Here is a 140,909-nt window from a genome sequence, read left to right as displayed (position 1 = left end):
GCACAAAGAGGGCTCCCACAGATGTGCTTCGGCTTGGCTGCTCCCCAAAGCTTTGTTTCTGACCAATTAAATTGGTCCTACTTTGGTCACTGCTAAAAATCCAAAGACACTTTGATCTAAGCACAAATCTTTATTATTTAGAAAACCACAGCAAAGGCACCTCAGCGTCTCCAGGTACCCGTCCTTGTTGCGCCCCCTGTGCTGCACGCTGCCTCAGAGGGCAAGGGCAGCTGAGCTGCTCAGTGCCTGGGGAAGCCCGAGCCTCCTGGGACACAGTGTCCTTAGGTCAGGACGGGGACTTTCAGCTTACTCCGTTATTAGGATAGTGAGAGAATTTTTCTTCCATCCAGAGCCTAGAATTTTTAGATGAGGCTGGTGGCTGTGAGTGAAGGTTAATGGCATCCTGGTTGGGATGGATACATGTGTCCTTTCTCAGCTGCCCACGCATGTGTGTGTGCTCTAAAGCAAAGGGTGTCTCACAGCCTGTGACTGGCTACTGACAGAGAAGCACGTGCTGAGACCTGTGTCAGCAGAGGGGGCAGGGCCAGGCTATCTGCACAGCCTGTGCCCAGGGGATGCTGTGACCAGTCAAGCTCAGGAAGCACCTGTCTAGGGAGGGAAAAATGACCCACAAGCCCCTGCAGGCCCCTTCATGCTAAGGTAACTGTCCAGCCAGAGGAACACCAGTTGGCGTTGTGCTCACACCTGGAAATGACCTGGGAGGAAGGTGGAAAGAGAAGCCCCAGGCTGGTCCCTCCTCTGGGTCAGAAACAGTGCAGGAAAACCCTGGAAACTGGGAGATAGAAGGCTGAAAGGCTGGCTGTGGTCCCCCTGCCCAACCCCGTTCACGGCCAAGGTCCAGCAGGCAGGGCCTGGAGGCTCTGGCTTCTTGGCCGCATGTAGCTCTTGTTCTTCTGTGCCTCAGGGGTCGCTGCCCACCAGGCTGAGCAGGGCGTTCTTGTAGTCACCACTGGTGTCTCCCTGAGGGCGGGAGGTGGGGACACGAGGGTTAGGAGAGGGCGTTGGTGCCCTCAGCCTGCTCTTCAGAGCAGCCGCTGCTGTTATTGCTAAGAGTCGTGCTCCTTGTGTGGAACCTGGCCCCCTCCCTCCGAGGGTTCCTGAGCCTCAGTCTCCACGCTATGCCGTGCCTCTTTCCAGGCTATTCCTTTGTATCTGCTTTTGACTCTCTTACCAACTACATGGAGATGGATGTGGGAATGAATCAGAGACAGCTCTGCTCGGAAACAGGAGGGTGTGTGGGAGGCTTCCTAACCCCGCAGGTGCCCCAGGCCGCTGCCCCACGGTGCCAGGTGCACCCCACCATGCACTGATATAGCACGATCCATTATTTATCCAACACCTGCCACGGCAGTTCAGGGAACCAAGGCTGGGAACAGGGTGCCCAGTGCCACACCTGGGGACAGGGCCGTGGGGTGGAGAGAGCCTGGCCTTTGGGCCACACAGACCTGGACACGGCTCTGTCCTGCACTGACCAAATGGCCGAGAGGAGTCCCTCACCTCTCTGAGGCTCGTTATAAAGTGATGCTGATGACACCATGCCCTTGTTGAGATGTGAGGACAAAGTAGCAGGAGGAAGGCGAGCTGGCCTGCCTGGCAGCTGGCTCATGTCGGGGGCTGTGGAGCTCATGTTCCAATGCCATAGAGCCCACAGGGCCGAGGCTGAGCCTGTGTCTTAGCTGCTGGTAGGTTCTGCTAGGATGGGCTAGTTGGGGTCTGCACAGACAGCCAGGGGGACGGGGTGAGGGCAAAGCATCCAGCTCTGCTTTCATGTGGCCGGGGACAACGGGCCCAAGGCCACTCAGTCCAAGGCCGCACAGTCAGGAGGCGCTAGACTGGGTCAGCGCCACTTTCCTGTGCTCTGGAGCAGTTTAGGTCTCATGGGAATCCTCTATTCCTTGACAGCTTACTGAAATTTGCCTGTTTGGGGCCTGAAATCTTGCTGTAGATTTTAAACTACATTAAAATTTTTTTTTTTTACTATTTTAAAGACAATTTTTGTCGTATGGTTTTTATAAGAAAAACATTAATTTTGTCTACTTTTTCAAACATATGAGTTATAATGGAATTTTCCTACATTTTCCTATTAATTTCTTTGCAGGAGTTTTTAACACACGTACTCATCTTGGAAATATTTTTTGCTTTGGTGACATCTATGGAGAGTAGTTTATACTAGACAGAAAATGGTCAACTTATTCATGATTCTAACTGAATTTTCTTAAGTGACAACATTAGGGAAAATTCCAACAGGGTGGGCTTCATGTGTTTCTAGAAATCTCTCTGATGCCATAAGCAACCACATGTGGTTGAGAGGACTCATGACACTCAGCAGGGACCACCTGTGGGTGACACAGCAGTGGCCCTGGACTGGCTTATGCCTCACCCTCCTGCCTACTGCTGAGTTGGGCAGGGAGCCTAAGGCAAACCCAGGCATTTCTCCACCCCCCTCCTCAGCCCCACCAACCTGCTGCCCCAGTTAAAGCAGAATTGTCAGTTGTGTGTTTCTTGGAAAATGTAGTTAACAATGACAGACATTTGGAGGAGAACTAGAGACTTGACTTAGTAGCCAATGGAGACCTGGGGGTATTTTTCATCATTCAACTTCAGCTAATGAAATTGTCAAGGTCTCAATCTGCATACATCACCAGATGAGCTATTTCTTTTAAAGTTTCAGCAGTGTGGTAATCACTCTGCATTTCGCAGGCTGCAGTCTGGTTAGGCAATCCATCGCAGCCCACTGATTTATCTCCTTAGTGGTTTGCTGCCAGGGCTACTGAATTCTGGGCGTGAGTGGTGGCCCCGAATGCCTACCCAGTGCTTACTCTCATTGACTCTTCAGATGTGGCACCTTCTGCGAGGATCTAGTGCATTTCTAAAGGGGCCACTGTAACTCAAGTGCAGAGCCAGCTTTCTGGGCGAGATGTAGAGAGGCCTCTGTGCCCTGGTCCCTGTGTCCAGCCCCTGCCCCAGTTAGGCTCCAGCCACACTGACCTCCTTGCTGTTCCCTGAACGCCCCACATAATAACGAGCACAAGTGCGTGGTGCCCACTGGGAAGGGATGGGGACATGTGGCATTGGCCGCAGCATCCAGGTCTCCCAGGAATGTCTATGTTTCCAACTGGCCAAGAAGTGGGGCCCCAGGCTCACCATGATCATGCTGCTGAGGGTCTGGCCGTACATCTTCTTGAACTGACACTTGATGAGGTTTAAGTCAATCTCACTCCTTGAAACGATGTTCCTTATCAGGGTCCCATCCCGTGTCCCTGCTCCCTGGACAAGAAAGCGGCAGTCAACGACCGTGTCTCACCTTTCCTGGCCGTCTCTGTAGTGACGGACAGATCTGTGTGTCAGGTTCTGGGACTGTTGGAGGGAGGGAGATGCAGGAAGGAGCCTCTGCTCCAGCGGGGAAGGCGGGATGAGGAATGCTCTGGTGGCTTAGGGGGTCCGTTGCCTTCATCTCTTCTCACCCACTGCCCATGCCTCTTCCTCCAGGAGATGCCAAGTGCCCCCACCTGCAGTATGTGTTTGGTTTGCCACACCAGATTCCAGACCCAAAATGCTCACGCTGCAGGGACGGTGCTTCCTCGTAGAGCAGCAGCAGCAGCAGTGACCTACCTGCCAGCTCACAAGCAGGGCCGTCCTGCTCACTTCTACCCCGACCAGTCTCGTGTCGGCTGGAGCCATGTGGCCCAGGGACTCCCATGCCCTCTCTCATTTCTTGGGCAGGCGTGGCCACAGGGCAGAGGCCAGAGTTTCTGGCACAGATCTTACTTGCAGAAGGTGTTAGCAACCGTAAGTCAGAGAAGATGGACACTGACTTTAGTCTAGGGAATTAATTTTACTATCCGTCGTCCAGTTTGGTTCCAGACAGCAGAAACTCCACCTGATAAGAGTGGTTTGGGCATCTGTTTTTGCGGCCAGTGCAGCCTTCTGGGCACTAGGCAAACCAAGGGTGGCACCCCTGGCACACGTAGGGAAGCCGAGCTGCTGTGAGCTGCAGTCTCCCTCTGAACCTGTCCACCGAGGGTGCCTTGATTCCTGCAAGCCCTGCCTGTGATCCCCAGTAGCTCACTCAGGGAGCCCACGTGGTGCAATGAAAAGAGCAACTGGGCCAGCGTGGGTTGAAGTCAAGGCTCTGCCACTTAGCAGCTGTGTGACCTTGAACTTGAGCCTTAGTTTCATCACCTCTGGGATGGCAGTGACAACATGGGTCTCCCAGGACTGTGTAAAAGTTCAGTGGAGTGAACACCTGTGAGTGCACCTGCTCAGAACACCTCAGGAGACATGGCTTCCCTTTCCCAAACTCGGCTTGCCCTCTGAGAACTAAAGCCTTTCTGACCCACAAGAGGCTGGGATAAGAGAAGACCCCAGTGTCGAGGACAGCGGTGGCTCTCAGCTCCTTGGCCTTGCAGTTGGTGGCACATAGTTAGAATTGTACAGGGTGCAGAAGACAGGACAGTTACCTTCATGGCGTAGTAGAGTCTCTCTGCAAAGTAGCTGTGGAGGTTCCGGGTGCATTTCACTGGCAAACAGGAGAGCTCTGTTAAGGCCTGCAGGTTATAGGCGGCATTGCACACAACTGCTTATTTATGTCTTGCCTCAGGGTTAGCATTGTGCAAGGCTGGGTATATTTCTTTGAGCCCTGCCTATCCCCAAATAAGAGGCTTTGTGTCAGGTGGGGCAGGACCGGGAGGGAGGCCTGGGGCACTGGGCGCAGCTCCAAAGGCCCGGAGCAGGCAGGCAAAGGGACCAGACAAGAAACGCACTGGAGCCCCCAGGGCTCTTCTGGAGACACCAGCTCAGGCCCACCCGAGGGCAGCTCAGACCCAGGGCAGCCCCTGGGCTCTCGTGCCCAGAGACAGTTCCCCTGAGAATCCAGCCACTCAGCTCCGCAGGGGCGCCACAGTACGGTGGCGTGAGTCCAAGCACCGAGCTCCGGCTCTCACCCACGGTGAGCATGGCCTCCTCCAGCGAGCCGTGGGTCTCACTCTTGATGCTGTCCTCAATGCTCTTGCTGGCGATTTTCTCGTATTCCTCAAACACTGTGGAGAGAAGGCCCTGCTTTGGGGACACTAGGACCTCTGCATGACACCCCCCAGCGTCTTGGATCAGACTGCACATCCATGTGCCACCCTGACCTCCCACGTGGAGACCTGGGAAAGAGCCCAGGGCCCTGGTTCTCTCCCCAGCTCCAAGCACGACAGGCCGCAGCACCAAGGCAGAGGCTGCACAGCCAGGGTGCGCCCTGTGGCCCCGGCACTGTGCCCTCCCTCCCTGGTACCTCTCAGCAGGTGAGTGGCACTGCGAGTGCACAGGATGGTGATGAATTTCATCTCGTCAGTCCCACGGATCTTCTCGCCCGCCGCATACAGATCCTGGCATTGAGACCCCACAGCAAGCAAGGAGAGTAAGGAGGTGAGGGACAGAGCCCGGAGTCCCAGAGCTGGGGCCACGTCGGCCCCTGTCTGCTCTGCCAGGCCGGCACTCTCCTCTGCTCGGCTGTCTCCTCCTCCCCCAACAGCTCTGGCTTAAAATCTCTTCGCCATATGGGCCACAGGCTGCTCTAGGGACTGCCCCTCCCCGCCTGCCCTCTCTCCGGGCAGCGCTGGTCACCACGTGCCCTGCCACCAGGCTGACCTACAGAGGCCTGGACACACGGGCCCCACCCTGAGCCCCAGCACCCCCAGGTGTGGGCTGTTCCTGCCAGGACAGAGCTTCAGCACCCCCACTCCAAGTCATACTCCTTCCCCCCGAGTCTCCCCAGCACCTTCACTTTCTTCCTCAGACACAAGAGGGCAAAGGCCTGCAGGGACCTAAGCTGGGTGGGTCCCAGCCTAGTGTCAAATAAAGCCCCCATGGACAGAGGGGCTGGTGTCTGATGGCAGGAGGAGAGGCCATGTAGCCAGCAGGACGCAGCCTCACCTGTGCATCTTGGAGAGCCTGTCCTGGGTCCACAAAGCCACTCACGTCATCCCTGCTGCCCTAGGAACAGGGTAGGTGGCTCTGTAAGGCAGGCTGGGCGACCTGAGCAGCTGGGCTGAGGGGAGGGCCGGGCTTGGAGGGCAGGCAGGGCTCTGTGCTTTTTGGCCATGGGACTTTTAGCAAGCCAGTTATCCTCTCCGAGCCTCGGTTTTCTCATCTATACAATGGGGTAGTCAGGGCCACCTCACAGGGAATGGGGGATTCAGTGAGCTAAGGGAAGCACGGGGCCTGAGTGAGGGACCCGCTCTCTTCCCACTTCCAGGGTACCCATGTGTGGCTGAGTCAGGACAGGTGCAGGGCCTCTGCCATTGGGACCCTTCAAACACACTGAGACACATCCAATGAGCCCAGGCCACTGGGGCTGTCCCATGTCCCTGCGGCGACCCCAGCAGTTCTGTTAAGGGCTGCTCCCTGGGGTGGGGCTGTGGGGATGCCCAGGAGCCTGGCTGTGATACCTGCAGAAGGCACACCAGGATCCTCTCCAGGTAGCCGCTGGTGTCTGCTTGGATGTCCTCCTCCAGGCTGGACCCGTAGTCTGCAGGGAAACAGGACCATGAGGTGGAGGCAGAGACCCAGGCCCTTCCCAGGGCTGCTTTCCTCCTTCCAGCCCTGTTTCCCACACTTCTCCTGATTAAAGCCTTCTAGGAAGGACGAGACCTTGGCATGGGCATGGATGCTATCTTAGGTGTCCAAATGGCAGCTGTCTGTCACCTGGGAGGTTGTTCAGAACTAAAAGCGACGTGGATGCCCAACCAAGCTCGAAGCACGAAGATGGGCCAGGCCTGGGGCCCAGCCGGGGCTGGGCAGAGCCAAAGCCTTCAGGAGCCCCACCAGGCACACGGCGCGGCGGACGCGCTGGCCTCTGCTAGCCTGTGGTCCACACCCCACTGCAACAGGGCCCGGCGGATGGCTCTCCGCAGTCCCGTGGGCCAGCCTGTGCCCAGCCAGGAAGGGGCCAGCCCTGTCCACCGCTGACGCAGCCTGTGGTCCACAGCACTGCCACGGCCCTCAAGGGCAGACAGTTTAGCTGGGCACACGCCCCTCTGCCCAGCAGCTGTGAGCCGCAGATGGGGTCTGAGTCACGCCCAACCTCACTGTCAGGCACAGGTCTCAGCACGCAGTAGGCACTCAGCACCCATGGACCCCAAACGGTCCTGTCTGATGTGGCCCAGATCAGTGCATGACCCTTGCTCCCTGCCAGGCTGCCAAAGCTCATGGCCACCCCCAAGGGGAGCTTTCCCTCAGGACCCCATGCCCCTCCCCTTGGAGCCCCCCTTACCCTCCTCATACGCCTTCATTATCTCCTGTAGCTGGGTCTTGGTCCGAGAGGCCAGGATCTCAATGATGACGCCCTCTTTGGTTCCTAAGCCCTGTGGACAGGAACCTCTGCGTGCCGGAGCGCCTTGCCGCGGCCCTGTGCTGTCCACACCCTCTTTCCTCAAGAGGCCTGAGCCTCAGGGAGGACCGTCCCTGCTCTGCCCTACTCTGATGGGGGCCTCGGCTGGAGGATGTTACGGGGGAAATCACAGGGTGGTCTTCGGCGATGGGCACTGCGGGCAAGAGCTTCTGTGCCTGCTCCCCCTCCTCAGCTGGGCGGTCTCGGACAGGTCGCTCCACCTCCCGGAGCCTAAGCAGCCTCACCCAGGATGGGGATAAGAAGCCGCCCCCACCCTGAGGGAGCCTTGGAGATCGTGACTGGAGATCACAGATGTCCACATGGGACATGTCCTTTCCGCGGACGTGATTGCTGGTACTAGGTCCCCATTCCCCTTAATCTGCAGAAGCAAAAGGAGTGGCAGGAAGTAAAGGGGAGCCCGAGGGGGTGCACAGCACTGCAGGGCTGGGCCCCCGATTCCGCTGCAGACCTGGGTTAGTGAGGTTCTGGGGAGTTGGGGTCTTGGCGGCATCATGGCCGTTGGAGGTGTCAGTCGGGGGCCACTACGTCCTGGTGTTGGGTGGCAGTCTCAGCAGCAGGCAGGGCCCAGGAGGCCATGCCAGATGTCACTCAGGGGAGCCCAGAGCTGCCAGTGCCTGGCCCCCCACCCCCCAAGCCACTGGGAGCGTTTCTGCCCCGCCCCCGCTCCACTTGCCTAGTTACCTTCATGGCATCGTGCAGCTCCTTGGCCTCATATCTGTGTGGTGGGTACATGAGGGCCACAATGAGCCTCTCAAACTTGCCACTCAGCTCTGACTTCAAGGTCTCGGTGAGATCCTGATGTAGGGAAAAGGAAAGAGGGGACCGGTCATAAGCCAGGCACACCTGAGTGCAGGCAGCAGGGTGGCGGCCGGGCCCAGGGGCTCAGGCTGGATCCTGAGTGGGCCCTGCCACGTGCTCGCTCTTTCCTCCCTCTGAGCATCAACACCCTCCCCTGTCAAACAGCGACAAGAGCGCCCCTGCTTCTACCGCTGCTCAGGGGCTGATGGAGAGACGTGTGTGACTCAGCTCAGCACTCGACACAGTGCTGGGCACGCCATCAGCCCCCAGTAAAATAGAATTGCCACTGCTCACCAGACTGTAAGCTCTGAGGTGGCATCGCCATTATGTGCCTGTCACTGGCCCACAGGCACTCAGTGAGTGAATGCAAGGATGAATGAAAGAACCCATCTCACGTGTGTCTCCTTCTGAGGGCACATGCCCTTCCGAGGAGCCACAGCCCAGCTGGTCTGCGCAGAGCAGCAGCAAGGTCAAGGCCTTTGCCAGGCCCGGATTTAAATCCCAACCTTGTTGTTTATAGGCTCTGGGATCTCGGGCAACTTTCAACCTCTCAGAACATCAGTGTCCCCAAATGTTGAGTGCAGAGAATAACGCATAGCTGTGAGGACTAAGAGAGAAACTAAAATGCATGTCGCTTTCTTCAAGGGGATATTTGGGTTTCATCACTGACCTTCCTTCGTTAAATCTCCAAACTAACAATTTGAGCCAGTGGAGGCTTCCAGGCAACCCTGGCTGTGCACACATTTACTCCTGTGCTCACTGAGTCCCCACGTGTCAGGCTCTGTCCTAGGGCTGGGGCAGCTGGGAGGAGAAACAAAGGGTCTGGCCTGCTTGCTCCCTGCCCTTACAGTTCCCCTCATGGTGGCAGAAGGGACGGGGCATGGGCACAAGCAGCGCCAATGTGAGAGTGCCCAAGTCACAGCACAGGATGGAGCCAGCCTGCACGTCTGGGCTGGGGAAAGAGAAGGGAGGACAAGGCTCAGGGAGCATAATGAGCAAAGCCTGGGGCAGGAAGCAGCTCCCACTGGGGCCCCTGGGGCAGCATGAAGGAGCTCAGGGAGGGAGGCGGAGAGACGGGAAAGGAAGGTGGGGCCAGGCCACAGGAGGTTGATGTCAGGCCAGGGCTCTGGGCAGCTATCAACAGGGCTGCCAGGCAAAACACAGGGCGGCCAATTAGATTGGAATTTCTGATAAATAAAGGAGAATGGTTTTGGTGTAAGCGGGTCCCATGTGCCCGTGTTTCCAGTGGGCTGGCTCAGAGAAAGGCCTGCTCCAGGTGCAGCTGCATCCCAGGCTGTTTCCCCAGCCCTCCCCCACCCAGGCACCCCCAGCCCCCCTTACCTTGCCAAACTGAGCCTTGAAGGACTTGGCGATCTGCTGCCTCTGCATGTTGCTTCTCCTGGTGAGCACATCGGTGATGGCCTGCTCATTGGTCCCTGCAGGGGAACACAGTGTGACCACCCCCAGGGCACTGGTCTGGGTTGGGGAAGGGGAGGCAGCTACTTGGTGGCTGAGCAGTGGGGACATGCCACCTGGATAGCTCCAAATGCCCAGATCATTTTCACGGTGTAAACAACACACTTAGGAAATCCACCTCCCCATTTCCCCCACCACCTGCACCCACACTGTGCTGGGGTGTGGCCCAGGTCCACCCTCACAGTCCCAGCATCGGAGGACCAGCTGGCTCTGGACATTGCCCCTGGGCCTTGGCCTTGGCCAAGTGAGGTCTCCTGCCCTCCTTTGGTGCTGGTCGCAGTAGGGGCAGTCGGTGCTAAGCCCAGACCTCTGGGTCTGAGGCCTGGCTCAGCTACACCTCTCCCTGAGCCTCCGTTTTCTCATTTGGAAATGGAGACAATGGCATAGATTTCACTGAAAGGGGAGACCCTGAAAATGTTTTACAGGCTTGTCTAGGAATAGTGGTTCCCATTAATGCCCAGTTCATGGGGCAGAGCCAGCTAAGGGGTAAATCCCGCCTGGGGTGAGGTCAGGGCTGGGCCAGCCCTCGCCCACTCCCAGGAATGCTGAGGGCAGCCCTGGGCGGATGCTGGAGACAGAAGGAAGCGGCATGGGGTAAGGGGACCCTGGGCCAGCCCCACAGCCCTCCACACCCCCATGCCAGGCGCTGTTCCAGCACCGTCCCACGCAGAATTCACAGAGACTCACGGGTCCAGAGTTCATGGGGCCATTTTATACGTGAGAAGCTCAGACTGATGGTGAAGTCACTTGCACAGGGACACAAAGCAGATGGCCTCCTCCTTCCCCACTACTCAGGGATCCACAGCCACCCTCCCCCACTCCAGTCTTAACAGGGCAGATGCCGACCACTGCTGGGGAACCTGGGGCCTGTGTGATTTTCTGGGTATTGGAGTCAGTCTCAGAGTATCCTGGGGGGCACCCCAACTCCCTGGCTGTCCCCAGCACCCACTTTCCAGGGCTGTGAGTGGAGGGGTCTTGAGCAGAGAGGTGAAGCCCCAGAGAGGCCCAGCCCTGGTGAGGCTGCAGACGCCACTCACCGATCCCCTTCATGGCTTTGTAGAGGGTCTCCGCGTCAGGGTCTGGGTTGAAGTGGGAGCTGCCCTTCACCGTGACGCCCTCCTGTTCAACCTGCAAGAGAGCCAGGCCTGCTCAATGCAGGAAGGGGCCGGGAAGGCAGCGCAGGCCTATCCCGGCAGGGTGAGCACCTTCCCTGGGCTGTGAGAGCAGCTGGGCCCTTGCAGGCCAGCGCAGAGCCTTCCAGCCCCTTGGCCAACAGGCCAGAGCAGCCAGAGCCACAGCCTGTGGGGAGAAGCTGCACAAACTCCTGTTCCTGCCCATGCACCTAAAGCAGGTGCAGCATCACCCACAGGCAACAGGAACGGACAGACCCACCCAAAGCTGAGAGACAAAAGAGCACTCGAGTAACGGCTTCTTGGAGCTGAACGCGCTGCTATGAGAGCCGACAGATGAGCTGGGAGGCCGGCAAGGTTCTCTGCTTCTCAGGAATGCTTTGAGCCCAGCCTGCCCTCCTCCTGAGGAGTGGGGGCTTACAGGACCTCAGGGGGTGGGAGGCCCAGCTGAGCATCCTGACAGCTCAGGGTGTTTGCAAGTCCACAGGCTCATGGGGCGCAGAGGGTTAGGTTTGGAAAGAACCGCAGGATGCTCTGCAAATTGTGACATAAACCGAGATAACTGGAGTACCTGGGCCCTTGCCTTCCAAGCCTGCAATTCAAGGCTTGCCCGAGGAATCTTTAAACTTGTGCCCTGTGCAATGTCTCAGATGCTTAAGATGGGTGACCCCTTATAAGTACATTTTGGAGGAGGGATGGTAGAGAGTGGATGGAGATTGGACATGGGCATTGAATTAGAGAAAGACTCAGAGATCCTCAAATGGAAAGGAGTTTATAGTCACATTGAGTTTGGCCTTCCACTCACCTGTTCACCTATTGGCTCCGTCACCCCCATGAGCCATCTACTTTTCCACCTACCTGCCCACCCATCCACCCGCCTACCGACCATCTCTGTCCATCCATCCATCCATCCACCCAGCCAGCCAGCCAAGCCCCAGGTTACATCCTGAAAATACAGAACAGATTCCCATCTGTGGTATGTCTGTAAGGATCTTTCCTTTGAGTAAGAGCTAAATACCTTTTGTACCCTGTACCCTTTGCTTGACCTTCAAATGTCTGGTGGCACGTCTTCCTGACTCATTTCTTAGCACCATGTTTCACAGCAGAAATAGAAGTAGTTCCTGTGGAAATTCCATTCAAAGAGAACCCGTGTGTTCCCAGATGCTGCCCAAACGTGGGCAGACTCATGGTACCCCTCGCCTGTGGAGTCACGCGCTGCTGCTCCTCCTGTTGGTGATTTGAGCACATCGTTTGTGCCAGGTGCTTTAGGCACAATGCTTGTCCCCTGGACATCTCCAGCTGCTGTGCTAGGTGAGTACTGATGCCCGTTTTACAAGCAAGGGCGCAGGGCTCGGTGAGCTTGCCCAGGTCACACAGCTGGCAAGCGGTAGTGCTGGCTCCTCCCCCACAGCCTGACTCAGAGCTGAGCTGTGTTGACCGTCCCCACTGTACCGATGACTCAACCTTTCCCAGGGAATGAGTGTTCTCAGAACGCTTCACAGAAGGAAGCCCTACCCACAGGGACGCAGGTCATCTGGGAATGTGGGGCCATCCCAGCTCTCAGTGCCTAGCTCTGGGGACCCCCCAGAGGGGCTTCCCTCTGCACCCAAGTAGGCATTAGGGGGCTGTGGTGCAGCAGCCACTGGCCAGGCCGTGTAGCCCAGTCACCAAGATGTGTCCCGTTCAGCAGGTGTGAGGGAGGGCTCAGGTGACACTGTGTAAGCAGCTCCCTAGATGGTTCTGATCTCCCCACAGCAAGAAGCCTCAGGCCCACTTCCCACTCTAAGGTTTCAGGAAAAAGTTGGGGAGCCATGTTCTTGGAGTCAGAGCCCTGGATGTCAGCCTGGAGTGGGAAGGAAGCTCCAGAGGTTTCTGTCATGGCTGCCTGCTGTTGGAGGAGCCTCTGGTTCTGGCTGGGTCTTGCCCAGGGCTGGGCCCATGCAGACAGGAACATTTTCACTGAAAAGGTGACCCAGACAGTCTGTGACTCTATGTGTCTAACACATTCTGTGATGGCATAGAGGAACTGCCACACCTTTGCCTTCCCTGTCACCGGGCTGCCCAGAGAAGCTGGGAGACAGTTTGTCTCTACAACAGAGGCATGTGGGGGTGGGGGGGAATGCCCTAAAGAAGGAGGGTGTGGCTCTTTCATCCCTCCAGTCCTGTTCCTGGCCTGGCTTTGTGCCCAGGGCACGTTTGGTCTTCCCTGGCAGCTCAGCAGTCGCAGGTGAGGTCTACCTGTGCACTTGCTGTCCCGAGCCGGCTCCGGCGTGGGTGGTAGCTGGCCCCGGCCACAGTGCGGGCTCTGGAGTCAGGCTGCTTAGATTCTAACCCAGCCTCTGACACATACTAGTGTGGCAACCTCAGGCAGCTGCGTAGCCTACTTGTGCCTCAGTTTCCTTATCTGCAGATAAGGATACTGATATCTATGTCACAGGCTTGTGGTGAGGCTCAAGTGAGATACTGAATGTGACGTGCTCAGAGGCGTGTCTGGCCCACAGTGGAGGCTCAGTGAATGCTGTCGTGATCCTGCCAGTGTGGCCAGGTCCCCCTAAGGAGGCCCCTTCGCCTCTGCTGCACTGGGTGCAAGGCCCAGTATCAGACTGCCTTGGCCAGTGCCCAGCTTTGGAAACTGCCCAGCACTGGGCTCTCCCTGCAGGCCCCAGCCGGCAGGTCCTCCTGTTCACTCTCCTCCCTCCCCAGTCTTGACAAATGAGCACCTCTGACCCCTGGAGGCCCACAGCCCTCCCATGCCATGTCTTCCCCACCCAGGATCCTCAAGTTGTGCGGAGCCACTTCCCTCCAGAGCAGCTCCCCACCCTCTGTGCCTTCGTGCACACTGTTCCCCTGCAAGGAGCAGTCTGCCTGATTCTCCCCAAACGCACGTGCGCACTCACGCAGCACACACCGCTCCACCTGACACCCCTTCCTTCAAGTGGCAGGACTCCTGTAGGGGCCCTTCCTCTGGATCTTCCTGCCCCTCAGCTTCCCCTGTTGCATTTCAAGCTTTCTGCATCTGCCTGTCTCCCCAGCTCAGGTCCCGTCCCCGCGGTGAGCACCTCTAGGCCTGGGACAGCCGAGATCTGCCTTTATGTTCTCTTGGGCCTCCTGAGTGACTGACACCCAACAGCGTGCTGGAACCTGCCTCCCCACCAGCTCCCACTTACCCAAGCTTTCCACCAGGCCATCTCGTTCACCTTGAGGCCACCTTTCGCAGGGAGACGGAGAGACACAGATCAACCTCCACTCGGAGACTCCACTCGACCAGCAGCTGCAGCAGGCTGCTCAGTGGGGTGTGGCGCTGAGAACAGGCTCCAGGCCTCACCCAGAACCACCCCACCCTCTGCCCCCTCCCTCCGGGCCCCTCCTGCAGCTCCCAGGCCCTGCCCAGGCCCTGCCCAGGCCCTGCCCAGGCCTGTACTGGGGAATTACGCCATTCAGGGCTTGATGTTTGGACTGTGGCTGTTACACAGCCTGGAAATTCTGAGTCCCAGCCTTTGAAAGCCACACTTAGTAAACACGCTGAAGTTCTGTATGGTTTTTACTAGACCTTGCTCATATAAAAAAGGAATAATGCCATGTGTCCCTTCCATTTATCGCAGTTTGTACACTGTGAACACAATGGGAGCTCAGCAAAGTAACAGCAGCCTCCATTCACTGGGGTGTCACTACATCTAGACACCTCTTAATCATGCCGCGACCTGTGTCCTCTTGAATCTTCCCCTCAGCACAAAGTAGGTATGAGCTCCCCACACTAGAGGAAGACACAGAGGCGCTGGAGGTTTGATAATGTGCCAGAATCACACATCTTGTGATGTCCACGGAAAAGAAGTTAGGGCCCGGAGCCACGCCCAAGAAGCCTTGAGCAAGTGTACTCGCTGTGGTTGCTCACAGTTTTGTTTTATACATTTCAGGGAGACAGGGGTTGCAGGTAAAGTCATAAATCAATACGTGGGAGACGTACATTGGTTTGGCCCCAAAAGATGGGCCATCTCAAAGGGGGGGGCTTACAGGTTCTAGGTGGGTTTAAAGATTCTTTGACTCTTAATTGGTTAAAGACATGAAGCTTTGTCAAAAGGCTTGGAATGTTTGCAGCTAAGGAGCTCTGTCAATCAGAGACAAGCCACCAGACATACATTTGTTGTGTAAATTGAGGACCTGCAGCTTTGTCTGGGGTACCCTTAGGACTGTTAATGGGTTACAAAGGATGTCTCCAAGAAGGGAGGGGGGGCACGATGAGGCATGTCTGACCTCTCTCCTCATGGCAGGCAATTTAGTTTTAGGATATCCCTTGGCCAAGAGGGGGTCCACTCAGTCAGCCGGTGAGGGGGAGCCTTAAGCTTTTATTTCAATTCACAGTGAGAAGCAGGGTTGCCGTGCCCCAGGTCTCTAGGCCTTGCAGGCTCCTCATCTACACTAGGGACAAGTCACCAGCTCCAAAGGTACCCCAGCCCCGAGGCTGCGACATCCGAAGCAAGTGCAGTGGTGCCACAAGCAAGACCCCATAGTTTCGCATGCCCCGGGCACACACGCGACCCAGAGTGCACATGCTCCACGGCGGGGGGTGGGGACATCGCTGTAGGCCAGGGCCACTGTGCTCCTGTGGGACCTCATTTGAAAGGGGCGGGGTGAATCAGCCTGGGAAAACGGTCAGGAACTGCAGGGGCGGAGCCAGTGTCTGATTGACAGGCGAGAGGAGGAAGGCCAGACGAAGGAACCCGCCACCTTCAGTTAAACTGTCATGGCCCCTGGGATTTCTAACAGATATTGCCTGTCAGGTTCTCAACAGGCTCGGCTCGGCCCAGCGCTCTCAAAACTGATCTTTCCTGGCCGTCTGTACAGCGCTTTCCTGGGCTCTATCCTCCGTCTTCTGCACACTTCTCCACAAGACCTTGGTGAGCACTATTACCATGTCCATTTTACAGGTGCGGCAACTGAGGCTTAGAGGTACGAACCTCAGCAAGGACACAGCGGGGATCCCAATCTTGGCACCTGACCCTACACCCATCCTGTCAGGGGCTCTGCAGTTCTACTGCCCCATAGACCTAGGAATCAAGGAGGAGTCCTGTAAAGAGACCGGGATGAATGCCGTTGAGCAGGTTGCTGGCGGAAGTGTCATAGGAGCGGACATAAATAGTAATAAATAGCTGGTTGGGTCCCACACAGTGTGAGAGCCCAGAGGATGCAGATGGGAGGGGAGCCAGGAGAGAGGAAGGTGAGAATGTGGGTGTTATGGGCCAGGCTGTCCCCCGGCTGGCGGAGCCTGGCAGCCCTGCAGTATGATGTGGCTTTGGGTTGCCAGCAGGTGCAGAAAAGCTGTTCTCTTGGGGCTGTGGTGATTTCCAGGTGTGAAGTTCAGCATTTTAGGAGCACAGCAGTGTTATAGTACCTAGGAGACAGCTGCCTCTGTCTGCTAGGGCTGCGATGACAAAATACCACAGACAAGGTGGCTGATTTATTTTCTCACAGCCGGGGAGGCTGAGAAGTCTGAGATCAGTGTGGGGGCAGATGTGGTTCCTGGCCAGGCCTCTTTCTGGCTTGCAGACGGCCGCCTTCTATCTGCGTCCTCCCATGGTGGACCGAGGTCTCTCCCTCTCTCTCTCTCCTTATAAAGCCATCAATTCTGTTGAATTATGACGGCACACTTATGACCCCATTTAACTTTAATTGCCTCCTTAAAAGCCTTATCTCCACATAGAGTCACACTGGGGGTTAGGCCTTCAACACATGAATTTGGGGAGACACAATTCATTCCATAACAACAGTTCATACTCAGTATGTGACAAGTGATAATCGAGGACTGAAGAAATTGAGCAGTTTGAGAACTCGCATGTACCTGAAGTCCTTCCACAAATCTTACTGGTTTAATGGGCATGAGACTCGCTGTGCTGGTGTGCGCCTTAGCCGTGGGGGGACATTCTGAGGAGAACTTGCGTGGGAGCTCATGGTTGTCCTCCGATAGCCACCACGAGGAGGTCTGAGAAAGTTCCACCACGTGTCCTTGGTGGGGCTTAGTGAATCCATTATCCTCAGGTTGCCCTAAACATTTCTTGAACTGTGATGTAGCTGCTGCAGCTTCTGGAATAATGAGATCCCTAATGACCACCCCCAGGGAAGCGAAAGAATAAGACTTTTATTTTGTGTTGTCTGATGTTGTCCTTCTAGAGTGTGGTGACCAAGTCTGTCTTTTTCATCCTACTTGCCCTGGTGGGAGGAAGAGTGATGCAGTATGAAGCTCAAAGCCTTCAGGGTCTGGCCGATATGCTTCCATTTCTGGGTTCATTCACCTATCGAGTGACCTTGGGCAAGTCACTGAACTTTTTCTGAATCTGTTTCTTCACCTATAAAATAAAGCTAAGAATTGTGTAGTCATGAGGTTATATGAAAACAATCTGAAATCATTAAAGAATGGCCCCTTGGACTAGTTATTCAAGTCAGGAGAGCCCCTCTATCCACCCGTCCTGAGAATAGAGCCGTCTGCTGACAGGCCCATATCTGACTGGCTAGTCATTCATTCATCAGAGTGTTATGTTGAATGCCTGCAAGGAGCTGCAACTCCTAGTGCTGAGTCCTGGGGCCAGGGAAGAACAAGACAAACAAGGTTCCTCCCTTTATGTAGCTTGTGTTCCTGGGGGAGACCAAGAAATAAAATGCATTGGGACAGTGCTGAGAATGAAAGAAATTAAATACAGGGTACTGTGCTAAGAGTTACGGAAAGCTGGGGTGTGTGTGGCGGTGTTGGAATACTGTGTTGGTGGCCAGATAGAGGGGGAGGCTTCTCTGAGGAGGTGAGCTGAGCCCTAAACATGGAGGACCCATCATTTTCCAGGCAGGGTCCATGAGTCCATGTACTGCATCTCTGCGCTCCTTCCTCCAGGAACGAGGGAGAGCTTCATACGTCCCCCAGCTCTGCCCACACCTGCTATGAGTGTAGAACTGCCCAGGTGGCTTCCAGCCTCTTCGTGCCTCCACTGACCCATGCTTCGGAGGGCCAAGGCCACACCCTCACCTTTTGGAAGCTAACCTGCCACAAACCTCCCAGTGGGGTCCACCTTTCCAGTGTTGAACCTGTTGTGGGGCTTGTCCCTGTCCAGCCAGGTCACCCACTGCATCTGCTATGTCCCCCAGTCCAGGAAGCCAAGGCAGGTGCTGGTGGCCACCACATAGGTCCCCGTCTAGCACAGGGCCACAGAGCCAACACAGTTTCCTGGGGGAAGTCTGCTGCGTCTCCACAGGGCCAATGCAGCTCCCCACCTGCTGCACACTGTCAGGAGGCGCTGGCAGAGGTACGGATGCATTCCTCTTCCCAGGGCAGTGGGCCTGGCTGCTCCCAGGCATGGTCTGGGCTGGCCTCCATGGGCCACCTGCATTCTGCCCAAGACATCACTTCGCTGCACTCCCCACTACACACACAGCCATCCGCAGCAGGCCCAGCAGGTGACTGACCTCATGTCTCTGCCTCCTTGTCTATGAGGGGGACAGTGGGCTCTGCCTCAGGGGGAGAGTGTGAGGGTGAGTGGAGGACGCACTTAGGGCACAGCAACTGCTGTGTGGGTGGTGTGAGGCCGCACAGGAGCAGCAGCTCCACACAGGCATGTGATCCCATGTAGGTGTGTAAGCCCTAGACAGGTGTGTGAGCCCCACATGGGCGCATTAGTCTTATGCAGGTGTGTGAGCTCTTTACAGGTGAATTAGCCCCATACAGGTGTGTGAAATCTTTACAGCTGTGTGAGCTCTTTCAGGCCATTTGTTTTCATCCTGCCATGCCCCCAACATTGTGCCTGCCATGCAGGAGTGATGACCAGCAAACGATCAGGAACCACCACCGCTTGGGCATCTCTGCGTTAGGACAGGTGCCCCAAGGCAGAACCTAGTGTCAGGCTCAGAGACTGCTGATCCTGTGGAGTGAGACATTTGAAGATGTTACAGCTTCTATTGACTTTTTGTCTAGAAGAGAAAACAAGTCCTCCTACTTGTTGATGCAACAACGTCATCGCTGTGGACCTATGAACTCCCGCTGTCTGCAAGTACATTCGGGCTGATAGTTCCCACTAGAGATGGGCCCAGAAGCAGCTGGCACAAGCTGTAACGATGTGGGAGCCTCCAGCAGAGTCCAGAGGCAGTGCTCCTTGGGGAGCACCTGGGGTGCCTCAGGCCTCATCAGGGACGGGAATGAGCCAGCCGGGGTGGGCAGAGGCCAGTGCGCTCCAGCAGCCTGGAGTCCTGCTGGGCTCCCAGGCCAGCGCTCTCACTGCCTCCCTGTTTCCCTGTGGGACGTTGGAAAGTTGTCCTCTTGGTACCTCTGAGTCACACATTTCCCACACAACACTGCCTGTCCCCACAGCCAGCCAAGCCTCTAGCACTTGCTGCCTGTTCCCTGTGGACACTGTGGGGTGGCAGCAGTCAGGACAGGTGGAAGGAGGACCTGGCTCAAAGCCCAGCCACCTCTCTCTTGATCTGCAGAGTCGGAGAGGAATAAATCCCCCAGGGCCACAAGAGCGTCCCAGATCTGGGCTATCTCCCAGCGAGGCTGGGTTGGGGGCTGGATCTGCCTCACAGCCGCATCTGCCCACCCTGTTCCCAGCTCTCCCTCCCCTTGAGCACCTAGGACCCCAAGGCTGTGTGTCTGTTCCTGCGAAGTGGCGGCAGCCCAGGATCTGGGCCTGGCCATGTGCACCAGTAGCTTGCCCGGGACGGGTATTACTGTGGATTGAGAGAGGATGCCAGCCACCAGGCCTGGGCCCTGGAACCCTGGCTCAGGCACACGTTGTATGTGTCACCTCGACCAGAGGAGTGTTCTGTTCTGAGACTCTTATTTTCTCTACTGTAAAACAGAGCCAATACAGTGGTTGCAGTAGGCATCATTGCAGGCATCGAGCAGTTGGAAGGGCTTAATACTTTTTTAAGAATCTCCTAGAATTTGGCAACTGTCGGGCACGAGGGGTACTTCTACAACAGTGGAGTGGCCTGAGGAAGCACACAGTGCAGCGGTGGCTGAGGTGGGAGTGCTGCCCACAAGTGTCTGGGGCACAGCTGGACTTCCAGCACCCTCCTCAGCCTCCTCACCTGGCCCCTTGATACACTCATGGGATCTGAGTAAATTATGTTCCATGACGTTTTATTCCAGGGCCATCTACTGACCCCAGAATGCCTCCTCTCCCCCAGGAGGCTTGTTGGCCATCTCCCCTCCTGTCCATGAGTGCAGAGAATGGGGCAGGGGCTGTCATTGCCACATGCTCACTCGTCAGAGCCTGTGGATGGTCTCATGGAATTAGGTTTTCATTGGCATGTACTTTCTCAGGAGTGGCTTAAGGACTGAGCAACCCCTTCCTACAGAGAGCTAATGTTTATTGAGTACTTCTTGTATCAGATATGTGCCCAGTGCCCTACACACACTGTCTCCATGAATTCCCAAAACAGCCTTACTGTAACGTTTTTGTATGAGTCGACCTAAATAACAAACAGAGAAAGGCTCTCTAAAAGAAAAGTTTATTCAGGAGTAGAGCATTGCAGTGGGAATGGAACATGCATGCCATAATCAACTATGCACGCATTCAGGGAGATAGAGAAAGAGGTTTTTAGAGTAAAAATGAGGAGGGTTACCGAAATTTTTGAGTTCATTGTTCTTGTCTATAAAGATCAGTAACATGGGTGACACCAATGTGGTGTTGAACAGGCAGTTGCTGGTAGATGTTCTCGCAGAAGTATTTTTTGTGTAAGTTTTGCACTGGGCTTTGTGCAAGCTTATGGTTTTTGCAGACTTTTGTGATAGTTTTTGTTATTACATATACAAGCATGAGAACCCTGTCTTCATAGACTCCCTCAGCTCAATTTGTCAGATTTTTTGTTTTTGTTTTTTAACACACATGACTCCATTTTGATTCTGACAACTTTCCTATTTCTCCCTTTTGATTGAAACCTTTCTCTGGCAGCATCACTGCTCAATCATCCCGTGTCTAGGATTTGATTATCCTTCAGTGCTGGGATGGACCTGTCATGGTGCTGGTCTCGTCCCATGTTGGAGGGAATGATTGGCAACTCGGAGTCAGTGCCAAACCCTTCCTTTGCTGCGACGATGGGTCCAGTCGTCATCCGTGGCGTATGAGTCATGCTCTGTAAACCTGTATCTTGCTCTTGCCTTATAACCCTATCTTTCTCTCCTCAATAAACCTCATTTTCGTGTTTGCCTAACTTTGGCTTGTCTGGTCATTCTTCGGCCACAGGTGCACCAAGAACCGACATTTTCACATTGAAACCTGACACTAGGACATTAGTGTAGACTTTATAAATACTGTACACTTTGGCTAAATTTAAAACTTTCTTCAATAAATTAACCTTATTTTACTGTAACTTCTTTATAAACTTTTTAAACTTTACTCTTTTGTAATAACACATTGTACAGCTACACAAAAATTTTTTTTCTTTATATCCTTATTCTATAAGCTTTTATTTTTAATCTTTTTAAAACTTTTTTGTTAAAAGCTAAGACACAAACACACACATTAGTCTAGGCCTTCACAGGGCCAGGACTGTCGATATCCCTGTCTTCTACCTCCACATCTCGTCCCACTGGAAGGTCTTCAGAGGCAATGACACATGGAGCTGTGGTCTCCTATGGTAACAATGCTGACCTTCTAGAATACCTCCTGAAGGACCTGCTTGAGGCTGTCTTACAGTTTACTTTTTTTTCCTTAGATAAGTAGAAGGTGTATAGTGTAAAACAATAATGGCCAGACGTGGACATGGTGGCTCATGCCTATGATCCCAGCACTTTGGGAGGCCGAGGTGGGAGGATCGCTTGAGCCCTGGGAAACACAGAGAGACCCTTTCTCTAAAAAATAAAATTTTTTTTAAAAAGTAAATACTAAGGCCGGGTGCAGTGGCTCACGCCTGTAATCCTAGCACTCTGGGAGGCAGAGGCGGGTGGATTGCTTGAGGCCAGGAGTTCGAGACCAACCTCAGCAAGAGCGAGACCCTGTCTCTACTAAAAAATAGAAAGAAATTATTAGGCCAACTAAAATATATATACAGAAAAAAATTAGCCGGGCATGGTGGCGCATGCCTGTAGTCCCAGCTACCGGGGAGGCTGAGGCAGTAGGATCGCTTAAGCCCAGGAGTTTGAGGTTGCTGTGAGCTAGGCTGACGCCACGACACTCACTCTAGCCTGGGCAACACAGCGAGACTCTGTCTCAAAAAAAAAAAAAAAAAGTAAATACTAGGTGAGAGGAATTTTTCAGCTCCATTATAATCTGGAACCACAGTCATATATGAGGTCCATCATTGACCGAAGTGTCAGTTTGGTGCATTGTTGGCAAAGAATGTAAATTAGTACAGTCACTATGGAAAAGAGTATAGAGGTTCCTCAAAAAAATCAAAATTAAAAATAGAACTACCATATGATTCAGGAATCCTATTACTGGGTATATATCCACAGGAAATAAAATCAGTACATTGAAGAGATATCTGCACCTGTGTTTATTGCAGCACCCACAATAGCCAAAATGTGGAATCAACCTAAGTATCCTTCAAGGGATAAATGTGGTATATTCAGCCAATGGAATACTATTTATCCAAAACAAAAAAATGAAATTCTGTCATTTGCAGCAACATAGATAAGCCTGGAAGACATTATGTTATGTGACATAAGCCAGGCACAGAAAGACAAACACTGCATGCTGTCACACATATGAGGAGCTTAAAAAAAGTTATCTCATACAAGTAGAGAGTAGAATAGTGGTTACCAGAGGCTGGGGAGAAGGGGGTACAGAGTGGAGAGGGAAGGTTGATCAATGGGTAAAAAGTTGCAGTTGGATAGGAAGAGTAAGTTCTAGTGTTCCATTGCTCTGAAGAGTGACTGTAGTTAACAGTAATATATATTTCAAAATACCTAGGAGAGGATTTTGAATGTTCTCACCACAAACAAATGATAAATGTCTGAGGTGATGGACATTTTAATTACCCTAATTTGATTATGCATATTATATACACATATAAAAACACACTGTCCCCCATAAATATGTACAGTTATGTGTCAATTAAATCTATATTTTTAAGTCAGGCACAGTGGTTGGCACCTATAATCCCAGCACTTTGGGAAGGCAGAGGCAGGAGGATTGCTTGAGGCCAAGAGTTTGAGACCAGTCCTGGTAACATAGCAAGACCCCATCTCTACAAAAAAATGAAAAAGAAATTAGCCAGGCATGGTGGCATGTGCCTGTAGTCCCAGCTACTTGGGAGGCTGAGGCAGGAGGATTGCTTGAGCTCAGGAATTTCAGGTTGCAGTGAGCTGTGATGACGCCACAGCACTCTATTCTGGGCAACAGAACGAGACGCTGTCTCAAAATATATATAAGTCTTGAAGAAAAAATCTTAATGTTTTGTACATCAGAAAAACAAAATCCAACCCAAAGATTGGGAGAAAATATTTTGTAAATTATACACAAGGGTCTACTATCCAGAATAAACAACTCTTATGATCCAACAAAAATACAGACTGTTCCTTCCTGGATCAGTTCACTCTTATACTTTTTAAGAGTGTACTAAAAAAAAAAAAAATACAGGAAATGCAAATAAAAACCACAATGAGATACCACTTATCCCCAGTGAGAATGGCCTTTATCAAAAAGTCCCAAAACAATAAATGTTGGCGTGGATGCGGAGAGATAGGAACACTCATACACTGCCGGTGGGACTACAAACTCTGTGGAAAGTAGTATGGAGATACCTCAAAGAGCTAAATGCAGAACTACCATTTGATCCAGCAATCCCATTACTGGGCATCTACCCAAAAGAAAAAAAGACATTCTATAAAAAACACATCTGCACTCGAATGTTTATAGCAGCACAATTCACAATTGCAAAGATGTAGAAACAACCCAAGGGCCCATAAATCTATGAGTGGATTAATAAAATGTGGTATATGTATACCATAGAGTTCTACTCAGCCACAAAAAACAATGGTGATCTAGCACCTCTTGTATTATCCTGGGTAGAGCGGGAGCCCATTCTACTAAGTGAAGTATCCTAAGAATGGAAAAACAAGCACCACATGTACTCACTATCACATTGGTATTAACTGATCAACACTTAAGTGCATATATAGTAATAACATTCATTGGGTGTCGGGCAGATGGGAGGGAGGAGGAGCAGATGGGTATATACATATGTAATGGGTGTGGTGCACACCGTGTTGGGGTATGGACATGCTTGAAGCTCTGACTCGGGCAGGGCAAGGGCAATATATGTAACCTAAACACTTGTACCCCCATAATATGCTGAAATAAAAAAAAATACAAATTATCTAATTTAAAAATGGGCAAAGCATTTGAATATTTTTCCAAAAAAGATATACAAATGATCAATAAGCACAAAAAATTTGCTCATTAGTCATTAGGGAAACGAAAATCAAACGCACAATAAGATGCCACTTCACAATCACTAGGATGGCTATAATCAAAAAGATAGGCAATAATAGTAAGTATTGATGAGGAGGAGAAATTGAAACCTTTATCTATTGCTGACAGCAATGTAAAATGGTGCAGCCACTTTGGAAAACAGTTTGGCAGAACCAAAAGAAATTAAACAGAGACACCACATGATCCAGCAGTTCCACTCCTGGATCTATAGCTAAGAGAACTGAAAACAGGCCAGGCACAGTGGCTCACAACTGTAATCCTAGCACTTCGGGAGGCCAAAGCAGGAGGATTGCTTGAGGCCAGGAGTTCAAGACAAGCCTGAGAAACACAGTGAGACCCCATCTCTATAAAAAATAGAAAAATTAGCTGGATGTGGTGGTGTGCACCCGTAGTCCCAACTACTTGAGAGGCTGAGGCAGGAGGATCACTTAAACCCAGGAGTTTAAGGTTGCAGTGAGATATGATGATGCCACTGCACTCTATCTGGGGCAACAGTGGAAGACTGTGCCTCAAAAAATAAAAATAAAAACAGAGAAAACACATGTCCACACAAAAACTTGTACATGAATGTTCACAGTAGCATTATTAGTAATAGCCAAAAGGTGAAAAAACCTAGATGTCCATCAATTGATGAATGGATAATGTGGTATAACCACACACTGGATTATTCAGCCATAAAACAGAATGAAGTACTAATTCATGCTACAACACAGATGAACCTTAAGAACAATATGCTAATTGAAAGTCAGACTCAAAGGGCCACATATTTTATGATTCCATTCATATGAAAACCCTCAACAGCAAATCCACAGAGACAGAAAGTAGATTAGTGGTTGACTAATTAGGTGCTGGGTGGAAGGGGGACAAATGACAAAGGACTTCTAATTGGGTATGGGGTTTCTTTCTGGGGGTGATAAAAATGTTCAAAAAAAATTTTTTTTTGAGACAGGGTCTTGCTCTGTTGCCCAGGCTGTAGTGCCGTGGCCCAATCACAGGTCACTGTAACCTCAAATTCCTGTCTCAAGCAATCCTCCTGCCTCAGCTTTCCCAGTAGCTGGGATTACAGGCACGTGCCACCATGCCTAGCTATGATGTTACAGAAATTAAACAGGTAAAAAATTAGAGCGTGTCTTGTGGTGAGGTCTATGCAAACCTACCCTCAAAGTCCAAGGAAGCTGAGGCCAAAGAAAGAGGCTGACAAATCGATTTTCTCAGAAACATTTAATAGGAACTTACGAACAGAAGCCACGTTCCCACTAGCAGCAAGACAAGACGGTGGATCCCTGCGCCATTACCCACCAAGGACCCAGGGCTTATATAATACCATGGGGAAAGAATGTGTAGGACAATTGAAGTTGAGCCCTCAGGGTAAGGCAAGAATGCTATGTGAACCTACCTAAGGGCAGGATTTATAGTCAAAGTTATCCTAAGAGGATTTATGGTAACAGTAATTAAAGCAGAAATCTTACAGGCATTCCCAGAACAGGAGTTAATCACAAATCAACATGGCAGATTAGCATCCAAGATGGAGATGCTTTATCCTCCACTGTGGTATAACTTTACGACATTACTAATAAAAGTAATCCTCATGGTAACTATAAAGAAAATAGCTATAGAATATACACAAAAGGAATAAGAATTTAAATGTTTCACTACAAAAAAAAAAAAACACTAAACATGAAAGACAGTATTGTGGGAAATGAGCAACCAAAAAGCAATAAGGAGTATAGAAAATAGCAATATGACAGAAATTTCCCATCAGTAATTACTTTAAATATAAATGGATTAAACTCACCAATCAAAAGACAGAGATTGGAAGACTGGATAAAAAAATGATCCAACTATATGCTGTCTACAAAAGGTTTTCTTTTAATCCAAAGACACAAACAGATTAAAAGTAAAAGGATGGAAAAAGAAACTCCATGAAAATAGTTAACCAAAAGAGAGCAGGGAAGTCTATAGTAACTGTATTATGTATATTTTATTACAACTTAGAAAAAGATTCTGCTCAGAAAATTTAAGACTAAGAAGAAATACACAAAAGTTTTTTCAAAACATATTTTGATTGTTTTCTCTTTAGTAAAATCTAGTAATATCAGACAAAATAGACTTTAAATCAAAAAAGGTTACAAGGGACAAAAGACATTACGTATTAATAAAAGCTTCAATAGAGCAATAAGATATGATAATTATAAACATCTACACACCTAACAGACCACTGAAATATATGAAGCAAAAACTGACAGAACTGAAAGGAGAAACAGTTTTATAATAGTAGCTAGGTATCTACTATTTAAAAAAAGAAAGACAATACATCGAACATCTAATATTTAAAAAAGAAAAAAATCGTACTTGGAGATGTCAATACCCCATTCTCAATAACAGATAGAAGAACCAGAAGGAAAAAGAAGCCTTGTATAATAAACCAACTACATCTAATAGACACATCCAGAACACTCTACCTAATAGCAGCAGAATAAACATTCTTTTAAAGCACAAATGGGATAGTCACACCTGTTATGTTCGCTATTATCAAAAATGTAAATGTTGGCAAGGATGTGAAGAAAAGGGAACCCTTGTATGCTGTTGATAGGGACGTAAATTGGTACAGCCATTATGGAAAACAGTATGGAGCTTCCTCAAAATTTAAAAACAAAAAATTATACATTGTTACACAGAATTAGAGACTGTTTTGATTTTTATTTGATTTGACATCCTGATTAGAAAAGGATTAGTGAGAATGAAGCTTAACAAACGTTGTGATATTACTACATCATAGTGATATGGCTTTACATGGATTGTATATAAAGAAAAAAATTAGAATTAAGGCAATAACATGTGCAGACCAAGCACATTGCCCTGACATACTCCTTAGTAAAAACCTCTTTTGGTTACATGATGGTTGATATTGCTGCATGCAGGTCAGTCACTGCTTTGAAGGGTAAACTATGAATAGCTTCATTCATGTAAAAACAAAAAATCCTTCCTACTGGCCCACAATGGCCAGAAGCAGCCTTCGATAATCTCCACTCGTGTCACTTGCAATCATTGTGCCCAGGGTCTTCTGATACATCTGAGTAAACATCTGTTTGCTCTGCAAAAGATCAATCTGCATAAGAAATGATATTTCTGATGTTAGAAAAAAAAATCTGTCAAAAGAAAACTGGTATTTATTAAAACTGGTATTTAAATAATGACAAGATTGTAATGAAAGCTGAAGGGGGAAAAATCATCAAGTGACTGATATGTTATAGCTGACATTCATACCCAATAAAGGTCTGATTCACTGCTCTGTAAAATATAGGATAAGGGCAGTACTAGTTTCATCTATTATTCCAAAAATCAGTCATTTAACAAGCATTTGGTAGGATGGCTATTATCAAAATAGAGAATAGTAAGTGTTGGTGAGGATGTCAAGAAATGGGAACACTTGTGCATTGAGGAAAAGTGTGGAGCTGCTGTGGAAAATGGTATGGTGATTCCTAAAAACTAACAAACTGAAAAACAAAAAAGCCTCATAGAATTACAATATGATCCAGCAATTCCACCTCTAGGTATACACCCAAAAGAAGTGAAAGCAGGGACTCGAACAGGTATTTGTACACCCATACTCACTGCAGTATTAACAGCCAGACAGTGGAAGCAATCCACGTGTACCTAGGCAGATGAATGAATAAGCAAAAGGCAGCATAGCCATAAGGACTACTATTCAGCCTTAAAAAGGAAGGAAATTCTGACACATGCTACAACATGGATAAACCTTAAGGACATTAGGCTAAGTGAAAGAAGCCAGTCACAAAAAGACAAATACTGAATGACTCCACTCATATGAGGTACCTAGAGAAGTCAGACATAGGGACAGAAGTTGCTATTTAATGGGTAGAGTCTGTTTTACACGCTGAAGAGCTATGGAGATGGCTGATGGCGACGGTTGCACAACAATATGAATGTACTAAATGCAACTTAAAAATGGTTAAAACAGTAAATTTTATGTTCTGCATATTATATCACCACTTATAAAAAGATCCTGCTTAGAAAATTTAAGCCTAAGAACAAATAAAGTTTTTTCAAAACATATTTTGGTTGTTTTCTTAAAAACTGATCTACCTTCTTTAGTAAAATCTAGCTGTGTATGTTCTTTAAATTTAAGGTAAAAAAAATCTGAGGCTATATTTAGGTAAAGAGATAATGAATTTTTTAAAAATTGTTTTACTATTAATAAGGGATGCTAAATTTTGAGAACTTTGATATCCAATAGGATTAATTTGCATAGCTCTTTCATGTAATTTTTTACATATGCAAAGTAAAAACCGAAAGATAAATGTCTTCAGCTTCCCATAAACTAGTGCTCTCCACGGACCTTCTCAAGTAGGAAAACTCTTGGTTTCTGCCTTCATGGAGGCACCGCGGCTTTGTTTCACTCACACAAGCCTCTCCCGCAGCCACAGAAAGTGAATACTGTGCCTCATGTTAATACCACCGCTCTCACCAGCGACAAAAAGCTCTTTCTTAACATCAGTCCTGCCGAACTAACAACCAATTGGGAAATTTTTAAGAAATCAACATGCAACATCAGGTAAGACCAAATAGAAAAAGCCCTGTCTCACCTCACTTCGAGTGACCACAATTCTGACCGGGGTGGAGTCACCTGTGCTGGCACCTTTCACAGAATAGTAGAGCCTCTCAGCAAAGAAGGCGGGCGGTGCAGGGCACACTGCACTGCAAGCTAGACACACTTCAGAAATGGAATCGTGACTTGACAAACAAATCTACCCCTCCAACTTCATTTGTCACTTCCAGCCTGCCTGTGAGTCTTTCTTTTTTTTAAAGAGACAGAGTGTCACTTTGTTGCCCTGGCTAGAGTGCGTGCCGTGGCGGCGTCAGCCTAGCTCACAGCAACCTCAAACTCCTGGGCTTAAGCGATCCTCCTGCCTCAGCCTCCCGAGTAGCTGGGACTACAGGCATGCACCACCATGCCTGGCTAATTTTTTCTATATATATTTTAGTTGGCCAGATAATTTGTTTCTATTTTTAGTAGAGACAGGGTCTCTCTCAGGCTGGTCTCAAACTCCTGACCTCGAGCGATCTACCTGCCTCGGCCTCCCAGAGGGCTAGGATTACAGGCGTGAGCCACTGCGCCCGGCCAAGATGTATTAACGGTATGTTTTTACTTTCACTACAATTACTACAGTAACATTCATAACACATTCCATTGCTAATACCAATGTGTTACTAATATTCTCCCTAGTCCTATACTATCAATGGGAATTAAATTCCCATTTTGTTAGACATCTGGGTGTTAGACTACCAGAAATCGTTTGTTTAATTTCAAAAGGGAAAAGGGTCTCATAGGGCTGAGGACTTAAAAGATATGTTTGAGAGGCTCAAAATGTTTTATGTGTTGTTCCTTAGGGCTTTCCCATTCACCTTAAAGGAAGTGCTACAATCTGTGAGACACTGTTGCATCGTTCCCAAGAAAGCCATATAGATAGAGGCCAAATAATCACAAAACAGCCTTATGTGATCACACCAACCATTCATAGGAAATTGTACTAAAAAAAATAGGATTAGCTCAGCTACTGCCTAAGCAGATTCCAGGAGGCTGTATTAATTATCATCACTTAATGGGAACGGACTATTCAAAGCTCCCATTCAGTTAAAAACAAAGCACAAAAGTATCTTACAGATGGTCTTCAAACCACTTTCAACGTATCCGGAAAACTCATGGCCCACACTGCTTAACAAATCTCGATTAGCCATCTGCAAAGAAAAATTAAAAGGTTAAATATTTTCACATCTTAGAATGGAAGCCAAATCCTCAAAAGAAAAGCTCATACCCTAGAATAAGGGGTAGCTTTCAGCTGAGGAAAGCTTCTCATGGCAAGGACCATGTTGAAGCAAGATTCATCTGTCCCTAGTCTTCCCTCACCGGCTTGATAGAGATGCTGAGCATCTTCCTGAGCCACTTGGTGGTTTACACTCTGCTTCTCATCACGATTTCCCTGCAAAAGAGGAAGGCAGGAATTAGTAGAAGGAAATAAAAGTTCTATTAAATTTTTGTTCCAACCTAGTCACTTTGGGATTTAAAGGGACAATTTAAATAAATGATCATGGTTTAATGATGTTATGTTAACATGAGAGCTTTCAGAGATTTGAGAGCTAAATTAACCAGAAAAAGTTTAAACAAAAATATTTCCACTAGGAGATGTAAACTACCACTGAAATGGAGAAAGTATAACTCTCCTTAGCTTGGATTTAAAATCAGTATGCATTGTACTGAGTTCTACTTTGCATTCGTTCATACAACTGAAAGGTATTGAGCACTTTCTTTGTGTCAGGCACCATGTTAGGTGGCAGGGACACAAGACAGACAAGGTCCCTGCCCTCAAGGAGTTTAAGTCTAGGAAGGAAGGATATAATACGGAGGCTTCATGAACTTCCTTTCCTTCATCTAAGTGCAACCTTAATATGTATTTATTACTATTACATATGTAAAAATGACACACGAGCTTTTTAGAAGAAGCTATAAATAACTCAAGTTCTGCTAGACTATGCCAGTTTGTATACCAAATTCTTCCCTGGGATAGAAGGCAAGGTGGAAGGGAAGAGGCAGCTGGTTTCTCTCAAAAAATAGAAACCCAAACCCAAACCAAGGAAAGGCTACCCTCTACAGTCTCAGTGACCCTTCAAGGAACACAACAGAAAGACTGGAAAGATGCTCCTTAAAGGTGGAGAACTGTCTTCTGAAGAGCACCTGGCACAAGGAATATGTGCAGGCATATTCTAAATGGGCAACTGAATACAGCACAGGTAAAGGTGCTCAGGAAAAACTTCCCAGATTTTTGCCTTTGGATTTATACATACAACATAGTCCCATTTTCCTAGCTACTCTTCTGCTCACACCCTGGAAAAGATATGGCCTTGAACCTGGCATAAAGAAAAACTATGCACCTCATGTAAAGTCTTAATAATCATTCTTTAGCATTAAATTTCTGTTCCTGCTTTTTTTCCTTCTTGTTCGTTTTATATTCTAACCTGCTTCAGTTTCCTTCAACCCAGTTGATTTCTTTTCATTTCCACATCCACTCACCTTTGTGCTCTATCCTTTCTGCAACTACATCCGCTGGCTCTTAGGAGCCCCTCCTTTCTTTTAGATGCCTCAAGACAGTCCAACCTTGTGCACTAGCAGGACAGCCCATATCTTCTGATATTGAATAGTCTTCTGCATCATCTCTATCAAACACACCCTCATCATCTCATTCCAAGTGTGTTCCTAATACCATTCCAAATACCCTAATTAGAGTATTTTCTGTCAATTCTCTAGCACATCTGGGGAATTAGAATAAGGAAGGTGCTAATCATAGTATTACTGTGAACCCTGAAATATTTTTCTGCATTTCTGGCTCTTCTCACATGGTCCTCATCCCCTCTAGCACTTCCACAGCAGTCCTGCATGTCTTCAGTTAATGGTCCGGTGTAATAGGCAGGACAGTGACAGGCTTAAATGTACAGTTTCAGGCCAGGTGCAGTGGCTCACGCCTGTAATCCCAGCACTTTGGGAGGCTGAGGTGGGAGGACTGCTTGAGGCCAGGAGTTCAAGATCAGCCTGAGCAACATAGCGAGACCTCCTCTTCACAAAAAAATAAAAAAATTAGGCGGAGTGGTGGTGCCTGTAGCGCTAGCTACTATGGAAGCTGAGGTGGAAGGATCACTGGAGCCCAGAAGTTCAAGGCTGCAGTGAACTATGATCACACCACTGCACTCCAGCCTGGGCAACAAAGACCCTGTCTCCAAAAAAAATATGGAAAACTGAAATAGAATTGCCTTACAAAAACCTGAATTTCAAATCTGATTATGTAAGAAATATACATATTTAAAGTTTGTTACACTCAAGCTCTAGCTGGTTTCCTATAATGGTAAAGCCAGTGCGCCAGGTATTCTATTGGGTCGCCGGGCCCAACTTCGCCACTTCCACCAGTGCCTGGGTCAGGCAATTTCCGAAGCCCTTCTTTAGGTTCTTGGGGCCTGGGAAACGTCAAAACATAGTCACACTATTCTACAAAGTTAATCTGATTGTAAAAATAGACACATTCTTACCAACTTAAATTTATTTCAGGACAAATATGTTTCTGGATCACATCCTTCCCCCAAAACCAACAAATACATACTTGCCAGTAGCTCTTATTCCGTTGTACCTTTTGAATTTTTTAAAACGGTAGGCACGTATCATTTTCAATTACGAGGGCCAAAGGTTTTGAGAAATTTGCTGAACAGACCTGGACCTCAGGCAGTGGGCTGGAGTTGGAGTGTGTTTCCTCTTTTCTTTTTTTTGTTTAATCTTCCCTCCTTCCTAAGAGGGCAGGGCGTGACGGGGGGCGGGGCGGGGCTCTTCTTGCGCCCCCTAGTGGAGGGGCTGCAGGGAGTTGGCTGCCCGCGCCTACCATCTGTTCATGGATGACAGGTGGTGGCCTGCAGTTTGCTGGGGCCGTGCAGGCTGGCTGGCCAGTGGGCTCACGTGACAGCTTTGTCTCCTCACTGCCCAGCTCTGGGTGCCTCACTGGGCAGCCACAGGGTTGGAACCAGCCCTTCCTCTGCCTTCTCCTGGTCTTCCCTCATCCACTTCTGGGCGTCGGATGAGAGGAGGGTCCAAGGAATGGGGCTGTCCCACTCCCGCCTAGAGCCAGGACACCCCAAATTATAGAACTGCACCAGCCAGGGGGACTCTTACAGAGCAGCAGGTCTAAGCCCTGCATTTCAGATGGGGAAACTGAGGCTCAGGGAAGGACAACGACTCCATAGTATCAGGACTGGAACCCAGGTCCCCTACTTTCCAGACCAGAATTATTTGCACCCCACCTGCTGCGCAACCTGTTTTCAGCTGAGCTTCCAACGGGCAGGGGGTTTAAATGGGTGTCCTGACTCCTGGGGGAATCTGAACAATCTGCCTACTTGTGGGGACCACCTGTACGAAACAACCACCCCACACCTCACTCTGCCCACTTCTTCCCTGTGCTGCTCCCCTGCCCCTCCCCTTCTTCACCCCCTGACTCAGATGTGTCCTTTTCCTCTTCTCCCTTACAAATTCTTACCACCAAATAAGCTTGTCTAGGAAGGCCTTGCTCCAGGTGCTCTGGGTCCCCCAGGAGCGATGGCAGTCTGAGCCCAGGGTCCGCGTGCATGTATGTGCAAGTGTGCCCTGACTGCTCTGTCTCCCCCACCACGCCGTGGGCCCCCAGAGGGCAATGTGGGTTTTCCCTTGTCTTGGTAACTTCCAGTCTCAGACTGAGCCCACAGGTGCTCCCCATTCCTGGAAGACAGCTGGGTGACACCTGGCATAGAACCCAGAGCCACAGACCCCAGAAAGTCAGGGCTAGCAGGGCTTGTAGGCGCCACATGCTTCAGGGTGTGCGTAGGTGGAAAGGGTTGCATGGCCAAGTACATCCAGCACGTCCTGTGTTAATATGAGACGAGCTTCGTCGTACAGGACTTCTCAGAGCTGGACATCATGACTGTCCTGGAGGGGCCAGACTCAACTCACACAGGGAGACCTGAGTTCCACAGGGCAGAGGGGACCTGCTGAAATGGGGCTGCTGCCAGTCTTATAGCACCTTTGTGAAGATTAGTACAAGGAGGCCCTTCCTTAGGACGTTGCCATCTGGGCAAAAATTAACACCAGCCTTGATTTTATTAGAACAAGATGCTTTACTGCCATCTGCTGGAAAGATCTCATAGTAAACACACAAACCTACTACATATGGGAATGTGCCCCCTTCCCCCTTAAATATGGTACTCTTGCCCAGTGTGTAACCTGCCCAACCATGCATGGCAGCCCTGGGCCCAGTCATACGCTCTCAACGTGTTCATCATTCCCCTTCTGCCTGCACAATAGTCCTATGTCCCCAGTGAGGGTTCTGTGCTCTAGAACAGATTCTGGAGATGCTTATGCACTGACAGCACTGGCTGCGATCCAGATCCTGCACAGGCTCCACCTTGCTGTGTGACTGCAGGGAAGTCCTCATCCTCTCTGGGCCAGTTTCCCTCCTATAAAATGAGGTAGTTGAGCTTGATCATCTCCAGGGGCTCAGAGAGCTCTGAACCCCGAAAGTGACACCCCCACCCTCTGTGGAACTCTGAGAAGAGCAACAGTTATTCTCCATTGCTGACAGACAGCCAAGAAGACAGCAAAATACAACCTGGATTTTATTAGACTAGGAAATATAATTTATTTCATAAAAATTAATTTTGTTACAATAGGAATGCTAAAGGCTATGTACAGGTTGTAGTTTACAGAATAAACAGAGGTGGGACCGGGGACCATCCCTGGGGTCCTGCACCCCCTGGGCATACAACTGTGTCCATGGCCCAGGCAGGGGGTCCAGCCCTTTGCCCCCAGGAGAGCTGCTCCCTGCACCCAAGCTCCTGGTCACCTCCCCTCAGAAGGCCTGCTAAGGGACGCGGCTCGGCTGCCTGGGAGCAAGGGGAAGGGGACCAGAGGGCCCTGGATGATCCAGATGAGGAGGGTCCCCTGCACCCCAGGAGAACCCCTGTGCCCGAGCTCTGGAGCCGGGGCACCGTGAGAGAAGGCAGAGGGAGAGGCACGTAGAAGATACACTGACTGACCCTGTGGACTCGGCGGCAGGGGACAGGCACGCCAACCTCCAGATGTCCAGACCTGGGAGGCAGAGGCGGGTACACGCACCCACACGCAGGTGGGGACATGTGCACATGCTCCTGGAGGGGCCCTGATGTGCCCGTGGAGAACAGCACAGGCACGTACACGCACGCGCACACACACACCCTAGGGAGGAGAGAGACATAAACACCGTGCGAGGGCCCTGCCGGCTCTCAGGTCTGAACGCCAGGCAGGCAGCGTGGGGACACAGTCACGGCAGCCTGGGCTGATCGGTGGAGTCAGCACCCCCTTTCTGGGCTTTCTTATAAAGCTGAACACTTTGAACCTTCCCAGGAGACTCAGCCAATTGGTTTTGTGCTCCAGGACATGGTGCACGATTTCTGGAAGTCAGATTGGAAACAGCACCGAGCTCCTGTCCTGGGCTGAGCAAGCAGGCTTCAGTGGGTGGGCGGGAGGGGGCGGGAAAGGGCAGGGAGGGGAGGCAGGGCGGGCCATGGTCGACTTCTCCCCTCTGGGCTCCCTTCAGAAGCCTAGAAAGTGTGTCAGAACCTGAAGGGCCTTGGAGAGCAGCCTTCTAGGTGTAAAAAGGACACCGAAGCCCAGAGAAGGCAGAAACATGCCTGAGGTCACACAGCAGTTTAATGGCTGAGGGGGGAATTGACCCCTGGTCTTTGGACTCCCAGGTCACTTGTGGGTGTTTAAGAGCTTGTGATAGGAATGGCACCAGGAAAGCCTGTCATGGCACACGTGCGGGCCAGCCTTGTCAGGCTGCCCTCAAAGCCACATGGCAGAGGCCCACACACGTGCTTGGGCTAACAGTGGCTGGGAGGGCTGAGCCCACAGGGATGGCACCTGTGGCAGGCAAGGCTCGCTGTCCGTCTGAGGCAGCGTCCACACAGGCATAAGGGACGACAGCCTTGGTCTCAGCTTCATGCAGGCCTGGCCCGGTCAGCAGCCCTGACAGAAGGAATCCTCTCGAATCTCTGCCTCGTCTGCTCACAGCCAACCCCACCCCAGGGGGCTGGTGGGTGGGGAGAAGTCCTGAGAGCCACCGAGTCTACAGCAGGCCAGCCAGGCTGGGGACACTGGCTGGGACTCTGCCTAAAACCTGCCCTTCTCTCGGGAGACCAGACTTTCAAAGGCCAGCACGTGCTGAGGCTGGTCCCAGTGACTGCTCTGGGGCCAGCTGGGGCAAGCCCTGGGGTTAGTACCCAGAACCGCAGAGGGTAGCTGGCACTTGCCTTGCCTCAAGTGCCAAGGAGGGGCCTTGGATAAGACCTCTGTGCCAGCTGCAAGGTCCTGGTCCCAGCTGCTGCCAGCCAGCTGAACAGGGCCAGGGACTCCTCCTTCCCCACTCAGGGCCCCTGGAACATCCTGGAACAGGCTGGGTGGGGTGGCGTGTGCCAGCCCTCTACCCTGGCAACCCCGCCTGTTCATAGAGGTTGCTTTCAGACCTCTCAGACCCAGAAGGTGGGTGAGAAGAGGGTTAAAGGCGGTGCCAGTGGAGATGAGAGATGGGAGGATCATTTTCCACCCTCCTCCTCCAGGCGTGCAAAGCACAGCCGGCCACACGCCTCCCAGCCTCCCAGCCATGGGGTGCTAATGCCCTCCTGAAGCCCCCCTGAGGCTGGGAGGCTCAGGCTTCTGCAGCAAGGGAGGCCCTCTTACCCATCCCTTACTGCTTCCCAGAAGGGGAAACTGAGGCTGAGGAAGGGCAGATTCTGGATTCCTGGGCACCAAGAAAGTGCAAATCTGCTCCAGCCCGCCTGGTCTAGAGGCTGCTGGGCTGGGAGGGGAGGGGGATGCCCTGGCTGGCCCCACCCTGGGAGTGAAGCTCTCCAGCCCCTCAGGAGAGAGGTGCCCACAGAGGACTCCCCTGGACCTCGTCTCCTTTCCAGGAGCCTCCAGACAGAGACCAGGCCAGAACACTCTCCCCGGCTCACAGCAGGACTGACCTTCCCTCACTGTCCACACCCAGGGCCCCGAGGAGCCTGAGGGGCGTGTGCCGGGGCTGTGGGAGGGAGGACCCCAGCCCTTGGGGTTCCCTGGCTTTATAGATTCAGCCTCTGTCGTAGATTTTAGAGGGAAACTTGGTCCCATGGCTAAGACCCTGTCTGACCTACCCCTTGCACAACTGGGGAAACTGAGGCCTTGTCAGAATTTAGTCCCAGACGGATTCATTAGCTGGAAAGTAGTCCCTGTTCAGTCTCTCTCTACCTGACACACACACACACACACGCACACGCACACGCACACGCACGCACACTCAATCCTGGCCAGAACCGTGACCATGCCCACTCGCATCCACACTCAAGAAAAGAGTTTTCTATTTTTTTGTGTGTTGTTTTTCATTTTCTTTTTTTTTTTTTTTCTTAAAAAGGACTTATCCAAATATCTGGATAATAAATCATTTGCGTTTCCTAAGAAACTGGGTTTTTCTTTTCCCTTGTGGTTTTGGAGTTTTTCTTCTTCTTTGAGCCTTACTAGCGGTCTGAAGCTTGCTTGCTTTCCTTTTCCTTTTTGCTTTTGGGTGGGAGAAAGCAGTCTGTCTGTCTGTCTGAACTGCACTTGACTCTTCAAAGAGGAAAAGGGTGGGAGAGCAGCCGGGGCTTAGGAGGAGGGGAGGTCAGCAAAGGAGGAGGAAAATGAAGAACGCAGCTAAACCAACGGAACCCAGAAGTCGCGGGGCTGGGGGCAGGTGAGGGTGGAGGGAGGGCCACCTCCTTGTCCCCAACTGCCTCCAGAGGGCCCAGCCCCATCTGGGCTCCCACACCGGGGGTCTGGGGCTGGGAGAGAGACAGCAGGGGAGGGAGAAGGAACACTGGGCCCTCTAACAACAGGGCATGTGGATTTTCTAAGGCTGGTCGTGGTCTGGGGCTTGGGGTCGGAGGGTGGGGAGGAGGAGGAGGGGGAACCTCCAGCTGTGAGCTGAGGGGCAGCAGAGGCTGAACGTCCCCATCAGGAGGCTGCCCCAGGCCTCCCTGCACCTGCCTCCTGCCAGTCCCTGCCAGTCTGCAGTGCCAGGTGGCTCAGCAGTCCCCATCGGTGGTCACTGCCACCAGCATTTCACTCTTGCCCATCTCCTCCAAGGCACTGGCCAGGCTGTTGAGGTCCCCGTCATCCTGCTGCAGCGCTTCCCAGAGGTCCAGGATCACGCCCGTGGGGCTCGCTTTGGTGGCAAAGTAATTCAGGTACCTGGCAGAAGGAAGGAGAAAGGCCTTGAGCTCCCTGAGCGCTCGGCACCTCCCAGGAGCTTGGGGGTGGAGGGCACACAGGAGGCGGGACAACTGTGGCTCTGGGGCCCCACAGCCCTGGGTCTGAATCCCAGCTCCTCTGCTTGCAGGTTGCGTGGTCCTGGGCAAGTCAGTGCACCTCTGAGCTTCAGTTTCCCCATCTCTAAAATGGGAACGATGCCAGTCACCTCCCAGTGTTATAAACAAGATCCAAGTTCATAGTAAGTAAGGGTCTAGCATTGTTTCTACCACATAAACATCTTGTTCATCATCATCATATGTCATCACTGTCACTATCACTGAAAGACACTGGCCCCAAGAGAGACTGTCCACACATTCTCTCCTTCTCCCCCATTTGTTCCATGCCCATCTTGCCCCGTGAACTCCCGATAGCGGGAACACAGCCTTAGCCATCTTTGTAAATCCTATCTGTTTCTAGCAAGATGTCTTATCTATAGCATCTGCTCAATGCAGGTTTATTAAACATTTTTTTAGTAAGTATAATACTTATTATTGCCATTGTATTTAGCCAGCACTTGGAAGTCTCCCAGAGTTTTGACACCCGGGTGTATTCCAGAGCACCTGCTCCGTCCCGGGCCCTGGGTGTCGGTGGTGATCACGCCTGGCTGGTATCCTGGCTTTATCCAGCGAGGTGACATCACGCCCGTGAGATGGGCAGGCACACAATGGGAGAGGAGTGTGACGGTCACTCGGCGTCTGCCTGGCTCTTGGACCAGCACTCTGGGCGTGACCCTCCTCAAAGGAGTGGGACTCTCAGACTTGGCGCATCCAAACCTGAGCCCCTGAACTGCAAAAATGGTGGCCACGGGCAGCCGAGCTTGGACGATCGGGGCCTGCCCTGCCTGCCCTGCTGGGCCTTGAGGGCTAAGGCAGGTGGGGTGGGCTGTGGCTCGGGACACTCACCTGTCCACAGAGAGCTTCTGCGCCAGCATCCGCCAGTCATTGCCCCGAGAGTTGGGGGCGTCTAGGCTGTTGCATATCTTCTGGCGGATGGACAGCGGGATCTTGAAGGCATAGGGTCCCAGCTGAGTGGTGACCGTGCTGCCAGGGGCAGAGCAGAGAGCATCCAGGGAGCCAGCGGGCGTCTGGAAGGGCAGGGGCGAGAGTGAGAGGGGCACAGCACTGGGCACCTGCCCCGGGACTGTGAGCCCTTGGGGGCCGTCTCGTGCTGGTGCACTGCCCTGCGCGAATGCCGATGCAGTGTCACCATTAGGAAAACCCCTGAGGAGCTTCTGCCACAGTCTAGTTCACATGGACCCATTTTTACCCATATGGAAAATGAAATCTAGGAAGGAGAAATGACTTGGTCACAGCCACACGCCACGTTAGTGGCAGAGCAGGGTCCCGACCTCTATCCAGAGCTCTTTACGCTGCCCAGAGAGGAGGATCTGCCATTGTCACCCTGGGTGGCCTGGGTTTTTAACCCTCAATTGGATTTATTGTGGTGGAGAGCTACAGGCCTGGTCCTCGTGTCAACCTGGGTTCAAATCCAGTCTTGCTACTGGTGTACTGTGAGCAAAGACCTGCCCTCCCTAAAGCCCACTTTCCCACCTCCCAGGTGGGGCTCCTGTGTCATGTCTGCCTCCAGGAGGTTGTGAAGATTTAGTGAGATAATGTGAGTACACGCTGGGCGCGTGAACGGCACTCAGCAAATGAGAGTTGTTCGTACAAATGACCGCATCTCGCTCAGACTTGGGAGGTGTGAGAGACGCTTCATGGGAGGCGGCATTTCCACCCCGCAGCGGAAGCACAGGGTCTGTGTGTTGCAGCCCCCAGCCCCAGCGGCATCCTCCGGGCCTCACCTCTGCCAGCGCGGTGTGCAGCTGGAATATCTGGCCCTCCCCTTCCACCTGCCGCACGCAGATCTTGCAGGCGAGCTCCGTGGAGGCCAGGCTGTGCCTCTCCAGGGTGAAAGTGCAGTGCAGGGCCTTCTGGCTGCCACTCCAAATGTGATAGAAGGGGATCTCCTGCGGGAGGAGGGGGTCAGGGCCAAGCCGGCAGGGCCAGCCTGCCCTGCCCTGGCGGGGACGAGGCAGCAATGGGCAATGGGCCAGATTCCACCAGGGCTGGCAGCCTCAGGGAGGACTGGGGACCTTCGGGGGCAGTTCAGGCCTCTCCACTCAGATGGGCAGAGGAAGAAGGGCTGGTCAAGGACCTTTACGCTGGCTGAGTCTGTGTCAGGCACTTGGTTCCAGATAGAGCTGAGAAGGGGGCACGTAGGGAGGAAGAGGCACAGGTGTGTGTGAGTGTGCATGTGTCTGGGGCTGGGAAGCCTTGTGGACTCAGGGGTGTCCCACGCTCAGGCTGGGCGGAGGGCTGTGGCCATCAGAGATTAGCATGGACACTCTTAGAGATGGTAAGCCTCCGTGAGGATGACAGGTACTTGCACATGGGAGTGAGTGACAGGGCAGAAGTGTGAGTGTGGCTGTCAGTGGCACTGAATTTGGGGATGTGTCTGAGGACGGCTGGGAGCATGGAGCAGGGGTGGGAGACAGAGGGCAATGAGAGGGACGCCAGGGAGCGGCAAGGCTGCAGGACAGAGGGAGGAGGCAGGGCCCAGGAATAAGGAACTGGTCTTCCCCGGGCAGCCCCCTAAGTGGTGCCCCCTCCCCGGTCCCCCCCTCCCTTCAGCCCGGCCCCCACCTGGTACTTGGCCAGCAGCTTGCTCCTCCAGTGGGCGTGTGGGATGTCGTGGAGGGAGAGGCGCAGGTTGTGGTAACTGTCCTTAAAGAGCAGGGGTTTGGGCTCCTCCACCAGGTAGCCGCCCAGAGTCCGCTCCAGCTCCAGCACCTCCTGTGGGCCGGGGCGAGGGGATGGGGGAGCCTGTCATACTTGGCCAGTGGGCCCTTTCCTGCTGCAAGCTGGGGCACAGGGGCCCTCTGAGCACAGGCTGCGCATGTGGCAGGTGGCCACGGAAGGCTTGTGGTGTGATGAATAGACAAGTGGATGGGCAGAAAAATAGATGGATGGACAGACAGTGGGACAGAATAGATGGACAGACGGATAGACAGATAAACAGGTGGACAGATGGACAGAAAGACAGACAGATGGATATACAAATGGATGGGTGTGTGCATAGAGTAGATGCCAGGACAGACACATGAGTGGCTGAATGGGTGATGACTGGGTGGACAGGTGGGCTGATGCCTGAGGGTGTGGACGGATGAACAGAAAGATGGAGGGATGGGCGGATAAATGGATGGGGGGTTAATAAACAAAGAATGCCATCAGGCCCAAGTCTGCCGACTTCCCTCTTGACCTCCATACCATTCTCTGGCCAAAGCTGCACATTAGCCATGGCCCAGCAGCAAGAGGTCCAGGCTGCCGGGCCATTTCCCAGGAGCCTCCCAGCCATTAGGGGCCCGCTAGCATTTCAGACCTGCATCATCCCAGCAGGAGACGCTCACTCCCACGGGGCCTTTCCCCTGTGTTGTCCCCCTATGTACGGTGTACAGTTGGGACAAGCCCCATGAGACTGGGAGACAAAGGAGCTGGAAGGGACCGCAGAGCCGGGGTGGGAGGAGGCACGGAGCCATGGGAAGGGGTCGTGAGGCTCTGAGGGGGAAGGCAGGGAGAGTGTTTGCACTCTCCAGTGCTGGGGCAAGATGTGACTGAGGTCCCAGGAACCAGGGGAGGGTTGGGGAGGGAATGGACAGGGGCTCTGGGGCTGGAGGGGTGGGTGGTGCTAACACAGGCTCCACACCTGCCATCATCAGGCTGTAGGTGCTGAAGTCCAACCCCCTCCCCTTCCTTCCCCCCTGCCCCAACCACTGCTCACGGGCCATGGCCCCCCTTCACTTAGGGCATCACCGCATGCATCCCCTGCATATGCCAGGGGCCTGGCTGTCAGCCCTCCCCCTCCCCGGGCCCATCCCATCAGTCCCGGTTCCGTCCATTCTACTGACTAAACACGGAGTCCAGCCCCGCCTCTCCTGGCCACTGCCACTGCCTGCGGCCCAGGATCCAGCCCCAGCCTCCTGACCACCCTCTCCACTCTCATCCGCCCATCCCTGCAGTGTAGCCATCAGAGCTTTCCAAAGAGCACCTGTGAACAGGTGTCTTCCGGTCTATCCTGCTTCCCAGCAGACAGATGCCAGATTCCTTGGCGTGGCCCCTGAGGCTCCGGGAGGCTGAGCCTGTGCATCTCCCCCACCATCGCATTCACACATCCCCACAAGCCGGGGGCTCGCTGCGCTACATGCCAGCCCCTGCCTAGGCTCTCCTGCCTGTCCGCAGCACCCGTCACCCCTCGGCCTGACCTCCTACTTGCCGGCCTGCTCAGGGCCTCTCCCCAGCAACCCAAGCCCCTCCAGGCCTGGGGCTTCCTTAGTCTCCCATCAGACCCCCCTGAGAGCCCTCAGCCCAGCTGGCTCATCTCTGCATCTTGAGGGTCTGATGCCCATCAGTGGTGAGGGATGCAGGGTGACTGAATGAGGCTGGTTGCGGGGGGCGTTGCCTAGGAGGCCCCACGAGCCTGGGCAGGGGTGCTGGCAGGGACCCTGCAGCTGGCCGGCCGTGTGGGCCCGTGGCCTGGCCTACCTTCAGTGCCACGGGTGTGTCCTCCAGGCAGTAGACCCGGAGGCTGTACTCCAGGGAGGTGCAGAGGGCAGGGGCGAACACGGCCAGCTGCAGCCGCTTGACTGCCGAGCGGGAATAGGACTCGCCCATGAGCACGTAGGTGCCCAGTTGGTCCAACAGGACGTGGCAGGACCTGGCCTCCAGCTGGCAGTAGCAGGGCGTGTTCAGGGTCTCCTCGTCCAGAGTCACCACCTCCTGCAGGGAAAGCGCGAAGGCGGGGTAGACGGGTCACAGCCATCCAGGCTGCGCCTTCTCTCACCTCCCCAGGCCTCCTGGGCGGGTTCAGAGATCTGGGCAGGTCCCCACTGGGGCCCTCACCTCCCAGTGACCCTGGTGGGCCTGGGTCTTGAGCTGGAAGATCCAGTCTCCGGCGCGGACTTCGGCACAGTGAGGCACAGTGAGGATGACGGGGCGGCAAAGCAGGAGGCCTGTGGGCCCGCAGGTCACCGAGGGGCTCAATACTGTCTGGGTTCCTTCCGAAAGCGGGCTGGGGGCAGGACGGAGGACAGGAGGGAGGCTGTGAGGGGAGGCCCGAGGAACTCAGCAAGGGCGCGGGCTGCTGGGCGCCGAGCCTGCCGCAGCCCGTGTGGCGGAGGGCTGGTTTCTGTTGCTCCGCGCTCTGCGTCCCCAGAGGTCAGGGGGCCCGAGGAGCAGAAGATGGCATGAACCCTGAGGATGCGTCCACGTTTTTGCCATTACACCACAGCATTCTCATAGCTCGAAATTCTTTGCTCCAATTATTAAAGGTTCTGCATTCTTGGAGTGTCTTTGATAGGTGTCACTAAAGTGCGCTCTGGAAAGCTGTTCCCAATCTACACTCCTGCCAGCAGGCCACAGGAGGGCCATGTTCCCAACTCCTTGCCAGCACCTGGTGTTAACGTTTGAAAAAAAATCCTTGCCAATTCCTTAAGCAAATACATTATCAATATATGTCATAGTTGTTTTCATTAGTTTTCTTTAACTACAAATCAGATTGAACATTTTCTCACAACGTACTGGCCATCGGGTGTGTGTATGTAAGCATGTGTGTGAGGGTATGCATGTGTGAGTGTGTGTGTGAAAGAGAGAGAATGCCTGTGAATCACTTGTTCATATCCTTTGCCTGTTTCCACATGAGATGCTCAATTTTTCTTATTGGTCTGTGAAATCTCTTTACATAGTGAGGCTATTCAGCCCTTATTGCACCTGCAGCCAGCTTGTCAGCTGCCTTTCAGTTTTGTGATTTATGGTGTTGGTTTTGCAAGTTCTAAATGTGGACACAGTTAGACCAGTGTTCTCCTCTGAGGACTATCTCCAGCCTCAGGATCAGGCCCAGACGGGGAGGTGGTGTGGACAGGAGGCAGGAGGAGAGAGGAAGCGGAGGGAGGACAGCCCGGGCTGGCGCTGGGTCTCTACTCACAGGGTGTTTTCTGCCTTGTTGATAAGCAGGTACATCTCGTAGAACTTGCCCTGGGGAATGGCTCCATTGGGCACCAGCAGGCTGACCCCTAGGGAGAGAGGAAAACATCTCCTGAGCTCAGGTGGACACCAGCCGGGGTGGGGAGAGAGTCCAGGGACTGGATGTGAGGCCAGGCCGGGCCACTGACCACAGCCTGCTTGTCTAGTGAGACGGGGACTTCCGACATTGCCCCCAGCGCCAGCTCCATCCCGAGCTCAGTGCACGATGCTGGGACGCTGCCAATTGCTGGCTTTGCAACTGAAGATGGGCACCCCTGCCCCTCTGCTGCTAGAGCCCAGGACAGCACTCTGTAGGTTTGCTGAACTACACGGGGCTCTTCCCCTCACTTAACAGACAGAGAAACTGAGGCTTAAAGGGTGGCTGGCCCACGGTTCCCGTGCCCCAGGCCTGAACCTCGGGCCTTCTCATCAGACCTCTCCATTTTATAATCACTTCTTGCCCCCGGGCCTTCCTTTGCATCTGTGCGGTGGGATCAGGGAGCCCATCTTCTGCTGGGTGGGTGCTGGGGCAGTCGCTGGGCCTGCGGGCAAGCAGGGCAGGGGCCCACCTGTGCCGGGGATGCTGAGCCTCCCGCCCAGGCAGCCGAAGGTGCCGCTGACGCTGCTCCCCGGGTCTCGGGGCAGGCCCAGGAGCTGCTGGGAGCCGAGGCTGGCGCTGCGCAGGTGCAGGAAGTGGGCGTCCCGGGGGAAATCGCCAGGGTACGTGCCGGGCGGCAGGACCCCCAGCAGGTCGGCCCCGTCTGGCAGGCCTGGGCCGGAGCCGGTGGTGCTGGAGCTGTAGACCTTGACCTTGAGGCTGGGCAGGGGGTCCAGCAGGGGCGAGTTGGTCATGGGGATCTTGTCAGCTGAGTCCTGCAGGGCGTACACGGGTCCGCGGTAGACGCCGGCGCTGGCGGTCAGGTCGGGAGGCGCAGATGGGTGCAGGAGCTGCGGGTTGTCTGCAGGGGTGGGGGCTACGGTCAGACCCAGGGGAGCCTCACAGGCCCGGCCCCCACCCCTGCTCCTGTTGTAAAACCCCACCCAGCCGGCTGGCCGGGAAAGGCTCAACTGCGGCCCCAGGTCTGGTCTGGCTGCCACCATGGTCTTTCCGGTGTCCCGCCCCCACCAACCACCCCAGACGTCCTCGGGTCCTTACTGGGCCTCACAGTCTTGAAGTTGACTGGGTGGAAACCGCCAGTCAGGGCGGCGGATGAGTCGGTGATGTCGGGGTCGAAGTCGCGGCAGCTGCGGCGGTACACCACCACGCCCACCACCATGAGCACCGCTATGACCACGAAGACGGCCACCACAAGGCCCGCGTACAGTGCCACGTCCCCTGAGGGCTCCAGCACTGTGGGGACAGGAGGGCCACATGAGGGGCATCGCAGAGACCCAAGCCTTGGGGAGGGGCACAGCCTGGGGCCCGCCGGCCTGGTCTGAGCCCCGCCACGACAGGCCGGTGACCTCGGGCAAGCCTTGAACCTCTCTGAGTGTCCGTCTCTATGGGTAAAATGGTCTCAAGGACCCTGCCCTAGCGCCCTCCCAGGGTGGCAATGCCAGCAAGACAACAGCATGCTCACTCCCAGGAGCCAACTCACTGCTCACCACTGAGGAGGGGACAGGGCCCTGCGGCTCAGTCACTGGGGCTACATGGTTGTCCTCTCAGAGCTGGGACCCAACCCTACAGAACCTCGCTCTGAGCCTGCAGCAATTTCCCGAAGGCCCTGGCTCCTGGACATCTCTAAGTAGCAGCGCTGAGCTCTTCCTCCACCCCATGCTCTGAGGGCGGGAGGGGGTGGGGGGTGGAATGACATGCACAGCAATGGGATGGAGCGGGGTGAGCAGGAGCGGGGAGGGCCCAGGGAGGCAGCCCATGGCTACACTTCCCCCCCCAAGGCAGTCACGCCAGGCAGGAAGTGTCGAGGTCAGAGAGGCAGGGTCTGCAGGAGGGCTGTCCAGTAGAAATTTTTAGGATGATAGAATATTCTATGTCTGCACTATCCTGTATATAGCCACTAGCCACAGTGGCTACAGAACAACTAAAATGTGGCTGGTACAACTGAGGAACTGAAATTTTTTTGAGACACTGTTTTGCTCTGTTGCCCAGGCTGGAGTGCAGTGGCATCATCATAGCTCACAGCAACCTCCAACTCCTGGGCTCAAGCGATCCTCCTGCCTCAGCCTCCCGAGTAGCTGCGGGACTACAGGTATGTGCTAACACACCCAGCTAATTTTTTAATTTTTTGTAGAGATGGGGTCTTACGATGTTGCCCAGACTGGTGAATTTTTAGAGCTTAATTTTAATCAAGTTAAATGTAAGTCAACAGCCAACGTGACTAGTGGCTGCCACACTGGACAGCCCAGGCAGAGCTGCTCCTCCCCCAGCTCCTTTGGGAGCTCCAGAAAGCACTTGCCCGCTGTCCCTCCCTGGGGCCCTAGGAGCAGCAGGCCCACTTTCCCTGCCTGGCGCCCTCCAAGTCCTAGCGCTTGGGTCAGCCTAAGCCTTCGGCAAGGCAGAGTGTGGCTCCCAGCCCGGACGACTGCCTGCTCTGCTTTCTCCCTGTGCCCAGCTCCCCAGAGGACCTTGGGCTGGGCTCTGCCTCCTAATGTCCTCACTGACCCTGGGCCACTTGCCTGGTGACTTACGTTCTCTAATCAGTCACCAGCCTGGCCCCCAGTGAGCTGGGCCGAGGGCCTCACTGCTGATCTTATGTTTCCACAATTATTTAGAAATTGTGGTTTAATGGCCACAGGGCAGTCTGCCGAAGCAGCTTTATTGCTCCAATGTTACTGCAGTGGCAGCCCAGCCCCTCGGGGCTGGAGGGCGAGCCCCTCGGGAGCTGATGCAGGGCAGTGGGCGTCACAGGCAACTTCGGAGGCTGCGCCCAGCTGCTTGGGGTACAGGTGAGAGGCCCTGGGTGGACTTGGGTGGTGCTGCCCCCGGCCCTGTCCCAGAGAGGGAGGCTGAGGGCATGGGGTTAAGAGCACTAGCTTTGGCCTCAAAAATACTGGGTTCAAATCCTGGCTCTGTTACTTCCTGGCTGAGTCTTTGGCATGTCCCTTCTCTGAGACTCAGTCGCCTCTCCTGTGGCAGGAGGGTCAACAGGGCGTCCTGGGGCCTTTCTGTCAGCCAGGGCTCTGCTGTCTGTCTGCGATGGAGAACACAGACACATGCAGCATCGGGTGCAGGGCATCCCGTGGGGCGCTGGTCTGGGGGGCCACCTTTGACTGTCTCTGCCATGTACCCCACACCCAGGAAAGCCAGCCACGGAGAACCGGGGATCTCCCAGAGGAAAAAGGACAGCCGTGAAATGGGACTTACGGTGGCTTTTGGGGTCACTTAGAGTTTTCTTATCTGTCAAGGGAAATAAAAGGAAAGACAATGACATAGGTGACAGGGAAAGGGTGACAGACACGGCAGTGGGAAAATGATGTGATGACATGACGATGTGGGGGGGGGGCACTGGGGCCTGGGGCTGGGTGGGGGTGGGGGCCCTTACCTGGCTCCGAGCCCCCCCAGGGCCCTGCCTGCCCGAGGACTCACTCTGCATGCACAGCCCGTCAGTGCAGTTCTTGGAGTCGAGCAGCGTCCCACTGCAGTCCCGGCCTCCGTTCTGGGGCGGGGGCGCCATGCACTCGCGGCTGCGCCAGTGGGCACACTCGGTGCTGCAGGCTGACCACTTGCTCCACTCCGTCCACGCTCCGTCCACTGCAGGAACACGGCACACAGACACGTGCGCACGCGGTTACGTGTGCAGAACATAGAACACAGCAATACACCAACATGCACACGTACATACACGCGTACACCCCGCGGCAGGGAAAGAGGAACCCAGGACGCATGTGTGCCATACAGAAAAATGCCACCGTACCCACACGGCCCCATGCCGACGGACAGCCAGGGGCACCAGCGGACAGAGAGGACACAGACAGTTGCATGAGATCATTGACGCAGATATAGCCCACGCACAACAGTACACAGACACACACCCAGGGTAAACACCACCACAGCGTTCACACAAACATATGACCAAAGGAACACAGATGTGCCAGGGCAGACGAACAGAGGGGCACACGGAGAGCAGGAGGAAGACAGAAAGGGGAGAGGACGGTTAGGGGATCAGGGCCGTGGTCGGGGTGTGTCTTAACAGTTAGGTGCGGGAGGCTCCCCCGACCCTGGGCAGCTCTGGGACCCTGGCCTGGGGCTGACCCTGACAACCCTAGGCTAGAGGTTGGGGAGAAGAAGCCACCCCTCAGACCGCAGCTCAAAACCTCTGCCTCCCTCTCACCAGCAGCACAGGGCAGAGCAAGAGGTCAGAGGTCAGAGGTCAGAGCATCTAACCCAGACTGGGAGGCCAGCTGTGGGGCTGGGACAAGCACGCTGGGGAGAGAGTGGCTGTCCCGGCTCTGGTGCACACCACAGGGGGTGAGGATGGGCTTGGGGTGGGGCTGGGCGTGGCAATGTGCCACCTGGCCCGTGGCCCTTACCTGGGCACACGGTGGTGCAGGCAGTCTTCTGGAAGGCCTGGCCCTCGCAGAAGGCACCTCCGTTGAGCGGGGCGGGGTTGGTGCAGGTCCGGGTGCGCTTCTGCCAGCCTCGGCCACAACGGTTGGAGCAGGGTGACCACTCTGCCCAGCTGGACCAGCCGCCATTCACTGCAGGGGAGCCACTGTCACCTGGCTGGCCTGGCTCTGGGACACCCTCTGGGCCCCCCAAACCCATTCCCCATCCCTGATGAGGGGGGCTCTCTGCTGAAGCCTGGCTCTCCCTGGCTGGACCCCTCTGGCTGCAGGGGTCGGGACTCCTATACCAGCAGGCAGAACTGGGCTGAACTCGCCAGCACCAGTGAGGACCTGGGGGTCGCTGTCTATTCCCCAGCCCATTGTACGATGGCCAATGAAGGTCCAGCGAGGCCTGACTTGCCCAGGGTCACCCCGTCAGTGACGGGGCCTGGGACTGGGCCTGGAGCTAGAACCTAGCACAGGATCTTCTCTAACTGTCAAGTCACCTCAGCTGTGGCTTTGTCCCTCCCACCCGCGGGCCCAAGGGGGCAGCAGAGAACAGCTTACAGGCCTGGGCATTGGTTCCCACCTCGGCAGGGACAACAGGCTTGGGTATGGGGAGCTGACCAGGCCCTGCCTCAGCCCCTTGACTTGGAGAGAATTGGGTCTTCTCCTTCTGAGACAGGCAGGTGTCAGGAAGCGGGATGTGCTCCTGGCTGGGGACCCAGGGACGCCTGGCTGGCTGTGCTGTGACCTTGGTCAGTTCCCCTCCCGCTCTGGCCCATCCTTCCCACCTGTCCAGGGGCCCTGCTGGCCTCCTGGTAGGCGGTGTCGGGGGCGTGTACAGCCCCGCTCCTCCCTCCCTCGGCCGTGCCTGCCCCCACTGCGAGAGGCCCGCACCGTAGACAGTGACCGTGGCGGTGGTGCTCCGGCGCTTGGCCACGATGTTCTTGGCCACGCAGGTATAGTTGGCCGTGTCCGACAGGCGGGCCTGGCGGATGATGAGGTTGTGGTCGATGGTGATCAGGAAGTTGGTGTCCTGGCTGGGGTCGATGACGTCTTCGTTCTTGAGCCATTCCACCTGCAGGAGCAGGGTTGGGGGACAGTGAGGGCCCGGGGCCTGCTCGCCTGCATCCCGGGGAGGGGGCCCGCTGTGGAGGGGAAGGGGGCACATAAACAGAAGGCCAGCAGTCCTAACTGGTGGGAACAGTGAGGCAGGACCCCACAGGACGGGACACTGTGCCAGGTGCCACGCAGCACCATGGTTAAGAGTGACATTTGCCAACTGGGTGGTCTTGGGAGGGACTCCCCATTCAGGGCCTCAACCTCATCACCCGAGGTGGGAGCTGAATGGTGTCTCCCTCACAGGGCTGCTGTGAGTGCACGTGAAGTGCCAAGGGCAGTGCCTGGCTCCGGGTGAGTTGAGTTCAGCTAACCAAACAAGCGTCCGCTGGCAGTCCCTGTCTGCTTCACTAGCTGTTCCCACCAGCCCCGCTAGCCAGGGTGAGCGGCCTGGCGGGTGATTGGGAGCACAGTGCCTGGGCTGGGCAGCCCTGGGTTCAAATCCCAGCTCTGCCAAATGGCTTCCTCACCCTGGTGGCCGCTCCCCGTCCCCGGCTGCTGCCCAGCTGTCTGAGCTCCTTGCACAGATGAGCAGTTGGGCTGGGGGCGGCTAAGTGATGAGTGCAAGGTTTTGGGGTCAGATAGGGCTGATCCTAAGCTGGAAGTCCAGGGTCCTGTCTTCCCCAAGCCCTTGTTCCACTGGGGCAAAGCTGAGACGTCCCCCACGCCCGGCTCTAATTCCTGGCCCACCAGTGCAGGGAGCATGTCTGGAAGGGTGGTGAGAGGGGATGGGACACTCCAGAGGCTGTGTGGTGAGGGGACGGGGTCCGTCAGCTTGTGGGGTGAGAACACACTAGGACATGCACATTATGAGACCATCTGGCATCCACAAAGCTGGGGCCCTGCGTTCTGGGTGGGGCAGGGGGGAGACAGGCTGAGCCTGGGGGTTCCTGTCTTAGCTCCCCCCGATCCCGTGGGGCTGTTCGTGGGGAAGGCCCAGCTGGGAGCTGGCATGTGCCGAGTTCTGCAGAGGTGACAGGTCCCATCTCTGTCCCAAGCCTGGAGCTCCCATCTGTGAAATGGGGAGGGCTCTGGGAGACTAGCAGTAAATACCGCGCCTGCCTGGCCTCCCCTGTGCCCAGTGCCGCCCAGGTCCCCGCTCACCTCGGCCACAGGCACCCCCTCCGGCGGGCGGCACTGCAGGAGAACCTCATGGTCCAGGGGCACCTCCTTGCCCAGAGGCTCCTGATCGAAGTTCTTGCGCAGGTCTGGGAGAAGTGAGAGGGTCCCAAGGCACAGTCAAGCGGCGCGAGGGGGATTGGAACTGAAGTTCCCCCCTGCGGCCACTAGGTGGCGGTGCACACCAAGGGAGCTGTTGGTGGGGGACACCTGGCCTCTACCTGGCGCACTCCCCCTCCTCCAAAGGAGGGGCCTCACTAGGTGGACTTGGGGGAGCGCAGTTCCCTCCCTGACTCTGGGATCCTAACACATAGTGGATGTCGTGAGGAAGCCGCCAGCTTCCTTTATACAGAAATAAGTGAAAAGGGGCCATTAGGACTCCTGGGGCCAGAGGTGGCCCAGGCTCTGGGTCTGGCAGCCCCCCTCTGAGCTGGCATCCCCGTGCCTGGTGTCTCTGTGGTGGGCGTCCTCAGCCGGGGATGGACGTGGAATTCCCTCTCCAGCATCCACAGGGAAGGGAAGGGCCCAAGGGCAGGGGTGGGGTGTCGGGGCGTACAGGCGATGCGGACGTAGGCCCGGCGACTCTTGGTGGTGCCCGCGGAGCTCCAGGCCACGCACTGGCACCAGTAGTCCTCCAGCCCGAAGAGCTCCTCCACCTGCTGCCGCGACACCTCGATCTGCACCTCGCGCACCCGCAGGCCTGGGAGGAGAGAGGGCCGTCAGGGGCAGGCGGGGGCGCGAGGCTGTCTCCCTTCCACCCGCGGCCTGCTGGCTGCTCTGCCAAATGCCCCTCGTTTCACATATTCCTCTTCTCGCTGGTCCCCTGCCTCCACCCTGCCAGGGCCACTCGCCTGCACACCGTAATGGCTAACACAAGCCCTCTGTCCCCTCCAATCCACCTTCCACCCGGCAGCTAGAGTGTCCTCTTCCAAATGCACAAATGGTGTGTCATTGCTCCCTGGCACGACACCCGTTATGCTGGGTCCCAGCGTAAGGACCCAGAGCCTCCGTGTGGCCTCCAGGCCCTGCAGGACCCCCACTCCAGGATGCTGCCATGCGCTGTGCACCCACCTTCCTCACCCAGCTGCAGCCTCACTGGGCAGCTTCCAGTCCCTAACCTTCCCCGGCTCTGCAGCCACGGGGCCAACTGCACACTAGTGCCCTGCTTGGAACTCTCTTTTGTCCCCTCAGTGCCCAGTGGACTCCCAGTGACCGTCAGCTTTTGGCTCGGCCTCATTTGCTGAGGGAAGCCGCTCTCCATCCTGCGCCAACCCCCACGCGCTCTCATGGTGCCACTTGGCACCCCGCTGCTTCACTGGACGTCTGTCGGCACAGTTAGTGGTCCCCTACCCAGCCGTGTTCCCTCCCAACACCAACCACTATCCGTACCCAGATTATTTACTGACGTGTTCCCGTGTTAACTGCCTGCCTCCTGCAGGGGAACGATGCGGGGCTGTGACGGGCTTGCCACTGTGGCCCAGGACCCAGCACAGAGAAGGGGCTCAGCCTGTGGCAGGGGTATGATGCCAGCCTCTCCCTGGTCCCCACCCAGGAGCCTGTGGGACTGGAGCTGGGGGTGGTCCCTCTTCTTGGGAGCCCCTGAGCTCCCAGCCTACAGGGCGTGGGGGGCGTCCTCTGCCACCCTCCCTCAACAGAGCCCTCTATGCTCAGGAAAGGGGTGAACCTGCCTGGATTAGGGCGCCCACCCAAAGCTCCTCCCACAGCTTGGGGGAGGCTGTGAGGCCTATTCCTCTAGGAAGCCTCCCTGACTGCCTCCTGCCTCAGAATTTCCAAAGCTTCCTCCTGGCTATGACGTGTTCTATCTCATCCTCTCATGGCACATGGGCTGTTAAGCCCCTTGAGGGCAGGACTGAGCACAGTGTGGTCCTGTGGAATGGTGGCTGAGGGCAGGGTTGGGTGGCCAGACAGGTTTGAATCCTGGCTCACTCCCCAGCTGTGTGGCCTTTGCTAAGTTACTTAGCCTCTCTGAACCTCAGTTCCCTCACCATAGTAAACACTCAGGGTACCTCTAAGTGAGTCGTGGCCATTGCTCTGCCACGCCACCCAGCCCGGGCTGGATATACATTTACTCCGGCAAGTCACTGGATCTCATCCAGCTTCTTCCTTCTACATTTGGAGACACTGAGGCCCAGAGAGGGTAGGTGGCAGGCCCAAAGGCTCCCAGCAAGTGGCCACAGGGTGGAGGTCGGCTGTCTGGTGTCTTGCCCAGGTTAGAGCTCTGTACCCTAACCATGATGCCTCTGCACCTCTCCTGGTGTCATCACTGCATCATCAGGGAGGGCGGGGGCCTCGCACTGGGGGTCCAGACAGTGAGGACGGCCCCATCTTGATGGCCAAGGAACTAAATGGAGGCAGCTGGCGCTTGTCATGGAGGGAAGAGGCTGTTTCAGGGGTGGGCGGCTGTGCCTGTCCATGGTGGCTGCCTGGAGGGTCGGCTCCGACATGGACGCTGCACGGCCCCTGCCCCTTGTTTACCAGGTTTTGGATCTGGAAGAGTGGTCCCTTTCAAGGGGGTCCCCTAGCCAAGAAGGTTTCAGCAGTACCCAACAGTTGGACAGAGGGAAACCATCACCCAGGGAGGCTTGACACCTTGTCCACGGTCACCAACCAGCAGGGATGCAGAGAGAACAAGGATGAGGTCTCTGGTCTCCCCACCATGGCAATGCAGGCACAAGCTGGTGGGTGGGCCTGTCCCACCTCTCCCGGCCCCCGGCTGTGCTCCTGTGTTTCCAGGGCCTCAGGGGGTGCCAGGGTCGGCTGGGGCTGGGAAGCAGGAGGCTGAAGTGGAACCAGGCCCCACAGCTGCCAGGGGAGCCCTGTCCATTATTCGCAGCTAATGGGGACAACAGTGCCCCAATTTCTAGGGCTGGCAGGGCCTGCGTGCCTGGGAGCGGGGAGTAAGAACCACGCGATTACTAATAATCACAGGGTTATTATTACTATTTCTAATCATCTGTGAGGGCCCAGCAGGCACACTGCTTCCTTGCTTTGCCCAGACCCCCATGGCTGACTTCTGGCACTGGCCAGGGGGGCTCAGGGGACACAGAAGTCAAGGACTGTTATGAGAGACAGACAGAAAGAGGCCAAGAAAACCCAGAAAGAGGACAGAGGAAACACCATTCACCGAGCGCCTGCCGGGTCCTGGCTTGCTGCTCAGCGCCGAGTGGAACCACTGCGCTCCACCCTCACCAGGACGTTCTGTTAACATCCAAGTTTACAAAGAGAGGGACTGGGGCTCAGAGAGGTTAAGTGACTTCCTCAGGGTCACACAGCCAGAGACTGGGGGCAGCTGGCAAATGTGGTGTTTTGGTTTTTTTTTTTTTTTTTTTGCCTTTAAAAAATTCCTTTTTTCGTGTTTACATTTCAGGTGAGAATGGGATTCCAAATCTATTTTTAAAAGTTATTTTAAAATGGTGGTAAAATACACATAACACTTGCCACATTAGCCATTTTTAAGCATGTAGTCAGTGGCCTTGCATCCGTTCTGGGGTGTGGTTTTAAGTCTGGGTGGTTCTGAAACCCATGAGCTTTTCCCGGCAAAGCAGAAATTGAAGGAGGAAGAAAGAAGTGCAGGGGAGAGAGAGCAAGACAGAAAAACAAGGAAAGGGGGAGAGGAAGAACCACGTCAGGAAAAAGGACAGAAAGAGAGAGAGAGGGAGGGATGAGAAGGGAGAGACAGGAAAAGAAGAAAAGAAGAGAGGGCTGAAAAAGAAGAAAAAAAGAAAAAGATCAAGAAAGAGACAGTAAAAACAAAACAAAAATGCAGGCAGGCTGCAGCCCTCCAGCCAGCCATCTGCCAGGTGACCAGCAGTGGAGGGGCCCGTCCCTCTGCCCTGAGCCCGGGGAAGGGCTTCCACCGAGGGTGGCTGCGTTGTAAACAGGGCCGTGGTGACAAGCGACTTAGACATGGGAGAGGAGAGGAGTCCCAGGGCTCACCCTCCTCCCCAGGGGCACCCAGAGCCCCCCTCGCACCACAGGGAAGGGTCCTTCTCCCGTTTCTCAGCCTTCAGCTGCTTGCCTCTCTCCCTCTGGATTCGGGCTACGTCCCAGCACCACTTGTATGATTATTTACTTAACCTAAAACAACGTATTTCTGTAGAGGAAATGCCGTATCATCACTGTGAATGGAAAACAGCCTCACGTTCCACAGACAGAAAGGATCTGTCAAAATAATGATGGCACTGAATTCTGGGTCAGCGCCATGGGGCGCCAGGGCTGTGGGACAGAGGCCTGGCCCTCTCTGTCACACGGGGAGACCAGCAGGTATCTGGGAGGGTTGGGGAATCCTAGTTCCCCACTGGGACCTGCTCCCTAAGGGACAACGGGGAAGGGAGTGCGCGCTCAGCAGGGGACTTGGCGCTGTTTAGCGCATGGCAAATGGTCACCCAAAGCCAGGCTGGGACAGGTGGCCAACGCTTGGGGAAATACCGATCCAAGGTGAAGCCCAGAGGGGAAACTGAGGCCTAGGGGCACCACGGCTCTGTGAAGCCTCACGTGGGGCCCAGTCCCAGGACGCATGTTCCCCTGCACCTCTGGGCCTCCGTGTCCCGGGTGCTCTGGACACGTGGTGGGCTCACCGGTGGCCTCGTCCAGGCCCTCCTGGGTGACGTGGTCGTTCTGGCTGACCCACTCGCCGTTGCACTTGAAGTAGATCTGCGTGGCGGGGAAGGCGCGGCAGCGCAGCTCCACGGGCTTGTTCTTCACGATGTAGGCGTCCTGCGGCTCCTGCAGGAAGTGGGGCAGGGGCTCTGCCGGCGCCGACGGGAAGGAGTCGGGGAGCACCTCGGATTCAGCGCCTGCGGGGGAAGGAGACGGCTGAGGCTGCAGGCTGGGAGCCCCCACGGCCCCTCGCCCACCCCGGGGGCCCAGCACAAAGGAAGACCTGCTGGGATGCGCTCTGCAACCCAGGCAGAGTCTGGCGCTCCTGAGGCCTCAGTTTCCCCTCCGGCCCTGCATTTAAGAGGCTGGGCTTTAGGGCCAGCTCTGTGACGCTGTGTGAGTCCACTTTACAGATGGAGACGTCAGGGAGGCCCAGAGAGGTGAGGTGATGCGTCAGGGTGAGGACACCCCTCCAGCCCCCAGTGTCCCCTGCGCTGGCCCTGCCCAGCCCTGCTCCGCTTTCCTGTGGTGATGCCACAACACGTACTGTGCTGGGAGCGGGGCTGAGGCTGGAGCCCAAACCAGGCTGGCTCTGCCCGGAGCCACAGCCGCCCTCTGCAGCCCCGGCCTGCCAGGCTGACGGAGCCTGGAAGAGGAGCCAGGGCCTGGGCTCCCTGGTGCACGGGCCCCTGCAGGCCTCCTTCCCTGCAGCCCCCAGCCGGAGCCGCCTCTGGTCCGAGGCTCTGACCCGTCCCTCGGCCTCCTCCACCTCAGCCGAACCCACGCCCTCAGCACCACGGGTGAGACTTCAGAGAACACGGCGAGGCTGTGGCCACGGCAGTCTCCTCCCCAAAGGGGCCAGTGGAAACCCTGGCCGGCCTGCGTCCCTGGAAAGAACAGCACCTCAGGAGGGGAGACAAACAGGAAGGGAGGGGCCGGCCACCGCCAGGGCTGGGAGGGAGGGAAACCAGGCCAGGCCATCGCTTTACAGTCCACTTAGGAAAACTGATTTTCCGACACCAAATGCCAAGCGATCAGGTGGCTGGGGACAGCCGTGGGGGGCTTGTCCTCCTCTGCTCACTGCTCCAGAGAAACAGCGAATTGAGGTGTGGGGTGCATGTCTGCCCAGCCCCTCGAAACAGAGTGTCCGCCTGGAGTGGAGGGTGAGGGGAGGTGTCCCGGGAGGCCTGAATGGTCACTGGGGTCACGCACTTGTTCTCCAGTCCAGGAGGCCACGCTTGGCCCCAGAGAGTCCCCTACAGGCAGAGGGGCCAAGGGAGACCCTGTCTCCCAAGAGAAGAATGAACACGACATGCCTGTCCATGTTTTCTCTTTGTGGACCAGGAGACCCTGCTGAGACTGGGGCAACTCAGGGAGAAAATGCATGAATTGTCCCTGGCTCCGGCTCCAGGCATGGGCAGGGTGTGAGAGAGAGCAAGGCAGACAGAGGGACCTGGGGGAGAGGGGAAGCCAGCAAGAGGGGGTGTGGCTCCAGCTCCCTCCGGCATGTTCCATGTGCCCAGGGAGAGGACCTAACTCCCACCTTGTTAAGGGAAGTGAGCACCTTTGCCCTCTCTTTGGGCTGCTTTGAGGATCATGTGGGATAAACGTGTGAAAGCCTGGGAGGGCCCTGGCGCATCGTAAGCATGTGTTTCTGGATTGCAATAATTACTGCTCACCTAGCATCAGGTGCTATGTTTTCAGCGCTTTAAATAGTTAACTTATTCTTGCAACAACCCTGTAAGGCATGTTCTATTAGTCCCCATTTTAAATATGGGTAAATGGAGGCTCAGAGAGGTTAAGCAACTTACCCAAGGTCACACAGCTAGTAAGAGGAAGGAGCTAAGGTTTAAACCTGAGAAACAGGTTTCAGCTTTTGGGATGTTGCCCCAGATGCCACACTGCTCCCATGATGTAGCTCTAACATTGTGGGTGTCTCCACACCCGAGGATCCTAATAGCACCTGGACACTGGCCAGGACCCTACAGTCTACAGGGCTCTCACATGCAAGGGCTGGCAAGGCTGGGACTGTCCTTCTCATTTCAAAGTGAGGAACCTGAAGACCATCCAAATGGGGCCAGTGACTTGCCCAAGGCCACCTGTTAGTGGGCAGCTAACCTGGGAACAGCAATAGGATGCCCGAGGCCAGGCCAGGGCTCGCCTCACACCCACTTCCCTCTGCCAGTATGGAGACACATTCTCTGTAGGCAAACTGACAGTCCCCTAGGGTCTGGGAGCTGGGGGAGTTGACGGGACAATGACACAGTGACATTATCACAGCCCAGGGAGCTGGACACTGGTTTCTAGTGGCCTGAGAGTTGGTCACTGTGCCCACCCTGAGATAGGCACTGTGGCCTCCCCGCCAGGCCGGGAGCTCTGGGAGACAAGGACGGAGCTGCAAGGGCATCTGGGCAGCAGAGAACCGGCCAGGCTCCACGCCTACCTCCCCCACCAGCCTCTTGCCTGTCTCAGCCCCGACGGCAGCGAAGCAGACTCAGGCTTTGGACTCAGACACCTCTGGGTCTGAACCAGCCCCTTGCTGGCCTCAGGCAGCTCATCTATGAAGTGGGGTAATAGGCCTCCCTTGGGGGTGGGCGACGGCCACAAGAGAAGGGGTGTGGAAGCCTGTGGGTGCACGTAGTGTGCCCGCCCCTACTTCTAACCACGCCACCCCCCGTCCCCAGGTGACGGCTGCCCCGGTGCTCCAAGGCACTGCGGGCTGCATTTATGACTTGTTTTATAACCCTAATGCAGCTCATTTATAAAGCAGGCGCAGACGTGACCGAGGAAAGCAAACATTAGACATCCATTAGTGCAGCGGGGCTGTGTCCGCAGCCCCACCGCCCCGCCCTCCCGGCCCCGCCGCCCCTCTCAGCCCGGGCACAAAGATCCGTCTCTGGCCTGGGCAGGAACATGGGCCGAGCATCCCCTCAGTGCCTCTTGACGGAGCTCTTGGCCCCTTGCCACGTCCCCACACCCAGGCGTCCTGGAGGCAGACGCTGCCAGGAGACAAGGACGAAGAATCAGAGGCTGGCCCGAGATTCCTGCCTAGCGGGGCCACGGTGGACTGTGTGCTGGCCGGCATGCAGCAGGGGCACAGCGAATGCAATTAACAAGGGGCTGTGTGTGGGTTCCAGGGCCTGTGTGACGCTGAGCCGGGTCCTGCCCTCACTCCCTGGCCTGGCTGGGGGGCGGTGGCTGAGGGAGGCTCGACAGGTGGGCCAGATGAGGGCGCCCTAAGCCAGGCCCCGTGGGTGCCAGCTGGGAGGGAGAGTACCAGGCCCTCGGGTTCCTGGATGCGTTCCCTGCTCCAGGCACTGCTCCGAGGGGTTTCGTATCAACTCAGTGACCCCATGACAGAGATACCCAAACGGTTCTAGTCTTTAGTGTCTCAGTAATTTTTTCATGGTATCCGAAGGCCAAAACTAAATTCCTAATAGGAATGCATTAAGTAATTAGATCCAAACAGCTTCCTAAGTCTTTATATCCTAAACTCTTAGGATGCATGGGAAGAAAAAAGAATATTTTTGTTGCATTTCTAAATAGCCTCCGTGACTTACCAATGGGGATGCGTGTGCCCGTTGGGCACCATACGACTTCTCAAACTTTGGAATCAGAGTGGACACCATCACTCTTACTGTTTGTCGTGGGGTACTCCTGAATGCCAAACCCCAGCTTTGCAAAGATATGGTGCCAAATAAAGGAAAGTAGAGTGATATAATGTTGAAAACTGTGAGCTACCTCGAGCTAGTGGTTGCTGCGATGTCTGACAGCTGTCGGGTATTGCTGTGCTCTCTTTGAAGAGTAAAAATCTGTGAGTCTGTTGTGGCACCCTGGGGTGACTTGGCACACAGTTTGGGAACTACAGCTCTATCAGTTAGCTACTATTATTAGCCCCATACTGCAGATGAGGAAACTGAGACCAAAAGTGTTTACATAACTAGCAAAGGGCTATAAAGCTAGTACGTAGCAGAGCTAGGGAAGAAATGCAGGTAATCTGATACTGGAATCTGTCTTCTGAACTCTGCTGAACTGGAGATTGGCATTTCTATACCTACCCTCTGTGCCAGGGGCTCCCAACATTTCACGTTATTTACTCCTTATCTTCCCCTTTTACAGATGAAACATGGGGCATCAAGGGCCATGAAGGGTCACCAGGCCAAGGGGAGGAAGCCAGGCTTGGAGCCACATCTCTCGGCCCCCTGCCTCCCTGGCTGCCCTAGAGCTGTCCCCACCGGCCCCACCTTCACAGAGGAGCAACACCTGAGGAGGGCTCCCCGGACGGCCAGATCTGGACTTCCTGTGGCAGGAAAGCTTCTCACAGCAAGTGTTTGTTTTCAAATAGTAGAGCTCATTTGGGCTCAAGTTGCAAAAATGCAACCTGCCCTAAAGCCGTACAAGAATGGCCCAGACATCCCAAGATGAAGGCATGAAAGAGGACACATCCCTGCGCAGCGGAACTGCCACACAGTCGAACGCAGGGAAGGAACACCACTGAGGTCAGGAGCCGGGTCTGCACCCCAGCTGGGGCTGACATAGCTGCGCGCCCTTCTCCCTCAGGCCTTGGCGTTCCCATAGTAATCCTAGGACTCCTGGAGGCCGAGGCGGGAGGATCGCTTGAGCTCAGGAGTTCGAGACCAGCCTGGGCAAGAGCGAGACCCGTCTCTACTAAAAATAGAAAAATTAGCCAGGTGTCGTGGTGCACGCCTGTAGTCCCAGCTACTCGGGAGGCTAAGGCGGGAGGATCACTTGAGCCCAGGAGTTTGAGGTTTCAGTGAGCTATGGTGATGTCACTGCACTCCAGCCAGAGTGAGATCCTGTCTCAAACCCCTCTCCTGGGTCCTATACAGTGGTCCTAAGGCAGAGCATGGGTGGAGCCCAGGGAAGAAGGAGGAGGACCCGTGTGCTGCTGGGCTCTCCCACCCATGCCCCAGCCCACCCATCCCAGGCCTCAGACCAAAATGACCACCAGCGCCTCTGGGGGGGACCTCCTGCTGAGCACCATTCAAAGTCTCACTTCTAATTTGCCTTTACCTGTCTGTATGAGGTCTCCATAGAGGTTAGAGGGCCATCTCATCTGGACGGTATCTCCCATCAACTCCTTATCCAACCTTGACTCACATACCTCCAGCGACGGGGAACTCACCACTGCTTTTCTGAGCCAGGCTCTCCTTTGGACAGACCTAACAGTTAGTAAAGGCTTCCTTACTCTCAGCTGCAATTTTCTATTGAGGTTCCAGCCGTTGCTAAAACTCTAACCTCTGAGGTCACACCAAACAGTGTGCTTCCTCTTCCCGGTGACAGCTTCCTGGTCTCTGGAGGCTGCAGCTTGCCCTTCCTGGCCTTCTCATCTTTCTTTCAAATATTCTCTAAGACACAGTTTTGCATCCCTCACCTCCATCCTGGCTTCCTTCTGGACAAATTCCATCCTGTCACAACCCACTAAAAATGCGGGGAGGTGAGGTGACCACAGTAGGGTCTAGTGGGTGCCCTCCTGCCTCTGGTGAGAATGCTTTGAGCCAGCAGCTTGAAGGCTGCTTCGCAGTTCTGGCAGCTGCTCCTGGAGGACAGGGAACACACCACACCCCTCCTGGTGTCCCCCACGGCATCCAGGACAGGGTACCTGCTTGGGAGGGAAGTGGAGCTTACAGGACAGCAGGCCCTGTGCCAGTCTGTAGGCTTCCTCCAGGGGCTGGGCCGGGGCAGCGCCCACAGTGGGGACAGATGTGTTTCAGAGATGCAAAATCTGTCTATGGCCATACCACCCTGAAGGCGCCCGATCTCGTCTGATTTTGGAAGCTAAGCAGGGTCGGGCCTGGTTAGTACTTGGATGGGAGATGCAAAATCTAAGCCACCAGGATGAGCAGGAGTCAGGCCCTAGGAGGTGAAGGAACAGCCTCAGGACAACTGTATTTCCCGTGTGTCCTCGCCAGAAGGGAGGAGGAAGCAGCAGACACCCCTGAATGGGAGATTGCCACCAATCCTGGGCGAGCCCAGAGGGGCTCTGCATCCCTTACCCTGGCCCTGAGCCCGGGGCCCAAGCTGGGCGGGTGTGCAGCAGAACAGGCTAGCCCCACAGTCAGCAGCCCTGGTTCAAATCCTCACTCTGCACCAGGAGACCTTGGGAAGGTCATTATAACTCGCAAAGCCTCAGTTTCCCCATCTACAAAAAAGGAGATAGCAGTTCCGGCTCTGTCAACTTTGAGGTGTTGTTGTGAAGGGCAGCTGAGAAACAGACGGAAATATGCTACGCTAACTGGGCAGTGCGTGTGCCAGGAGACGGCAGCAGGCAGGAGTTGTTCTCTAGCTGAGCTGTGTTTGGGAGCTCTGAGACCCCACACTGGTCGCTCCCTCGGCCTAGTGTGGCCGGAGCCCCAGTAGACCAGACGCATGGAAAGCTGACGCTCAGATGGTCTCGGGTCCCTAGGGCCCTGCATTCTACAGCTCAGAGAGGGGAAGTGACCGATGCAACATCACACGGCAAATTAACAGCCCAGCCAGATCAGAGCCCGGTTTCAGATTCGGGACTGAGAAGGGGAGACAGAGCCCAGAGAGACAGCACAGCCATGGCAGGGCTGTGGGTAAAGGCCTGGGTGCTGCCATCCCTGTGCCTGGGATGGAAACTCATTGCCCTCCGTCTCAGCCGGTCCACCTGTGGTCAGCCCTGCCGCCCAGGGCGGAGACCTCAGCGGGAGGCTGCAGGGGTCTGGTAGGGAGGGCCTTGACACCCCTGCCGCTGGCTTTTGTCCCCAGGCCTGGGCCCCCCAGGCTCAGAACCAGGGCGGGCACCTGGAACTGAGGGGGCCGTGTCTGCAGGGCTGGCTGGCGCGGGACTGGGAGCGGGTAGGGATGCAGGCGGGAGGTGAGGACAGAGAAACGCCCCACACTGGGCACATTTATCACCAGCAATCACAGTCTTTCTCTAGCCCCTGGACACCGGCTAATTCTCCCACTGCATGGAAAATCTCTTCCATTCACTGCCCGGCTGATGTGCTCAGTGGGGAGCTCAGGAGCTGGGGGAGAGGAGCCCATTTATTATTATGTTTTAAAAACACACAGCCCCACTTGGACGGACCCCTCTCTGGACACAAAGCCCTTCCTCCATCTGGCCCCTGGCTCCTCGTGGCTGTGGGGTTCAGGCTGGGGCCCCCCTCAGAGGCGGTCACAATGGCCGTTACTGATGACAAATGGGCCTGGTGGGCTTGGGGGACGCCGAGTCATTGCTAACAAAGGCGGCCCCTTGTACAGCCCTTTTCCCACACCCTCTGCACCCATCTGTGCCCGTGACGTCACTTCCTGCACTGGCAGGCCACGGGGCGGGAGCTTGCAGCCCAGAGGGGTGTCTGCCCTGGAAGGACTGAGGGGTGTGTGAAGGGGCTGACGGGACGCTGGGGACGGGCCGGGGGCAGGCACAGAGCGCTGGAACAGAGCCGGCCCCATCTTACAGGGGACACCCTGCTTACGAAGTGGGGAAGGACACTACTGTCACTGGGTCACCGGTCTCTCTGACTCGCAGTGGCACTAGGGAGGCTGCATGCCACACCCCCAGGCCCCTCCTCCAGACCCTTCCTTGGCCGGCTGGGCTCCTTTGGCCTGGACCTGGGTCCCTCTGGGCTAACTTTTGGTTCCCTTTCCAAGTCCCAGGTCTGATGGTGTCACTGTGCCTGGAAGCCAGGGCCCCGAGGAGGGGGCATTCTACTCCCCCTTCCTCTCCCAGACAAGGAGTGCAACGCCCTCTCATCCATCCTACTCCACATAATAACCACACACTCAGGGTGACACTTAAAAACCCGTGTGTTTTAATTTGATAACACACATCATCAACAATGCAACAGTCCTGCAAAGTTGTCCCATTTTATGGAGGAGGAAACTGAGGCTCTGACAAGTGAAAGGACATGCTCAAGGTCACAGCTAGGAGTTCACTAGCTTGCCAGATGGGAGGGGGTCTTGGCTTCCTAACCCCAGTCTTGGCCTCCCTTCCTCTGTGGGCGTGGCCCTCCCAAGCCTTGGACTTGTTTGGGAATGCCCTAGCCAAACAGAGACCCATGGGAGAGGCCTGGTGCCAGCCTGGCACCCCACTCAGTGACAAGTGACTGAGCCCCACTCAGACACACACGCTCACACCGGCAGGCCCACGCATGCCCCACCAAGGTCCGTCCACAGCTGACTCCCCTGCACACCCTGAGAGCCTCAACCAGGGTGGGACAGTGACTCCCACCCTTATGGCTGCCTATGTCAATGCTGTTGTCCCCTCTAAGGCAATGGCAGTCTCCCACCTGTGACTCCAGCCTGTGGGGGACCTGCTGTTTTATTTGGTCACCTCTCCCCCATCCAGAATTGGAATGGGGTGACTTTCAGTTGTAATCTCAGATTCCACCAAACAGCAGTTGCTCAGGTCCCATCTGGGATGGTCGCTGGTGCCTCCCGCTCTCCCCACCGCACCCGGCCCACGCTGCTGGATGGACCCGGATGCTGCCGGATACACCTTCAAGACATGCCTCAAACTGCGCGGCTGCCTCCCCCCCACCTCCCTGCAGTCTCCAAGCCCAAGTCTTCCTGCTGGACCCTTCCTCAGCGTGCTCCTTGCTTCTCACCTTGTAGCCGGGTGAGCTTGTAGAAAACAAACCACCCCTCCAGTGGCTTCTCTTTGCACCTGGAAGGACGTCCTAAGCCACACGGGACCCTCAAACTTCAGATGCTCAGCATCTTTCCCTGGGCTCCAAGCCACCAGGCATGTTTCTTGTCCCTGGGACATGCCCTGCTTATTCCCACCCCAGGGACTGTGTTGGTCTCTCCTTCTGGGATGTTACCCCCGGCCCTGTTACCCCTTCCACCCCTGACATGCTCTGGGCTGACTCTTGCCATTGAGACCTTAGCTGAAATGCCACCTCCCCAGTGAGCCCTTCTCTGACCACCCTATGTAAACGAGTCATCCTCTACCCTCCTGTCCCGTGGACACCTCCCTCTGGAACCACCCTCTTCACATACGTGTTTGTTTGCTGTCCTGTCTCTGAAGAGGTCTGCTCTCTAGAAGGCAAGCTCCACGAGGGCTGGAGACCTTGTTTGCTTTTGTAGCTAGGCCCACTGCAGATGCAAGACTTCCTCCAGCACATGGCCAGCCTCTCCACAAACACCGGGGCTGGCAGACGCTGGTGGGAGGGAGCAGCCAGAGGGAGTGGGCACGGGTTGGGATGACCTGGGCTGCAGGAGCCCATCCCTTGGGAAATCCCATCCTGCAGGATGCCACCGACTGATGGAACTTCAGAAACCATCTAATCACTGCCCTTCAGGATAGAGACCAGAGAGGGTGTGGCCTGGCTTCAGATCACACAGCTCCTGAGCAATAGAGCCAGAAAGAGAAACTGGGCACTAGACTCCTGTGGAGGAGGGGGGACTTCATTTTAAAAAATCCTTCTTTTCCTTCCAATGAAAGCACTTCTTTTTTTGGCCTTTTCTGATTACAAAGGTAAAACCCTTGCATTGTAAATAGTTAAAAAAAAAAAAAAAGATAAAAATAAAATCCACCCCATTCCTACTCCCAGGTGAATTAACACCGGATGTTGATCCTCTCTGACTTTCTTAGATGCACAAATATTTAGTTACTTAAATGGGGTCCCACCATATGCAGTTGTGTATCCTGTGTTCTCCTTTCAAGGCTGTTAACTGCAGACTTTTAAACCACCAGCAGAATGCACTGGGCTGCTCTCTCCATCCCTGCCCCCTCCCCAAGCATCAGATGGGCGGGCCAGCTGGGCTGCTGATTCCTGTCAGGTGTTCCAGGTTGCTGCAGACGCCGCAGGAGACAGAGCTGGCATGGGGGACCAGCCTAGCAATGCCACGGAGCTGGGTCTGCACGTCTGGGTGCCAGACAGAAAAATGTCCAGTGTCCTGCCACTTTCCCTCGGAAATGTCAAAACGCCCATAGGTATACCCTCTGGCCCAGGGGCCGCCTAGGCCAGGCCAGAAAGAAGGGTGGTTATGTCCCCATGCCACCCTGGGGAGTCCAGGGTCAAGCCTGCTCCTGGCGTGCCTGAGGCACGTGGATTTCCTCTGCCTCCCTCAGCGCCACACTCCAAGACCCAGCACCCTTCCCGGCAAAGGAGAGGCAACTGCCAGAAATGTCGCCAAGTGGGAAAACTGCCGCAACCTGTTGCTGGGAGGCGGCTCAGACCCTAGGCTACTTCACTTCACTTCCAGATGGGGACCCCAAGGTCAGACAATGACCTGTTCAAGGGCAAATAGCCAGTCTGTGGCTGCAGCACCCCTCCTATGTTGCACTGCATTGGCATAAGGACAGTCATAGCAGGGAGATAAAAAAGGGGTTCCCAAACTCTGGCTTTTGCCAGTCTGTGAAACGGGGCACAGCAAGAGAAGGGGGTGAAGAGGAGACATGAACAGAGGAAGAGATGGCATCACGGGGACAGGGAGAAAGAGAGAGCCCCTGAGAGTGCCTGGCAGTGGGGGGTGAGGAAAAGGGACCTTGGACTTTTCCGAACCTGGAAGCCACTTGGGTTCTTGCTCAGTCCCCAGGGGCGAGGAAGGAAGGCAGCCACTTCTGGCTTCCTTCCCCAAGGCCAGGACTGGGGCTAAGGCTCCATGGGCCCCTGGGAGAGCAGGCCTTGTAGACACAGGCTCCCAGGAACACCCTGGGGACCTGAGGCAGGGAGCAACTTGCCTCGGGTCACAGAGCAGCTTGCAGGCAAAGCGAGGACTGGAGCGTGGGCCTCCTGGCAGGCAGTCCGACGCACCTGCCCTGGCCTCTCTGGGCCAGCGGTGGGGAAGACCATGGCCCTGGGGCTTGGGTGAGCACTGAGCTGTTAGCTGGTGGGGAAGTGGGAAGACAGGTGGCCGAGGGGAAGGCCTGTGTGGCTGCTCAGGTGTGCTGCGAGGGAGGCAGATGGTGGGCAGGGACTCGTGCCCATTCATTCACTCACCAAACACTTCCTGACTGCCTCCTCTTGACCTTGACTATGGCAGGGCCCTGAGAGCAGGGACCAAGCTTTAATTCCACCAGTGGGAAGCTCGCAGCCAAGGTTCAAGGGTAGAACCCAGACATCTTGACTCTCAGACCAGTGCTCAGCCTAGCTCTGCAGTCATGTAATGCCCCTCTGCCCGCCGACCCACCACCAGCGCAGAATAAATCTATAGCTTTGTGCGTAGCTCTTCTGCCTCAGTCGGGGAGCCAGCCCACCTCCTCCAGGAAGCAGGCTTTGTCTGCTTTTACCACTGTAGGGATTTATTCTTCAGGCTCCTATAATCCCATCCATTGCTTGGGCTGAAATGCACTGGTGCCATCACTGACTCACAGGGTCCCCAAGGTGACCCTGGGGAAACCAGTTCCCTCTTGGCCTCAATTTGCCCTTCTGAGAAATGGGACCACTTTGACTTGCTTTGTCTCCAGGGCTGTTGTTAACACCAAGGTCAGAAGTACACAAATATTTTGCCAGCTGGGCAGCCCTGTGCACCAGCTAATTTTTATTATAGTAATCCCTTTATCTGCGGGGCATACCTTCCAAGACCCACAGTGGGTGCCTGAAAACTCGAATAGTACCAAACCCTTTATATACTGTTTTTGCGATCTGATAACCAAGACAGCTCCTAAGTGACTACCGGGCGGGTCACTTCATACAGCGCGGACAGGCTGGACAAAGGGATGATTCACGTCCTGGGCAGGATGGTGCGAGATTTCATCACACTATTCAGAAGGGTGCACAATTTAAAACTTGTGAATTGTTGACTTCTGGAATTTTCCATTAATATTTTTGGACCAAAGCTGACCATGGGTAACTGAAACCATGGAAAGCGAAACCGCGGGTAAGAGGGAACCACAGCGCTGCCTTTCTCTGTGAGAAACGGTGGGCACGCCTTCCAGAGCTGCCAGGGACACTGGCAGGGACACCTTCGCCAACAGCCCCAGGGTTGTCCTCCAGGCTTGAGGTGCCAGCCAGGCCCCCGCTCCCCACCCGCACCTGCCCAGCCTTCCCACCGCTGCTCCGGCCCACGCTGTGATGACACAGAGCTGCAAAAGGCTGATGCAAGCTGGAAGGAGGGAACGAAACAGACTCGCGTGGGGCGGACGGAGCCCGTCTCCTGCCCCGGGGGACGCCCGTCCCTGCCCCTGCCTGCCTGTTTGCGTCTGCTGATGTAATCGCCGGGCCGCCTTGGCTCAGGGCGCGGCCGGCTCACCTCGTCCTCTCAGGGAGCAGCCAGAGGCAGGGTGCAGGGGGGCGGGCGGGCATCCAGCCACAGGCACCACGAGAGGGCTCTTGTCCTAGGGAGGGCAGAGGGTGGCAGAGCCTGAAAACCTGCACAAGGTTATTGGAGGAGCAGGAACCCTGAAGTAAGTGGGGCTGCTTCACCCCCCGTTCTGCCACCGTTTACTCAGGGAGCTGTCCCCCGTCCCTGAGCCCGGCTTCCCTCATGGCAGCAGGGATCTCATGAAATGAACCTAGTACTTAACAGGTACTCAGTTTGTCAGTTCCCTTCCATGGCTCTCTTGAGGGTGGATAAGGAAGCCTGAGAGGGTAAAAAAAGAAAAGATGGAAGTGTGGCTCAGTGGCGGGAAACACCAGAACAATCTTGGCTGGCTACCAGTTCCGTGGGTGACTCTGGGCCAGGCCAGCTGCCTTGCCTCGTGAGGCCTCAGTTTGTTTTTCTGTGGAATGGGCACATCATCACTATACCCACTTCACAGAGACAGCTGGAGGCCAGAGGTGTGGAAGTGTAACATGACACTAAAGTATATGGACAGCTGGGGGGAACTGGGGACAGCTGGGAGTCAGGGGTGGGGTGCCTCACCAAGAGCCTGGGGCCCCCAGAAGCTGGGCAGGCCCTACCTGAGCAGCGGCTATGCGCGGAGGGTAGGGCCTGGCCCCGGAGCCTCTCCGTAGGGAGGAAGGCAGGGAAAAGTAGCACACGGCTCCCCTGGGCCTCCATCAAAAACATGCAGGTGGAGCGGAGAACAGCAGACATGATCCTAGAAGCTGCCAGGCCACCTGCACGCAGCCGAGGACCCCCGACCCCACCAGCCCCGGGGCTGCAGTCACATCACCAGACTGTAATTCTCAAAGTTGGTTTTCCTGGAGATGCCTTGGTTTTTCCCTGAGAGAGGGGAGGAGAAAAGTACTTAGTTCATGGTCTCTCTGGTGGGCATGTAAGCTCCTGGAAGACAGGGGCCTCTGTCGGAGGGGAAGAGGTGTCCACCTCAGCTGTCCTGATCCCCTCAGGAGGGTGGCCTTTGTTAACTGGCCCCCCAGTTCTGCCAGGTTGCGCAGGAGGTGAAGTTTCACTCCAGCTGGGGTAAAAGGGCTTCTCTGGCCACCAAGATCCGCCTTTCCCTTTAGTACCTCTTCAGAGCCAGCAGGCAATACAGGTGACCCGTAACAGCCACCATCTACAGCGCTAACCGGCTCCCAGGCACGGCACCCAGCACTTGGCGTCCATTATCTAGCCGAATCCTCCCAACAGCCCTCCCGGGTAGGTACTCCTACCATCACCCCCGTTTTGCCGGTGAGGAAACCCAGCCACAGGGAGGTTGAGCTACTTGCCCGAGGTCACGGAGCAGGGTTGTCAGCATTGGAATCTGGGGCTCTCTGAGTCTAAGCCCACACTCCTTAACCTCCGTGCCAGCGGCACTCAAACCGTGGCACACAGCAGGGCCACCCGAAGCGCTTGTGGTGACCCAGAGTGCTGCCGGCTCCCCGGCCCAGGTTCTGATTGAGCCCGTGTGGGGTGGGCCCCGAGGACGTGCCTCTCTGTCAAGTCTCCAGGTGCCGCCGCCAGGTCACGGCTCTGCGCTCTCTTGCCTCCCGATGAAAATATCAAACACCGGGCGCGGATGAGGGTGCTTAACGTACGTCAGCTCCCTTTCCCTTTGCACAGCTGGGATTCAGCTGGGGGCCTTTCAAAAGGACCTAGAGGAATGGCATGGCGGCACCATGCTGGGCCTCGGCTCCTGGAGTCTGAACCAGGACCTGTGTGTGTGTGGCGATAATGGTAGTGACAGCCACCACCTGTGTCCCTTTTTAAATTCTTAAAAATTTTTATTTTTTTATTTATTTTTGGAGACAGAGTCTCACTCTGTCGCCCCGGCTAGAGTGCAGTGGTGTCATCCTCTTGGGCTCAAGCGGTCCTCCCACCTCCGCCTCCCAGGGTGCTAGGATTGCAGGCGTGAGCCACCGCGTCCGGCCTGTGTTCCTGCCAATTACTTATCCTCTCTGGGCCTCCACTGCCTTATCTGCAAAATAGGGTAGTAGTATTTCTAGCAAGGATTAAACACGTTAATGCGCATAAAGAGCTTAGAGCCGTGCCTGGCACATCAAAGGGGCTTAATGAATTTAAACACATTTTAAAGTTATTACCATTGTTAATATCTACATCATCTACCTTATCTCACTTCATCTCTGCAACCACCTTATGAGGTTGGTATCCAAAGTCACCCCTACTGTTTACCTAAAGTTGCCCAAAGTCAGAGGTTACTAAGTGGCGAAGGGAAGATGCTAAGCCAGGTTTGCGACCCAGTGGCAGGAACCAGGGATAGCAAAGCGTGATGCCCACTCTGCTGCTGCTTCTGGAAAGGATGAAGAGGTATTTTCTCACTTATATTTCCTGCGATTCCTTCCAGTTCAACACCTGCCCTCATCCCGTTTAGCCCAGAGTATAATCAATGTCACTGTTGAAGGAAGAATGTCTCAACTGAGGGAACCAAAGACTGTGTCAGCCACTGACACAGTGGTGACCTTGGGCAGCCAGACTACCTCCCTGTCTGTCCATCTGTCCTCTGGCACCTTACTGGACACCCCTGAGGCTAAAGGGCCAGCTCAGCATTGGCTGGCCCTGTCCTTGGGAGAGGGGGTGGTCACTTGCTTCTCCTGAGAGCCCCTGCCCCCAAGTCCCCTGGGATCCCAAGTTCAAAACAATAGAGGCTTCAGGTTGCCCTTGATGTAAAGGTTTAGTAGGTGGCTAATTTTAGCTGAGAAACACTCGGCATTTTCCCAGCCGCCGTCACTGCCGCACTCCGTGCTGGACAAATGGCCTTGGTTTTCCTCTCTGATTGTTCTCGGCTGGGGGCTGGGGGCTGACTCTAGCTCAGGACAATTCTCTTTGTGTCTGCTTCCGGGTGGCTCTTAATAACTCAGAGAAGGAGACAGAATGGTCCGGAGCTCTCTGGCCCGCCGCCCCCTGCGCCAGCGGCCGGGCCTCTTTGCCTTACACAGTCAGGGGCATCCTGAGAAGTGGCATTTGAACAGGACTTGCTGGTCTCCCCAAGTCCTCAGGGTTGGGGCAGAGGGGGAGGGCTTGTGGTCTGAAGGGGCCACCCTTTGGACAGAGGGGGAAGCTGAGGTCCAGAAAGGGTGTGGCCGGCCTGAGATGGAACAGCGCTGTGGCAGACTCATAGTCCAGTGCTCTTTGTACGACATGGGGGAGAAATCCCTCTGCTTCCCCTCCGGCTTGGGGGCACCTCAGAGTGTAGGATGTCCAGGCTGCAAGCCGCCTGTGGAGACACCTGGACTGCTGCCTTCCCGCCCCACCCGCCCTTACCTGGCTAACCCCTGCTCCTGCTTCAGGTCTCACCTTAAAGGTCACTTGCTCAGAGAGCCCTGCCCTGACTGCACCCCTCCCACCTAAGCCAGGGCCCGTTTCTTCCTGTAGCGTTTCTTTTCCTTATTGCCCCCGTCAGCTTCTCACATTATATACTCATTTGTGTATTTCCGTGTTTAATGCCTGGGCCTCCCCGGAACCTGGGGTCCCAGAAGCAGACAGTGAGAGTCACACATTTAACCACCTATGTGGGCACCAAACAATCTAACAGGGCTCAGGGGCAGGGTCTGGGGGAGTGACTGGGGCCACTAAGGGGCACCCAAGGCTCGGGACAGCGGCCATTTCCCACAATGGGGACATCTGCAGATATTCCCACCAGCAGGACGGCCTTACTGTGCTTTCTGTCTAAACACCATCCCTGGGTGGACGGCACCTGTCTGCCCATTGCCCTACCCCCAGTGCCACCTGGCACACACTAGATGCTTCCTAAATGCTCCCTGCATGATGAATGAACCTCCTGGGTGGGCTCCTCTGGGTCCTCCTCTCCCTGAGGAAGTGGCCTCCATTCAGTCTATGCCCGCCCTTCTGACGGGTGGCTCTGGAAGAGAACTGAGGAACTTTAGGGAAGGGCACCTAAGGCCCAGGGCAGCTCCCCGCAGGGCAGTTTGTTGGCCTCACCACCCCCAGCTCTGCCCCTGTTCCCCTGCCAGCTCAGGGTCCCTCCCTGCCTCCACAGGCCTCCTCTGTGGTCTGCCCCCTCCCAACCACTCCAGCCGGGACCCAGCACGCTATAATTAGAGTCCTCCTTCCAGGCTCCGGTAATGAGGGGGTGTCGGGTGCCAGCTATAATTACAGCCTGGTTAAAACGAACAGGAGCCACCTCCAAGCCAAATTACAAAGTCTGCAGCCGGACTCCCTCCTGCCCCACTCCCTTTTTATGGGCTGGGTAAAGGGAGGGACCCGGAGTTTATGGAGAAGCCAGCTCAGGCTGGGGCTGCGGTCTCGGGGCGGGGGGGGGGGGGGGGGGGGGGAGCTGAGAGTTAACAGTCTGGGCCTGTGCTGCTTTGAAACTATCCTCCCACCTCCCCCCGCCCCACCCCCATCAAAATTCCCATCCAAAGCCAAGGTCAGAAGAGGCAAAGAAGCCAACTGAGGCTTTTCTTCTAGCTAGCCCTTCCATGAGAGCCCCCACCTGAGGGCTGGGCCATCTGTGCAAGGCCTGGGGTCACATGGGCACCATCACCCCTATTTTACTAACCAAGGTTCAGCGCTTAAAATAACTCGCCCCCAGTCACACAGCCAGCAAGAGGCAGGGGCAGGGCTCCAGCCAGGACGATTCTAGAGCGTAAGTACCCTCCATCTTGCACCCCTCACCTCACTGGGCACAGGAGTGGCACAAGGAAGGGCTCAGTTAATCTTGAGAATGACGTGGTTTGCAAGTTGAGGCCTGAGAGGTGCAGCTGAGTCCTTCTCCCCCTTTTAGAGATGAAGAAATTGAGGTTCAGATTTCCACTGACATCTCAGGACCCGCCGAGGCAGAGCCAGCATATGGGAGGCCTTTTCCACCCCAGCCTGGGACTTGTCGGGCTCAGAAATCTCGGGAAGTTTGGGTGTGCAAGGGCGACGGGGAAAACCTACTGCAGGGGTGGGTGCACGGCGGCCTGGGCCGTCCCAAGGCTGTGGTGGGCACACTCGTCAATCGTGGCACATCTGGAGAGGGGCTCAGACTCTCAGCACAGGACTGCACTCAGCCACAACCAATCAAGTGACAAAGAAGAGACCCACCCTCCAGATCTGATTAGTCCTGCTCATCCGCTCTTAACCCGTGGGGAACACAGGGTCTGGAGAGCTCGGGAAACTTACCCAAATAAGTGAGTGGCACTTACTCCTTAACAATCAGGCTGTGAGTACCGCCAACCTGCCACCAGCCCCGTCAACTCGGGGCTTCCTGAGTGGGAAAGACCTGGACTCGCCCATTGCCACCCAGGCCCCAGTGCGAGACGGCCAGCTGCTCCGCTGCCCTGGTCAGAAGGCGGCTTTCGTAAGAGACCGTGGGGGTACAGGCTTGCTCACCAGCAGAGGTGTCTGGGTGCAAGCTGCCTTCCTGCCCCTTCCTGGGCCTCTTGGCTGGGCTCCCCTCCCAGCCCGAAAAGCTGGCTCCAGCCACCCACTGCCCACTCACCACAACTGGCCTGTGGTGACTCAATCTCCTTGGTACCTCCTCCTCCTCCCGTCTTCTGCCCCTGGCGTCCCCCAGCTCTCAGGAGCCTCTTCAATAGTGCCTTTGATCGGCTCTCCAGGCTCTTTAGTAAGGACAGCCTGCTGCCTTCGGCAAAGGGGCGGGAGGGAGCTGGCGCTGGGAGAACGGGCCCACGACAGGGTGAGCGCAGCCCTGACGCCCCCCAGCCTCACCTGGATGACCAGAGGTCCTGAGCCCAGAGGTCCTGCAGGGAAGAGGGGAGAACGACTGAGATTTTGGGGAGGTGCCTGCCTCACCTGGCAGTGCTGGGCCCAGGCCGGAGGGCATTTTCAGAAGGACACGTTAATTAGGAAACGGGGCAGCCAGCCATCAGGACTATGGGCCACGCCCGGTGCCGTCAGAGGCCTCCACGCTCCCAGGCCAAACTGCCCCTCTCAGCTCCACCCACGGCCACCTCCTTCCTGAGCACCCGTGCGTGCGTGAGTCCCCCCCGGCCTGAGCCCTGGGTGAGGAAGGTGGGATTTCTCAGGTGTGGACTCTCAGGCTGAGGTTTGGAGCCGGGCATGGAAACGGGGGTGCTGGAGACAGCTGGCTAAGGTGCAGAAGCCGCCCTCTGGGCAGGAGGTGGGAGCAGTGGCCACAGAAGGGAGAGGGTGCCAGGGCCTCTGTCCCTGACCCTTTGTGTCCCCTACCTCTCTCCACCAGAGGGGACAATGACAAAGGTCCTGCTGGCAGTCAGGCTGTGCTGTCCCAGGCACTGTCCCCAACAGACAGTGTTCTCCCACATCCAAGACAGGCTGGCCCCAGCTGTCTGCCCCCAAATGTCAGGAGAGGGCGGAAGGGCCCCTGAGGCCCTCAACAAGTTGGGCAGGGCCCAGGCCACTGACCTGGCTGAGCCCGCCTGTGGCTGAGGCGCCTGCTCCACCCTCCCTCCCTGTGTGGCCCTGGGCAAGTCACAGGCCTCTGTGCCCTAATTTCCTCCTCTATAAAATGGGGTGATCCACATGAATCTCACAGGCCTGTTGTTAAGGTAAACAAAGTCATGTATGTGAGAGTAACCAGCCAGGGTCTCACTGGGCCTCAGCAAACTCATGCTAAACTTGGTTTAGGGCCAAGTCCACCCATCCACTAACTGCTGTGTGATTCTGGGCCAGCCACTTCACCTCTCTGAGCCTTGGTTTCTTAATCTTTGAATGGGTGAACAGTACATTCTTGCTATGGATGCGAAAGTACTTTATAAGGTGCTGTCCAAGTCTAAGACTGTCATTATTACTTTTTTTTTTTTTTTTTTTTTGAGACAGGGTTTCACTCTGCCACCTGGGCTACAGTGCCGTGGTGTCATCATAGCTCATTGCAAACTCAAACTCCTGGGCTCATGCAATCCTCCCACCTCAGCCTCCCCAATAGCTGGGACTACAGGTGCACGTCACCACACCTGGCTAATTTTTCTTTTTTAATAGAGACGATCTCGTTCTTGCTCAGGCTGGTCTCAAACTTCTGGCCTCAAGCGATCCTCCCGCCTCAGCCTCCCAGAGTGCTGGGATTACAGGCGTGAGCCACCGCGCCGGCTTCTTTATTACTCTTCTAATGAACTGCTACTGTTCACCTCCCTCCACCCTGCCCGTGAGGCACCCTGTGGGACCCTGGTGACACATAGCCCCACAGAGACTGCCACCCTGAGGCTCAGTTCTTCCCTTGTTATCTGCCAGCTGCCTCCTGGACAGGGAGGTGACTGGATGGTCCTTGGGCAGGGAGGACCCAGAGGGGCTTGGGACACTTACTTCTTTGGGGAGAGGGTCTTCACCCATCAGGTGGCTCCTCTGCTAGACTGGGAATCAACCCCAAGGGAAAAGGCCATGTTGAGGTGGGCTGGGGACTTTGGTGACAGGTGGTGGTGGGCAGGTGGGCATGGCTGGGAGCCCCCTTAGCAAAGCTCATCCTTGGTTCCTTCTGTCCTGCTCTGAAGAACCTCAGAAGGATTACTTGGGATGCCCCAAGCTGTGCAATCTCAGGCAAGGCCCTTCCCCTCTCTGGACCTCCTCCTTCCTCTGCAAAGATACTATCCAAGTCCACGGCTTACCCTGGCTGCTCTCAGGTGCTCTGGAGTGCAGGTTCTAGGACGGGTGCCAGGGAGCTGGACCCTCCACACAGCCCAGGAAGACACCAGGCTTCCCCGTGGAGCAGCAGGGCTGGGTTTGGAGGGGCATGGGATGGTCTCTGGACCCTCAAGAAACAAGAATAGTTGAGACCACCAGGTATTCACCCCAGGGTCCCCTGAGCTGCAAGCCCTCCCCTGCTGTCCTGAGCTTGGCCAGCAGGTGGGCAGAGACAAGCATGAAGCAATGCAGATTCCTCCAGCCTAGGACGAAAGGAGGGAGCCCTGTCTCCACCCTGCCCTGCCTGGGCTGAGGACACCCAGCGACACCAGGGAGCGAGGGCTTTGCTTTCACATCAAAGGGCGCAACACACTCAAGATGGAATCTCGGCATCCACGACTGTGGGGCCTCAGGCAGGCGATTTTACCTCCCTGGCCTTGGTTTCCTCACCTGTAAAATGGGCTAACAGTCTCTTGCCTGGAGGATAAGGGGGAGAAATAAGGGTGATCACATGTTGCAGCTTTAGCTAGGCACCTGGCATGCGGTAAATGCTCAAAAACAGTTCCCAGTTAAATTATTTTCCTTAGGCAAGGTGCTACGTGTCTCTGGCCTCTGTTTTCTCATCTGTAAAGTGGGTATCAGAACACTGCCTGCCTCCCAGGGCTGACATATATGACAGGGCTCCAGCACAGACCCAGTGCCTATGCACAGCACGCATTCAAGGTGTTTGTGGAAGCCACTGAGGCCAGGTGACCTGGCAGAGTTCTCTGCACACCTGGCCACAGCCTGCCCTGGTTCCAGGGAGGGGACAGAGCCTCCTCTTTGCTGTGCAACAGGCGTGGGTTGTTTCCTCACTCCTCTTGTTGTCTTGTCGGGCCCCAGATGGCTGCCGGGCCCCCAGCCATGGGCAACATCTTCCAAGCCCACACAGCGCCCCCAATGGCACCTGGCGTGCGGAGGAGGGGAGGAGGAGGGAGCTCACTGCCCAGCGGGTCTCCTTCCTGCCAGGGCCTGGGAGGGGAGCCAGGAGCCAGGGGAGGTGCCCATTTCACAGCTGGGGTACATCACGGAGGCACTAGTGACCTACGTGACTGGTCGGGGTGGGCCTGGAGGGGGAAGGGGACCAAGAGAGGTGCCAGGGGTCCTTAGATAACTGAACCGAGGCTGGCGTCTCTTCTTCACTTAGGCTTTCTCTCAAACCCAAACTTCCCAATTCACTCTCTTTGGTACCTCTCACCTGCCCTTTGAGGTGGGCATTATGGTCCCATTTAACAGATGAGGACACCGAGGCTCAGGAGAGGTGAGTAGGGGGGTGGTGCTGGCTGAGGGTGTCAGTAGAAAGCAAGGTGAGGTTGGGGTGCAGCTCACCTCTCAGTGCCTGGCAGCCTCGGGAAGCACCTGCTGGTTAATAGAGGGAAACCATCGGGGCTAAGGGTTTCCAGGGTTCCCCTTAACCTGCCCTTGCCTGGTCTGTACCAGCTGCTGCACCCCTTTCCTGGGTCCCGCTGTCGGGGCCATCCCAAGCGTCCTCCTTGGCAAGCTTCTTTAATCCCTGGACCCTGCCTGCCCCCAAAACTCCACCTGCCCAGCTCTGCCCCTCACTGTCCTCTCTGCCCTCGGCGAGGTCCTCCTCTCCACTCCACTCCACATGGGCTGGGCTCTTCTGGTGACATCCCAGGAAGGCAGGGGGCTTGGGCTCTTGTCTCAGCTCAGTAACCCACATGCTGTGTGACCCTGGACAAGTCCCTGAGCTTCTCTGGGCCCTGCTTTCCCATCTGTCATGGGTGGGGGGTAGGTGAGAAGCTTGGGTGTTCTATGAGTGTCAAAACCCACACACCAAATGCACAGGCTGGTGTGCTGCCGGGCATCTGGGACCTGGCTCACCCCTCCGCTCCCTGCTGGGACCCGGGAGAAGCTGGTCTGGGGACTGGACTGCCAGGCGGTGCCACTCTCTGCACCCCTGAGTCCCCACCTGGGCTCCATCTGTTCTCTCAGAGCCTTCTGTGCCTCTGCCTCTGGCCCCTGCCCAAGTTCCCCCTGTTCCCCATCCCATCCTTTCCTTGAGGCAATGGTGGTTGCCCCTGTCGCTGGAGCCAGTGCCTGGCAGAGTTATTTCCCTCCATGTGAGCTTCCATTAGTCAGTGAGTACACCGGGCCCAGGCGGGGTACCATAAATCACCGTGGCTCTCTCTCCCAGGCCCGCTCCTCTGTGGCTCCCTTCCTGGAGGAGCTGGGGCCACGGATGGGAGGGGCTGTGTGAGTGGCAGTGGCATGGGGTGCGGCAGGCACACTGCCACTCATCTGGTCGCCTCTGGGGTATGACATTGCGAGCAGCACCCCAGCTCCCTGCACAGTGTCACCTGGAGATCCCTCAAGGAAGGGGTCATGGTAGGGACCATGGCAAGACTTATCTGAGTGTCCTTATCTGTAAAATGGGCGATCATACCAATCCCATAGGGTTCCCTTCAACCAAAAAAAATGCGAGTGCAGAGCCTGCCAAAGAGCACGTAATCGCTTGCCTCCCATTGCCGGCTCCTGCTCGCCCGTGTTTAAAGCTACAGCTTTTACACCATACTTTTCCCTTTTGTAGTTGGCCAGGGACAGCTCTTTCGCTTGGGATGCAAGCTGCCAGAGGCGAGCAAATCTCAGCAGAGCTTCCAGGAGTCAGACCCACGGTTTGGGAAGGGTGAGAATTCAGCCCAGGCTGGAGGAGCACGGGAGCTTTTGGCTTCCTCAGTGAACAAAGTTGGGTTGAGAAAATTAAATGAGATCACCGGGGTGATATTAAAAGAGCAAATTACTTTAAAGGGCTTCCGCTCATTCCAGATCTGACAGCAGATGGATGGCACTAATTACAAACGAGGAGTGGCCTGCTCAGTAAAGCAGGTCCCTAAGGGCCCAAGTGTTTCTAAGTGAGGGACTCCGGAAGTGAGAACACTGAGCTCCTGTTGTGTCCAACTCACATCGCCTTCCCCCACCATCAGTGGGACCTGGTGACATTTGGAAGTCTGGATTGGCCAGGACATACTTTTTACCACCCCACGGGCCCATGAACATCTGCTGGGACTTCTGAGAATGACAACTTTGCAGATAACTCCGGCTTCAAATCTGCAAAGCAATCTGGCAACGTGAATGAAGGAGGGCTTGTCTTTCTACCTAGAGTTCCACTCCTGGGAAGCTCTCCCAGGGACCTCAACCCAGCCCACAGCATGGAGATGTTCACTGCAGTGTTATTTACCAGAGTCAAACATCCAACAAGGGGTGAACTGGTTGAGTAATTTAAAGTATATCCCCAATGTGGATTATTCTCAGGTATTAATGGTGCTAATTATGAAGTCTATGTAATTATGCAAGAAAGGCTGGTGGAATACTGCCAAGTGAGGAGGCCCAAGCATGAAATGAAACATCTAAGTACACAATTATTCCATAAAACAAACCTGGGCATGAGCCTGAAGGGGAACACACTAATATGCAAGTAGTGATCGGGTCCGGGTGGGATTATGGGAGATTATTTTTCAGACTTTTGTTTCCCATTATTTGGGGAAATATGGCAACATTATCTGGACTGTATAAACAAACAAACAAACAAACCACTTCTTGGACCCAGAGATATCCGGGAGAGGGTCAGAGCCGGTGTTGACTCTAAGGGCCCCAGGCTGCTGTTCTGGAAGAGAGCAAACAGTCCAGGTTCATGGTGTGCATAACAGCCTCGGGCCGGGGCTTGTGGGGCCAGGGTGGCCACCTACCCTGCTCTGTGCACCTGTTGCCACAGGAAAGCCTCTCTGGGGATGCCCCATTGTTCTCTGGCCAGGAGGAAGGTGGGGGGCAGGGAAAAGGGCTGGTTCCAAAGCCAGGAAATAAATCTTCCCCAAGCCTCTCCATTCAAGCCGGCTTATTGATGGGGACCCAGGGGGCCTAGGGACAGTGAGCCACCTTCCCAGGACTCGTGAGAAAACCGCCCTGCACCAGGCCCACGCTGTCTGGTAGACTCTGGGGGCCCATCCAGAGGCTTCCTCTGGCTGTTTCCTGGCATTGTCAGCCCCACGCCCCCCACGGCAGCAGGACGCCAGGCGCCCGTGGTCCCAGAGCCATCTCACACCCTCCTGATCACCAGGGATCATGGCTTGGGCTTTGGGACGGGTGGTGGGTGGAATGATCTCCACAGGCCTTTTTGGATCTGATAGGCTATGAAAGGAGGAGACCCCTGTCAGCACCACTAGGATACAGAACACCCCTCTTGCTAGGTGTAGGAAGCATGGATATTTGCATATATTTTACATCAATTTGCATAACCACCCGCTATAGTGGAAAGAGCACTGAACCAAGAGGCAGACCTTGGAGTCCAGCACCAACAATACGACGAACTTGATGTGACCTTGAGCACATTTTTGTCGTCTCTACGTAAGTTTCCCCACCTGCTGAACTGGGGAACTGGACTGCTGGTCCGTGAGTCTACACCTGACTAGGGGATTGATGGAGTTGACATGATGTGGTGAGCAGGAAGGCCACCTCTGGAGCCGGGAGGGGGTCCCTGGGACCTTGGGCAGATGCTCCCTGGACACCTCCTGGGACACATCCATTTGCCGGCTTTTCTGGCCTCCTGGGCATGCCACCTCCACTGACCACTGAGGCGGTGCCCACCTCTCACCCCAGACTGGGGGGCTCCCTGGGGAGGGAGGCGCTCAGGCCCTGCCCTGCTCTCCTGCCCCTCCTTCCCTTGGCAACCCTGGGGAAGCCAGCAGCTTTTCACACCTGGAAATGCTTTCAGTCAGGTGCCAGAGAGCCTGGCAGGGCCCCAGGGAGAGGGAGGCAAAGCCCTGGGCTGTCCTGGGCTCAGTGGACTCAGCACACATAGACATAGGCACACACACACCCCACCACCACAGCCGCCACAGCCGGCACCAAAACAACAGTGGGGAGTAGTGACGTGAGACTGCCACCCTGGTCTTCCCTGCAAGCCTGCCCACCTGCTACAGGTATTTCTGGGGCAATGGAAGAGGAGGAGCAGGTGGAAAGAAAACCTCATTCCTGGGAAGCCCTGCGGTTGCTGCTCCTTGCGTCAGGATCTCTGGGGCATGGTGTCGGGGGAAGGGCAGGAGACCAAAACTCCAGCTACTGTCTACTCCGGTGCCTGGGCCTTGCAGTGGGGTGGCCAGCACGGCAAAGACCAAGTTATGGGGAAAGGAGGCAGCGGGGCCCTTTTAATGGCGGGGCTGTGACACTTCTGGTTCTCAGTGCTGGGGGGGGCCGGGCCTCTGGGGGACCCCCGAGGCTGGAATCGCAGTAAGCAAGTGCGAGGAGCAGAGGGTGCAGGCCCAGGGTGCAGCTGATGAGGGGGTCGGCGTGGGTGTGGGGGGAGGAGTCAGAGGTCTGAGCTGCAAAGAAGCAAAGAGCTAAGAGAGACAGGGTAGGAAATGCCCTTTGACCCTGGGGTCCTGAGACTTGTGCTCTGCCTTCTTTTTCTCCTCCTGTCCCTTGAGTTCCCCGGGAAAACCCCCTTTTCCTCTGCCCTAATGCCCAGCCTCCAATCCCCTCTGCCAGCCCCTTACTCCCTTGGGGAGGGTCCTGGTTGTCTCTGGAGCTCCCTCAGTCACTTCCTCTCCGCCCTCTGGAATGCACCTTACGGCTCCCAATGCCCTCCCTGTACTCATGGCTGCTGTCTAACCAGGCAAGTCCTCCCGAAGGGGTCTGGCCTTGGGCAAGGAACTTCACCTCTCTCAGCCTGTTTCCTTCACTCCACCAAATGGGAGAAATGACACCTCCCTTCCAGGTCTGTTCTGAGGATTAAATGAAGCAATGGATATGACAAGTGCAGCACAATGCCTGGCACATGACAAAAGATAAAAAACTGCTAGTGGCTGTCATTATCAGCAACCTCCGCGAGCCTAGGTTTCCTCCTTTGCCAGTACGACCCCAGTCCTGCCTTCACAGGTGACTGTGACATGAGACAGATGAGAGTTCCAAAAGTGCTCTGTAATGGAAGTGGCTGGTGTGGCTGAGGGGTGTGGCACTGCTGTTACCTGCAAAGGCTCTGTGGGATGCAGGCTGGGACACTTTGGCAGGCAGCAGGTCAAACCCTGTCCTACTCACCCAGTCCGGAGCCACAAAAGAGAGCCACCTTCCATAGTCTGGTGCTGGATCACAGTTTCTGCTGCTCCAGGCCCAAAGTTGGCCCATTTGACAGATGAAAAAACTGAGGCCCAGAGAGCAATAGATCAGCCTAGAGTCCCACAGTGAGTGAGCAACTGAAGGGGCTAGAACAGGAAAGATAAAACTCTACACTCAGGCACCACTGTAGAAGAGTGTTAACTATCCCCACATCTCCTTTTTAAAGCACAGACATTTGGAAAAATATTGTAATATATACATGTATGATACTAATTTTAACCCAGATTTCAAGTCACTTTTGTGTTGCAGGGGGTAGAGGAAGCACTGCATAGCACTTCACTTACTCACACAACTGTCCCATCTGCTCCACTTGAAGATGCAGAGTCCCAGAAAAGTAAGGTCAACTTGAAAGGAAATAAAACGAATGGCTTGAAATATACACCCTTAGTCTGTGGACTTTATTCATGGGGGGGAAATCAACTTAAAGAAACATAACTGTCATCCTCAATTCTTCCCTGCCTGTGCTTCAGCGTGTGGCTACGAGACTCTCACGGGACAGGAGTGATCTCTTGGTTCACTCATTCCTTTACTGGCCCTGGACTGACTGTTGGTAAGGGTTTCAGACAGAGACGGAGCTCGGGGTCTTTGTAGGGACCGTGCACACTCTGCAACTTTAATCACTTTGTCTGCAGGCACGAGTGAAACAGGCTGGAGAGACAGCCAGCACTGAAAAGCAAATTCATCAAAGCAGAGGCCACCTTCCCGACACGATGGCACATGATGGATTCTCCTTTCCCCTCGTGGGCCAAAGGGAAAATCACTCTCTCAGATGAGGAGCCCCTGTGCACTTGGACCTTAGAGTCTCAAGTTCAGGGCAGCTGCCAGAAGAAAATCCAATTTGCTTTTAAATGCCATTTACAGAGGGTTTCTATTGCCCCTACCACCTATGATATTAAAAGGTAAAAGGGTAAAAGTTTAAAAACTGCATGAAGACAGATGAAGATGACAGCTGCAGGGACCAGTCTCGGACAGACACATCATCAGTTTGTCTGTCCAGGCCTCCTGGAGCTGTCCCTGGGTCCCACAGACCCGCTGAGAAAGGATGAAGTTTGTCAGGGGAGAAGGTAAAGTCTTGTGGGGTGTGTGTGTGTGTGTGTGTGTGTGTGTGTGTGTGTGTGTGTCAAAGAGTGAGCATGAGCACAAGTGAGAATTTCCGAGCATGTGCTGGAGAACCTCCTGCTTTCCTTACCCTGACCCCTCACAGGGGAACTCCTTTGGCAGCAGCTGCGATTCTGTAATCATCCAAGTGAGCAGTGGGGTGACCTCTGACAGATTACCCACTCTGGGTCCTAGTTTCCCTATCAATATATTTGGAAGATTGAAATAAAACACAGACAGCAATACCAAGATACAACTGCTGCCATGGCTGAGCCTGTGACAGACATCACTAATTGACTGTGGCACTCTCTCCGACTGAGCCTAATCTGAGTCTCAGAATCGTCAGCACAGCTCCTGGAAGTCGGGACTGTTCGGAGTTGGTAGACAAGAGGAAATCTATTTGCTGTCCCTGAGCTCAATGGTAGTTGGAGTTTCTTCCACCTCTAGCATGCTGTACGTATTCCCCTCTCCAGTTTCTATGCTATCCCCAGATCTATGTTAGAATCTGTGGGAGGCAGAGAAGCATGTTCCTGCTCCTAAGGAAAGTTATAATCTATTTTGGGGTGTTGGGAGCTAGGAGGGGGACAACCTTCTTTGGGACACTGGAGAGCAATCATGGGACTTTGTCATTTAGCCCTGGATCTGTGACGGCACAAGCCTGGCATGAGAGCCTCCGCCTCCGCATCCCATGCCACAGCAGACATTACTAATTGATGTTGACCTTTGCAAATGAGTCCAGATGTGGCCCTGGAATTCTCAACATGACACACCAGCCTCTCTGGCTTTCAAAACAGCCACCTGAGATAAACCGTTTGCCGCTGTTGCCCTAGAGGTACAGGCTATGCAGGTCTGGAGAGGTTGGGGTTATCAGGAAAGGCCTCCTGGGAAAGTCAGGAAATGAGCAGAGAGATGAGGAAGCACCCAAACACCCAAGCCAGACCAGACAGGTGAGGAAGAGGAGAGGCCAATGGCAGACGGGCAATGGTGGTGATTCCCAGGGGGGCCTAGCACACGCAGCCAAGCAGGGAGCATCCTGTTTGGACCCAGCAGAACAGCTGGGGTTCAGGGTCACCCCTGGGGGCCAGGTGAAAGGGGTTCTGATGTCTGCCCCACTGGCACTGCCCCTCATTAAAGGCACCCTGGGGAGCAGGGCCTGGGGCCCCACGTGGCAAGAGGCCTTCAGCAGGTGGAGGCTCAGGCCCAGCAAGGTTTACTGCCCTGCTCAGGAGTGGTGGGATGCCTGTGCCAGCGCAGTCCCCTGAAGGGGCACCTGTGGCCCCACACTTTCTACCTAGGTTGCTCTCCTAGACGTGCTTGGGGAGAGGAGCCTTGTCCCACCCTCATCCCAGCCAGCAGGACCACAGCCTGAGCACCAGAGTGGGAAGAGGGAAATCTGGGCTCCAAAAGGTTTCACAGGCACCAAGATACATGGCCAGTGCCCTATAAGGGACCTTTCCAGAAGATTCTTTAAGTATTCTGTCCCATGGCCTAAACTGCAGCCTTGGTTTTTCCCTCCGTATGTGGATTACCCCACCCACCTGCCTCCTTAGCTGCCCTGGGCCTTGTGGGCTGCGAAGGAGAGACAAGCTGTGGTAGGAGGGACCAGAGGCCAGGCTAGGGGGCTCTCCCGGAGTCAGAAATGACAGCTGGGGAGAGCCACATTCTCAGGGATGGCTCTGGATCCGAAGGCCCTTGCCTGGATACTCGCTCTTAGCACAGAGCTGCAGGGTGCGTCCCCACAGGGCTGGGGCCATCTCAGCTGAACAAGCTTGGATACACACACTCACGCATAGGGACAACACTCTCTGCCACCATTGTCCCCACCCCCTGGGAAGCCCTCAGCCCTTGCAAGCTGGTGCAGGGCCAGCTGGGCCAAGATCTGAGGGGCAGCCAGGAGCTGGCAATCCCAAATGGGCTCCCCTTGGCAGCCTGGCTATGTCAGGGCAAGAGCTCGGGCTGTGCCAGGCTGCTGGTGCCCAGGCTGTGGGCGCTGGTGGGCGGCACGCCTGAGAGGCCCAGGGGGAGTCTGTGGCTGGTACCAGGCTGTGGCATGTGAGCGGGCTGGAGACGGGGCTGTAGGCACGTTCTCATATGTGTATTCAACTCTGGGGTCAGATGCCCAGGTGGGACTGCACAAAAAGGGGGTGAAAACTCGGACCATTTGAATGCCATGCTGGGGCCCACCAGCCTCTTTGCTAGAGCTATGTTTGCAGTGTCCCAGCCAACGGATGCAAATACAAGCACATGTATACACTACTGCCCGTAGGAACAAGGGAGGGGACGGGTAGGAGTGGAGACGGCAGGTCTGATGGGGTGTGTGTTTTACATCTTTCTGTGTGTGCGTGTGTGCATGTCAGGGGGGAGCCTGTGCCCATGGCCTCAGCGTGCCTGTACTTAAGTGGGTGTGTGTCCATGTTCACTATGAGTACAGACATCCTCTTGTGTGCACCCTCGAGCGTGTACACAGGTCTGTCTGCATAAATGTGCATGAGTAGGAACCACTTTTAAAACAAAGACCTTGGGCTGCAAAGAAAACTGATGAGATTCTTAAGAACGTGGAGTGCAGCACATATCAGCTGGTCTACTGGGGGTTGTTACACTAACCGAGTGTCCATTCTGCCTAATACATAAATTACTAATGTAAATTAAAGGATAATTGAAGCCCTTTAGGCCCAAATATTTAAATTATTTAACAGGCAGTCAGGAATAGGAGAAAAAGGAAGAGCTGAGTTTAACACCCAGGGAAAAAAGTGCCAGCTCAGGGGAAGAAGGGGAAGGTGCCCCCTCTTCTCCCCTGCTTCCCGCCAGCTCCTTCCCTCCCGGATGGGGAGGGCCCCCTCTTCCCCTCCTCCTCTGTGACTTTTCCCTCTGGGCTCTGTCTGTATTGACTCCCTTCCGGCTGCACAGCCTCCCAGGCATTCTTGCTCGGGCGAGCACTGCTGAGCCCAGGGGCAAGGGGTGGGCGTGGGGGGGACACAGCTCCTCTTCTGCTCCCCAGAGAAGGCGCCTGGGGAGGCCCCAAGACTCTGCTCCTAGGAGCTGAGAACTGGTGCTGGGGGCCTGGGGGCTTGGGTGGGTCCCAGGGTGAAACCAGCAGCTCCTTCCCTGAGACAGCACAAGACTGGCAAGACGGTGCTGGAGAATAGGGGCCGGGGGTGGTCCTTGAGTCCACCCCTATTACACGGAGCGGGAAAGTGAAGGCCACATGGGAGGAGCTGATCGGCAGCCAGCCAAAGGCAAGTGGGGTGTTCCCCAGCCTTTCTTCCTTCCCTGAGGCCTCAGGATGGGTCTCCCAGGTCTCAGGGGTCACCAGGACACAAGTAAAACCCCCAAATCACTAGGAGCTTACTTCACCTGGGTCCTACCTCCCAGGGCAAACCTAATAAGGAAGCATGTCTTTCCTTGGGCCCTCTGTCTGATTTCCAACCTGCTGCCTGGTTTCTCATTGTTTTATGGCACAGAACTCCCAGCCATGCAAAGGTTCAGTGTCAGGTGCGGCTTGCTTATGTCCACACTGGGGCCTGGAGCGTAAAGGTGAGAAGGGCCCAGACTGGAGTCCCTGAAACAGCCAGTTCGGCTGGGGAGTGGGTGCAGGTTAGGGTGCAGGGGGTCAGATCTGGGGAGCTGAGAAGGCGAGGCCTGCAGCTGACTGTTTGCAACATCTGGGAGCTTATCCAACAGCGAGTCCTCAGTAGGCAAGAAAGAAACGAGCCGGGCCTGTCGACTCACCTTTCCTCTCCAGTGCGCAGCTGGGTGCACGTGGCCACATAGGACAGTGCCTTCGCCAAGGCCAACCCTCTCTGCACACTCAGCGCCAACGGCACCTGCTCTGCGGACATTCACTCTGTAGCCTGAGTGGCTGCTACGTCTGTGCAACATGTGTTCTCAGACCCTACAGGCACCTCTGGGGCAGGGACAGACCTTTACTATCCTTACTATGTCAAGGAACCTCTGCCAAACAGCCGGTGCTCAATTACTGTTCAGCGGCGAGCTTCCTGGACAACGCTGCTGGGCCTGGACATGCCCCCAGTGGACAATCAGGGCCATCGACTTTCTCATTTGGGTCGTGCTGGAATCCAGGCAGAGGCTGGAGGCTGAGGCACTGTCGGCGCCAGTGCTCGCTGAGCAGCCGGGGTGTGATCAGACGGGCCCTGGGCACCTGCAGGGCGGGGCCCCGGTAACACAGGGAATGGCCAAGGGAGTGCGATGACTCAGTGCCAAGCCCTGCCCGCTGCAGGGAGCACCCTGACCCCGGAGGGTTGGCCAAGCACTTGCCCCGGAGGGAGGCCACGGGCTGGTCAGCTGATGAGTGGATACTGAATGTGGACCCAGCCGGACACACGACTTGGGCACCTCTGTAGAGGGCACCCAGAGTGCCCACAGGGCATGTCCCTGCCTCAGCCCCTCCCTCCAGGACGGCCTCCCTACCATCCCGAACCCCCTCCCAGCATGGTCTCACCTGTCCTGGGCTTGAAGAGCCACAAAGCCTTCCCCTAGAAGGAACCTCTCGGCTCCTCTCCCCCTGGGGTCCTCCGCCTTGCTGGGACCGCCCCATGTGCCCTCAAGGTCACACCTCCCCCAGCCTCCAGTACGCAGCCCTGCCCCCAGCCCTGTGCCAACCTTGTCGGTGAATAAACTCCTGCCCAGTCTACCCTTGCTGAGGGGCAGCCTTCGCCAACTGGTCTCCTGACCCGCAGTCTGGTTTGTACTTAGCCTTCCACAGGTGGGATTCTCGTGTCCCAGCTAAGCCACCGGCTGCCTGAGGTCAAGCCTGAGTCTCAGCCCTCTCGGGGCATCCGCTGCCTCCACCTGGAGCCAGGTGGGCCAGGCCTTCCGCAAACCCTCGCTGAGCGACAGGAAGAAGAGAGACAAAAATCCCAGGCACGCGTAGGGAGTTTGACAGCTCATGGAGAAGTCACAGCACAGGGCGCCTCAGGTCCCCCAAGAGGTGAGCAGAGCTGACACTTTGCTCTATTTTAACAGGAGGCAGGACCACAGCCAGGTCACACAGGGACAGGAAAGCACCAACTGAGCTCCCAGAGTGCCTGCAGCCAGAGAGGGCCCGGCCAATCTCCAGAGAGCAGCTGCGGCAGGGCTGGGGCTCGCGGGAGCCCCCGGGAGAGATCTAGTGCTGGCCTCAACCCCTTTACCATGGGGCATGGCCGGGTTGGCATGGCACCAGCCTGCTGCCCTACTGGCTACCAAGGATGCGACGGCATAGTGTCTGGATGCATCCACCCTCTCGCCTCCGCAATCAGAGGCTGGCTGGGCTGTCTCCCCCCAGCCCACCCAGAAGGGCAGTCCGAACTCCAACCTCCGAGGGCTCAGGGCTCTCGGTCTTCACCCCTAGCCCTACCTGGGTTCTGCTTAGGAAGACCTGAAATGGGGTCCTTCTCGCCACCCCTAGACTCAGTCCCGTTACCCCATCAACGAGGCAGAGCTGGGCTCAGACCAGCACATCTTAAACTTGAATGGGCACCAGTCGCCTGGGATCTTGTCAAAATGCAGACTCTGCTTCCGGTCTGGGGCAATCCTGAGACGTCACATTTCTAACAAGCTTCTAGGTGATGCTGGTGGCAAAGCTCTAAGGGGCTCCCAGCTCTGAGCCCAGCTTCCCAGACAGCCAGCCTCACGGAGAGCGCGCACGTCATGTAGGATGAAAAGAAATCTTTTCAAAAGTGGTCCCGAGGGTGGGGGGGAGTGGAGGTCAGAGGGAAGGGAGCCCAGGGACAATAGTGAATAGAGTTGGGATTATTTCCTGAACTCTGACTCCTCGTGGGAAAGAGGTTATGAAAAGCTTTTCTTAAAATGGTTATTATTTAGTGGGCTGTCCAAAATAAACACACGCATGCACTGCACGGAGCCAGGCAGGAAGCGAGAAACATCTGGGAGACATCTGGCTGCCGGAGAACTGAGAAGCGGGTTGGGGAGGGCCAGAGGGAGCTGCCGGCGGTCTGCGTGCCGTGGTCGCCCACAGTCACACACGGCACGCCAGCACGCCCACGCCACCGCCTCGCTCAGAGCACGCACGCACACATACACACAGGGCAGTCCCCGGGACTGCAGGACCCTCGCTCCCAGCGGCTGGAGAGCACACGTTCTCGGAAGCGGACATCCTTGCTCTCAGCATCCGCCTTCCCTCCGCCCTCTTCTCCTCTTGGATGTTATCATATTTATGACTCGCCTCTCTGAGTACGCAAGCTGAGTGTTTTCCTTCCACCTGCTCTCTGGTCATCCCAGAGCAGCGGCCGAGGGAAGTGGAGAGAGCCCAGAGCATCAGGAGAGCTGGGGCCATCCTGCTGTGCCCCGAGTAGGGGCAGACCTAGGGAAGTCTCCAGGCTCCTCCAGGCCTCGGTTTTCTCCTCTGTGAAATGGGATGCTGTCTCCTGCCTGGCTCACCAGGACACCGGAGCACTCACTAGAACACTGGAGAACAGTCATCCTACTGACATTAACACCAGCCTTGTGCAGTGCCAGACAATGTACTAGGTGCTGGCTGTCATTTTAGGAGATTATGATCAAACCTTAGCACCTAGGTCTAGGGGGTCACCTGGCCCAGGCTGCAGGGACAAACCTGCTGTCGCCCTATGAAGGCCAGGGCTCAGAGACTCATGCTGATTGTGTACTGGGGCACCTTTCACCATTTCTGTTTGGGGGAGTGGTATGCAGGGGGCTCCTCCAAGGGGACTTGGAGGGCAGGGACCTTGTATGGTACAACGGTGTGTCCCCAAAGATGCCTGGCCCAGTACTGGATATAGCAGAATAGGTGGTGGCTTAAAAAATGGAGAGACGTGAGCTTGTGAAAAGGACACAGACTCTGGAGACACACACACTCAGGTGCAGATCCTGGTACTGCCACACACTAGCTGTGTGACCTTGGGCAAGTTGCTTCACTTCTCTGGGCCTCATTGTACTCAATTATAAAATAAGGAGAATAATGGTTAGCACTCAACAAATATTATTATTACAACGCACAGAAGAGATTTTAAGAGTAGAACCCACCCAGCGACCTTGGGTGATCACTGTTGCTATAGTTATCTTCCTCCATGTTGCAGAAGGCCTTCTCAGGACAGAGAGGCCTTCCAGCCAACCTTGGCCATTCGGGTGGGGTGATCTGTGAGGAAGGGGTGGTGGGCGAAGGCTTCCCAAGCCCCCCTGGTGAACGGGGAAGGGAACCAACCCTGGCTGAGTACCTCTTCTGTGCTGGGCACTTGATGGATGGATGGCGTCTTCCCAGAAGCCTTCAGAGCTGTGCCGTCCAACATGGTGGCCACCAGCCACATGTGGCTGTTTAAACTTTAGTTAAAATTAAAAAGGCAGTTCCCTCATTGCACTTTCCACATCTGCAGTGCTCGATAGCCACGTGTGGCTAGGGGCTACTGTCTTGGGCAGTGCAGGCAGAGGACATTCCCGTCACTGCAGAATACTCCGCTGGATAGCGCTGTTCAAGGGGAAGGTGTGACGGCCACCGCTGCACAGATGGGGAAACTGAGCCTGAAGCCCAGGCTCTTTCTGCTCAGCCCCAAAGTAGCCCTCAGGCTCCTCCGTGGGTGGGCTAGGGTCCTCCTCAGGTGTCCACGGTCCCACATGCTGGAAGGCAGCACACACCTGGTGCTCTGCTGCTGGCGAGGCCAAGCCTAGGACAGAGAGGTGGCACCTGTGGCTCATCTTTCCCTCACCCAGGCCTCACTGAGGTGCCTCCTATACATGTGTGTGAGATTTGGGGCCCAATAACCAAGAGCTCAGACCCAGGGGTCTACAGGAACAGACATGGCCCCAAATCCTCTGCTGAGACAGCCAGGGACTCATAGGGACATACTACACAAGGGCTTGGGGACTTCAAAGTACCCCACGGTGAACACCACCACTTTCTGGCCATGCTGTGTGGCACTCTGAGCCTTAGCTTCCTCAGCCACACAGAGGGACCACCTCACCCACGTGTGTGAAGCAAGATGCACAGGGCCTGGCCATGGCCAGCGGGTGCCACCAGGGGAGTCAGACAAACTGCGGCTGAGCCACTCCCGCTCCCAGCCCCCTCCCGGTACCCACCCCACTCCACCCCAGGGTGCTGGGGGTGCCCCAGGGAGAAGGGCCCCAGGCCTCAGCAAAGCAGATCAGCAAGGTGGGCTGCTCTGTAGCCTCTCCAAGCACCAGGCCGTGTGAGCATTTCACCCACAGCTGGAGACCCCTGCGATGCCCACCTCCTCACTCAGTGACTCTAGGCCAGCCCCACACTCTCCCCGGCTGCAAGCGCATCAGAGGTGACGTGCAAGATGACAGGGCAGCGGCCTGGACTATGATTATCCCACGGTCAGAGGTTGATTATTCATATTAGCCTGTTCGCAACCCACTCTCATGGCCCAGCACCATTACGGTCTTGTGTCCTTGGGCGGCACTCAGAGGCCCTGGGCCTCCGCTCGGCGGTGGTAATGGGAGGCTCTCTCCAGCCCCGACAGCCTGTGATTTAAAGATAGGGATCTCCTGGGGAGGTGCCAGGCGAAGAAGAAGACAGGCCTTCTGTCTTGGTGCCAGTTACTACTGCTGTTGTTCAAGTCAGCCCATCCTCCCAGGGACAAAGCTAGATCTGCCCAGTAAGCACATGTCTCCTCCCTCCACACTCTACCCCTACTCAGACAGTACACGAGCTCACCACAGCCTCTGGCTTATTCTCCGAGCAGACCAGACACTGACCAGGGACATGGTAGGCCGCCAGCTTCCAAGACACAACCTGCTTCTCTGACTTGAGAGGGCTGAGCTGCAGTGGGGATGTGGGGCGTTTGAGGCCTTCAAATGCCTTTGCAACCAGCCAGGCTTACGGAGGACGTCTCTGGGGGCTCTTGCTGCAGCCACTCAGTTATAGTGTCTCCAGGGGGACCCTGTGGCATCAGCAACCCACCAAGCTTCTCAGGGCTGCTTAGGCAACCTCTGCTCCAGCCAGAGTGAATCACAGCTAACCCAGTCTCGAGATGCAGGAGGTCTAGAGGCAGGATGTGAAACCCAGACCCAGCTTGTTACTTAACTTCTCCAAGTCTCGGTTTGCTCATCTGTAAAATGAGGATATGGTTCCTGCCTAAGGCAGCTTTGGAGATTAATGGAGTCAATACAAATATAGCGCTGGGAAAGTTCCTGGTATCCATGCAGGCTACCAAGATGATGGACTCTCAGAAACATTAAGTCCAAAAACAAAACAAAACAAAAATCACAGAATCTTAGACTCCCAGGCTGTTAAATTAAAAGAAGCTTAACAGGCCATCCCAAACCTGCCCCTTAGGCAGGAATTCTCACCAGTCTTCTTGGCCCTTAGGGACTGGTACCAAGGAGCCTGTCTCATCTTCTAAGGGTCATCAAAGGACCTTCTCTGGCTTTGCAGCCACAGGCATTCTCAGGCTAGACAGATGGACGGCCAGAAATATCAAACACGCCTCTGCTCTTCCCCTGCCCCCATCCTCCCCTCGGTGTCTTAGAAACGAAACCAGGCAGTGGAGGGATAGTGGGGGCTGGGGGGTGGGCAGGAGGCAGGCGTCTGCCGGGCAGGGAGGAAATCATTGCTGATGGCCTGTGCTTAGCCGTGACCCTAACAGGAAGCGATTGTGTGGATCTCTTGGGAGGCCGGAGTCTGAGGGAGCAGAAGGCAGGACAGGGGACGGAGTTCGGGCCTTCCAGGCCTCACCACCAGCGCCCACCCTGCTGGCCCTGTGCCTGGCCTGAGCCCACCGCGAGCATCGCCTCTACCACTGGGACCACTGGTTCTCAGGACACTGCCCACCCCCTGAGGGCCTTCCTTCCTTCCTTCCTGGGAATTGGGGTCCCCTTTACTGGAGGAGGGGGAAATTAGGCTCAGGAGGTTACATCAGAAGAGGAATCGATGTGTCCTTGGTGGTAAGTGGCTGGCCTGGGACCAGCGGGTAGAAGCCAGAGGATGCAGATTTGGGCTGGACACCAACAGCCGTCCAGTTACGCAGAAATGGGGCAGGCCTCGTGGCAGGAGAGCACAAATGCCCCATGGGGTGGGGAGCACGGGCCAGCACGTGAGAAGGGCAGCTCACATCTCTGGGACTCCTTCCTGGGGCAGAGGTTTGGGAGGAGGGGAAGGAGAGAGAGCACGAGGGAGGCACAGGCAGGGAGGGAGGGGAAGGAAGGCGGAACAGGGCAGCCTCCAACACGGCCGGCCTCTCACACCTGCCTGACCCGGAGCCCAGCCCTTCCTGCCTCCAGGCACCCACACAGGGCACCTGGTTATTTCTTCACAAGCCCATGGTCAGTCCCCCGATGGCACGGGCAGCTGCCTGAAGGCAGGCCCGGGGTTGCAGTGTACATACAGGGTCCCCCTTGTGCTCACATGGCGATGACAGGACTCGAACTCTGTGAAGCTGACCAGAGGCATCTGGGCCTCAACCTAGGAACCCTGTGGCACTGGTCACCACACGTGGCCCATCCTCTCGGCAGGGGCTTGCCTGCCCCCAGGGGACACCCCCCTCTTACACTACTGAGTCCTGGCCAGTTGGGCACCAAATGCCAATGACAACGCGGGGAGGAGTGCGGCATCCATTCTCTGAGCACTTCTCAGGGACCCTCCGACTGACCCTCACGGCCTCCTGTGAAGTAGGAACTGTGAAGTAGTGCTGGGGAGACAGGGCCCGCGGGGTTAAGTGATCTGCCAGTGACACAGGTGAGGATCCCCTAACTTCTCAGGAGGAGCCACCACAGCCTGCCGCCCAGAGTCCCTCATCCCACCACCCCGAAATCTTGATGGCCACTGCCAGCCTCATTCCTTCCCTGCGCCCTGGGCCTCCTGCTGCTTCAGGAGCTTCCCCGTGACTTGGTTCTCCTGGGGTTGGTGTGTCGCCTCTGTTGACATTTTTCATGGAAGATGTTTCCCCTTCCCAGGGCTGCTGCTAAAACCTACCCCACTACCCCCAAAGCCATCCCTCTGCCAGTGAGCCCCAGATGGTGGGGTGTCTACTGGGTGAGAGGCTTTCTGGCACCCACTTTGAGGAAGGTGGTAAGTCAGCCTTGCCTGGGTCCCAGGCACCCTGGGGCTTCCGGTGGGCTCCGGATGTCTGGAGGTCAGGCCACTCAAACATGAAGTCACCTTCTCTTCCACCCACCCAGGGTAGCTGAAGGCAGGATGTGAGCAAGGTATTGCCAGGCCCCAGTCTGTATGTCCGGGCAGGACAAAACTCTGCGGATATATGTAAGACTGAAAACGAAAGATTGGGGAACAAACAGCACAGAGTGGGGGCCCCAGCAGAGATTATGGGACATTCAAGCTTGGGGGCATCGGAAGCTTCAGGAAGAAAAGAGCAACTCTAGGGAAGTGATCTGTGTGCCCAGGCCTGCCCTGGGTGGACATCCCGGTGGGCTCTGCCCCACTCTCATGCCCCTTCGATACCAGCCGATACCAGCCGGCACCCTCCGGAGCAGTCTACCTGAGTCTTCTTCGAGCAGCCCCTTCCTGGGGCTCCAAATCGAGGGGAAACAGGGGTTTCCAACAGGAAGCCGCCTCTCCACCTGGGGTGGGGGCCCCCAGCGCCCTGTTGTTTTTAATGATCACACTCCTATTTATTTAGTTTCCGAAAGGCTCCAGATTTCTGCCTGAGGGGATAACAGGCAGTCGGGCTATTTGTGGGGAAGTTAATGAGGCGACTCAGTGGAACCTGACTTTTCTCCTGCCCCCCTGTGGGAAGACAGAGGAGGTCCCTGGTCCCAATTACCTGCCCGACGGGGCCTCTTCCCTCCTTCCTCTCCTTCCTAGCTCTGGTTACTGTGCCTCCTCCCCCGGACTCACCCAGCTGGCCGCAAATGAGGGAAATGGACTGGCTGGGCGTTTTATTGCTTTTACTTGCCTTAAGGTAAGCATTAAATGTTTCTTAAGACAGAAAAAATGACTTAAGAAGTCCTGGTAAAGACCATTCCTACTCCCAATAGAGCCTCCCCTTTCCTGACCGACCCTACAGAGGCCTACAGGCTGAGGCTGGGGGAGGGAGGAGGCTTCTCTGCACACCTACCCAGACACTATGCATAACAATAGCTGACGCTCACAACAACTGGCACTCAGGATGTGCTGACTTGGCACTAAGGGCTTCCATGTATTTACTCACTGAGGTTTCACTACTCTTACCCCCATTTTACGGATGAAAGGACTGAGATCTCTCTCTAGAGGGGACATAATCACCCAAGGGCGCGTGCTCAGTAAGAGGCACAAGTGAGTTTCAGAGCCAGGCTACCCAGCGCCAAAGATCCTGAAGCACTGAGCGCGGTTGCCCTCTCTACAGAAGGTCCTTCCAGCCTCGGGATGACACTATCAGGCAGATGGATATTAACTCCATTTGTGGTTGAAGATGAGGCTCAGGTGGGCTAAATAACTTGTCCAAGGACGCATGGCTCAGATGTGGGGAGGGTAGGAACGCAGTCTGCTGCCAGAGCTTGTCCACACGAGCATGTGTCTCGGTGACCAAGAAACGGAGGCATCCTGGGGAATGCGCACTGGTCCCCAGAGTGGACCTCTGCTCACAAGGCTCTTGCTCTCACGGCCTGTGCTGCCCCACACCCAGCCTGGGTCCCAGCCCCGTCCACCTAGGCAGCCCTCGTGCCCACCCATCCCCACTCCCCTCAAATCCCTGCATCCCCCGGTGCCCTGGAGCCCTCCATATGCATTCTCCCCTCCTCCAGGCTGCCTTCTGCATCCCAGCCATAGCGATCACTCCTGGGAGCTAAAGAAAATGTGAGCTCTCTCTTCGGGGGCATGGATCTTCTCTCATTCCTAAGCGGAATTCTGTGAGTTCCTCGGGGGTGGGTTCTAGATCCCCTTGGGGCTAGGCACAGAGAAAGGAAGTATAAATAATGGGGTTTGCTATTCTCAGGACCAGGGTCCCTATGACATTTTGAGGCCTCCACTGGCCTCCAAAGAGCTTCAGGGCCCCCCAGCCTGGGCTTCCCCATCCATCCCTCCAGGGGAGAAGCAGATCAGACTTCCTTTGCACAGAGGGGAAACCAAGGGACGGCTAATGGCGGGAGGCAGGGAGGACGCATGAGTGACTGACTGGTGGTTCCTATGGGGGCGGGGCAGGGAAGCCCAGCACCCACAAAGGCAACTGCAGGTCAAGGTGGGGTGGGGAAGCTCTGGCCCAGCTCCGAGAAACGCTTTACGACTTTCTAAGTGGGCCTCTGCTGACAGCTTAACAGCCAGCTCCTCCCAGCGCCAGGCTGCATATTTACGAGCTGGCTCCGAGGGGGAGGCTCAGGAATCCAGCCCACACCACCGGACCCTCAGCCCTCTGGCTCCGGGGCCAGGAAGCCATAAAAAATGATCTTGCATTGCTTCCCTTCCCCCAAATGGTTTTTTAGGGAGGGTGGGGAGGGGACAGCCACGGAGGTTGGGGGCAGGGATGTTGTAGGGTCTTTTTTCAAAGCCTACACAAGCAGATACTAACAGAGGGAACCTTCTGTCCGGCCCTGGGGTCCCCAGCCTGAGCTGCTAATGGGGCCCCTACTCCAAGCCAGGGCATCACCTTTAACATCTCATTTAATCTTCCCAGGAATCCTAGAAAATTTGAAAAGGTTTGGAAAGGTGGTGTCTGTGGGATTAGGTCTCACTGTTCCCTCCTGCCCCTACCAGAAGGCCTCCTCAGTTTACAGTTGACAGTGAGGCCCAGAGAGGGAAAGAAACTTGCCCAAAGTCACACAGCGTGTTAATGGCAGGGTGTGGACCTGACCTAGGGCTCCCAACTCCCAGTGCAGTAGGCCCCTCTGATGCAGACTCCTGGGAGATGGCAGACTCCTGACCTGGGCGGGGAGCGAAATGGGGATGATCCCTTTGTGTTCCGACCTGCTCTCCCTGTCTACACACTGCCTAAATGCCACCAGATGCTCCCCGGGGCTCTGAGCAGCTCGGGTGCTCTAAGGCTGGAATTCCACAGTGGTGCCTGGTCCTAGGCCCAGTTGGTGGGGCACCGTCCCTCCTCCTCAGGCTGATGCCAGGAGGCCATACCAACCTGGCCATCCTCTGAGACCAGTCCCCAGAGCTGGAGGCTGGGCTCCGGGAGCCCCCTAGGAGCCCCTCCCCATCCCTAAGTGTCCTCAGTCCCCCCTCCCCCTGTCTGGCCTGGCAAGGACCAGCGTCTCCCACAGGATGTGGCCGTCTGGCTAGCTGCAGCCTCCACCACATCCCCTCTGGGTACTCTCCAGGCCCAGTGCTCAGGAACGCTGACCACGGAAGTGACCCCACCCTCTGCCCCCATGCCGGCCCACTCTGGCACGGCCCCCGTCTTCCTGCTGAAGTGGGTCAGTCCCACCCAGCGAAACCAGTCCTCCGCTCTCAGCCCCAGGGACTCCAGGGGCTCCGCTACCGTGGGGGCTTAGCAATGGCCGGCAAGCCCCAGGAGGGGGCGGGGGAGCAAAGAGACATCTGGAGGCCCAGGCCCCTTGGTCCCACCCCTCCTGTTTTTCTCTGTGTGCTGGGCCCCCTCAGCAAGGGTCTGTCTGCAGATAATCAGGGAACAGATTCGGAAAGAAGGAGGAAGAAAAGCACTCCGGCGCCAGACAGGATCCTTATCTTCTGGGGCGGAATGTCAGCGCAGGCAGCAGGGCAGGCAGTCCTGCCACGGAGCCCAGCATTTGCAGGGGGGCGGGCGGCAGGGGGGAGCTCACCCTGGGCACTGGGAGGGGAGAGGGGATGGCCTGTTCTGGGCCAGGAGGCCATGGGAATCCGGCCTGCTGGGGAGGGGATCTGGATGCCAAATCCTGCCTGGTCGCCCCCAGCTCTCAGGATGGGTCTCCCCAAGTGTTCAGACTGGCCCTGAGACCTCCACACACAGAAAGGGCGGAGGGGCTAAGGTCCCCAAGTCCCCCAGCTCCCAACAAGCCAGCAGAGCACCCAGACCCAGCAGCCCTGAACTGGCTGGGCCACAGCCTCAGCCAAGTTCTCCGACCGGCTGCACCCAGGCACTGTCACCTGTAGAATGGGGATGAAGCCCCACGCTGCCTCTTGCGCTGAGCTGTTAGGATCCTCCCCAGAGATACCATCTAAAAAGAACCAGGCAAAGGGAGGGTGTGTGCTGCCTGGGGCTTTGAGCCTCCCTCCCCAGGGGCCTCCCTGCTGGTTCTCACACAGCTTGGGAGCCCAAGTGAGGGGCTTCTTGGCGCTGGCCCCCACAACACTTTCAGTGAGACCTCACAATAGGGCAGAGGACCCTATCGTAGAGCAGAAAGCAGGTCTCCCCAGGGTGGTCCATCAACCTTAGGACCGAGGAGCGTTGATTCCCTGGCCTGGACTTCTCTGGGCAGGGGCTGCATCCCAAGGATGACACCCCTGGAGGAGGGCAGTGTCAAGTGGGGGTCCAGGACACAGACTCTAGATCTGGGTTCAAATCCAGGCTCTGTTACCTTCTGGCTGTGTGACCCTGGGCAAGTGTCCTCATCCCTCTCCCAACCCCCGTGCCTCAGTTTCCTCATGCATAAAGTGAGGGAGATGTCTTTTCAGAACTAACATTCTGCGACTTTACACTTGACTTGATGGTTTGGGCCCTGCCCCTGAGAAACTTGAACCAGAAACCACCTATAACTGTACTGACACGCACATCAGTCACAGAAACTGCAAACTAGGTGTGCCCGTGTGTCCTGGAGCATCCTGGGGCCACCTGTGTGGACCTGGTTCTAATTTCCTGGTGGCCTCAGCCAGGAGCAGCTGGAGTGGGCTGGCCTGCAGGACCTGGGCTAGTTCACCTCCCGGGGAGGGGCCGGAGGAGAAAATGCCCGCGAGGGTCCTGACAAAGAGGGAAAGACTTCTGACTGGGCTGGGGATTAAAGGCACGCTCCCCTGTGCCCCACCCCGGCCCCATGAGGGCCTGGCTGGCCTGTCCCCTAGCTGTCATCTGCAAGGGCTGGTTCTCATTAGCTGCTGTGGCAGCTGAGGGGGTGGGGGGTGTGCAGGCTGCAGAGCCAAGAACCAAAGCCAGGCTGGGACCATGGTCACCTTTGGGGCTGGGGTGGGACTAAAGCCAGGCTGGTGTGGGGGAGGAGGTGACAGGCTTAGCCAGTGGGAGGGGCAAAAGTAAGAGCTGCCTGGAGCCTTCAGCATTTTCCGGGCTGTTATTCTGGGCTTTTTATTTATTCAGAAGTTGGGGATGCAGCTCAGCATCTGTTGGCTCAATATTTATTACAAGTGCATTGGCCTCGTACCGCGGACCCTGCCGCCTCGGGACCCCTTCCCCCATCTCCTCAGTGCCAGGACACGCTTGAAAACCTGCAAGGAAGAGCTGGAGGGCTCTACCTTCCTGAAAGATCACCAGATCCAACTCTTGGTTTACCTCTGGGAAACTGAGGCCCAAGGCAGACACAGCCTTGTTCAAGGTCACGGGGCACAATGGGCCTTGACCCCCTGCTCTCTTGGCTTTCAGGCCATTAGCACAGACAAATGCCCTCAGAGTAAAAGTACCCCAACCACATTCAGAGCCGTGACAGCGACCTGCCCGCCAGTCCCTACCACATAGGGGCAGAGCTGACAGAAATCCTGGCGTAAGGTCAGCTTTGTATACAAGGCACTCAAACTCCCTGAGCCTCAGTTTCTCCCTCTGCGCAGCAAGGTGATCACACCCACCTCACAGGGGCTGGGAGGACTGCATGCAACCCCCCTGGAACTGTGAAGTCCTATACGACTGGCACCTGCTTATTCGCTTACAAGCTGCACGGCAGGCTGGGCTGGAAAGAAGTGAGGCAGGATGGCCTGGGGGACTGATATCCGTCTATGGCCACCAAATGCCTTCCTTATCGCAGCCTCCGAGGCTAGGCAGGAGGCAGCTAATAAATCAGCAGCACAGCTCCTTCTTAACCAACTGAAGACATGTAAATGACCCAGAGCAACCCTGGGGGTGCCAACTGGCGGGGCTCGCGGTGACATCACATGCCTACCCGGCTCTAAGCCTTCCAGCAGCTGAGGTCAGCTCGCAGAGCGTCCCCCCCCCCACAAGTCCTGCACTGAGCCAAGAGGAGCATGGCACTGCCAGGGCAGGGGCCGGGCTGCCAGCTCGGATTCCACGAGTTCCTCCCCTCCTCGTGCACGCCCTCTGCAAGCGTTTCTCCTCCAGCCCCCTGATTGCTTTTCCCCCACGAACACAAGATTGCTGCTTCTCATATAACACATAAGCTGTGGTGTGAACTTCTGGTAAATGAAGATCTTATTTAAAACTGTGTGCTATCAGAGGAGGAGATGAGACAGGATCCAACACGGCTCAGCCGGCTTGCCAAGAAAAGGAGGTGCTGGGGGCTGTGCGCAGAGCCACAGGCCGTTCCTGGGAAGTCATCGGAGACAGGCCACAGGGCCCCGGGCCCCGGGACCCCAGCAATGCTCTCAACTCAGATATGAGGGTCAAACAGGGTATCACTTTCTTTATCTTTGCAGGAGGGTTCTGCAAGGATCCCCATGTGAGAATTCAGTTTGCCATGTGGAACAAAGAATGGCTTCATTCTGTAGGGCTTTGCAAGAATGGCAGGATTTTGGATCAGAGAGGTCTTGGAGATCCTCTGATTCTGGGGTCCTCTACCTCAGCTGCACAACAGGGCTCTCCGGGGAGCTTTTAAAGATCCCAACGCCCAGGTAAGAACCTAAGACCAATAAAGTCAGAATCTCTGGGTGGGACCTAGGGGTCAGGCGACCCCATTGTCCAGCTAAGGTTGAGAACCCTCAAGGTAGTCTCATTTTAATATGAAGTGTGCATCAGTATCACCTGCGGTGTTGTCAAAAATCCTATGCCCAAGCCTGACCCAGACTTCCTAAACCAGAACCTTTTTGGAAAAACTCTAGGAGATTTACGTGCAACTGTGGTTATTCATCCATTGAGGGCCCACTCTGTGCTGCGGGCACATCAGGGCACACTACTGAGTGACACAGCCCTGCCCTGCTGGAGTGGGGCACAAACATGTAAGCACGTCTGCAAACAGCAATTCCAGATGCCCACAGGTGTTGGAAGAAAAGAGAGGCAGGGGGTCAGGGAAGGGCTCTCCGGGGAGGGGGCATTTGAGCCAAGACCTAGAGAACAAGGAGCCAGCCCCACCGGGTGCAGTGGAGTGCACCCACACAGGGGCATGTTTGCTGATGTGGGAAGGGACATCTGCTATCAGCTGCAGAGCCCTCACTCTCGCCAACCCCCACGTCCCCCGCCCCTGTTTACGGGGTGCCTGGCTAGACAGGAAATGCCTGGAAGAGGCCAGTGGGGTCATGATTATACCCTCTGCCCCCCAGGACACACTGCAGGCAGCTAGGCTAAGGGGACTTTAGAAAAGGTACAGCTGAAAGTTGTAAGGAAGCCCAGGGTTCACAAGTCCAACCGCCTCATTTAACAGATGGGGAAACTGAGGCTCAGAGAGAGGAAGTGATTTACTTTGATGTGGCATCTCAGCTCTGCAAGGGTTAAATGGGACAATGACCTCACTGTGGAGCTTGCCTGCTGCTGTTGTGGAGCCCTTGCCACCCCCGCCCCCACTCCAAATCTCTGGTGCTCTCCATACAAACAACCCATGTCCCAGCCCCGTATAAGCCTGTGGCACACCCAGGCAGTGTGGGTGGTGGGAAGGTGGGGGACCTCCACTGAGGGTGGGAGGTCCTTCCTCCCACACGGGGAAGCCCATCAAAGGCCAGACAGAATGGTGCCAGATAAGGCCATGGAATCTGGAATTTGGTGGGATCTGGAATTTCCCGGATGGGGAAGGTTGGCCCCAGCTGTCCTCTCTTGGTGAGCACCCAAAGGGAGGGGATGTCATTCTGCGGGGAGGGGGCAGGTGGCCCACGTGCCCAGGATGGGAGGGCAGAGAGAAGTGGCTGGCTGTCTTTGGAAAGTCCCTCCCAGGAGAGGCAGGCTGGGTCACTGGGCCACTTGGTGGACAGACCATTCATTGAAAGTGATTCTGAACTTGGCCACTGGCCTGCTCTTGCTCAGCCGTGATTTCCACCTTTGTGGTGCAGCCAGGAGGGCTGCAGGCCAGGGGCTGCCCTTCCTCAGCCTGCTTGGCCTTGGCTTTGCTGCGTGCTGGGGTCAGCAGCTTTCCTCGCGGAGCAGGAGTGGAGGTGAATGCCTGCCTCCTGAACAGTCTGCACCCCTACTCTCTCTGACCAATCAGCGCTAAAGCCCTCAGGCTCCTCCTAATCCCCCCCGCTGAGTTTGCTGTAGGTAAAAGGTGGAGGTAAGACAGGGTGTCCTCCCAGGACAATCTAGATTGGTCTAAAATGCTTCTTCTCTTAACTTTTCTCAGCCACCAACCTGAGGCAGGGGTGGAGAGGAGGTGGTGAGGGTGAAAGGTCAGGCAGCAGTAGCACCAGTCGGAAGGTAACTTAAGCACGTCATCTCTCCCTCTCTGCCTCAGTTTCTGCATCTGTAAAAGGAGAGTGAAAGCACTCACCCTGCAGACTGTGGGGTTACCAAGAAGCTCAGAGTCCATGTGAAGGTGAGCCAGGGGCATTACCTGGCTTGTGATGGCAGGAAAGCCAGGGAGGGCCCGGGGATGACTCTTGCCACCAGCTCTTACCCAAACCAAGGGACGCTGGGCCTTCAGGCTCCCCTTTATAGGGTCTGCCAGGCTGCGATTCCTAAGAAACTCTGAAGACTGCAATGCCCACCCCATAATCATGACAGTTCCCTAGAAGGACTCTTGGAAAGGAAGCCCAGGGAAGTGAGAGGGAGATGTCCCAAGCACCTAGGGAACTTCCGTTTCGGCTGCCCTTTCCAGCAGAGATCGGGCCTCTGGGGCTCGGGCGAGCGCTCTGGTCCACAGGGAAGGGGGAGGACGGCGTACTCCAGGCTTCTGGCAGCCCTCTCCCCGGAGAGGCCAGGTCCTCAGCTGGCTCCACACAACCCAGAGGCGGGGGTGGAGGACACTGTCATGAGTGTAATAAACGACTTAGTGACTGGTAAGCGGAGTCCTCAGGCTTGGAGCATGATCTTCAGGCAGTCATGTCCCCACCGGCCTGCCCAAGGCCCCCTCTGCTCTGTGGGGGCGCTGAGGTCTGGCACAGCCCCTGGGGGTGCTAGCGTTGCCCCCATATGCCCACAAGAACACTCATTCTCTCTGGCCAATCCTTCGAACAGCGAAGGGGCGGACTGAAGCTGGCCGAGACCAGCCTGTGGGAAAGGCCCAGTTCTGTCCATCAATCAACAGCTCTTTATCGAGACCACAATCACATTGGCGGAGGAGTCTGCATTTTACAAAGCAGGTCCAAGTGCTTCTATTCACTCACCAACTAATCACTCCACAAGTAATCCCTGAGCATACAGCATTCAGAGAGGTGCGCAGGGACAAGAGTGGGTGTGGAGTGGGCTCATGGATGGAGCACTGAATCTGGAGTCCAAAGTCTAGTGCTAAACCTAGACTGGGCTCTGACACTAAAAGCGAGGAGGTTTGGGGTCGGTCACTTCACTTCCTAGAGCCCCACTTAGCTCTTCTGCTAAGACCTTCCTCCCAGAGTCATTACAAGGACTAAATAAGACAATATATGCAAAGTGGGCACAGAGCAGGCCCTGTGGGTGTCCCTTGTGTGCTCAAGCTTCAGTGGGAGGGAGGCCAGGAACTCTGAGGAACTGCAACACACTGGGCATGCAGAGGGAGCGTATGGGATGGGACCCTCATGGTCAAATTAAGCAGCCACCTCAGCATCTTCTGCAGCTCTGTACAGAATGGTGGTGTGTGTGCACGTGTGTGTGTCACAGGGGACTAGAAAAGGAGGGTCTAGGACTAAAGACCCAAGGAGCAACCTGCAGACCCTGTAGGTAAATAATCAAATTATATCCCACATTGTGCAAAGCCCTTTTGCACACACGTGAACTAATTGTGACGGTGGTCCCACTTTCTGTCTGTAGGATTCGTTGCCATTTTACAGAAGATGAGATCGAGCTCCAGGGGGCTGAAGGGATGTGCCCAGGACCACAGAAAGCCAGAACCACAATCCAAGCTGGGGCAGGGATGGCACTTGTAAGGCAGCACAGGGAACGTGCCCCACGTGCCTGGCTCACTGCCCGGATCTGTAAGCAGGGTGGGAGGGACATCGGAGGGGGAGGCAAAATGTATTCAAAGGCCATTAAAAGTGAATAAGAAGACAGGTGCAGATCTGGCCTGTGCTTAGATGCGCTTCTTTCTCACATGAAAGGTAGCGTAGTATAGATAGTATTTTGTGCTTTGCTTCTCTCACTTGTCAGTATGTCCTAGAAATCTCTCCATATCAGTCCATGGAGCGCTTCATTGCTCTTTTTTATAGCTGCATAGTACTCCAGTGTGTGGGTATATCAGGGTTTATTCAACTACTCTCTCAGGGCACTTAGGCTATTTCCAACGCTGCAATGAATAACCTCATGCATGTTTATTTTTTGTATTGAAGAAGGTGTATTTTGAAGGAAGATTTCTAGCAGTGAGTGGGATTATTGAGTTGAAAGGTAAGTAAGTAGTTTTGTTAGGTATTGCCAAACTACCTATCCAAAGGGCTGTAACAATATGCATTCCCACAGTGATGTCTGAAAGTGCCTGTTTCCCCCCACCATAGTTTTCAATGTTTTCCAGTCTGATAAGTGAGAAATAGTATCTCAGGGTAAGTTTTAATTGGCATTTCTCTAATTATGAGTGAGTCTGTTTGAGGGTCATTGTTATATCTTATTTTATGAATTGTCTATTCATGTTTTTTTCCACTTTTCTATCAGCTTTTGATCTTCTGTTCCTCAATATTTGAGAGCACTTTTTTTTTTTTTTTTAAAGAGACAGGGTCTCACTCTGTTGCCTGGGCTGGAGTGCAGTGGTGTCATCATAGTTCATTGCAACCTCAAACTCCTGGGCTCAAGCAATCCTCCTGCCTCAGCCTCCTGAATAGGTGGGACTACAGGTGCATGCCACCATGCCTGGCTAATTTTTAAATGTTTTTTGTAGAGACAGGGTCTCACTATGTTGCTCAGGCTGGTCTCGAACTCCTAACCTCAAGCGATCCTTCCTCCTTGGCCTCCCAGAGTGCTAGGATTATAGTCATGAGCCACTGTGCCTGGCAGAGGACACCTTATATATCAGGGATATTAGTCTTTTGTTTGTAGTGTACGTTACAAATATTTTCTCTCAGTTTGTCAAATACTTTGTCTTTTGACTTTGGTTAAGACATTTTGTAGGTTTTTTGGTCAAAAAATTTTAAAATTTCATGTAATAAAAATGATCAGTCTTTTGTTTTACTGCTTCTGGATTTTAAGTCAGAGTTAGCCTTTCCCTACCCAAGGTTAAAGAGGAAGTCACCCGTGTTTTCATTTAGTAGTTGTGCTACTGTTTACATTCAGATCCCTAATCCACTTGGAGTTTATTTCTCTGCAAGATGTGAAATGTAAATCCCATTTTACCTTTTTCCAAATGGCTACCCCATTGTCCCAGCCCCATTTACTAAAGTCTGTCTTTACCCCAGTGATCTGAGATACCATGTTTGTCAGATCCTACATTTCTATACACATTCAGGTCTAATTCTGGACTTTCTATTATCTTTGCTTTATTTACTGGTTCATGCACCAGTGCCACACTGTTTTAATCACAGAGGCTTTACAGTGTGTTTTACTACCTGGTAGGGGTAGTTTTATTTCTTCTTCAACCCTTTCTTATGCTTCTAATTGATTTCTCTTGTTTAATCACATTGGCTGATACCTCCAGCGCAGTGCTGATTAGCAGAGGTGACGGGCACCTACTACTGATCTTAACAGATGCCTTCAGTGTTTCCCATTAAATGAGATACCAGCTTGAGGACTAGGGTATATATGTCTTAACATGTTAAAAGTATCCCTTAATTCCTATTTTCTTGAGTGTTTATATCATTAATAAGTGTAGAATTTTGTCCCTTTTTCAGCATTTCTGGAGATAATCATATGATTTTGTTTCCTTAGATTCATTAATATGGTATATGACATTACTTTGGCATGTTATCAATATTAATGGATTAATTTTGAACCAACCTTGCATTCCTGGAATCAATCAGAATTGGTCATGGTTAAAAAGAGAGAGAGAATGGAACTGGACAGCAATGGTCACAGCCACCATCATTGAACACTTTCTCTGTCCTCTACACACGAGACACAATCAGTCCTCAAAACAGCTCCGTGAAACTGGTTTCATTATTCTCATTTCACAGAGGAGGAAACTGGGAGTGGCAGTGGTGAAGTAGCCTGGCAACATCGCACAGCTTGCAAATGAGAGAGACAGGACTAGATGTTGGGGCTTGGGGATTCCACAGACCCTAATGATATGTGGGTGGCATTCTCTGGCTGTTATTTAGAGTTATTAAAATGCTAATTATCTGATAAGGTGTTGGCAGGGGAATATCTCTGTAGGAACTAGGGGGTGGGGAGGAGACTCTGCCCCTTCTTCTAGAAGCTTGAGTAGTCCTCCTCAACCCCCAGCTCAGCAGAGGAATGGCGTGGGGGCTGGGGAGGTGCAGCCAGCCAGGTGTGCTGTCAGCACGCAGAGTCTGCAGGGTGTTCTGCAGTCCACACAGCACGGTAGCAAGCAATCCTCAAAGGCCTGCCGAGTCCTCTTCCAACCTCAGCCTGGCTCTGCCTTGGTGTTTACGTCTCAGGCTCTGAACAGTGTGGGAGCAACTCGGAGAATGAAGACTGGTCCAGGGACGTGGTGGGCTGGGAGGGAACAAAATGCAGAGAAGAAAACTCTAACTCTCCACTCCCTGTTGGTCCTGCCTGCCCTGTTTTCTAAGAACGGGCAGGCGGCCGAGGGATTATGTAACTTCTGGTGGGCACGGCAGATGGTGTGCTGGCTCAGACAGCATCAGGCCCGGCACTGACACTAACCTTCCCTGACGTGGCACCCGGGCCTCCTCTGCTTTGGGGTGTAGGGTCAGAGGACAGGGGCACGAAGCAGGGTAAGAAGTGGCCCAAACTCTTGTCATTCAGCTCAACAGCCGTGGCCATGAGAGAGAAAACAGGGCAATGGGATCGTTCCCCCCACCCCCCGCCCCACGGCCAACAGATCTCAGGATGTCACAGCCCTGGGGTTCCCAGCTCTGCAGGCCTCCTTCCTCCTCAGATCAGCAGCCTCCTCCGAGGCTTTGGAGAACAGTTTCCAAAGCACCTCTCTGGGTGTTTTCTCTCTTGGTCCTAACTGCCATTTAGCTTTTTTTTTGTTCCTTTTGCTAGTGGGTACATTGATGCTCAAAGAGGGTGAGGGATTTGCCTGCCACACAGAGACAGACTTGGCCTTAGAGCCAAAGCTTGCAGACTCCTACTCCAGTGCTCTTTCCAAAGGTGTCACCAACAGGCTCTCCCCTCGCCGAAAACCCCAGGCAGTCACCAAGTCACCTGCAGCCATCCTGAGCCACACCTGCAGGACTTGACAGACACGGACTCTGACAGCCGGAGGAATTGCAGAACTCCCTGGCAGGACCCTGCCCCACCTTATATCTAACAGCCCGCATGTCAAGAGAGGAGTGCTAGAAAGAAAGAAGGGGGTAAGCAGTGATTTGTGGGTTGATTTCCTTCCAGGTACAAAGAAAAGGCAACTGACATTCACTGATCATGCCCATGTTGTTTAATCTCCCAACAACCAATCAGGGCCTCCACTTTACAGTGAGGAGATGCAAGCTCAGGGAGTTGCAGTTAGTGGTGGAGCTAGGACTTGATCCCAGGTTTTCTGATTCAAGGGTGGACCCTCTTCATTTGGACAGATGAAGCTCAGAGAGGGAAAGGGACTGGCCCAATGCCACACAGCAGATTAGCTATGTGGCTAGGATTAGAATCTGACCTTCCCTCAGGTTCTCAACTCAGGGCTTTTTTTGCTGTTGTTTCCTGCATGTGTGTGTACAGAAGTGGGATGGACCAGCAGGAAAATGTGGGGCCAGATCAAACTTGCAGCAGGGGTCACTGGTCCAGCAGCCCTGGCTGCCCTGGGCTTGCAGGCAGGAATTCCAGATCAGCCTGTGGCGGGGGCTCCTCACAAAGGCTAGCAGGCCCCCAGCTGTGAGGGTAGTAGCAGAGCCAGGCTTGCTGCTGCCTCAGCTGAGGGCCTGGAGATGTTTCATCTCCCAGAGATGCTCCTTGAATCTTAGAACTGGACGTGGTGCCATGGAGGGCCTGTGTCAGCCCGTGGCTAGAACTGCTCCCCTGCACCAAGCCCAGCTCCTGCTAAGCAGCTGGTAGCAGCTGCTGTGGAGGGCTGAGGCCTGGAGTCAGACCCTGGCCATGGCCTTCAGATATACCTTCTCAGCCACACCTGCTCCCAGGCCTCAGAGCCAGTGCCCATGCAATGGGCATTCTCTTGAGCCACTAGAAGGCAAGGTGGAGAGGGGTGATCAATGGCCTTTAAGTAGGAAACAAACATTTTAAAGGGTCCTGGACTAGCTGTGCCTTGTGAGGGCCACCTTGCAGATAGGTACAAAGTTACCAGCCCAGCAAGTGTCTGCCACTCTTTCTCCACGCAAAGGGGCCGAGGGCACCTCACTGCAAAACTCAGTTAATTCTCTGTGGCTCTGCTGGATTCAGTGAATAAATTCTTTCTAACCTCAGGGGCTCTGACCACTGAAGATGTGTCTCTGGCTTCCAGTGTGCCTGGTACAGAGTAAGTGCTCAAAGAAAGCAAGCAGGAGAAAATGAAGGGAGGGGAGCAGGCAGGCAGGAGGGGGAGGCTATAGGCAGAGGGACAGGGCTCTTCTAATCCTTTGGTTGCATGCCCACAGTGGCAAGCCCACACACGGTAAGGGACAAAGTCACGGCTGCCTCCTGGGCAAGTGAGCCCTGACCTCAAGGTCCTCATTCACCCATTCTACGGAGATTTACTGAGCACCTTCTGCATGCCAGGCACTGTGCTGGGTGCCAGGGACACTCATGAGTGAGCAAAATGGAGCCAGCCTCCCCAGTCCCCGGTGTTACGGCGGCTCCCCTATCACCTGCTCATTCCAGCCTATCTTGCCTCACCACACTGACCCTCTTGCCCATCGCCAGGGCCCTGGCTTGGTGACATGGACAGGGAAAGGGTACCAGGCTGCCTCATACAACAGACCCACCCCACTCCACCCCGGGGCACTACTCATCAGAGTCTCACTCTGCCCTGCTGTGTCCCAGAATGACCAAAAGTGGGATGGGGGAGGGGGTCATCAACCACGTTCCTGGAATTTCTAACTCCACTTCTTGTAAGCTCTGCATCCTGCATAGGTGCCCAGGCCCCTGGCTGGGCAGGCGGGCGCCTCTGATTGCATTACAGAGCTGCTTGCCTTCGGTCTGTCTCCCGATGCCAGCAAGGCCTCCAGACGCCGCTCCGGGCCTCTGGGGATTGCTGGCTCCTGGGTGATCTCAGCAGAAGACTTTCATCCCAGACCTTAGGGATGCCTCCTGGGTCAGGGCAGGTCCAGATGGGTACTGGGAACCAGAAAAGCAGCCTCTCTTCTCTCCCTGCCCTTCTCCCTGGCACTCTGGCCAACCTGGAAGCTGCTACTTGGGGACTCCGTGTCCCCCTGCTCTCCTGCCCAGAGATGTACAGGGAGAGACTCTGGGCCCAGCCCAGCCAGGGGTTGGCCAGATTGGGGTTTGGGGAAGGGCAGGAAGAGGAAGGAAGACAGTGGACATCAATGGCGCACCCACTCTGTGCAGGACTGCACTGTGTGTTAGTCCACATCACACCACCCATGGTGCAGGCATTGTTATTGTGCCCTCCCATGAACAAGGAAGCTGAGGTGCACAGAGGTGGAGCCACCTGACCCAGGTACTCAGGAAGGTTCAAATCCTTCTAACACCAAAGCCTGTACCTCTTTCCACTGGACTAAGAAGAGACCCCTGGCCCTAGAAGCTTTGTTTCACTAGACGATCAGATGCAAGTCAGTAGCCGAATTTGGAATTCGTTTCCTGGTGGATGTGCCAAACGTGCCCACCCCACACCTCCACGCACACATCCCCACCAGGACAGCCCTCTCCACTCCCCAAACTCCGCTCATTCTTCAAGGGCCAGTCAAGCACCATCTTTCACCAGGAAGTTTTCCCTGAACACCCAGGCCCTCAAGAGCCTCCTCTTGACATCACAGGCATTTCTTATTGTGCCACCCAATATGTGGTGCCACAATGACAATGATGACAGTGAATGGTACCTGGCACTTTAGGATGTGCAAAGGACCTTCATGTATTATCTTATTTAACCCCAAAACAATCTGATGAGATTGGTGCTATTACTAGTCCCATTTTACAAATGAAGAAACTAAAGCTCAGAGAGGCTAGGCAACTTGCTCTAGGACACACAGCCAGATGGTGGCACAGCCGGGATTTGAACTCAAGTAGTCTGACTGCAGAGCCTGCTCTTTAAACACCACATCCCTCCCAGTACAGACACATGTTGGCTTGTGCTTGAAGGGGTTCCTGTCTTTGCACCACCCTATACGCCCCCAGCATCAGAGGCCTGGCACACGGCTAATGCTTCAAGAAGTAACACCAGGCCCACCCATTCTTCAACAGTCAGGCCCGTGCTTTTCCACCTCTGAGTCCAGAGCCCAGCACTTGCTCAGACTGAATCAATGTGCACGTGCACCTGTTTTAGGGCTGCACCAGTGTTCTGATACCCGATGTGGGGACAGGATCCTCATACCCCACCCCCAAGATCAGCCTCCCCTTTCCCCTGAGATGAAGGAGTGAATGGCAAGGGGGCAGGTCTGGCGGTCTGTTCCTATCACACATTCCGCAGGGCCCCCTTGAGCCTTGGAGGGGGTGGCGGGGTGGGGACCAAGTGCTTCTCTCTCATTCCCAGGATGGCTCCATCGGTGAGGTCCTTCCCTGCCTCCTGGGTCCTGCTTGGCGTCTGGGGGTCTTGCTCTCTGATGCAGGAGATGCTTATGGAGCAGGAAAAGGGGACCGAGGTCCTGGAGGGTGATTTATGGCTTCAGAGAGATGGATAGAGAGAGACAGAGAAAGAGAGAGAGACACCCAGGGCCACATAATGCGCACAAGGGCATTCCAGTCAATATATTGACTTTCCGGAAGGGCCTCTGTAAACACAAGTGGTTCTGGGCCTCGGCTACCTCTGTTTCTTGCTAGCTGCTGGGGCCTCTTCAGATAGAACCAGACAAAAAACCCACATCCACTAAGGATCATCCTTCCACCTCTCTCCCACCCCAAACTCACAGATAGGGAGGGAGGCCAAGCAACCAGGACCCAGAGACAGAAAGGCACTTGCCCAAGGTCACACAGTAAATGAAGGACAAGAACCAGAGTTTCCTAACTCCTAGGCCAGGAGTGCTGAGCCTCCATGCCCTCACTCTCTTGGAGGAAGACTGCTCTGCATCACAGGTTCTCTCCGGAGCAGGCTGTGCACCAACAGCCCCAGAGTGCTCACTGCGTGCAGGGCACCATGCTAAGGGCTTCGTCATACATCAGTTCATGTGATCCTCAAAGCAACGCCATCAGGATGATATTGGTATCATCCCCACTTTACAGATGAGCAAACAGAGGCACAGTGCAGTTTGGTGAGCTGCCCAAGGTCACCCAGTGACAGTGTGAGTGACAATGCTGGGAGGTTATGTTAACCTCAAAATTCCAGTCGGCCATGCCAGGCACACTTTTACACCTGCAGCAAAGGCCCTGGGAAAGGGCCTCTGTGAGGAGGGGGGTGTGGGGACAGAGCAGCTGGGGGCTTCCCAGAGGTGGTGATGACAAATGACCCTTCCCCTCTGACTGAAGTGGCTGGGCCGAGGATGCCGTCGTTCCCTGCTCATCCGCTTTGTGTTCCCTGGTGGAGGCATGGCAGAAGGCAGAGGAACACCTCCTGTGCCCCACCTCAACACGATCCCTACCAGTGATTAAAAAGCATTTTCTGGGCTCACGCCATTTTCAAGAGCCACAGAGAGGGATCAAAGGATAAGGAATCTTTTGGTCTCAAGTCCCTGCCCCAGGTCCTGGCCTGCAGGGTCAGAAGCAGCTGAGAGCGCAGGCCCCAAGGCACACAGTTGAACCAGGATGCTGGGAGGAGAAACGGGCCAGGGTTTGGTTCCCCAAGGGTCAGAGCTACCCCAAGAGGGCCCCAGCCAGAGCAGATGCTGAGAGGCCAAACTTCCTGAGGGGGGCAAGTTCAGGCTGGCACCCCTGCCAGATGCCCAGCTAGCTAAGCTTCCACCCCATCCTCTCTCGGAAGGACCTGAAAAGGACAGTCAAGGTCTGGCCTTTGTCACCTCCTCCCAGGAAGCCCCAAGGCTTAGAACCTCTACTTTTTGCTGTGCTCTTCCCTGCATACTGGCTGTTGTCATCTTGTGGCATCTAGGACTCTCTGAATGCCATTTAACATTTCTGGAGTGGACATCAGCACCCTACACCCCAACAGTGACCTACCTCTCAGGGGTTAGGGCCAGGGCCACTTAGGGGTTCTGACCTGGGTCCCGGTCCTGCCTCTCCATCTTCCTAAGTGGGCATCCACCTCCTTGGTGGAGTTCTCACAGGGACAAAGTGAGGTTTCACAAATGAACGGGTTCTGTAAACTGTAAAGCAACATGCACATTGCTAAGGTTGTGACTTTCCTGTAGGCCTGCCTGCTCCAGAATGGCACATCTTACCCTAGACTTAAAGTGATGGCAGTCCCTTGCATGGGCACACCTGGGTGAGCAGAGGAGCCCTTTGGGAACCAAGGAAGTGGTAGGGACCGTGAGTCCAGCACGTGTGTTTGCACACGTGTGTCCACTTTCCATTGCTTCCACTGCTAGTCCATGCCCCAGCCACGCCTGCCTGAGATGCGGCTCTCCTTTAGGGATCCACTCACTTAAGCTCTGCTGGCCCCTTCTCCAGCAAATTCCAGAGGAGCCCTCACTCCTCCTGGAGGGAGACAAGCTGAAGCAGGAGCTGACTCAGGTCAGAGAGCCGATCTCCAAACCACAGCCCCTCCTACTGCCCTGGGTATGCTGGGAGCTGACTGCAGTAGACCCGGGGTCTGGGGCACAGGTCCTTCTGCGGGCAGTAGCCCAAGCTCGGGGGCTGGCTTAGGGCCCATCTATGCCCAACCTTCCTCCCTCTGGAGCACTAGGACCCACCAGCAGGCAGGCCCACTCCATCTGCCCGCGGCAGGGGGAAGCCGTCCTGTGTCCTGTGCCTTTCCAGCAGCAGAACCTGGCACTCGGGCCACACCCCGCTCTCTGTCCCAGGTGCAGGGCAGAATGAGGTCTCCTTATGCTGAAGGGCAGATGGCCTGGGTCCCAATCTGAAGAGGAATCCCCAACACAATACGACGGATGGAGCTTCCCATGCCTGGTGGTGACTCACTGTCCCCACATACACATACCTATTTATACACAAACGCGCCACAACCACACTCACCCAAACACACACACAGAACCGTATACATCACACATCCCCATATGCAAAAGGCACAACCGGTCTCAACACACACATCCATCTCCTGCACACACCCCACGCACACCCCACCTCCGCACACGACTAACACCCCAACACAACACCACACCTACCTCCCCTCCCACCGCACACTCCCACCTCCACCCACCTCAATACACACGCTCACCCCCTACACACTCTTTAATACATACTCTCACACCCACGAGCCTGCCTCCCCTGAAAAAACGAGCCGTGCAGCGCCGGGGAAGTTGCGAGGCGCTGGGGGCAGCCTGTTCTGGGAGGTGAGAAGGAGGGGGGCTCGGCGCTCCCTGCGCTCCCTCGCCAGGCGAGGCGGTGGCGGTGGCGTTAGAGCTCCCGGGGCTCCTGCAGACCGATTTAGCTCGGCCGGGGAGGGAGGTGGCGAGGGGGCCGAAGGGGTGCATGAGATGGGGGGCTGCTAGCGGGCACGGAATCCAGCCCCCCAGCTGCGGAGGGGCTACCCGGGCAGCTTTGCCGGGAAGGGTAAATGGGCAGCCCAGCGCTTTTGGAGGGAAGGAAGAGGAAACAAAAGGGGGGTGGAGCGGGGAGACGGCTGATTTATGCCTGCACTTCAGCAAATGTTTTCGCTGCTATTAGCGTCGCAGGAGCCGGGAGAAGGGGGCGCCGTGGCGATCTGTGGCTGAGCGCGCTCCGCCCGGGCTTGTCTGCCCGCGGGGGCGCCGCGGCTGGGCCGGAGTTCCAACCCAGCGCCACCCAGCTCCGCCGCCAGCCTTCGCCCAAAAAGGCCCAGGACGGGCTCACCTAGCCCGGACCCACCAAAGCGCGTCGGGCCGGGAACAACTCCCGCGGCGCCCCGGCGGGGAGCAGGCCCGACGGGGGCAGGAGGTGGCGCCCCAGCCCCAACTTAGGAGCCTCGCCCCGCCCTGGCCTGCGGAAACTGCCTTCTCCCGGTATTATTCTAATTACGGTACTTGAAATTGCCTTAAAAAAAAAAAAAAAACAGAAAGGAAAGAAAAGAAAAGAAACAGAAAAACACAGAACACACTTGTTTGGTTTCATTTTGCCTTCACAGCTTTAATGACTCTATTTGTGGAAGCTGTTTAGGAAGCTGGTGCGGAGAAGGAGGAGGACGCCAAGAGAAACGCTCTGGCCTGGGGCCGGCTTTCTCCCTGCCCTCGGGGGGCAGCTGCCTAGGCAGCATCGTCCTGGGCCCAGGGACGTCAACCCCAAGTCCCACCCTATGACCCAAACCCTCCCTTTTTTGCAGGCCTCAGTGGGCTTCAAGTTGCCTCTTTTTGAATCAACCCTAGCTCTGAGGTTCAAAAGACCTTATGTGTAGCTGGCAGGCCCTGGGGAAGGTTCTCAAGACTGTCCATTCAGAATCACTAACCTTGCTCTGTAAGCACCGGGAGTAGACGGATCCATCTCCCCTCCACCCCACCCCTAAAATCCTAGGCAGCCCCCAACCCTCCTTAGAAAACCTCCAGTGGCTCAGGGAAGCAGAGGTGGGAGGCAGACCTCATCTTAGGCCCGACAACCTGTGACTGGGGTGGCAGGACCTTCAGTCCAGGAGAAACTCAACGACAACGGCGGATGGAAGGACATTGGCTCCCGAAGCTTCAAAATAAAAACTAAAAACATATCTGTCCTCAATATACAAATGGGTGCAGAGCTCTAAAATGCTAACATTTAGCCCTGCAGCCCAGGAGAGCTTGGCTCATGATCTGTCTTAACTTCCCCAGGCAGCCCAGTGGCTCGGAAGATCAATGCTGGGTTGGGGGCCGGGAACACCTTTGGGCACTTGCGTAGTCTCAGAGCTTTGTCCTTTGGCCTTGCCCCTTCCACCTCTCCTGGGTCCATGCTCCCAACTCAACCCTCTTTCCTCCATCCAGCTACAAGTGCCAGTCTAACCCGGCTAGCAAAGCAATCTTAACTTTAGCTGCCTGCATTAGGTGGTGCTTCAATTTCAGAATCTCAGCCCCAGACCCATGACTGTGGGTCTCCAGCCCAGGTGGAATGAAGGAGCCCAAAGCACTACACTGAGGTTTATGAGGTCTGAGCTCAAATCCAGGCTCTACCCCTGAGTCCCAATGTGACCCTGCCCAAGTTGGGCCTGTCCCAAAGCTTCAACAGTTAAATAAGTGGATTGGAAAAGAGGAGAATTTTTACTTTAAATTTATCCTACAGAACTTCCTGTTTGGAGGTGGGAAGGGGAAAGAGGCAGAGGGGAGAGATTATAGGAGAAATTCCTCCCCTGCAGTGGTACTTTCATGTTAATGAGAAAACCCATTAAGACACTTGACTTTCCATTTGTTTAAGTGAGATGGGTGTTTGCTATAGTGAGTGTGGAGGGAGACAAGGAGAGGCCATCACGCCACACACACACACACACAGGCACACAAAGCAGACACTAGAAAAACTCTGGTTTTAATTGCACTTTAAAGAGAAGTATTATCATGACACCTCTGCTTCTTCTCAACCATCCCAGCCAGAGGCCAAGGAAAGGCTCATTAAAAGCTCCAGGAAGGGCTGAGGGTTGGGGTGGGAGGAGATTTCCAGGGCCAACTAAAGCTTTTGAAGTGGCCTCTCCTGGCCAGTCACTTGCTGGTATCTCCTTGTAGGGTTGGGGTTTTATGCTTCCAGTTTTGATTTCTCCACCAACAGACTTACTTTATGGCTTAAAAAAATTCTCGGTGCTGTAAAGGGAGCTCATTCCCATATTCACTGGGGATGGAGGTGGGGGAAAGGAGAGAGGTGTCTGTCACTTGAGGGGAGCTGGGACTCCCCCAGGAAAGAGCCCTCTCTGTAGAAACAGCCTTCCTTGCCTCAGCTCAATCTGAGGCTGATAGCAGAGGGGTGGATGAGGATGGGAGGAAGGATCCAATGTGGTCTGAATCAGCCTGGCTATTGGACAGGAGCCCTGCCTTCATACAAGTTCTTCGATTTGTGGTTGAGTGAAGGCGAGAGTTGGGGAAAGCCAGCACGCTGACCTTGGTTTTCCCATCAATGAAATGGGATTCATGAGGGATCCACTGGAAAAGCCCAAAGAACATCTGAAAGAAAGATGCTCTGTGCCTGTGGCATTAGAGAAAAGAGATTGTGTGGGAGGAAGAGACATGTCCCCCCTCCTGAAGGCAGGTTTCTAAGGGCCATACATTCTGGGCAATGAGAAGGCTGCAGGCCGACCCCACCAGTTGGCCCCTCTCCAGGCTGGTGGGCAGGCAGCTCCCGCCGTGCTAAGTAATGAGCACAATTCCAACACCGCTTCTGCTCGCTAGTGAGAAATCAAAGCCGGGTATTAGAGGCCATTTCTCATTGGGCACCGTTGGTGCCCAAATCCATCAAAGCCCTGGGCCTGGGGTTTCTTCTGGGGAAGGTGGGGGCTGGATGCTTTGTTAAGCAGGAAAGGCAGGCCACCTCCAGCCTTCCTGGCCAAGCCCACCCACCCAGAGAAATACAGGGCAACCAGTCTTGTCTTTCTCCTGCCTACTGGAGCCTCCCCTGCCCCCAACTCCAGTAACCTCAGGATTCATTCCTGATCCTACTGCCCTGCTGGTACAAAAACAGTTTCCCAAGACTCAACCCTGCCCATGTGCCATTTACAGAGACTTCAGCTCTTCAATCACCTCTTCAAACACCCTCAAACCAGAAACCAACACCCCGTCCCAGGCCCTCCCTCCCACGTCTAACTGCGCCCTTTAAAACAAGGTTGGTCAATTCAGCAGCCTGCCTGCCCCCTCCCCATCATTACCTTCCAACTTCAAAACACTGCCGTAAATACCAGAGTCTGCCCAAATCATAATTAACTTGGATCAAATGATTGAGTGGCGTAACTTTACAGCACAGGGCTTGCAAAAAAAAAAAAAAAAAAAGTGAGGTGCTAAAACCAAGCCCTCACTCCTGGCCGTGGGAATTATTAATTCCAAAAGGAGCAATCTTTGGCTATGGGGATGGGGGGAAGGGCGGATGTCAACATCGCAGCGGAAGGTGGCGATGAGAGGGGGCTGCGTCATCGCGTCTACTTTCTGCTCCAGTTTTCCTGCCCCATTCTCAGCCTCAACTCAGAGAGGACTCCGTGCAGGATGACCCCCTCCCCCGTCCTCACCCTGCTCCGGAGCCGAGGCTCCAGGCGGCTGCAGCCGGCCCACCTGCTTGGGTTCGGGTACCAGACAGAGGCTGGCTCCAGTGAGTCCACCGGCTGCCCGGGAAGTCGCAGCCGTCAGTAGCGCCTGGTCCAGTTACAGGACGAGCGAGACATGTACACATGTCCACGGCGGGAGAGGCGGGTTGGAATTTTATTTTAAGAGCCTACCAACCCTGTGAACGCATCGTGCTGGGTCCAGAGCAGGCGCCGTATGGAGGAGAGCGCACCTACTCTGTTCCCGGACGGTGAGAATGTCAGTGACCCATTTAAAGGGAAACTCGGCAGGATCGCTACGTACCTCCGCCCCTTTCCTACATACACACCAACACCCAGAAAAAAATTCTTCCAGACCTGCGGGCCCCGCGACCTCGGGGAAAGCTGTGTGTGCAGAATTTAGCTCTCCCCCTTTCAGTAGCCAAAGCCCTTCACCCCGGCCTCCCCCAGCTGGCGGAGCGGATTGCGCGCTTCCTGTACTCCGCAGGTCTCTCCTCCCTCCCTCTGGTCTGCGGGTTCCTGTCCGTGCAGCGCGCCAGAACCTGGGCGAGCCGGGACCCGGACTAGGAAGTTACCAGGCAAGGCGAGCGCGCACCTTGCCCGTGCAGCCACAGTGTTTTTTTTTTTTTTTCCGGCGCCGAAGCTAGGCGCGCTGGGAGCCAGGAGTCCCCTGGAGGCGGGTCCTCCTGGAGACTCAGACCTCGACTCCGACACCCGTTCCAGGGAAGAGAAGCGATCCCTTCTAGGCAGGAGTAGGAAGCTTCCCGCTTACTGTGAACCCCCAGACCTGCGACCCCCGCGAGGTGACTACACCATCGCCCACTTTGGTGGGCAGAGAAATTTGCCTTCTAACTTGGGCGCTCCTGCCGCTTCCCTGCGCGTATCGACACGGCGAAGGACCACCTCAAGTTTCAGGGGAGACAGAGGCGCAAGGGTCCCCTCGCCGTTGTCCCCAGGCCCGATCGCTCCCTACCTGCTTGGCTCAGCCTCAGGTCCCAGCAGAACAGCAGCGCCAGCAGCAGGGCACCCCGCGCTCCGCTCCGGGCCCACATGCTCCCGCGGCCCGGCTCAGGCGCCTCTCCCCCAGGGCTCTCTCCCCAGCCCCAGTCTCGCCGTCGCCGTCTCCGCCGCCGCCGCCTCCTCCTCGCCGTCCTCCCCGGCGCCCGGCCGCGCCAGCCCGTGCCTTCCGTGGGGGCAGCGGCAGCCACGCCGCGCGGAGGGCTGCCCGGCGCTCGGAGCGCGAGGGGTGTCCGGCGCCCGCTCTCCAGCCAGGCTCCGGCGCGCCCTCCGGCTCCGAGCGCTCCCCGCGCTACTGCGCCCTGGCTCTCAAGTTGCGCGACCGAAGGTGAGAGAGCTCAGTGGCGCTCGCAGCGGCCGGCGCCGCGCCGTCCGAGTCCGTGAGCGCCTCCCGGAGCCCCGCCGCAGCCCGCGGCTCCGGCGCCCTCGCCGGTCCCCGCCGCCCGCCACAATGCCGAGCGCTGCCGCCCGCCGGCCCCAGTGAGTTCGCGAGCCGCGGGGACCGCGCGGCGGGGCGGGGCCTGGGCGGGCGGGGGCGGAGCCGGCGGGGGGCAGCGAGGGGAGACCCGACGGCCGTCTGGGCGCAGCAGCGGCATAGCTGGGGGACCCTTAGGGGGAGCCCAGAGCGTTGAAAAACTAGGCCGCTGGAGAATGGCTAGAAGCAGAGTCTGCCCGATTTCCGTTTCCAGAAATTGGCTTGGCTCTGTCAGCCTTCCCCTCTGATTAAATTTAGGACTCTCACTTTCGGCTCCTTGGTCTTCATTACGCCCTATGCCTTCAATATGTGGGGGTCTTTCCAAAAAAGGTTCCCCAAATGAGAACACTCAAATCCTAGTGAAGCTGGGGCTTACAGTTGTGTGAATTTGGGCATAGATTAGGACCATCCTGGCTGGCTCTATTTGTCTGTACGCCCTCCAGCAGAACTGTTTACCAGGCCCCTTGGGCCGCCCCTAAGTGACAGCAGGCAAAAGGGAGGATCAGCCATTTTGGGGCTCAGTGTCGACTTGGGCTGTGCCCCTTAGCTACTGTGTGACCTTGAGCAAGTTACTCAACCATTCTGGTGCTCCCTTCATCCTCATCTGTAAAATGGAGAATGATGATGGCTCCTTCCAAAAGGAGGTGTAGAATCGAGTGGGAAAAATGTGTATGGCAGCTACAACACAAGTGTCAATATTATCTCTTTCCAAGATTCTCCCCTCCCAGCCAGTCTGATTCCTGGGGGGAAGTCCTGACCATCCAAGGATTGGCCAGGGAGCATGTGGGGGCAGGTGAGGTTTGGAGAATGGGCAGTGTCTTGGGATTGAAACCCAAGGATCAGCAGAGATCCTCTATGTGCCAGGCACAGGGCTAAGTGCTGTCTACACATCATCTCAGTCAATTCTCTCAACAGCTCTCTGAAGTACCATTTAGAGCCCCATTTTACAGATGAAGGAACTGAGGCATGCCTGAGATCACACAGCTTTGAGTGAATGAGTGACTGAGTAAAGAAGACAGGGGAAGTGGGATTGGAAAGAAACCCTCTGTGCCTTGGAGCTTTCTCCCAACACCTTCCCCAGGCTGGACTGGGCTGGCAGAAGGGGCAGGCAGCCGACAGGAATGTCTACTCCACCTACCCCGATCTGTTCACTACCTGGGATTCTTCCTCTTTCCAGAGCTGGGATCTGGAATCATTCCTCAAATACAGGTGCAGCAGGCTGCTTCCAGAAGGGGTGAGGGAAGTCAGGGAGAGGTCAGTGAGGGTGGGCTGGAATAGGGCCAACAGCGGTGCTTCCTAAATTGGAAGAAAAAGAACTTGGGGGCCAGATCTGCTGTCTGGAAGGGGACCTGGTTGGTAGGGTGAGGGCAGAGAAGCAACAAGGGCCTGTCCCAGCTGTTTCCCCAGAGGAGAGATGAAGGCAGGACTGCCCAAAACCCCCTCCACACCCCTCTCCCACGGGCTTGGGTCTAGAGCTTCTGGGGTGGTGGTACATGCAGTCAGTTGACCTCCCCAATCCTCTCTGGAGAGGCACCCAGGATCGGGAGGGTGGATATGGGTGGACCAGGACTTCCTGGGGAAGGACTTTGGCCAATTGAGAAAGGTCCATGTGGGCAAAGGTAAGCGGGTTATTTTTAGCTTGGCTGGGGACAGCCCAGGCAAGGGCAGTGGATGGACGAGTCAGTGGCTCATTACACCCAGACAGCTCCACCCTTCCACGAACTGCAAACACACATGCACACACACACACCCCATGCACACCTACAAAGGTACACACAAGAAAACAAACACAGGTGCAAAATGACCCTCCCAGAAACATCACACATACAAATAGGCATCCAACCTCAGAGATATGCACATACTAAAGATACATGACTAAAAAAAAGCAAACACATACACAGGCACACACAACTAAAAGGACAAACAGGCAGGTGACTCTAAAGACAGATATTTAGTTACGTAACTGCTGCTAGGAAGCACATATAGGCACATGTGTACCAAGACCTACATCTGACTGTCATCCCCTGGACACAGGCTCATGGTCAAGGACATTATGCTAGAGAGCTCAGCAGGAACCTCAGCAGAGACAGGGTGGCAAGCAGAGACCACAGCATGCACCTGTGTGTTCTCTCTCTCTCTCTCTCTCTCTCTCTCTCTCTCTCTCTCCATGTCAGAAAGCCAGTGTGATATTGGAGATTTTTCTCAAAAGTTCTAGTCCTTGGAACTTTGGTGTTTAGGTGGTAAAGTGTATCTGGCAGTTCTTTCTAGTGCAAGTATCAGGTTTTGTGGCTTTGTTTAATTCCTGGCTGGAGAGAAGGGGGCCTGGGGGGGGGGCAAACAAAAGGAGGGCAGTCATTTCCCCTCCTGCCAGTCCCTGCCCACTTCCCTCCTCAGCCTAAATACTGTGAATTCCTGAAATATGCTCATGGGGGCTGTCCTGGGCCCTGCTTTCCTTCCTGGACTCCAGCACAGGGTGGGGGGCTTAGCACATGGGGAATCTCTCTATAACTCCCCTGCGCCCTTCCTCCTGTACGGAGTCTCTGGGAGAATGCCCCTTCTACAGCCACCTGCTGCTGAGCCAGCCACTGCAGATGTGGCTCCTTCCCAGACCAGGCATCGCAGAGTGCTGGCCCTCGCTGGGGTCAGGGAAAGGGCTTCAGAGGGGTCAGACGGCCCTGAGCCACAACTTTCCCTGGGATAGGTGAAGAATGGGCAAGGCAAGTGTGTTCCCCATGATGGATCCAGCACCTAAAACTATTTCCCTGCACAAAATAGGAATGCAAGCAACATTGATTGAGTGGGCACAGTAATGAGGCTGGGGGAAGAGGGGTTAATGGTCAAAGGGCTTCCAGCCTTGCCAAGTGAGCGCTGGAAGAAGCCCCCTACCTCCCCTCCCCTCCATTTCCGGGGACCCCCAAGGGTTCTGGGGCTGGAGGTGCCATAGCAGTGCTCTCAACTCCGTCCTGGATCAGGTTCTGACCCCTAGTGGGGGCTGCAGATGCTTCCACCGGCTACCCTCTTTTCTCTCAAACCAGATGAGTGCGTAGGAGAAAGAGTTCTGGAATCCATAGAGTTAAGCTGATGGTGTGGCCCTAGACCTGGGGGACTGCTCTTAGCGACTGGGAGATCTCAGGCTAATTATGAAACATTTCCAAGCATCAGTTTCCATAATTGTAAAATGGGAATAATAACTACCTCACAGGATTAAAAAGAATATGCATAAAGCCCCTAATCTGGCTGAAGAGAAACGGCCTATTTCATAACAATTATGATTTGAAAGCAGCTGTAGGGACGCCCCGCAGAAGTGCCCGCGGCTGGGGGTTGGCGCCTCCCTGTCCGCCGGCCGCGCGCTCGCGGGGCCACTAGGGGGCGCTCTGCAGCTCCGCCTCCTCCTCGGGCGGCGGGTGGCCCGGGGCGAGGGTCTCTCCGCCCGGCTGTCGGGGGAAGAGGCTCCCAGACGACTCGGTTTGCAGGATCTTGAGTGGGAGGCTTGGGGATGAGTCCCCGATTCCTCCTCTGAGTCGTCCCGCTCGGAGCAGACCCCAGACTCCGGACCCAGACGAGGGGGAGGAGTCTAAGGTTGAAGTCCTCCTTGCTTTGCCATCTCTTTGCAGTAATGTGATTAAAGCTACTGTAGAGCGTTTGCTGTGTGCCAGGCACCTCCCTAAATCCTCGATATGCCGACAACAACCTGAGAGGTACTGTTACTACCCCATCTATCGGATGAGGGAGCTGAGAGGCAGCTTGCTCAAGGTCGCACGCAGCTGGTAAACGGTGCGGTGGGGATTCTCAACCAGACGGAAGGGGGTCTCAGACTTGTACTCTTTTTTTTTTTTTTTAATTGAGATAAAATTTAAATAACATAAAATTTACCATTTTAAACATTTTAAAGTGTATAATTCAGTGGTTTTTAGTATATGCAATGTTGTGCAACCATCACCATTATCTAATTAGGGAACATTTTCATCACCCCAAAAAGCAGCCCCATACCGGTTAAGCAGTCACTCCCCATTCTCCCCTCCTCCCCGCCCTGGCAACCACTAATCTACTTTCTGTCTCTATGGATCTGCCTATTCTGGAAATTTCATATAAATGGAATCATACTATATATAGTGGCCTCGGCCATTAAACTCTGACTCTACTAAATATTGTGACAACCTTCCTCCTTCCGTCCCCCTCCCCCCTCCTCTCTCTTCCCCTAAGGAGGTGGGGGGGGGTCTTCTCACTGGCATCCAGGTGGTATAAGCAGTCTCAAAAGCCTTGGGGTCAGGCAGACCCAGATTCAGATCCTGACTCTATCTTGGACAATTTTTTTTATCCTCTCTGCTGTAGCTTTCTCAAAATTCCTTCATTGTTGTTGATTTTTAAAAAGTAAAAATTTTTAAAGCAAACTTTTAATTTTAGAACAGTTTTAGTTTTACAGAAAAATGGCAAGCATAGTACTCAAAGTTCCCAATATACCCCTCACCCAGTTTCCTTTAGTCCTAAATCCTTACATTAGTATGGTGCATTTTCTAAGTCTACATTAATGAACCAATATTGATACATTATTATGTAGTAAAGTTACTTCAGATTTCGTAAGTTTTTACCTAATGTCCTTCTGTTCTGGGATCCCAATCTGGATTCCACACTGCATACAGTAATTACGACTCCTTAGGCTCCTCTTGGTTGTGACAATTTCTCAGCCTTTCTTTGTTTTTGATGACCTTGACAGTTTCAAGGACTCTTGGTTGGGTATTTTGTAGAATGTCCCTCAATTGGTATTCTTAATAATTTTGACCAAGGGCCTCCGCATTTGCATTTTGCACCGAGCCTGCAGATTATGTAGCCGGTCCTGCCTCTGCTTTATGGGGCAGAGAAGAGGCGAGCTGAGCCAGGGCTGGCACTCGCAGCAGGCTGTGGTCAGCACGCCTTGGAATTGCCTGGGGGGGCCTGGCTGCTCTGAAGAGGGGGCGCTGAGAACTAGACCCAAGGGTGAGAAAGAAACCATACACATGGAAGGGGACTCAGGAGGGATTCCAGGCAGAAGGAAGAGGGTGAGCAAAGGCCCAGCATTGGAATGTGATGGTGTGGTCAGAAGGCTGCCACACTGTTGTCCTTCCACGCAAACAGCATGTCCAGATGCCAGGGAAGAAGTGGCCGAGAGGACAGGAGGGAACATCTCCCAGCCAGGGCTGGGCCTACTGTGCTAGATCTGATTCTGTAGGAAACAGAAGTCAGGGGTGCTGACTCAGCTGCAAAGAGGTCTGTGCAACAGGAGCATCTTTTGGGCTGGTGTCAGGCAGGACGGTCAGTGAGGTGGCCACTGTGCAGTCCTGGGACTGTGAGACCCTGACCCAGGGCTTCAGGGGTGGAGCCTGGGGACCGCACAGGGAGAAGGAGGTCTCTGGATTTGTGCCTCCTGGAGTGTGGGACTTGGGGGTGGGAGGAGCAGGGAGCTGGGAGCTGGCTGGGGGAGGGCCAGTGTTTCAATGGGATCAATGGTGAAATGAGGAGGGCTGAGCTGGGGAGAAGGTGGTGGATTTGGGTTGGGACCTGGTGAGTTAGAGGTCCTGGTAGACTTTCCAGCACACAGCTGTGAACACAAGCTGACTGACACCGACAGGAGTGGTCACTATTTTTGAAAAAATAACGGCCCTAGCTAATGTATCCTGAGCAATTCCAGTGCTGAGAGCCTTGCCTGAGTTAGCTCCTTCAATCTCCATGACTACCCAGGAGGAGATGTTATGCTCATCCCCACTTTAAAAATGGGAAAACTGAGACTTGGGTTTCCCTATTTAGCCAGAGACAGAGGTTCAAACCTAGGCAGTTGATTTCAGAGGCTGCATGTCTAACAAATGCAAAATGTTGTCTCCTAAGTCCCCTTTGTGTAGTTCCTTTATCCTAATGATGTGATTTCCTATTGATCATCTCAATTGTTCCTGGAGGTAGGTCTAAATCACCTGGCCCATAACAATAGAAACCAGGGCTTCAAAAGGGTCAGCTTGTAAGTGCTAACCCTGGGCTTTAAAGCCACGTTCTTACCACTGGTCCACACTGCCAGCCTTTTCCAGATCCTTCCTGGAGCTGTGGATGGGGAGTTACCTGTGTGGGGAAGAGGAAGAAGTCTAATGGCTCAAAATAATAAGATAGATCTTTTAATCTTTCCGATATTCCATTGTTTTAAACATTCCAATTTAAATGTATTCAGGTAAACATCAAGTTACTTTGTCAAATAAAACCATCAAGGCACTTCCCATTTGTCTTAAAACCACAATAATACAACTTTTGGCATATAGAAATACCTTTTTGCCATTTCAAATATGTCCAATTTCAGCATTGCTCATGTGATACTTCCAAAATTGCCACGTGCTAATGGACTGTTAATCAAATTAAACATAATATTTATACTACCCAGAGAGTACAAGATAATGTAAATAATTCACTCAATGGGATTAATATTTATAAAACACTATCTTGAGAATTATAATACCATAAAGCTTTCGTTTAGGCAAACGTATAATTACTTAAGTTATAGGAGTTCCTTAAACTAAAAATGAGAGATAATTCAAAATAAAATTTGAAGAGAGACAAAATGTCCATGTTTCTTGTTGTGGTTCTGGATTTGTAGTAGGTTCTTTTGAAGGCTGAGTCAGCACTGAAGATAACTCACTGTTATTTTCAGGATAAGAGCCAAAGAAATCCTCCAGTGGGAAGTATTCTTGAAGTGATTCATACATGCTTTCTCAAAGTCCAGGAGGAAGACGAGGTCCTCGTGCTGTGAATTGTCCTCTTGGATGCTACAAAGGTCTTAACTGGAGGATGAGGCAAAGGAAAGAAACTCTACAGCAAAGTGCAGTGTGTGTGTGTGTGTGTGTGTGTGTGTGTGTGTGTGTGTGTGTGTGTGTGTTTAGGGGGAGAGCTAAGTGAAAAACTTCCCTTTATTGAGTTCTGCCCCCTTGGTGAAGGGCCCTATGGGGAGTGCCCTATGTCAGGTACCCTGTGATTTATCCTTGCAATTTCAGCAGTCAGCTCCTCTAGACCTGCATAGATTTCTCTTCTCTCCATTGTTTTGCTATAAAATCTATTTTGTCCTGAACTAAAAGTTGGACTCTTTAGTTTTTTCTGGGTTGCTTCTAGATCGGCTGTTCCTGATGACTCTCAATCATTGCTGGCATCTTTTAAAAAAAAATATTTATTTATTTATTTATTTAGAGACACGGTTTCACTCTGTTGCACAGACTGGGCGTAACTCGCTGCATCCTTGAATTCCTGGGCTCAAAAGAACCTCCTGCCTCAGCCTCCTGAGTGGCCAGGCACCACCACACCCAGCTAATTTTTCTTTTTTGTAGACACAGGGTCTTGCTGTGTTGCCCAGGCTGGTCTCAAACTCCTGGCCTCAATCAATCCTCCTATCTCGGCCTCTCAAAGTGCTGGGATTAAGGGTGCGAGCCACCGTGCTGAACCTGCTGACATCTTTTAAGTGGGACTCAAGGCTGTCAGTAGGTACAGTAGTCCCACCTTATGAGTGGTTTCACATTCTATGGTTTCAGTTACCCACGGTCAACCATAGTCCAACAATATTAAATGGAAAATTCGAGAAACAAACAATTCAAACATTTTAAGTCATGAGCCTTTCTGAGTAGCTTGATGAAATCTTCTCCTGTCCTGCCTGGGATGATATCAGTCATCCCTTTGTCCAGCACATCCACACTGTATGTGCCACGTACCTGTTAGTCACTTAGTAGCTATCTTGGTTAGCAGATCGACTGCAGAGTTATCTTAGTGCTTGTGTTCAGGTAACTCTTATGTTACTTAATAAAGGCCCTAAAGCACAAGAGTATATTGCGCTTTGCTGGCATATTCTTATAAATTTGTTCTATTTTATTATTAGTTATTGTTATTAATCTCTTATTCTGCCTAATTTATAAATTAAACTTTATTGTTGGTATGTATGTATGTCTAGGAAAAAACAATTTTATAGGGTTCAGTTTTACCCAAGGTTCAGGTATCCACTGGGGGTCTTGGAACATATACCTCGTGGATGAAGGGGGACTGCTATATGTGTATACAGAGATATTGTTCTCTCTTAACATGACTAAGATTTTCAAGAATTTTACCTTTTCTTTCAATTGGTTTTGTAAATTGTATGGTGAGTTATTTTTAAACAAGTGAAAACTTCTGCTCCCAATTAAGAGAGCTATAAAAAATTCCAATGACTGCTGCCCAGAACATCACCCAAGGACACGCAGGAAACAGGACCTGGATGGATGCTGGCTGGCTGGTGTTGCCTGCTGGACCAAGGGGAACCTACTAGTGGTGAAGGTCAATGTCAAGCAAGGGAAGGCTCAAGAACCAGCACCCAAGTTCCTGCCCAGTGCTTCCTCTTCTCTCTCTTCTTAAAACTTTGATTGAGGTGCAATTTATGTAGAGTGAAATGCACAGATCTTAAGTGTAAAGTTCTTTGAAATTTGACAAGTGAAGACACCACAGTTCTGATCAAGATGTGAACATTTCCATCGTCTCCAAAAATTCCCTTGAGCTCCTTTCCAGGTAATCCTCACCCTGCAGAGGCAACTATTGTTCTGATTTCAAACACTATAGTTTTGCTTGTTCCTGAATGTCACATAAATGGAATTGGGTAATATGTACAGGAGGCCCCCCTTACCCACCAAGGATATGTTCCAAGATCCCCAGTGGATACCTGAACCTCAGAAAGTACTGAATCCTATGTATTCAGTTCTGTATCTGCAGGTTCTGCATCTGCAGAGTCAACCAACTGCAAATGGAAAATATTTAGAAAAAACAATAAAAATACTAATACAACAATAAAAATAATACAAATAAATCAAAAATAATACAGTGTAATGATGATTTGTACATAGCACTTACATTATATAAGGTATTGTAAGTAAGCTAGAGATGATTTAAAGTTTCCAGTAGGATATATACAGGCTGTGTGCAAATACCATGCCACACTGCAATACAGTGACAGCTAATCTGATAACCGAGATGGCTACTAAGTTATTAATGGGTGGGGAGCATGTACAGCATGGATATGCTGAACAAAGGGATGACTGAGATCTCGTCATGCGACCCATAAGGGTGTATAATTTAAAACATATGAATTGTTTATTTCTGAAATTTTTCATTTAATATTTTTGGACCTCAGCTGACTGTGAGTAACTGAAACCATGAATAAGGGGAGACTACTGTATAGTTTTCATCTCTCCAAATTCAACTTGGGTCTTCTTTATATCTTCCACGTCTCTCACTTTTGAACCCACAGAACACATTTATAAGAACTGTTAAATGTTTTGATTTATTGATTACTCCATGAGTCATATTTTCCCACTTCTTTGCAAGTATGGTAATTTTTGATTGTATACAAGACAGTGTGAATTGTCCTTTTAGGGTGCTCGATATTTTTGTGTTTCTATATTCTTTTTTTTTTTTTTTTTTTGAGACACAGTCTTACTCTGTTGCCCGGGCTAGAGTGCCGTGGCGTCAGCCTTGCTCACAGCGACCTCAGACTCCTGGGCTCAGGCAATCCTCCTGCCTCAGCCTCCCGAGTAGCTGGGACTACAGGCATGCACCACCATGCCCGGCTAATTTTTTTCTATATATATTTTTAGCTGTCCATATAATTTCTTGCTATGTTTAGTAGAGATGGGATCTCGCTCTTGCTCAGGCTGGTCTTGAACTCCCAAGCTAAAACGATCTGCCTGCCTCGGCCTCCCAGAGTGCTAGGATTATAGGCGTGAGCCACCACGCCCGGCCTCTATAAATATTCTTGACCTTTATTTTGGGATATAATTAAGTTACTTGGAATGTAACTTAGGTCTTTCTTTCAAGATTTTTTAGATGGGACCAGAGCAGTGTTTAATCTAGGGCTAATTATTCCCTGCCACTGAGGTAAGACCTTTCTAAGTGCTCTACTCAATGCCCCATAATTGTGAGGTTTTCCAGTCTGGCTGGTGGGAGCAGGCACTATTCCCAGCCCTGGGTGAGATTTAGACACTGTTCCCCTGAATCATTTTGGTGGTTCCTACCTGAGCCTCTTAAGTTTCCCTCAAATGAATTTGCTGATCCGGACTCTGCTGATACTCAAGGGGAACTCTCTGCAGATCTCTAGAGTTCGTTCTCTGTACCATCTTCTTTTGTCCAGTGCTCTGTCTTGCCAGCTCTAGATGCCTCAGTATCCCTGGACTCTTATCTCTGTCTCTCAACTCAGGGTGTCTCCCAGGCTCCGTGTGAAAGCCCCCTCTTTGCCCTGTGGCCTGGAAACCCTATGGCAGTAAGCTGGGGCAATCACAGGGCTCACCTCATTGGTGTCCCACATCTCTGGAATCACTGTCCTTCATTTTCCGATGTCCGGTGTCTTGAAAACTATATATTTTGTGACTTTTTGGACATTATTATATGCAGTCCTTGTTATTTCATCTTGTCCAAAAGCAGAATTTATAATTTTCTTTTGTTAGAAAATTGATAAACCTGTAATCCTAGCACTCTGGGAGGCCAAGGTGGGAGGATCGCCTGAGCTCAGGAGTTCGAGAACAACCTGAGCAAGAGTGAGACCCCATCTTTACTGAAAATAGAAAAATTAGCCAGGCATGGTGGCACATGCCTGTAGTCCCAGGTACTTGGGAGGCTGAGGCAGGAGAATCGCTTGAGCCCAGGATTGAGGTTGCTGTGAGCTAGGCTAATGCCACAACACTCTAGCCCAGGAGACAGAGAAAGACTGTCTCAAAAAAAAAAAAAAAAAAGAAAGAAAGAAAATTGACAGATTTACAGAATTTATAAATTTCTCTTAATTTCTTTAATCAAGAATAAAAACAATATTTTATATTTACTCACAACTCTCTTCATTCTTTTCTATAGTTATAAGTTTGCTTCTGGCATAATTTCTCATTAGTCTGAAGAGTGTCCTCTAATATATCTTTTACTGTGCATATGATGGCAATAAGTTCCTTAAGATTTTATTTATCTGAGAAATGCTTTATTTTGAAGCCCATTTTTTCCTGGATATAGAATTGTAGGTTGAGAGTTTTGTTTTTAAAACCATGGTAAAAATCTTGTTCTATTATCTTCTAGTTTGCATTGTTTCTTTTTGGAAGTCAATGTTATTTCTTATGGTTTTTCCTCTGAATATGTGTCATTTTTCTCTACTTGCTTCAAGATTTTCTCTTTGCATTAGTTATCTATCACTATGTTAACAACTTACCCCAAAACTTGTTGATTTACACCATTAAACACCAATTATTTCATAATTTCTCTGGGTCAGGGATTTGGGAGCAGCTTAGTTTCATAGTTCTTGCTTGGGATCTTTCATGAGATTTGCAATCAAGTTATTGGCTAGAGTTACAATGAGCTAAAGGTTTACTGAGATTGGAGGAGCCACTCCTAAGATGGCTCACTCACGTGGCCTTTGGTGGGAGGCATTAGTTCTTTGGTGGTTGTTGGCAGAAGTCCGCAGTCTTTATGATGTGGACCTCTCCGTGGGTCTGCTTGAATCTCCTCATGACATGGCATCTGACTTTCTCCCGAGTGAGTGATCCAAGAGTGAGCACAGAGCAGTCACGATGCCTTTTATGACCTCATCACACTGTCCCTTCTGCCATATTCTTTTACTAGAAGAGGGTCACTAAGTCCAGCCTAAATTCAAGGGGAGGAGAATTACGTATCACCTCCTGAAGGGATGGATATCAAAGAATTTGTAGACATGATATAAAACCACCATGATTTTCATTTTTGTTTTCATCCAGTCGACTATGCTATGCCTAGGACTTTCTATTTTTGTTTTTGACTTATCCTGCTTAGGTTTCATTGAGCATCTTAGATCTATGAGTTAATATTTCTCATAATTTAATCATTGTTTCTTCAAATTTTTTTGTGCCCCATTATTTGTCCTTTCCTTCTGGGACTCCAAATACTGCACATATTAGACAGCTTAGTATGAGTCCACAGTTATGGTTGCTTTATTCATTATTTTTCAATCACTTTTCTTTCTCTGTTTTTGTTTGCATAATTGGCATTGTTCTAGCTTCAAATTCCACTTATCCTTTCTTTTGTAGCATCTAAGACTGTAAATACATTCTTTACTTCAGATAATTATTCTTTTATTTCTATTATTTACACTTAGTTCATTTTAAAGTTACTATTTCTCTTCTGAAATACTCCATCTCTTCACCCTTTATACCCATATTTTCCTGTGTATTCTTAAAAATATTGATAATAATTATTTTAAAGTCCTTTTCACTTATTCTAATATTATCACTAGGTCATCTATGGATCTGATTCTAGCGACTGTTTTTTCTTTTGATTATGGGTCATATTTTCAGTGGTATGTTATAAATGTTTAAAAATTAGCCCTCTACAGGAGAAGAGGAAGCAGCAGCAGCAGCAGCAGCAACAGCAGCAGCTCTGATTTGGCGTTTGCCAATTTCCATTGTGTAAATACCCACCAAAGCTGAGTTCAAGCTCCCAACATAATTTAACCTAACAGAATAGAGTTAGAAAAAGATATTTACAAATGGCTCTTGTGAACAGAGCTGGCTCCAGCATACCACTGCATATTTTCTGACTTCCTCATATATGTAAATTTTAAAGTATTTTTTTCTGAATATAGTCTCCTAAAAAAGTAGGGATTGAAATGTAATTATGCTTTTATTTGCTTGTTTATTCCACAGAAAGTATAAGAACTTTTCTCTGTCTGATAGTTAGAGCAGGGGGCAGATCAACCAGATTCTTCCTAGGTTGAGTTGACTGGTGCTGGGCTTGAGCTTTAATTAGTTTGAGTTCACCCAAGATTGACTCTATATGCAACTTCAAGCACTATGAGTAGCTCTTTGATCTTTTTATTTGAGCTGTGAAAGGGTTTGGCTCCAGTTTCAGATGGCCTTTTGGTTTATCTTTGGATTCAGTTCTGGCAGGGCCTTTGAATGCAAGTGCTGGAAGAAAGCCTGGCACCCCATGATTCATTCTCTCTCTCTCAGGCCATGCGGCTCAGTGGTTAAACCCAGAGGCTGTGGAGCCAGGCTGCTTGGATTGGGATCTAAGCTCCTCTCCTTAGCAGTTGTGTGACTTTGAACAAGACTTAGCCTGTCTCAGCCTCAGTTTCCTAGGTGGAAAATGGGGAGATGCCTTCCGCATGGGGTAGTTGTGGGGAGGAAATCGGATGTGCTCTGTGCCTGGCACATGGCGACCTCCCATTACTTGGGAGTTACTCCAATCCGCTGAGGTCAGAGTACTCCTCTCTTTTGGAGGGGCTGCCTTAGGCCCATCTCTTACCAGTGGCAACAGCAGAATGGGGCCTTGTAGGGGCTTTAGTTTCCCCATAATTTCCCCATAATTTCTACCTGCCCTTCACCAAAGTCATCACCCAAAACAATATTGCTTGATATGGACAGTTGGCATTTTTTCCTCAAGCTTATATAAAAGTATGACTAAGAGCACTGTTATGGGTTGAATTGTTTGCCCGTAACCGCCCCCCCACCCCCAGATATGTTGAAGTCCTAACCCCCAGGACCTCAGAGTGTGACCTCATTTGGAAACAGGGTCATTGCAGATTTAACCATGTTAAGATGAGGTCATTAAGGAGGGCCCTTGTCCAGTGTGGCTGATGTCCTTATAAAAAGGGGAATCTGGACACAGACACACACAGAGGGAAGGCACAGATGTGAAGAGACACAGGGAGAAGGCCAGGGGGTGACGGAAGCTTAGAGGGATACAGCCTTGAGCCCAGAAGCCCCAAGGATTGCCGGCCACCGCCAGAGCTAGGAAGAGGCAAGGAAGGTTTCTACCAAGAGCCTCAGAGGGAGTCCAGCCCTGGTGGCACCTTGATCTCGGACTTCTAGCCTCCAGAGCTATTGGACAATAAAGTCACCCAGTTTGTGATACTTTGTTATGGCATCTCTAGGACACTAATACAAGCACCTTCGAGACATGTTACTTTTGTTAACCCTAATATACAACCGTGTATATGTGCACTACTCCGCTCTCTGTGCCCCTCAATCTGAGTTTCCTTCTTCTGGGCCCTCCCCAGTCAGTGCTCTGGAGCTGCCGAGCCCCTGCCTATGCAGAGAAGCAGCTACCAGTCTCCCCTTCTGCTCTTTTGCCCCCACTCCCCCATCCCACCCTGCTCTCACCTTCCAGGAACCACCTCTACCACTCGCCCCCCCAAAGGGGGGACCTGGACCCCCAGGGAAGCAAACACATCTTGAGTCCCTCTGGTGTGCCTGTCCTCGGCAGTCAGTCGTGGTCCTGTGGAATTCTCGCAGTCCCACCTCCCCCAGGAGGGTGCTGCCAGCCCCAAGGCCACATGTGAAGACCCTGAGGCACAGAGGGTGTGTAACCTGCCCAAAGCCAGACAGCTCATGAGGGGAATGTCAGCAATCAGGTTCAGCTGTGACCCAAGCCCTGATCCTCACTGCCCCAGGCTGGTGCAGCTCCTGGTGGCCAACGCCCCGGCCTCCCTCTGTTCTCGAAGAGCTTGTCCCAGCAGGCCTGCCTGGTCCAGCTGCAGGACTGTCCTGCAGCCCCTGTGCATTCTTGCTAGACTAGCAAGTTCCCTTCCTGGTGGCTCTGGTTGGGTGGGAGGGCTCCCCCAGCTGGGATGGTCTTTTCCGGCAGAAAAGTCAGAATAGTCATTTCACTGTGTCTCCCACTGAGCTCACCGCAGGGATAGACACGTTGGGAAACAGAGTTGCAGCTTGTGAAGACAGTGTGTCCTCTTAAGCACTTTTTTATAAATCACTTATCCTGATGTTAGTTGATTGTGTAACATCCTATTAATTTTTTCCCCTCTTCCATCATCTGACCTGGAAACTCTGCTGAAAGCTGGCTGGATCTGGGTGGGGGTGCACAGGGCCCTGGGAGGCCTGGGACCCAGCTCTGGCTGGTCCCCTTGCTCCCTGTGTGACTTGGGCAGCTCGTCCCCTATGTTGATGGCAGTAATGATGGCTCTGTTTACCGAGTGCCTGCTATGCTCTGGGCTTTTTGCACAAGTCACCTCATTCACCTACGAGGTGGGATGGGGGCCACTACTGGATGAGGAGGGTGAGGTCAGAAAGGCTGAGTGACTCCATCAGGCCAGCCCGGGAATAATGTCAGGGCTGGGGCCCCGGCTGGTTTCACTAATGTCCAGGCAGGCTGCCCGGCTGGTTTCACTACCCCCCGCTGCTGTCCTTCCCCCCCCCCCCATCCCAGTTTCCCCGGTTGTGAAACAAAGAAAGGATGAGACTAGATGGCTCTTGGGCCCTTTTCCCGCTTCCTGGCTGAATGGCCATATGATGAACAGAGAATACACATACGTGGTTCCACTGTGGTTTTCCTTAAAATCTCTTCTCCATCCAGCTGCCAGCGACCCTTTGAAGTGTAAACCAGATCATAGCACTTGTCACAACCTGCAAGGGCCTCGTTGTTTACTTGTTTATTGTCTGTGTTCTCATGGCTACATTGGCTACATTTCCAGCGCAGAAAACAGTGCCCGGCACACAATAGGTGCTTGGGCAGAAGTTGTTGACGGAGTTGAATCAGCACAGCCTGTGGCCGGGCTGAGAGGTGGGGACTGGGCAGGGTAGGAGGTGGGTTTGTAGGGGGAGCTCGGCTGCACTGGGGTGGTCCCGCCGAGTGTCAGTCGTAGAAAGTTATGAAGTCAAATTGGTCTTTCGTTCCTAGGCTGGGTCCCTTGGCTGTCATCCCAAGCCGGTCTCTGCCAGATGCCAGCTCATTCTTACCAAGGCCTTACCTGGTGAGCTGTTTCTGCCTCTTACAGATACATAGCTGTATTTTAACAAGATCAGAGCAGAATATAAAATTCTGGGGATCCAAAGAGATGCAGTGCTGACAGTGAAAGTTTGGACAATGTGAAACACTATAGGAAAGATATTTCAGGGCAATTGGTATTGAAACAGAATCTCAAAGCCTTCCAGGTGTGCAATGACTCACTCCAGAGGACAGCCACCTGATGTTCCAACTCACCCATCCTAACTCATTTGGTCAAAATGGACCAGAAGCCCAGGGAGGGGAGTAACTTGCCTGAGGCCACGCAGCAAGACAGTGGCCTGTGCTACCCGCCCAAACCTTCTGACTCCCAGTCTTGCTGCCCCTCGGTTGTTTTCCCAAGTGTGCTGCTGCAGTGGGGGCTGGAGGCGAGGGTGGGGGCTGGTGGAGGGAATGGGGGGGTAGAGTGGGGAGGTGGATTGAGTAGGAGGTTTCCAGACACCCTACCCACCTCCTCCAGAGAAGCTGGTTTACACATTGGCCTCTATTTAGAGGAAGGGGTCCAGTCTCCAATTCCCTCGGGCAAATCTATGTTGGGCTACGGGGTTTCCAGCAGACCTAGGAGCCTGAGGTGGGCAATGTGTGTGGCGGCCCAAGCCTAGACATTTCTGGGCAGGAGCTAGGGTCATACCTTACTGGCCTGTGTATCTGCAGCATCAGAGCTGATAGGTCTGATGTGTGTCACATTTGAGGAACTGTCCCAGCTTTGTGCTCCCCCTGGGGGCCCCTTGCCAGCAGCCAGCCACAGGAAGCTTGCAGAGGCCTGGGCGGATGACGCCTGTTCTGGGCCTGTCTAAACTGGGATTAGGGCCGTGGGAAGGAAGGCAGGCAGGGTCAGCTATGTCTGCTTTTTATGCCTGGCTAGGGCTTCTCTGGGCATCTCGAGGTGGTGGTGAGGGGCACCACAGCCTGGAAACAGGACTCACACCATCTTAGTCACAGACTCCAGATGTCTTGAATAAAATACTCTTAAAGCCTTAGAATCACAGCACTTTGTTTTCTAATGTTGAGGTGAACCTGGGGGTACAGTGGCAGCACATGGAAGGGGCTGTACTCACTTTTGGGGAGCCAGAAGACTTCCCAGGGCCACTTACATCTGAGCCACTTAATGAATAATGCATATTCTAATGTAAATTTCAGCCGGCATTCAAGACTTTCATCACTGTCCAGTAGAAACATGCAAGTCAGATATGTATTTTTTTATTTGAAAGTATTAACAAATAGTTTAATGAAGTTTCAATATTTGACAAATCTTCTAAACTATAGAAAAAATAATGAGCACTCTGCAACACATTTTATCAGGCCAGGATGAGAGTGATAACAAAATCTATCAAGGACAATATGAGAAAGAAAATTTGTAGAAGCCAGGCACAGTGGCACGTGCCTATAGTCCCAGCTACTTGGGAGGCTGAGGCGGGAGGATTGCTTGAGCCCAGGAGTTCAAAGCCTGGGCAACATAGCAAGACCCCATCTCTTAAAAAAAAAAAGGAAAATTTATAGACTAATCTCAATTATAAACATGCATGTGAAATCAGAAAAAAATGATCAAAGTAAACCTACAGTTAAAAAAAGTAGAAAATAATAAAGAAAGCAGAACCCAATAAAATCAAACCAGACAAACAAGACAAAATTCACAAAGTCAAAAGGAAAATATCAATTATCCTTTGAAAATATCAGTTCAATAAACACACGGCTACACCGATTAGCAAAAAAGAGAACACATATCACCAAAGTTAGAAATTAAAGAGGTGTTGTCAATGCAGGTTTTACAGATATTAATATGAATCACATATATAATATTAAATTTTCTAGTGGCTACATTAAAAAAGTAAAAAGAATTAAGGTGGGATTAATTTTGATATATTTTATTTAACTCAGGATGCTCCAAATATTAATATTTCAATGTGCAATCAATATAAAAGTTATTCATAGTTATTACATTCTTTTTATACTAAGTCTTCAAAATCTCACGTGTATTTTTACACTGAGAGCACATCTCAATTTGGATGCTTAATTTTCATCAGAAATACTTGATCACAATGTTTAGATTTCATAAATTTACAGCAAAAAAGTACCCACGTTGTTGGAAACATATTAAAAAGTTTTCTAATAAGTGGATCGGTTTTTAAACTTAAGTGAATTAAAATTAAATACAATTAAAAGTTCAGTTCCTCAGTGACTAGCCACATGGCTAGTGCTTGGCAACCACAGCACAGATGTGCACGAGGGTCTTAAATTTGTCTCCAGCCCTGTACTCACTGTTCCCCTTCCCCCCACCTCTCCCAGCTCTCTGGTCACCACCTTCCCAGCCTTGCACACAGACCATGCCTCCTGGCCCACCTCCAGGCCCCGCCCCCTTCCCAGGCCCCACGTGTTTCAGGAATCCTCCCCACATAGGGTCCCAGAAGGCTTCCAGGACCATTCCCATCTCTGAGCCTCAGTTTTTCATTCATACAGGAGGGGCTGGACTACGCAGCCATCCCTACCCCGACAGGCCCTGCCCCTCACTGTGGCCTCTGTCACTCCCTGACCCTACAGCCTGGGAGGACTGGTTTGTTGCCACATGGGAAATTGGCAGCAAAGTGGGACAAAGACTCGCCCTTCCCTTTTCCCAGAACTCTTCCCACACTGGCTTGTCCCTCGTTCTCTTGGCACTGGGCCGAGGTATGTGGGGAGGCAGACGCAGTGGTGATGTTCTGAGAGCTAACGCCATTGGCCTCACCAACCCCCTGCTCTGGGGCTTTCCAGGCCTTGCCTGTGGCAGGGGAATGGGCCCACGCAGCCTTGTTCCCTCTTCAGAGAGCTGAACTCGGGGCAGGGAGAGCCTTAGCCAGGGAGACAGTGTTCCGGAGGCACAGGGAGTGCTGGGGTCACGGGAGGGCAGCCCACGTGCACGCAGGCCTGCCCAGGGCAGGAATGGTAACCACTCCAGGAGAGCCACTATCTCCACTCTAACTCAGGGCCTCCCAAGCTCTTTGAGCCTCAGTTTTTCCATCTGCCCAATGGGATCTCGTAATTCTCTGAAGGTGGTGACTTTTGAGAGGACAGCAGGGTGAGCTTGCCAAATCCAGCACACACCTGGGGCTGTCTCTGTTAACACCTGGAGCACTTGCTCAGCCACGCCTTGGGGCCCATTGCTATAGATGCTGTGTTCAATCCAGCAGGGATCTGAGGTCTTCTAGCCTCATAAGGGCTCCTATATCACTACCAGCTCCTCCCCTGCCAATTCCCCATCAGAGGAAGGACCTGCCGCCTGGGCAACAGAGTGAGACCTGTCTCTACAAAAAATAAGAAAATTAGCCAGGTGTGGTGATGTGCACCTGCAGCCCCAGCTACTTGGGAGGCTAAGGCAGGAGGATCGCTGGAGCCCAGGAGGTTGAGGTTGCAGTGAGGTGTGATGACGCCACTGCACTCCAGCCCCTGCAATAGAGCCAAACCCCATCTCCTAGTTCTCTCAGTCCCTCAGTTTCTTTCTCTTGGGATACTTTTTGCCCCATTCTGTCCTATGAGCTCGATCATTGAATGAATTGGCATCTCCAACCCTTTCAAGAAAACACACTCATGCACTGCATCTTCTGTGGCTCTTGCCAGCCAATATCTCCTCAAACCTGTCTTTTTGCAGTTTGCATTGCAAAAACAATAGATATGTTACATGTGCATTTCCAGATTGGACAGGTCTATCCTATCCCAGCTATATTTCCATATCTGTCTCATTCCTTCCTCCCAGAAAATAGTTACACACTCATGTGAAGATGGGGCAATGGAGGCACCCAGCATCGTGCCTGGCACATATCAGGGGCTTGAAAGTTGAAAGAAAGCCCAGACTGAGTCTCCCATAAGGAGCACGGACCCTTTAGGGCAGAGAGTGGAAATGTGATAGGAGGATCCAGGGAGGAAGGTGGCACTTAGGAGGTGCATGGCATGTCATTGTTGAAGGGATGATTGAATCTTCCCAGAGCTGAGGCAAGTTCTGCAAAGAACCCTGGGCCACCTGCCCACAGTGACCATTGGCCAGTGGTTGCCAAGGGTGTGCCTGGCACTGCTTGGAGAAGGACATTGCTCCAGAGCAGGAACTCCTGGGCACTCACAAGCAGCCACAAGGTTGCTCCAGATCTGATGTACGGTTGCTGCTAGAGTCTGCAGGCATGAATGTGCCCACCATGTTTAGTCCTTTTTAAAGATTTACTTATTATCGGTAAAAAAAAAAAAAAAAAAACCAACCTATAATCTCATCACTTTTTTTTTGATTATGCAAAACGTGTGTTAATTTCCTCTTGCTCAGCCCTTAACCAGCCACTGCAGATAATTAAGTTCTAAGCCTCTGTTAACAGTTCAGGGGTACGTTTCTCAATCATGGCCTGAGATTATACAGACATGTCAATTTAAGTCAACGTGGCTAAATTATCTATTTTTGAAAACAAAAATGGGTATGTGCTTTCTATCGGGGTGCAACTCGCTTTTCCACCTATTACTGTAACATTGATGTTATTCCAGGTCAACGTGCAAAAATCTGCATTATTACTTTCAGTGCCTACATGATATTCCATAGAATGGTTGCGTCATAATTTGCTTAGGCAGTTGTTCATCAGTGGACATTTGAGTTGATTTTAGGTGTGGGGTGTGTGTGCATGTGTGTGTGAGAACATAAACATGCTTCAAGGCCACCTAGGCCAGTTGGCTTCACAAGATGGAAAATGCCATCTCTTGGCTGCACTTGGTGTCTCTGCCACCAGTTTGTGAATGGGTGTTGTAAAGCCCGGGAGGGTGGGGGCCTGGGTGGGAGCGTGGAGGGTGCAGCGCCTTCTGCCCGCTGCTGGGAAGGTGGCAAGCAGAGTGTGCAGGGTGGAGGCAGACCCCGGCCTTCTGCCTGAGACTCCATCCCCTGTCATGGGTGCTGGCTCCCTCCTTCCCTCCTCACCCCTTCACAGGAGAGCGCCAGGAGTGCAGGGACACAGGAAAATCTCTTACCTGGAGCTGTGAGGATGAAATTAAAGTAGCACCCTTGTAATCCCAGTCTGGGAATGCTAATTAATCCAGGGGAACCTCATTCCAAGAGATGGAGATGGTATTCTGGGAGGCACAGGGAGTGGAATGGCTTACAAGGGTCGCTTCCCTGGTACTGGCCTGGCCTTGGCCCAGCCACCAGCCCAGCTGCTGTGGGCAGATAGAGCTGAGGTTGAGGGGCTTGGAGCTGACCCCCAGTCCCTGAAGAGGCAAAGGAGAAGCTGCCAGGTCTGGCAGAGAGGCCAAAGGGAGCCCCACACCCAATGCCTGCACCCACCACTTTGGACTTGGTCACAGTAGAGAGAGGAAGCAGCACCATGGTGACACCCACCCCCCTGGAAGGGAGTAAATATGGGGCTGGCTGCTGTCTCTTTCCTCCCTCCTTCTTGGAGGATGGCCCTGGGGTTGCCAAGGTGTTGGGGAGGGGATAGGTTAGAGGCATCTAGGGACTCGGAAGGAGGGGAGATGCTATTAAAAATATAATTTGGTATGTGTGTTTTTTCTGATTACAAAAGCAATGCATATTCATTGTAGAAAATTTGGAAAATAGAGATAAGCCCCCAAAGCAAATAAAACCCCCTCCTAATCTCCCCATTCAGGGACAGCCACTTGTACATCCAATGTGATGGTTAAGAACACAGGCCCGGGGCCTGACTACGCGGGCTTCCCTCCCATTTCTGCCACTAACTTGCTGTGTGACCTTGAATGAGTGCATTCACCCCTCTGTGCTGCAGAGACTAATACTGGTGTTTCTGTCATCGCATTGCAGTGAGGACTACATGAAAACACCTGAAGTTCTTGGTGCATAGAAAGTGCCCAATGAGTGTTAGCCATGGTTATGATAATGAACCCCCTCTCCACCTCCACCTGGACACCTGGCAGTTCCTCAGACTTCACCTGGCTAAAATAGGGCTCTTGGTTCCACCTGCTGCCCATCCCAAAACCTTTGTCTCCCAGCTTTTCCCTATCTTGGACAATGGTACCCCCAGCACTTGGGGGTTGGGGGCATTTGGCACTTGTCCTTGAGGCCTCATTTGGCTGTCAACCAGCCCACCGGAAGTCCTCTTCCAGGTCAAAAAGGAAGAGAAGGAGGAAGGCTGGGAAGAGTTGGTGAGGAAGAGAAGGGGAGAAGGGAGATAGAGAGAGATGCTGGCGCCTGGGAAAGGGGAAGTTGAGGAAAGAGCGAGAGGCGGCACAAGGAAGAGAGAAACACTCATCCGTCTGTGCGCTCCTTCCCAGGGCGGACGCATGGGCACTTCCCCTGCGACTCGCGCCACCTGTCCAGGCCCACCACCCCAGCCACCCCCACCCTGGGCCCAGGCTGCAGCCCCGCCTTGCCATTCTCTTGGTCCTGTCAATAATTTATGGCCTGCAGGGCACCCTAACTATCAATAATGCACAGGCAATAATGTTCTGCTCTCTGCACAATTGTGTTACTCCTAATGTATGCAGGGCTGGGTCCTCCCCACAGCACGACCCCCACTGGCTCAGGAGAGCAGCTGGGCTGGGGTGAGCTCTGCCCCACCTCACGGAGCTGCCTCTTCCAGTCCCTGGGGTCAGTCCAGACCTCAGGGTCCCCCGGAGAGGGCCCATCTGTTTCTTTTCAGTTCTGA

The 140,909-nt window shown here is 54.0% G+C and overlaps 2 protein-coding genes across 3 annotated transcripts; both read right to left on the bottom strand.

Annotated features, from left to right (window-relative positions):
• Positions 1-110: 110 nt before the first annotated feature.
• Positions 111-14,109, bottom strand: LOC123650355 (annexin A8). The gene is made up of 12 exons (XM_045569156.1): positions 13,989-14,109; positions 10,729-10,819; positions 9,557-9,651; positions 8,099-8,212; positions 7,280-7,370; positions 6,456-6,535; positions 5,941-6,000; positions 5,300-5,393; positions 4,965-5,060; positions 4,482-4,540; positions 3,166-3,288; positions 111-981 (listed from the first exon to the last, which is right to left on the bottom strand). Exons 1-12 carry the CDS (start codon positions 14,007-14,009, stop codon positions 922-924), a joined length of 984 nt encoding a protein of 327 aa, XP_045425112.1. The 5' UTR covers positions 14,010-14,109; the 3' UTR covers positions 111-921.
• Positions 14,110-37,210: 23,101 nt separating this feature from the next.
• Positions 37,211-118,543, bottom strand: UNC5B (unc-5 netrin receptor B). 2 transcript variants are annotated; one of them, XM_045569153.1, is made up of 17 exons: positions 118,012-118,543; positions 55,481-55,699; positions 51,439-51,582; positions 50,868-50,971; positions 49,542-49,722; positions 48,627-48,794; positions 47,683-47,847; positions 47,461-47,493; positions 45,295-45,489; positions 44,708-45,097; positions 44,101-44,188; positions 43,020-43,188; positions 42,663-42,896; positions 40,767-40,916; positions 39,926-40,090; positions 39,027-39,208; positions 37,211-38,064 (listed from the first exon to the last, which is right to left on the bottom strand). In XM_045569153.1, exons 1-17 carry the CDS (start codon positions 118,088-118,090, stop codon positions 37,899-37,901), a joined length of 2,832 nt encoding a protein of 943 aa, XP_045425109.1. In that variant the 5' UTR covers positions 118,091-118,543; the 3' UTR covers positions 37,211-37,898. The 2 variants fall into 2 exon arrangements, with proteins under 2 accessions (XP_045425109.1, XP_045425110.1); XM_045569154.1 differs by lacking the exon at positions 47,461-47,493 and having other exon boundaries at positions 118,012-118,452.
• Positions 118,544-140,909: the final 22,366 nt, after the last annotated feature.

The sequence above is a fragment of the Lemur catta genome, chromosome 14, assembly GCF_020740605.2.
Source record: "Lemur catta isolate mLemCat1 chromosome 14, mLemCat1.pri, whole genome shotgun sequence".
Taxonomy (NCBI): domain Eukaryota; kingdom Metazoa; phylum Chordata; class Mammalia; order Primates; family Lemuridae; genus Lemur; species Lemur catta.
The sequence above is the reverse complement of the archived record's forward strand: the minus strand, read 5'-3'. Positions and strand labels throughout refer to the sequence as shown.

What these genes read in the sequence shown, in the direction of transcription:
- UNC5B (XM_045569153.1), bottom strand. Translation starts at nt 118,090, where the DNA reads ATGTGGGCCCGGAGCGGAGCGCGGGGTGCCCTGCTGCTGGCGCTGCTG. An exon ending in GGCCTACGTCCGCATCGCCT is followed by an intron (nt 50,972 to 51,438) that starts GTACGCCCCGAC and finishes CACTTCTCCCAG; the next exon opens with ACCTGCGCAAGAACTTCGAT. An exon ending in TGACGGGCTGTGCATGCAGA is followed by an intron (nt 47,494 to 47,682) that starts GTGAGTCCTCGG and finishes TTCCCTTGACAG; the next exon opens with ATAAGAAAACTCTAAGTGAC.
- LOC123650355 (XM_045569156.1), bottom strand. Translation starts at nt 14,009, where the DNA reads ATGGCCTGGTGGAAAGCTTGG. An exon ending in TCAAGGCTCAGTTTGGCAAG is followed by an intron (nt 8,213 to 9,556) that starts GTAAGGGGGGCT and finishes TCCCTACATCAG; the next exon opens with GATCTCACCGAGACCTTGAA. An exon ending in AGGCTCTCCAAGATGCACAG is followed by an intron (nt 5,394 to 5,940) that starts GTGAGGCTGCGT and finishes TCTCAATGCCAG; the next exon opens with GATCTGTATGCGGCGGGCGA.